At 44.7% G+C, this 128,053-nt stretch overlaps 2 protein-coding genes across 3 annotated transcripts in view; one reads left to right on the top strand and one right to left on the bottom strand.

The window, feature by feature from the left end:
• Nucleotides 1-7,187: 7,187 nt before the first annotated feature.
• Nucleotides 7,188-104,439, bottom strand: chchd3a (coiled-coil-helix-coiled-coil-helix domain containing 3a). Of its 2 annotated transcripts, none has more exons than XM_084162370.1 (9): nucleotides 104,201-104,439; nucleotides 96,310-96,549; nucleotides 95,550-95,637; nucleotides 86,908-87,001; nucleotides 64,251-64,431; nucleotides 40,502-40,585; nucleotides 26,007-26,077; nucleotides 11,973-12,108; nucleotides 7,188-8,104 (listed from the first exon to the last, which is right to left on the bottom strand). In XM_084162370.1, the coding sequence occupies exons 1-9, from the start codon at nucleotides 104,279-104,281 to the stop codon at nucleotides 8,081-8,083; spliced, it is 999 nt and encodes a 332-aa protein (XP_084018496.1). In that variant the 5' UTR covers nucleotides 104,282-104,439; the 3' UTR covers nucleotides 7,188-8,080. The 2 variants fall into 2 exon arrangements, with proteins under 2 accessions (XP_084018496.1, XP_084018495.1); XM_084162369.1 differs by having other exon boundaries at nucleotides 95,550-95,724; nucleotides 104,201-104,426.
• A 4,952-nt stretch (nucleotides 104,440-109,391) lies between these two features.
• Nucleotides 109,392-128,053, top strand: part of LOC311129049 (exocyst complex component 4-like) — a 181,299-nt gene continuing 162,637 nt past the window's right edge. The window contains exons 1-4 of the mRNA XM_084161309.1: nucleotides 109,392-109,489; nucleotides 112,149-112,338; nucleotides 113,351-113,545; nucleotides 127,723-127,916. Coding sequence (XP_084017435.1) covers nucleotides 109,410-109,489; nucleotides 112,149-112,338; nucleotides 113,351-113,545; nucleotides 127,723-127,916 — 659 coding nt within the window. The 5' untranslated portion in view covers nucleotides 109,392-109,409. The remainder of the gene's footprint in view (nucleotides 109,490-112,148; nucleotides 112,339-113,350; nucleotides 113,546-127,722; nucleotides 127,917-128,053) is intronic.

Below are 128,053 nucleotides of genomic sequence, written 5' to 3'. Positions count from 1 at the left end.
AACATGTGTATAGGAATAATGTGCATTAGATATTAAATGCAAAACTCCACATGTGATATGAGTGAATTAAACCTGTGTTTGTTTGTGGGAAATCTTATTTAATTTGCATTATTTACCCATGCATAATTGCATCCATGGTATATGATCATCCCATAGCAATCTGTTAAGCTACCCACTACGCTTCATTTCATGGTGCCACTCTTCCAGCTAACTCATTAAACACAAACACATAACCAACACCTTACAGTTGACTGCAAAAACGCGCAATGTTTATGACGTGTATTCATGCATAATGACTTGTAGCCCTTCTGTAACACTATGTGGAGAAAACCATGATCAATTTAACATGTAAATGTGTGCTGTTGTATGTTTAATAATTAAACAAGATTAGACAAGACTTCCACGGTTCTCGCTTTTGTGATTTCTCTTTCTAGTCCTCTCGTTTTAAAAATAATGATACAAAAATGTGTTGTTAAAAGGTATTTGCATGAACACCTGTTAAAGGGTTAAGAGTCATTACTGTGGATGGGGATGGTTTATACTTGGTGTGGGGAAAATGGAGCTGAAACCATTGAGTGGAACCCAAAAGAGATGCAACCTTGAAGGATGAATCGGAATATCTACAGTTGAAGTCGGAAGTTTACATACACCTTAGCCAAATACATTTAAACTCAGTTTTTCACAATTCCTGATATTTAATCCTAGTAGAAATTCCCTGTTTTAGGTCAGTTAGGATCACCACTTTATTTTAAGAATTTGAAATGTCAGAATAGTAGTAAAGAGAATGATTTATTTCAGCATTTATTTATTTCATCACATTCCCAGTGGGTCAGAAGTTTACATACAGTCAATTAGTATTTGGTAGCATTGCCTTTAAATTGTTTAACTTGGGTCAAACGTTTCGGGTAGCCTTCCACAAGCTTCCCACAATAAGTTGGGTGAATTTTGGCCCATTCCTCCTGACAGAGCTGGTGTAACTGAGTCAGGTTTGTAGGCCTCCTTGCTCGCACACGCCTTTTCAGTTCTGCCCACACATTTTCTATAGGATTGAGGTCAGGGCTTTGTGATGGCCACTCCAATACCTTGACTTTGTTGTCCTTAAGCCATTTTGTCACAACTTTGGAAGTATGCTTGGGTTCATTGTCCATTTGGAAGACCCATTTGCGACCAAGCTTTAACTTCCTGAATGATATCTTGAGATGTTGCTTCAATATATCCACATCATTTTCCTTCCTCATGATGCCATCTATCCTGCAGCAAAGCACCCCCACAGCATGATGCTGCCACCCCCGTGCTTCGCGGTTGGGATGGTGTTCTTCGGCTTGCAAGCAGTCCCCTTTTTCCTCCAAACATAACGATGGTCATTATGGCCAAACAGTTCTATTTTTGTTTCATCAGACCAGAGGACATTTCTCCAAAAAGTACGATCTTTGTCCCCATGTGTAGTTGCAAACCGTAGTCTGGCTTTTTTATGGTGGTTTTGGAGCAGTGGCTTCTTCCTTGCTGTGCGGCCTTTCAGGTTATGTCGATATAGGACTCGTTTTTCTGTGGATATAGATACAGTGAGGAAAAAAAGTATTTAGTCAGCCACCAATTGTGCAAGTTCTCCCACTTAAAAAGATGAGAGAGGCCTGTAATTTTCATCATAGGTACACGTCAACTATGACAGACAAAATGAGATTTTTTTTTCCAGAAAATCACATTGTAGGATTTTTAATGAATTTATTTGCAAATTATGGTGGAAAATAAGTATTTGGTCAATAACAAAAGTTTCTCAATACTTTGTTATATACCCTTTGTTGGCAATGACACAGGTCAAACGTTTTCTGTAAGTCTTCACAAGGTTTTCACACACTGTTGCTGGTATTTTGGCCCATTCCTCCATGCCGATCTCCTCTAGAGCAGTGATGTTTTGGGGCTGTCGCTGGGCAACACAGACTTTCAACTCCCTCCAAAGATTGTCTATGGGGTTGAGATCTGGAAACTGGCTAGGCCACTCCAGGACCTTGAAACGCTTCTTACGAAGCCACTCCTTCGTTGCCAGGGCGGTGTGTTTGGGATCATTGTCATGCTGAAAGACCCAGCCACGTTTCATCTTCAATGCCCTTGCTGATGGAAGGAGATTTTCACTCAAAATCTCACGATACATGGCCCCATTCATTCTTTCCTTTACACGGATCAGTCGTCCTGGTCCCTTTGCAGAAAAACAGCCCCAAAGCATGATGTTTCCACCCCCATGCTTCACAGTAGGTATGGTGTTCTTTGGATGCAACTCAGCATTCTTTGTCCTCCAAACACGACGAGTTGAGTTTTTACCAAAAAGTTCTATTTTGGTTTCATCTGACCATATGACATTCTCCCAATCCTCTTCTGGATCATCCAAATGCACTCTAGCAAACTTCAGACGGGCCTGGACATGTACTGGCTTAAGCAGGGGGACACGTCTTGCACTGCAGGATTTGAGTCCCTGGCGGCGTAGTGTGTTACTGATGGTAGACTTTGGTCCCAGCTCTCTGCAGGTCATTCACTAGGTCCCCCTGTGGGGTTCTGGGATTTTTGCTCACCGTTCTTGTGATCATTTTGACCCCACAGTCACACTCCAAACTCCACTATGGCCAAGACCAAAGAGCTGTCAAAGGACACCAGAAACAAAATTGTAGACCTGCACCAGGCTGGGAAGACTGAATCTGCAATAGGTAAGCAGCTTGGTTTGAAGAAATCAACTGTGGGAGCAATTATTAGGAAATGGAAGACATACAAGACCACTGATAATCTCCCTCGATCTTGCGTAGAGCCCCAGATCGAGGGAGATTATCAGTGGTCTTGTATGTCTTCCATTTCCTAATAATTGCTCCCACAGTTGATTTCTTCAAACCAAGCTGCTTACCTATTGCAGATTCAGTCTTCCCAGCCTGGTGCAGGTCTACAATTTTGTTTGTGATCATTTTGACCCCACGGGGTGAGATCTTGCGTGGAGCCCCAGATCGAGGGAGATTATCAGTGGTCTTGTATGTCTTCCATTTCCTAATAATTGCTCCCACAGTTGATTTCTTCAAACCAAGCTGCTTACCTATTGCAGATTCAGTCTTCCCAGCCTGGTGCAGGTCTACAATTTTGTTTCTGGTGTCCTTTGACAGCTCTTTGGTCTTGGCCATAGTGGAGTTTGGAGTGTGACTGTTTGAGGTTGTGGACAGGTGTCAAATAAAAATTCACAAGGGGTGCAATACTTCAAATAAAGTGAACGATGGTTTACAGTAGGGGTTAATGTTGCAGCCGAGGATATGGATACTGGATATTTGTCTGTCAGTTAAATAACCTCCACAGCTCTCTATAGTCCTGAATTACAGCATTAAAGAGACGGCACAAATCTTCAGACCAGCCCATTACTAGGCCTAGATCACTCTCCATTTGGACTTCATCTAAATAGTGAGAGCCAGAAATATTGCTTGTTTGTAGGTGACCAAATACTTATTTTCCACCATAATTTGCAAATAAATTCATAAAAAATCCTACAATGTGATTTTCTGGATTTTTGTTTTAGATTCCGTCTCTCACAGTTGAAGTGTACCTATGATAAAAAATTACAGACCTCTACATGCTTTGTAAGTAGGAAAACCTGCAAAATCGGCAGTGTATCAAATACTTGTTCTCCCCACTGTATACAGGCCCGTCTGAAGTTTGACAATGAACATCTGAATGATTCAGAGGAGAACTGGGTGAAAGTGTTGTGGTCAGATGAGACCAAAATCGAGCTCTTTGGCATCAACTCAACTCACCGTGTCTGGAGGAGGAGGAATGCTGCCTATAACTGTATACACTGAGTATTCAAAACATTAAGAACACCTGCTCTTTCCATGACATAGACTGACCAGGTGAAAGCTATGATCCCATATTGATGTCACTTGTTAAATCCACTTCAAATCAGTGTACATGAAGGGGAGGAGACAGGTTAAAGAAGGGTTTGACATTAAGAGGGTGAATGGGCAAGACAAAAGTGCCTTTGAAGTGCCTTTGAACGGGGTATGGTAGTAGGCGCCAGATGCACCGGTTTATGACAAGAATTACAACGGTCCCGGGTTTGACACTCAACAGTTTCCCGTGTGTAGCATCTGAGCTCCTAGAGTGTGCGGCTTTCCTTTTCTTTATCAAGAATGTTCTGAAAGAGCTGAAAAATCTGGACCCCTACAAATCAGCTGGGCTAGACAATCTGGACCCTTTCTTTCTAAAATTAGCCGCCGAAATTGTCGCAACCCCTATTTCTAGCCTGTTCAACCTCTCTTTCATAACGTCTGAGATCCCCAGAGATTGGAAAGCTGCCGCGGTCATCCCCCTCTTCAAAGGGGTGACACTCTAGATCCAAACTGTTACAGACCTATATCCATCCTGCCCTGCCTTTCGAAAGTATTTGAAAGCCAAGTTAACAAACAGATCACCGACCATTTCGAATCCCACCGTACCTTCTCCGCTATGTAATCCGGTTTCCAAGCTGGTCATGGGTGCACCTCAGCCACGCTCAAGGTCCTAAACGATATTATAACCGCGATCGATAAAAGACAGTATTGCGCAGCCGTCTTCATCGACCTGGCCAAGGCTTTCGACTCTGTCAACCACCACATTCTTATTGGCAGACTAAATAGCCTTGGTTTCTTTAATGACTGCCTCACCTGGTTCACCAACTACTTCTCAGATAGTTCAATGTGTCAAATCGGAGGGCCTGTTGTCTGGACCTCTGGCCGTCTCTATGGGGGTGCCACAGGGTTCAATTCTCGGGCCGACTCTATTCTCTGTGTATATCAATGATGTTGCTCTTCCTGCTGGTGAAGCTCGGATCCACCTTTTTGTATACATCTGGCCCTTCATTGGACACTGTGTTAACAAACCTCCAAACGAGCTTCAACGCCATATAACATTCCTTCCGTAGCCTCCAACTGCTCCTAAACACTAGTAAAACTAAATGCCTGCTCTTCAACCGAACGCTGCTTGCACCCGCCCACCCGACTACAATCACTATTCTCGGCGGGTCTGACCTAGAGTATGTGGACAACTACAAATACCTAGGTGTCTGGTTAGACTGTAAACTCTCCTTCCAGACTCACATTAAGCATCTCCAATCAAAAGTTAGATCTAGAATCGGTTCCTATTTCGCAACAAAGCCTCCTTCACTCATGCTGCCAAACATGCCCTCGTAAAATTGACTATCCTACCGATCCTTGACTTCGGCGATGTCATTTACAAAATAGCCTCCAACACTCTACTCAGCAAATTGGATGTAGTCTATCACAGTGCCATCCGTTTTGTCACCAAAGCCCCATATACTACCCACCATTGTGACCTGTACACTCTTGTTGGCTGGCCCTCACTACATATTAGTCGCCAAACCCACTGGCTCCAGGTCATCTATAAATCACTGCTAGGCAAATCCCTGTCTTACCTTAGATCACTGGTCACCATAGCAACACCCACCCGTAGTCTGCGCTCCAGCAGGTATATCTCACTGGTCATCCCCAAAGCCAACACCTCCTTTGGCCGCCATTCCTTCCAGTTCTCTGCTGCCAATGACTGGAACGAACTGCAAAAATCTCTGAAGCTGGAGACTCTTATCTCCCTCACTAACTTTAAGCGTCAGTTGTCAGAGCAGCTTACCGATCACTGCACCTGTACACAGCCATTCTGCAATTAGCCCACCCAACTACCTCATCCCCATATCGTTATTTATTTTGCTAATTTGCACCCCAGTATCTCTATTTGCACATCATCTTTTGCACATCTATTATTCCAGTGTTAATATGAAATTGTAACTATTTTGCACTATGGCCTATTTATTGCCTTACCTCCATAACTTACTACATTCGCACACACTATATATATTTTCTGTTTGTATTTTTGACTTTATGTTTTGTTTTACCCCATATGTAACTCTGTGTTGTTGTTTTTATCGCACTGCTTTGCTTTATCTTGGCCAGGTCGCAGTTGTAAATGAGAACTTGTTCTCAACTGGCTTACCTGGTTAAATAAAGGTGAAATAAAAAGAAAAAAAAAGAAATGGTCCACCACCCAAAGGGCATCCAGCCAACTTGACACAACTGGAGCTATGGAGTCAACATCGGCCAACATCCCTGTGGAACGCTTTCAACACCTTGTAGAGTCTATGCCCCAACGAATTGAGGCTGTTCTGAGGACAAAAGGGGGGGTGAGGTGCAACTCAATATGAGGAAGGTGTTTGGTATACTCAGTGTAGAACCCTGGTACATTTAAGCTGATATATTGTCTATGAGTAGGACAGTGAGGAGACAGAAGCCTAGAGGTCTGCTCTAGCGGCCGGGTAACACCTGCCTGGCCTGAACTCCCACCCCCTCTGAACCCCAGTCACCCCCACCCCTTTGGTTCCCCAACCCCAAAAGTCAACCAGCCCTAACCCCCAAGTCAAACAGCAACTGATACGGAGGGATCAGACACAAAGAGACTTATTAACACACACACACACACACACACACACACACACTCCTTTCTTTAGATTCTCTGTGTTTGTGTGAGTGTGTATGTATGTGTAGGTCTGTGTGTGTGTCTTCTGATACGGAGTTGAGATAAGGTTTCTTCTCAACACATCTCCAGCTGGGATGATGAACCCGACGTCCCAACAGATCAGTGGACCACGGATTTCACACACACACACACACCCACACACCGAGAGGCACACACACACTGTCTGGTATAGAGTGCAGACGGCATGGCGAAGCCGATGGAGAGTGAGAGGAGAGGGGGATTGCACTCCAAAAAGTAAAGAGAGATTTCTAGTCCTCCTGAACAAGTGGAGCAGCACAGAGGACTGATGATGTCTGAGAGGAAGGGAAGAGAGTGTGAGGAGTGTTCCCTCTCTTCCTTTCCATCTCTCTCTCAGGGTGGGTTTCTCCACTTCTTTGTCTGCCAGGTGCGTTGTTGCCAGCGAGACAAGATGACTGCGGCACCGTCGCTGAAGAACAGTCGTCCTTCTGATGTCACTAACATAGAAATACACAACACAGAGACTAAACAACAGGTAGTCTCTTTTACACACACCCCACCCTCTCTTTCACATTGAAAGGAGTAGCGCGCGCGCACGCACACACACACACACACACACACACACACACACACACACACACACCCCTTTCACATTTAATATTGATAGAGATTCAACGACAACAAGGTCAATTCTGGAATCCTCCTTTTATTTGCTATGATCAGACGTGTGTCAGAAGTGATTGAGACATGGTTCGGATGAAAACAAAACAAGCAGATACATTATTAACATACTGGAACATACACACAACGCTCAGATAATGAACAATGGTGTGTGTGCAGGATAGTGCAAAGGGATAGTGGGATAGAGTAGGGTGAAGCATGGTGGATAGCATGCATGTGATGATGTAGGTTTATATAGTGGATAGAGGGTATATTTCCATAAAGGTGTGGTGATGGGGTGAACTAGTCCAACTGCTGGCTTTGTAAGGGGGGGGAGCTGGTTGGGTGGTGGTGGTGCGTGTTGGTAATGATAGTGGTTCAGTCCGTGTGGATATCTTCAGCGCTGGGCCTGGATTGGTTCTGGTGGACTCAGCCTAGGCTTATACTCTGTCTCTGCATGTCTTCATGCGTCTCCAACATGGCAGACAGTTGCACTTCTCCTACTGCTGCGTCACAGAGCTACTGCACTGTCCTCTCTAGGAAGAGCTACCGTTGACCTCCTCCCTCTTGGTAGGAGAGACAGACATGCAGTGGAGTGGGGTGGGGGGAGAAGGGGTGTAGGTAGGTGGGATCTTACGAAGGGGTAAAGGATTTGGGGGTCAGTGGGGGTGGGGTTGAGGGGTAGAAGGGTGTTGGGCTAAGCAGTGTCCATCTCTCTCTCTCTCTCAGGGTTGTCTGGTTGTCTTGTTTTCCTGGTTCTGGTCAGGTTGCGGTTCTGTTTCTACCTCGAGTCGGGGTTGTGGTCTCTGGTGCTTACTCTCCTCTCCACTCATTTGCGGTCGATAAAAGGGTTGATCAACCGCAATGCCACACAGTAAAACACCATGGCTTCCCCTTCTTCGCTCACAGCACCTCGCTCTTAGCCCCCAGTCCTCAACTTGTTCTGGAGCAAAAGGAGAGAAGGAGGGAGGTCGAGAGAGAGGGAAGGAGGGAGGTCGAGAGAGAGGGAAGGAGGGAGGTAGAGAGCGAGGGAAGGAGGGAGGTAGAGAGCGAGGGAAGGAGGGAGGTAGAGAGCGAGGGAAGGAGGGAGGTAGAGAGCGAGGGAAGGAGGGAGGTAGAGAGCGAGGGAAGGAGGGAGGTAGAGAGCGAGGGAAGGAGGGAGGTAGAGAGCGAGGGAAAGGAGGGAGGTAGAGAGCGAGGGAAAGGAGGGAGGTAGAGAGCGAGGGAAGGAGGGAGGTAGAGAGCGAGGGAAGGAGGGAGGTAGAGAGCGAGGGAAAGGATGGAGGGGAGTGGATTTCATATTAGCGATAACTTGCCACAAATCCCCAACACATAACCCTCCCTGTCAATACCCATTTGATACAGGCTATAGCACTTGATGCCACAAAATAAAACATTCCAGGAGAGGTGTGGTGAGAACAATTAGAGGAGATGGGGAAAGGAGAGGAGAAGAATGTGGGGATAAATAATGGGTGGGGGGGACACACAGAAAAGCGGGCCAAAAAAGTTTTACTTAAAAGATGGAGAACAAAGGAGAAAAATACAAACAGACTGAAGACAGATAGAGGGAGAGAGGGAGGGAGGGAGGGGCAGTAGACTTCCCCCTCCATTGACCGATAGATTTTTGTGTTCTAGATTAGATTCATCCGTGTCAGTGCCTCCCTATAGCTGTCCAACACCAAGCGGATCAATTCATTCTACACACTAGACAACACACTCCACACTAGCATGACCAAGACACCAGTCATTATAGATAAACAACATTTACTCTGCCCAACCTAACAGGCAACAAAAAGCAATAATGTTGTGATGTGACAGAATGGAGGTAGCCTAACTGAATAGATATGAATGGACAGAGAGCATGCTAACTTGTCTACAGCAGGATCACATCAAGCATAGAACAGGCTGTTTTAAACAGTGTTTAAACTCTGGTTGTACAAAGACAGCTATAGTAGCTACTAAGACCTCTGGGATCCAAGAGTGGACGAAGAGGATGGGGGGAGGCATCAAGGCAAGAAGCGGTCATGCGGCCAGAATATGCAATGAAGAGAGAGCCGGAGAGAGATCGGCCCCTGTGATAAACGTTCTATTCATGGGCCTCTCAAAAGAGAGCCTTCTTCCTCTTTATCTGTCCTACCAGTCACTCTCTTCCCCCTCTTTCTATATAATAACCCCAGTCAGTCGCTATCTGGACCCGTTTAGTGTTATGTGTATTAGAAAGTGACGGGGAGTGTGTGTATGTGTGTGTGTGTGTGTGAATGTGCGTGTGTAAGAGGGGCCATCAAGGTCTAAATATTATCGCGGGCCGATGATAAGGAATACTAGTAATTATCAGTCACAAAGGCCTGGCTGACGACAACCCTATAGTCCGTCTCTCCCCTCTCTTGGACGAGTCAATATTCAGACTGAGATCAGGTCGTGTTATTATTATGTGTTCAATGGTGATGCAGTGGACAATACTATCTGGGGGTAATTCATTATGGGCATGTTTAGTGGTTTAGTGGGCCGTTTGAAGCTCGAAGGGTGCTGGGGTTTTGTGTGTTGTGTGAAGTATAGCAGGGCTTGTGGAAGGTAGGTGTGTCTTTTATAGCTAAACGGGGTCTCTTTTGTCGATTAGCCTACTCTCTCGCCTTGCCTCCTTCCCAAAACACGTTGGAGAAGGTCTGAGGGGAGGAACCTTGGGCTTTCTCCTTCAAGACGATTGAGAAGGGTGCAAGGAATCACAGAAAGATTAATTGAGACACAGACAAGGGTAGAAGCGAAGGTTGAGAGGCAGAGATTTGACCCCGACAACCATCTAGGTCGTATCAAGTGCTTGATACATTTGACCTTTTGACCCCTCCACATAGCTTCCTGCTCTGTTACTGTGTAGCTACTGTACTGCAATTGCTATGATAATAATAATAATAATAATAATAATAATAATAAACTATTATGATCACTCATTACTTGTATTACCTGTTCTCCTATTCTTTTTACTAGGTTATATTCTCCCTCTACAGTCGGCTGTATAACTGTATCATCTGCAGTATAACTTTATCAGGGCTCTGTTTTATCCCACACCTAATGATTTTAAAAGCTTTTCTTACAGAGATAACACGCTCTACACAGTCATAACTATGAGTGTATTTTGATTGCAGGAAGCTGATAAACTCTGTGGATTACCATAATATTCCAGGCTGATTTCCACATTTACAAGATTAGAGCAGTGAATGTGTGTGGCGGGAACACACAGCCTTGTGGGATTCCCAAGAGGCTACAGGTAGGTAGCACTCGCACAAATGAATAATACATAGTGTTATTTACATGATGTATAGCTTAAAACCTAGATGTAATACTAATACCCGAGGGAGAGCGGCGGAACAGACTCCTCTTTACTCTGGAAACTGTCCAATTGTAAAAGAATACATCTAATAGAAAACCTATCAAGAATATAAATTGGGCTTTGTCTGACCCCACTACTGTAAATTGAAGAGTGCAAGGGGAGAGTGTGTGTTTGCGTCTATCCTTGTGGTTTGTGTGTGTTCGTGTGTGTGTGTGTCTGTCTACGCAAATGCATGTGTATGTGTGCCACTAATATCAACGCTGTGACAATACCATTACCATATGCGTTTCTTAGAGGGCCTAAAACACATCCACTTTCCAATGACTTAAGAGAAATAAAGAAGAACCAGAGGACAATGGTATCAGAACGGCACCGTCTGGCCTGGTCCTCTGGCCTGGTCCTCTGGCCTGGTCCTCTGGCCTGGTCCTCTGGCCTGGTCGTCTGGCCTGGACTTTATTACATTAAAAACACACTTAAGCAGTGAAAGAAACCAGCCGGCGTCAGCAGGTATTATGGAAATATACTTTTCCTCTGAACCTACAGTTTAGAGTGAGTTTCATCAAGGCGCAAGTAGCCAAGTGGAAAACACTATGGTCTGAAACGCAGGGGCAGCCAAGAGTGTTTGTTTGTGTATGTGCATGTGTGCCTGTGTGTGTGTCACCAGTCGAGCTATGCGAGTGTGTGTTCATTGACAGTGCTTTAAGATGTACATTTTTCAGTGAGGGATAGAGAGAGAAAGATGTGTATGTGCATTTTCGCCCGGCAACAACCATTAACTCATGTAGGAAGGAAATTAACTGTTCTAGTGGTACTACACACAGTTACCTAAGTACACATGACATCTGGGGTTTGATGAAGTTACAGAAACAGGTCTAGAAAACACTGAACTACTCTATTGGGAGAGACAGATCCTGGAACAGTAGAACTTACTTTATAATGTCTATAGAGGTTGCCCATAGCTACTCTATTGGGAGAGACAGATCCTGGAACAGTAGAACTTACTTTATAATGTCTATAGAGGTTGCCCATAGCTACTCTATTGGGAGAGACAGATCCTGGAACAGTAGAACTTACTTTCTAATGTCTATAGATGTTGCCCATAGCTACTCTACTGGGAGAGACAGATCCTGGAACAGTAGAACTTACTTTATAATGTCTATAGAGGTTGCTCATAGCTACTCTACTGGGAGAGACAGATCCTGGAACAGTAGAACTTACTTTATAATGTCTGTAGCAGTTGCACATAGTGGGGCATGATCATTATTGCAATTCTTTTCAGACAACAAAAGCATGCAGCAATATGGGAATAAACAAAACCTTTCATTAGATGTAGAACTCATTAATGTTTTAGTTATACTTTTGAGACAGTAGAGATTTGTAAACAAAACAACATGTCCTATAAAATTACAGCAGATGGGGATAGACACAAACAAAAGTTATTTACATATCCCAAGGTACACATACACACCCCCATCCCATGGCCCACCTGTTTAGCTTGGTTGACACACTGCAGGTAGCGGGAGGCGATAGTGGAGCAGAGCAATGTCTTCCCAGTGTGTTCCTGGTAGCACTTCAGGATCTGACCCTGCAGGTCAGCACACACTGGACTCACCTCAAACCGCCTGGAGGAGAGAGAGGTTAGAGTTTATTATTTATAGACAATATCATACACCATACACAATGCACATTTCAGCCCTCACATACCTGCAAAAGAAGCAATTGCTAACATTCCCCATTTACTGACAAAAAGGAGGAGAGAGAACAGAGCGAGAGACACACAGAAACATCATCAAAATGTGGACTTCTCCACATTCTGCCCATTCCCCAGCAGTGGTTCATCTGGGATCAGTCATACTGTAGAAGAGATGGGGCCAAAGGTTGATCCAGCCAATGGGAGCAACCGTCAGCGCAACAGTGACGGGCATGCCAATCCATTCATTAGACCCTCCCCACGTCAATGGAAGGGCCAGAGGACGTGTGAATATTGGCAGCCCGCGCTACCCTGTCACCAGGAGAAAAGGTTCTATACCTGTCCCTCTGGAAACAGGAGATCTATAAGGGGTTTATTTTGTATGGCTAATTGTGTTCTTTCTCCTCAGAAAACACACTGGCCAATCACCGTCTAATACGGACACACCGGCCAATCAACGTCTAATATGGACACACCCAGAAAAGAAACAAAAGGATGGGGAAAAAATGATATCAACAACACAATAAAAGGAGATAGGAAACCCCTCATCGTAGTGATGAAGATGATGACTGCTCAGTTGGCTCCCCTTTTAAATCAGCGTCGTGGGTGTACTGACAATAGAGTATTGACGACAGAACTGAGTACCGAATCAGCATTGATTGATAGAGCCTGCATGACTCTAGGTTTCCGATTGTATTGACATGCCCTCTCCTATATCTAGCTGTCCCCTTGGTCATGCTAAGTGGATTTTTGTTTGACTGATGATTGATTATTGTACTGCAATGTTAAAGGGAACTAGCACACAAGCATTTTCACTGCACCTTTTATACCTGTAAACCGTGTACTTGACGAATACAATTTGATTTGAAGAATACAGCACCCAAAGGGCTAATCCTTACTTCTGACACCAAATGAAAGGCTGGTAGTGTTGCAGCTAAGCTCAATAGCTACTGACACGGAGGCAATAGCTACTGACACGGAGGCAATAGCTACTGACACGGAGGCAATAGCTACTGACACGGAGGAAATAGCCATTGACGCTGCGGCAATAGCTACTGACACGGAGGCAAAAGCCATTGACACGGAGGCAATAGCTACTGACACTGCAGCAATAGCTACTGACACAGAGGTGTCAGTGTATCAAACATCACAAGTGTGCTAATGCTAACCAAAACTCTGTCTGCATAGTTCAGTACTGTGGAGCCACCAAAATGTTCCACTTTGGTGCTAGCTGTACGTCGCAAAGCTTATCTTATGCTAAAGGCTAGCTACAGTGCACAAATGTTCTTTCATCACCACTGCAATGCCATATGGGTCCCAAAGTGTTAGTGCCTTTTCGCTAAGCTCAGCAGCAACGACTATCAACTGCACCAATGATCTTATGCTAACAGCTAGCAGGATCTGCCTCTTGACAGTTAGCACACCCCATAAACCACCCATAGATAAAAGCTACACCTGCCTATGCTATGGCCATTAAGCTAATGACAGCGTCATCCTTTAGCAGTTAGCACACACCAGCACTCAGGACAGCCCATCTGTCCTCGCCTAACGGGGGGCTAAGCGAGTGAGAGGGGGTGATTTCGCCCGTCAGCACCTTTCTGAGCCTTGGAGGGGCATTAGGGGCACAGCTGAGCCCCTCCAGTTCCAATCAGGTGTTGGATTTATCCCCTGTAGTGAGAAATCACCCTCCTGTTGCGTTTGAAAGGACACAACATGGTTCATTACCCAGGATGCAATGCAGGAGGGCTGGTTGCATGGGACCTCTGAGTATGGCCGCCAAAACATGGCCACAGTATTATGGCCAAAGGGATGTCAGTCAATCCATAAGTCAGAAGAAAAAAATCATCAATCCATCCTCAATTTTCGTGTCACCAGCCGCCACTGCATTTAACAGCATGTAGGCAAGAAAAGCACCTATTGATACAAAGCAGCAAGTTGTGGACGATCAGAAATAAATTCTTAACATTGTTACCTTCCATTTAATGGACATTTCTGGTGGTAGGTTGTCGCTATTCTTCCCATTTGAGCAGCGATCGAACATAACGCGCCATCTCATATACATAGAGGCTCTTCAAGCACCAAGACAATCCACTCATTGCCTTCGGGAGTGACATGCCCATTTCTCTAAGTCTCTGCGGTGAAGGATGACAGTCTCTCTCACACACACACACACACACACACACACACACTCACACTCACTCACTCACTCACTCACTCACTCACTCACTCACTCACTCACTCTCAGACACACACACTCTGACACTCTCAGACACACACACACAGAGACACACACATAGACCCAGACCCAGAGCATTCATTACACTGCCTTTGGGCATCTTCAGGGACCAGGTAGCCACATACACCCGCTAATTATTTTCTGAAGCGTTTGCGTTAATGCCAGGTGCAGCCTGCTGATACAACTCATAGTGTTTGTTTCTCTTAGAAACCATTACAGATGACAGAGAGAGAGAGGGAGAGCGGGGGGTGAAGAGGTAGAATGCCTAGAGAGGAAGAGGGTAAGCGGGAGAGAGGGAGAGAGAAAGAGAAACCTTGACGAGCAACTGGGAGATACACCTCCGTTTTCTCGTTCCATCTTTCCCTCCTCCATAGAGAGACCTGTGTTTAGTTAAATCAGGACAATAACACTGTCACACACTCTATGGCTCACGCAGGGTCATTCATCATCCATCATTAAGATTAATATTAACTCCTCACAGCCACGGGTAGAGGAGGGAGGGAGAGAGAGAGACAGACAGAGAGAGAGAGAGATATTCCCTGCCTTCTCAATATTACATTAGGCTCTCCCTAATCAGTTACTATCACCTGTCTAATACAGTCGGCCTGTGTGCTACACAGCCACAGCACCGTATCTTCCTAATACCGTCTCAGAGAAAGGTTTTAGAGTTGATTTTGTTAGTGGAGTAGTCAAGAGGAAGGTACTGTAGTGCCACAAAGTGAATACCATTCCAAGGGAACTGTCTATGATATATTTACATGTAGTCAAAAACAGCAGTGATTCATCCAGTTCCCATGAAACCTGAATACTGGGGCATCCGTAAACATCTCTCTCCCTCTCTCCTCCTCTCTCTCTCTCTATCTATCGGTTTCTCGGCCCCACGGGAATCAAAAGCACAAAAACGTTTCAATGATGTGACCTTTGAGGAGGAAAAAGTTGGTTGTGGTCTAAGATCAGACTTGTAGCTAATATGTTCTGATGTAATGGGTCAGAAATCTGAGGGGGACCATGGTTCATATTTTTTTTTTTACAATGCTCTTTGTTCAGGGTTGGGAAGAGACCGAATGGCTCCTCTGAACTGTCGGTCATATAGATTTGTCTGATCTCTCTCTCTCTCTCTCTCCCTCTCCCTCCCTCCCTCCCTCTCGGTTTCTCTTTCGCTCTTCCTTTCAGTTTTTCTCTCTTCGTCTCAGTTTCTCTCCCTCTTCCTCCCTCTTTCTCTCTCACACAGACAACCAGAGGATTCATTTGCAGGTCAAATCCATCCGCTGTCAATCAAAAAGCCCCCTCTCACTGCATGGCCATCCCCCCGAGGCGCCTGGGATATTTAATAAAACTTCAGAGAGGGTGAGATTGAAACAAATGGAGACATGAGCGGAGCGGGGTGAGAGAGGGAGGTGTGTGTACCGTACCTATGGAGTGGAGGGACAATAAATCTCTCTGCTTATATAGGAGGCCATCAGTAAAGGTCTCCATGCCAACATAGCTCTATTGATATGAGATAGTCTCCCCAGTCTCCCTCCCCACCCCCTTGGTCCATAGATAGAGCAGGAGAGAGGGGACGCTTAGGGCTGCTTCATATATCTACAGTATGGTTTATACACCACAGCCACATAAATCAAGCAGGAGAAGGGAGGCATTTGACAGACTGCAGGGAGCCGCATTGAGATGAGATGCTTTATCAGAGATGGGGAGAGAGAGAGAGAGAGAGAGAGAAGGAGAGAGAGAGGGGTGGGAAAGAGAGAGGCCGAAGAATATGAACATGTAAAAAGCGAAAGCACACAGACGCAAACAGTAGACAGAGAGGAGACGAGAGAGAGAGATAAAAATAATAAAGCCAGTAGAAGAAAGAGATAGCATGGAGAAGAGGATGGGGAAGAGGGAGATAAAGGAGGATAATGAAGCACGTAGGTTTGAGGGATGAACAGAAAGGTGAAGGAAAGAGAGAAGGAAAACATCATTTAAAAAAAGAGGGGAACAGATTCTATACTAAGCGACTAGTTGGTTAGCTATGCTTCCCCTGCACCAGTTAGCTCATAGAAAAAGCCACTGTACTAGCAGTATGGTAGTCTCTCTAGCCAGACAAAATCCTCTGCTAGCTTGTGTAAAAAAAACTATCTGGACCAAATCGTACTAATGTCTTGACTCACTAAGTTGGGATGAATGTACTATAAATATGCATGGACAACAGTTATACGCACATCGCTGCTTCATTTTTTCAAGAAAATACTAAGATACGTTGACCAAAACCTAGATGCATACTGATATCCAAGTTACTTTCTCACTGTCTGGTATTGCATCGCACATATCTTACACTTATGGGTGCAATATTTCTCTATCCATTTATCCAAAACCATATGTTAACCAAAAACTGACACCCATATTAAGATCTATCTTCCCTATGTCCATGAGTATGGATTACAAGACAAGGCCCAGATTGAGTTCTCAATAGGTCCAACGTCCATTTATCATCATTTACAAGCACTTAGGCTATAATAGGGTTAGGAGGTGAAGCTGAGGCCTCTTAAAAAGCCTTCATGTTCTCCCTGGTTAAGTCCGGCTCTGTGACAGAGTCAGACAAATAAATACAAATGATCCATTTAGGGTGAAAAATGACGCACTTAACTCTCATCGCTTTTTAAAGAAGACCTGACTGACCTCCCATGGTGAAATCCATCAGAGAGAGAGAGAGCGAGAGAGAGAGAGATAATGAGAATGAAAAGAAAGTAAAGGAGAGAGAGAAAGGGAGTCCCGGCGGACATCTCCGGAGGGCTGGCCTCCACACTGAGACTCTAGTATTGGAGTTCTGCTCTGTTTTTACCATTTTCTTTCTTTCACACACACACACACACACACACACACACACACACACACACACACACACACACACACACAACAGAGAAGGCTTGAGTACAATCAAGGCTGAATTTCCTGAAAGCTTCCTAGGCTGCATCGTAGTTTAGTTTTCTCTACTACTCAAGACCACTCACAGCACAGGAAAGGGCTTCATGTCATGTGAATTTCATTCACTTCCCGCACAGAAGATTAACTGTCAAGAAATAGAGTTTACGATTGTTCCTACTCTCTCGCTGCTGTGGGGATGGGTTGTTGAGAGAAAACGACAAAGCTTTTGGGAAACTCCGCGCCAGTCAAGATGTCCTGCCCTGTCCAAACTAGTGAAGATGAAACTGTACAAAACATCAGCAACAAAACAGAACTCTTAAACATGGCATCTAAGAACAACTGTTAAAGTAGAACTGTTGTATTCCTATGAGACATTACTGTTAAAGTAGAACTGTTGTATTCCTATGAGACATTACTGTTAAAGTAGAACTGTTGTATTCCTATGACACATTACTGTTAAAGTAGAACTGTTGTATTCCTATTAGACATTACTGTTCAAGCATAATTTGTAGTCAACGCAGAAATCTACAGATTTTATGATGTGCCACAGTCCGCCCAACAGTCCTTTTACAATGTGTTAAAGTCAGTTACTCAGCCACTAAAAGGTGTGTGAGAGCAGAGAGGGAGGCTTTACAGCCAGTACTTAGGCTTTTAAAATGTGTTTATATGAGTGTGTGTGTGTGTCCGAGCGAGGACCATTTTACAGCCAGTACATAAAGGCTTTTGTGTGTGTGTGTGTGTGTGTGTGTGTGTGTGTGTGTGTGTGTGTGTGTGTGTGTGTGTGTGTGTGTGTGTGTCGGGGGGCTCTTTAAGCTTAAGTTATTGACCGATGTCTGACTGCATTGACCGCCATCTTGTACTGGGGGTCCAAGTTGCCTAGCTACGGACCTATGGTCTCCTGAAATGGCAGCGGGTTGATGTGCACTCGTCAGGCGGGTCAAGTCTTACTTCAGCGAGACCGTACACACGCATGCACACACACGCCTCTGTGCCTCACAGATAACAGAGTGTTTCCTCTGAGTCTGAATCAGAGCCTTTAAATACAGACAGGTTAGCTTTCCCTCCACATCCCTCATATCTGTATTGTTGGGGGTGGCTGGGAGAATATTCAATTCACTCTCAGGTTTGTTCTGTTCCCATTTCCTTGTTTAATGACTATCAAAATGGTCGTGTTAGGCTTTAATCACCCAGGCCAAAACTCTGCTCTAGGACTGTTTGGCTGTTGAATACAGTTGAAGTCGGAAGTTTACATACATCTTAGCCAAATACATTTAAACTCAGTTTTTCACAATTCCTGACATTTAATCCTAGTAAATATACCCTGTCTTAGGTCAGTTAGGATCACCACTTTATTTTAAGAATGTGAAATGTCAGAATAATATTAGAGAGAATGATTTATTTCAGCTTTTATTTCTTTCATCACATTCCCAGTGGGTCAGAAGTTTACATACACTCAATTAGTATTTGGTAGCATTGCCTTTAAAAAATTTTACTTGGGTCAAACGTTTCGGCTAGCCTTCCACAAGCTTCCCACAATAAGTTGGGTGAATTTTGGCCCATTCCTCCTGACAGAGCTGGTGTAACTGAGTCAGGTTTGTAGGCCTCCTTGCTCGCACACGCTTTTTCAGTTCTGCCCACAAATGTTCTATAGGATTGAGGTCAGGGCTTTGTGATGGCCACTCCAATACCTTGACTTTGTTGTCCTTAAGCCATTTTGCCACAACTTTGGAAGTATGCTTGGGGTCATTATCCATTTGGAAGACCCATTTGCGACCAAGCTTTAACTTCCTGACTGATGTCTTGAGATGTTGCTTCAATATAGCCACATCCTTTTCCTTCCTCATGATGCCATCTATTTTGTGAAGTGCACCTGTCCCTCCTGCAGCAAAGCACCCCCACAGCATGATGCTGCCACCCCCGTGCTTCACGGTTGGGATGGTGTTCTTCGGCTTGCAAGCTACCCTCTTTTTCCTCCAAACATTACGATGGTCATTATGGCCAAACAGTTATATTTTTGTTTAATCAGACCATAGGACATTTCTCCAAAAAGTACGATCTTTGTCCCCATGTGCAGTTGCAAACCGTAGTCTGGCTTTTTTTATGGCGGTTTTGGAGCAGTGGCTTCTTCCTTGCTGAGCGGCCTTTCAGGTTATGTCGATATAGGACTCGTTTTACTGTGGATATAGATACTTTTGTACCTGTTTCCTCCAGCATCTTCACAAGGTCCTTTGCTGTTGTTCTGGGATTGATTTGCACTTTTCGCACCAAAGTATGTTCATCTCGAGGAGACAGAACGCGTCTCCTTCCTGAGCGGTATGACGGCTGCGTGGTCCCATGGTGTTTATACTTGTGTACTATTGTTTGTACAGATGAACATGGTACCTTCAGGCGTTTGGAAATTGCTCCCAAGGATGAACCAGACTTGTGGAGGTCTACCATTTTCTTCTGAGGCCTTGGCTGATTTCTTTTGATTTTCCCATGATGTCAAGCAAAGAGGCACTGAGTTTGAAGGTAGGCCTTGAAATACATCCACAGGTACACCACCAATTGACTCAAATGATGTCAATTAGCCTATCAGAAGCTTCTAAAGCCATGACATCATTTTCTGGAATTTTCCAAGTTGTTTAAAGGCCCAGTCAACTTAGTGTATGTAAACTTCTGACCACCTGGAATTGTGATACAGTGAATTGTAAGTGAAATAATCTGTCTGTAAACAATTGTTGGAAAAATTACTTGTGTCATGCACAAAGTAGATGTCCTAACCGACTTGCCAAAACTATAGTTTGTTAACACGACATTTGTGGAGTGGTTGAAAAACGAATTTTAATGACTCCAACCTAAGTGTATGTAAACTTCCGACTTCAACTGTATGTATGTGGGGATAGAGGGACGGAGGGAGGGATGACTGTGTGTGTCTCTCTTTTTCTCCAGCAGGGATGGGAGGAGTAGACAGAGAGGTGAAAGCTGACCTGTTGACCTGACTGCAAGGAGCTGAACATTATAAACACAATATACACATAGCTTTAAATAAACATGCTTTACACACACACACACACACACACACACACACACACACACGTCATTCAGCTGTAACCTGCACAGTGCAACATTGTGCCCAGACACTAGGAGCCAGTGTGTTGGTAAAGGTTTCATGTACTGGACTGGACCGTATGATAGTCCATCTGGAATGGACCATATGATAGTCCATCTGGACTGGACTGGACTGGACGATAGCCCATCTGGACTGGACTGGACCGTATGATAGTCCATCTGGACTGGACCGTATGATAGTTCATCTGGACTGGACGATAGCCCATCTGGACTGGACTGGACCGTATGATAGTCCATCTGGACTGGACTGGACCGTATGATAGTCCATCTGTACTGGACTGGACCGTATGATAGTCCATTTGTACTGGACTGGACCGTATGATAGTCCATTTGTACTGGACTGGACGATAGTCCATCTGGACTGGACTGGACCGTGTGATAGTCTATCTGGACTGTGTTGGATAAGTGGTTAGAGGGACTGCATACCGAGCAGTTGGGAAAAGACAGTCCTTTAGGTTATTGATAACTACAGGTAGAGAAGACAGTCCTTTAGGGTATTGATAACGTCAGGTTGAATGACAACAAGAAATGCTCGCCAGAATTAATTCAAATACATACTCAATATCCTGTTTTGTCAACCTGTAGATACAGTGAGGGAAATAAGTATTTGATCCCCTGCTGATTTTGTACGTTTGCCCACTGACAAAGAAATTATCAGTCTATAATTTTAATGGTAGGTTTATTTGAACACTGAGAGACAGAATAACAACAAAAACATCCAGAAAAACGCATGTCAAAAATGTTATAAATTGATATGCATTTTAATGAGGGAAATAAGTATTTGACCCCCCCTCAATCAGAAAGATTTCTGGCTCCCAGGTGTCTTTTATACAGGTAACGAGCTGAGATTAGGAGCACACTCTTAAAGGGAGTCCACAGAAGCAATCAATCAATCAGATTCCAAACTCTCCACCATGGCCAAGACCAAAGAGCTCTCCAAGGATGTCAGGGACAAGATTATAGACCTACACAAGGCTGGAATGGGCTACAAGACCATCGCCAAGCAGCTTGGTGAGAAGGTGACAACAGTTGGTGCGATTATTCGCAAATGGAAGAAACACAAAAGAACTGTCAATCTCCCTCGGCCTGGGGCTCCATGCAAGATCTCACCTCGTGGAGTTGCAATGATCATGAAAACGGTGAGGAATCAGCCCAGAACTACACGGGAGGATCTTGTCAATGATCTCAAGGCAGCTGGGACCATAGTCACCAAGAAAACAATTGGTAACACACTACGCCGTGAAGGTCTGTAATCCTGCAGCGCCCGCAAGGTCCCCCTGCTCAAGAAAGCACATATACATGCCCGTCTGAAGTTTGCCAATGAACATCTGAATGATTCAGAGGAGAACTGGGTGAAAGTGTTGTGGTCAGATGAGACCAAAATGGAGCTCTTTGGCATCAACTCAACTCGCCGTGTTTGGAGGAGGAGGAATGCTGCCTATGACCCCAAGAACACCATCCCCACCGTCAAGCATGGAGGTGGAAACATTATGCTTTGGGGGTGTTTTTCTGCTAAGGGGACAGCACAACTTCACCGCATCAAAGGGACGATGGACCGTCAAATCTTGGGTGAGAACCTCCTTCCCTCAGCCAGGGCATTGAAAATGGGTCGTGATGGGTATTCCAGCATGACAATGACCCAAAACACACGGCCAAGGCAACAAAGGAGTGGCTCAAGAAGAAGAAGGTCCTGGAGTGGCCTAACCAGTCTCCAGACCTTAATCCCATAGAAAATCTGTGGAGGGAGCTGAAGGTTTGAGTTGCCAAACGTCAGCCTCGAAACCTTAATGACTTGGAGAAGATCTGCAAAGAGGAGTGGGACAAAATCCCTCCTGAGATGTGTGCAAACCTGGTGGCCAACTACAAGAAACGTCTGACCTCTGTGATTGCCAACAAGGGTTTTGCCACCAAGTACTAAGTCATGTTTTGCAGAGGGGTCAAATACTTATTTCCCACATTAAAATGCAAATCAATTTATAACATTTTTGACAAGCGTTTTTCTGGATTTCTTTGTTGTTATTCTGTCTCTCACTGTTCAAATAAACCTACCATTAAAATTATAGACTGATCATTTCTTTGTCAGTGGGCAAACGTACAAAATCAGCAGGGGATCAAATACTTTTTTCCCTCACTGTAGCTATACCGTAAAGGGTGGTGTGTCTTCTCAACCTCTACCACACCTGCTGTCTTGACCTCTGAATGCTCAGCTATGAAAAGCCAACTGACATTTATTCCTGAGGTACTGACCTGTTGCACCCTCTACAACCACTGTGATTATTATTTGACCCTGCTGGTCATCTATGAACGTTTGAACATCTTGAAGAACAATCTGGTCTTAATGGCCATGTACTCTTATAATCTCCACCCGGCACAGCCAGAAGAGGACTGGCCACCCCTCAGAGCCTGGTTCCTCTCTAGGTTTCCTCCTAGGTTCCTGCCTTTCTAGGGAGTTTTTCCTAGCCACTGTGCTTCTACATCTGCATTGCTTGCTGTTTAGGGTTTTAGGCTGCGTTTCTGTATAAGCACTTTGTGACATCTGCTGATGTAAAAAAGGGCTTTATAAATACATTTGATTAGATTTTTGAGTCGTATGATACCGGTGTGTGTGTAGGTGTGCCGTTTTGTACGTACTATGCGTGTGTGTCTGGGATGGGCATTCATTATGTGTTTACCTCAGGTAAGAGCTACTAACGAAGTGTGATGATGTGTGTTTGGACCTCAGGACAGATTCATAGAAGCTGGAGAGGATAATGAAAACTGGTGTGTGTCTGTGTCTGTGTGTGTGAGTGTGTGTATGTGTGAGTGTCTGTGTGAGTATGTGTGTCTGTGTCTGTGTGTGTGTGTTTGTATGAGTGTGTGTCTGTGTGTTTGTGTGTAATGAGGTCACTCTTAGGTAGCAGCGTTCCGGTTGGGAGAGCTCCATCATGCCAAGAGCTCTGCCGGGAATACTGCTGGAACAGCTGCACTACCCCTTCACACTGCACACACACCTACTCACACTGCCCAGCACATCCTCACACCTCTCTACCTCATACTTATAGAGAAACAGGCATACTGTGTGCATAAACCACACAAACAAAACCTCTACCCCAGCAGTGTCACTAGACTTACTACTGCTACTACTACTACTACTACTACTACTACCACCACTACTACTAGCATACTACTACTGCTAATGTATCTACTACTACTACTACTACTACTACTACATCTATTACTACTACTGCCACTACCCCTACCACTGCCACTACTACTACTACTGTTATTACTACTACCACTACCACTACAGGCAGGGTCCAAATGCCCCCAAAGTAACATCCTTCAGACACTATTGTCAATTAAATTTTATACCAATAGAGGCCAAACTCTTTTAGGCAGGAGGCAACAGTGCTAGGATATCAGTACAGTATCTATAGGGAAATACTTTACTACAGTATTAGCAGTACTACTGTTGACCAGAGCCTCAAATGTTATCAAACATTCTATTAATAAAGTCTGTGGGACCAGCGGGGAAATTAAGACGTTGGGTGGAAAGACATTTCTAACTTCATAAGCCCGATTATCATATCAAACTCATGTTAATGCAATCAATTATGTATATTCCCACTCTTTCCCATTTATCTCCAGGGCAGTTTCAACTTTCAGGAAATCAAAAGGCTCTGAGACTAAACATCTTGCTTTATTATTCCACTGAACCCCAGATACCATCTTATCTCCCTCGTTCATTCACTCACTCTGTCGTATCGGAATACAGAGGCAATAACTTCCATAGGGACAACTCATAGAGACCTCTGTACGCTGTGCTGCACAATACTAAACAAGATCTTTTCACACTAATACAGATCATGTACACACACACAGAAATTATGGCACCAAACACACCCAATGAAACCTGATTAGTGTCTACTAGCAGTAACCCTGTCCTCTCTCCCCGTCCCCCTGTAACACCAGACCCTCCCACCATTTCATTAAACCACACACACACACACTCACATCCTCCCTCCCCAGCCCCTCTAATCCAATCACAGCTCTGGTAATGCACCTCCCGTAATCCAATCAACCAATCAGGGCGCTTGCCGCTGAGACTCCACCATCACGTGACCGCGCCAGACCAGTGTTAGCAGTTAGCGCGTTGTGTCACTCTAATGATACTCCAGCAGTGCATTTCCTTAATGCAATTTGGGAAGCCTCAACCCCAGCTCTACCCTTAGCTAACGCTAGCCCCAGCGGATGGCTAATCAGTTTCTAGCATTTTGCAGGGAGACAATGATCCCGGCGTTAGCGCTAGCTAATGACAGGCTAACACGATTAGCGCCCCCTTCCCAGACAGAGTCCTGGACTCCGGGCCCCACTCGCCCCACCTCCTGTGGACTCCTCATCCACTTTGTTACATTACTATGGAGCCTAATGGTCCCTTATTAGGAGTTATGGAACAGCGATGGACTGGAATTGACATGTTCTGTATTTGACGGTTAAATGGTTAATAGGGTCTCTGTGAATCTCACTGACAGCCTAAAATACGGGGGGGAGGGGGCAAATTGTTAATACCATTGATGGACAAAGTTGTCTTACACACACAAAGGCATGTTTGTTGAACTATTTTAAAGGATTAGATGCTAGCAAAAAGCATAAGCTGAAGCACACCCAAAATATGCTGTAGAGGTTCTGACTCACGGAGAGTAAACTGGAAAAATAATGAAAGTCGCACACTAATTATACTCCCAAACATTTAATGGGTATAGCAACCAACGTTTCAGCACACAGAGCATTCCTCAGGGTGCTGAAAGCCCCTTTGTTGTAGGAATGACTCTAAGCTGGTTACCAACTACCAATGGTTGGTTCACAGGGACACAGCACACACTCTAACACTAACACACACACACACACTATGGCCGTCACTGCAGCCATTACACATCAGTATGCACCAAAGAGGTGTCCATTTTACCTGTAGCTATCAGTGAGCCGCATCATCAACATGAGCTAATCAGGCAGGCTAATCTGGGGCTGATTGAAAGACATGGTTTAGTTAGCATGTGGCTAACGGCAGTACTCTCAGTGGACTGACGGGGCTTTTAGTGGTCACTAACAACACTGAAGGGTCGTGTACGCACCAAACGGAGAAAAAAAAACAGGGAGGGACAACCCGGACTTATCCAATAGGAAAAGCTCATTTACATGTTCTGTTGCAAAATGTTCCGTTACGGTATGCTCTAATGAACAGGACCCTAATGTCCAAACCAGACACAAAACATCATCTGGACACCTCACAAGTACAATTCTTAGTCTTCTGTGGTGTTCTTTGGACCCTGCGGAAGTTGGTTGGATGTGCGTGCAGTGTGCCCTACTTTCATACTGACAGAGTAACCTTGGAGATGTTGGAAGGAAAGCGATACACTGTTAAAACCTTCATAGCCAACATCAGGTATTGAGCTCTTCATAGCCAACATTGGCCTTGAGGAGGAAGCATTTGAGATGAAAGCCTGTTAATTCTGCAGTGAATGGAGATATTTCCAATGGGGGGGTGTCTACATTAATTTATCCAGGAGTACTTGATACACTTGCATGTGTTTTGAACTTACTTGAACTTTGCGTTGATTCCGTCAGCAGCCTTGTGGTAGTTCTCTGTGGTGACCTTGTAGAACTGAGCACTCTGGATGGGGGGGGGAGGGAGAGAGAGAGAGAGAGAGAGAGAGAGAGAGAGAGAGAGAGAGAGAGAGAGAGAGAGAGAGAGAGAGAGAGAGAGAGAAAAAAAGAGGAGAAGAAGGAGAGACAAACAGACAAATAAATGCCAAGTCAGAATCAGATTGGGCCTCTTGTATAAAACAGTTCATTCCCATCCTCCCTGGGCCTTTCAGATGGCCTTTATTTGGGCAAAAGGAAACACTCCAGCTGAGACGAGCCTTTCCCCCTCACACACGCACATCTGAGCCGCGTCCCAAATGGCACCCTATTCCACATACAGTGACCCCCATAGGGCTATGGTCAAATTTAGTGCACTATATAGGAAATAGGGTGATATTTTTTATGCACATCTGATAGGCATGTACCCTCCACTACTACACTAGTCCATTAAAACTTGATGGATGGGGATATTGAGGGAGCAACAACATTAAGTAGTTGTGCAGGGGTTTATTTTTGAATCTGGCTGTATTGCTGAGGGAGTGAGCTGTGTGACTGTTCAGTTTGACGTGTGTGTTCGAAAATGTGTCTGTGTGTGTATGTTTGGGCGGTAAGTGATTGTTTGGTGGTGTAGGTAATGGTGTGTGTGTTGAGTCTCAAGATGGAGTGGTTTAATAACATCTAGACGGTGAGGAGAGGTCAGTGGGTCACTGTAGTCAACCATGGTACTACCAGCCCTAAACCTCTTGTGGGGCCATAACAACGGAAGCCATAGCACAGTACTCAACCTGAATGACCTCTTCAACCACGGTCATTTACGTTACAACACAGTCGTATGGTCATATACCAACCTCTTCAACCACGGTCATTTACGTTACAACACAGTCGTATGGTCATATACCAACCTCTTCAACCATGGTCATTTACGTTACAACACAGTCGTATGGTCATATACCAACCTCTTCAACCATGGTCATTTACGTTACAACACAGTCGTATGGTCATATACCAACCTCTTCAACCACGGCCATTTACATTACAACACAGTCGTATGGTCATATACCAACCTCTTCAACCACGGCCATTTACATTACAACACAGTCGTATGGTCATATACCAACCTCTTCAACCACGGCCATTTACATTACAACACAGTCATATACCAACCTCTTCAACCATGGTCATTTACGTTACAACACAGTCATATACCAACCTCTTCAACCATGGTCATTTACGTTACAACACAGTCATATGGTCATATACCAACCTCTTCAACCATGGTCATTTACGTTACAACACAGTCGTATGGTCATATACCAACCTCTTCAACCATGGCCATTTACGTTACAACACAGTCATATACCAACCTCTTCAACCATGGTCATTTACGTTACAACACAGTCATATGGTCATATACCAACCTCTTCAACCATGGTCATTTACGTTACAACACAGTCGTATGGTCATATACCAACCTCTTCAACCATGGCCATTTACGTTACAACACAGTCGTATGGTCATATACCAACCTCTTCAACCATGGTCATTTACATTACAACACAGTCATATGGTCATATACCAACCTCTTCAACCATGGTCATTTACGTTACAACACAGTCGTTTGGTCATATACCAACCTCTTCAATCATTGTCATTTACGTTACAACACAGTCGTATGGTCATATACCAACCTCTTCAACCATGGTCATTTACGTTACAACACAGTCATATGGTCATATACCAACCTCTTCAACCATGGTCAATTACGTTACAACACAGTCATATGGTCATATACCAACCTCTTCAACCACGGCCATTTACATTACAACACAGTCGTATGGTCATATACCAACCTCTTCAACCACGGCCATTTACATTACAACACAGTCATATACCAACCTCTTCAACCATGGTCATTTACGTTACAACACAGTCATATACCAACCTCTTCAACCATGGTCATTTACGTTACAACACAGTCATATGGTCATATACCAACCTCTTCAACCATGGTCATTTACGTTACAACACAGTCGTATGGTCATATACCAACCTCTTCAACCATGGCCATTTACGTTACAACACAGTCATATACCAACCTCTTCAACCATGGTCATTTACGTTACAACACAGTCATATGGTCATATACCAACCTCTTCAACCATGGTCATTTACGTTACAACACAGTCGTATGGTCATATACCAACCTCTTCAACCATGGCCATTTACGTTACAACACAGTCGTATGGTCATATACCAACCTCTTCAACCATGGTCATTTACATTACAACACAGTCATATGGTCATATACCAACCTCTTCAACCATGGTCATTTACGTTACAACACAGTCGTTTGGTCATATACCAACCTCTTCAATCATTGTCATTTACGTTACAACACAGTCGTATGGTCATATACCAACCTCTTCAACCATGGTCATTTACGTTACAACACAGTCATATGGTCATATACCAACCTCTTCAACCATGGTCATTTACGTTACAACACAGTCGTTTGGTCATATACCAACCTCTTCAATCATTGTAATTTACGTTACAACACAGTCGTATGGTCATATACCAACCTCTTCAACCATGGTCATTTACGTTACAACACAGTCATATGGTCATATACCAACCTCTTCAACCATGGTCATTTACGTTACAACACAGTCCTATGGTCATATACCAACCTCTTCAACCATGGTCATAGGCCTCTCCCAACATAGTCATAAAACCATCTATTGTATGCCACAAATCAATTACCCATCGGGACAATAAAGTAACTCCTTCTACCCCAACACTACCTACTCTAGAAAATGGAGAGAATATCAGTACTATTGTAGATAAACGTTTGACCCACGGACAACCGCATCATCAGAGGGCACCATCGCTATTGGTCAAGCTCAGATTGACACTTCCTGTATGTCACTTCCGGTGGGGAGTCAATAGTGCTCCAGGTAGAAGTTGACCATCGGCACAGATCTAGGATCAGCTTACCCTCCCTAAATCCTAACCTTAGGGAGGTGAAAGGCAATATTGATCCTAGATCAGTGTCTGGGGTACAACGTCATCACTCCCCTGTCCAATCACCTCTCACTTTACTTATGCCCCGTCCAAATCTCCTTTCATTTTACTGATGCCCTGTCCAACCATATCTAATTTTGCTGATGCCCTGTCCAATCACCTCTCCTTTTACTGATGCCCCGTCCAATCACCTCTCACTTTACCGATTCCCCGCCTAATCACCTCTCACTTTACCAATGCCCCACCCAATCACCTCTCACTTTCATGATGCCCCGTCCAAGTCAAATCACCTCTCATTTCACTCATGCCCCGGCCAATCACCTCTCACTTTACTGATGCCTTGTCAAATCACCTCTCACTTTACTGACGCCCTGTCCAATCATCTCTCACTTCACTAGCAAATCTTCAAATAAAAGTAACCAACGGAGTTGTGTCAGAGTTACTGACATTAGGACTAGGATTTAATGTGCGTGCGTGCGTGTGTGTTGAATACTAAGTGACTAACTCCCGAGTGGCGCAGTGGTCTAAGGCACTGCATCGCAGTGCTAGCTGTGCCACTAGAGATCCTGGTTCCAGTCCAGGCTCTGTCGCAGCCGGCCGCGACCGGGAGACCCATGGGCGGCGCACAATTGGTCCAGCGTCGTCCAAGGTAGGGGAGGGTTTGGCCGGCAGGGATGTGGGATCTTTTCCCGCGGGGGCCAGTATGAATAAAATAAAATAAAAAAACATGTATGCATTCACTAACTGTAAGTCGCTCTGGATAAGAGCGTCTGCTAAATGACTAAAATGTAAAACATTTAATAACAATAATACCTGGATAAATCGCAGCGCTGCCACTAATCAGAGCCCTAATCCATCAGGGAGCACAAATGGCCACGTGTGACAGTGATTGCAGGGCCAGCGGGCACACACACACACACGTAGACATACATACAAACGCACACAGAAAGACCGAAAAAAGCAGACACACATACCTACAGCCTGTGCAGGGAGACAGAGTAGCAGATAGTGTAATTTGTAAGGCTGTTGTGTGTGATTAACGAGTGGGGCTCAAATAGTGATTTCCTGCTGTCCTCCCAACTGATTTAGAGTGGAGCAGAGCCCCTCAAATCAGTGGGGAGGATAGGACCAGAACACCCTTGGGTTGATTTGGGTGAAACCCTTCACCAACCCAAAAGGCTACTATTTTGGGAGACAAATACCTCTATTATGATTCAGGACCAATTGGGCTTGATTGCTGTAACACTAAACAGAAATAAGCAGTCTATTTTAGAATAGTTTGCTTCTCGTGGTTTCTAAGCTAGGCTATAAAATCGGTCCATCCTGGACTGTTCACAGAGCGTCCCATTTCTTTTGATTCCTATTTACATGCCTGGGTGAGCTTTACCGTGTCTGATGGTAAATAAGGCCGTGGGGGGTGTCAGAGACAAATGAAGTCATTATGGCTAATGCACTCGGGTGATACGGAGAGGATGTAATGATAAGGAACAGAACCGGTGTCTCCAATTAAAAAGCCCTCTCCAAAATGTTTAATGAGTGAAACAAATAGAGCTTTGTTAATGGCCTCTGACTTATCTGTTCCCTGGCAGGGGAGGACCCTGCTGTGTTACTAAAGGAATTACTAGAGGGAGCGCCACCATATAAAACCCTGAGACTGGCCAACATGGGGACTGACATAGAGAAACAGGGGACAGCGGCCTGTTGAGTCCGTCCCTCTAACATCCTTGGGACGGCGGGAGGTATCGCGGAGACATGATAGATGGCTAGCTCTTCTATGGTGAATTGAGGACACAGAGAAAACTTCACGAGTTGATGAGCTCGTTACACCGTTAGCCGTTGTTACACCGTTAGCCGTTTCACTTCAAAAGGGATACACCAGGGACATGTGTATGGAAGTTGGCTCCTAGGTTGATCTGAATGCAGAACCTTTCTCTATGTCAGGGCCTTTGCATGTGTGTGTGTCTGTGTAGGCATGCATGTGTTAGACTACAGTACTTGCATCTCTAACACTCTCTGATGGTCAGTGTGTGTGTGTGTGTGTGTGTGTGTGTGTGTGTGTGTGTGTGTCAGTGTATGTGAGTGGGGACAGCTCCTGCTGCGTTGTCCTATCTGCTGATAATGCTACAGTAATTAAATGAGAGAGACTCGCCTGGCTCCCGCTGCTACACACCGTGACTGAAGGGCCTGACTGATAGTCCCCACTACACTTCTACTGCAGAGTCCTAATAATGTCACTTCTCTCACTGTTACTTATGGCTGCCAACACCCCATCAACTGGAGCTGGCCTACTGTGTGAACTTGTTGACTTTACCGGTTAAGGGAATGTCTTTGCTCAAGCGCTGGGATTGATACGAATTTGTTTTGAAGAAGTTCCTATTATGTGATTGTTTTAGACTTCTTATTCAAATCCACTTGTTGTGTTTTGGATCAGAGCGTCTGCTATTTAACTCATATGTCATGTGTTCAAATCTAAAATAGTTTAGTTAGGGGAATGGGGCGATCATCATTTGGCTTTGGAGGGTAAAAGGTAACTAGAGCACCTATTACTGAGAAGGACCAGCAACATACAGTCACAGTATAGAAGTGTTAAGACCACACCAAGTTCCTTGGTGTCCACATCAACAATAAACTATCATGGTCCAAACACACCAAGACAATCGTGAAGAGGGCACGACAAAGCCTATTCCCCCTCAGGAGACTGAAAAGATATGGCATGGGTCCTCAGATCCTCAAAACGTTATACAGTTGCATCACCGCATGGTATGGCAACTGCTCGGCCTCCGACCGCAAGGCACTACAGAGGGTAGTGCGTACGGCCCAGTACATCACTGGGACCAAGCTTCCTGCCATCCAGGACCTCTATACCAGGCGGTGTCAGAGGAAGGCCCTAAAAATTGTCAAAGACACCAGCCACCCTAGTCATAGACTGTTCTCTTTGCTACCGCACTGCAAGCGGTACCGGAGCGCCAAGTCTAGGTCCAAAAGGCTTCTTAACAGCTTCTACCCCCAAGCCATAAGACTCCTGAACAGCTAATCATGGCTACATTTACATTTACGTCATTTAGCAGACGCTCTTATCCAGAGCGACTTACAAATTGGTGCATTCACCTTATAGCCAGTGGGATAACCACTTTACAATGTTGTTTTTTTTAAATTTGGGGGGGGGGGGGGGGGGGGGGGGGGTAGAAGGATTACTTTATCCTATCCCAGGTATTCCTTAAAGAGGTGGGGTTTCAAATGTCTCCGGAAGGTGGTGAGTGACTCCGCTGTCCTGGCGTCGTGAGGGAGCTTGTTCCACCATTGGGGTGCCAGAGCAGCGAACAGTTTTGACTGGGCTGAGCGGGAACTATGCTTCCGCAGAGGTAGGGGAGCCAGCAGGCCAGAGGTGGATGAACGCAATGCCCTCGTTTGGGTGTAGGGACTGATCAGAGCCTGAAGGTACGGAGGTGCCGTTCCCCTCACAGCTCCGTAGGCAAGCACCATGGTCTTGTAGCAGATGCGAGCTTCAACTGGAAGCCAGTGGAGTGTACCCGGACGATTTGCATTGTTCCCCTCACCCCACCCCCTCTTTTACGCTGCTGCTACTCTGTTTATTATCTATGCATAGTCACTTTAACTCTACCCACATGTACATATTACCTCAATTACCTCGACTAACCGGTGCCCCGGCACATCGACTCTGGACCGGTACCCCCTGTATATAGCCTCCCTACTGTTATTTTATTTTACTGCTGCTCTTTAATTATTTTACTTAACTTATTTTTCTTAAAACTGCATTGCTGGTTAAGGGCTTGTAAGTAAGCATTTCACTGTAAGGTCTACACCTGATGTATTCGGCGCATTTGGCAAATAAAATTGTCTTTTATTTTATTTTACATGTTGTTGCTCTGTTGTCGTTCATTCCACATACATTTTCTAGGTTCTTCCTTGAATCGATTAATCTGCCTGAGTCTCAGTATGATGCAGACTCACAGAAGGCTGGGCGTCATTGAAAAGTAAAGATACATTGTCATGCCACGACTACAGATACTTCTGCTCCCAGTTAGAAAAAGTGTATCGATCAGGCAGTGGGGAGAATAGGAGCTATTACTGAGACTAAACACTCCACCTCTGTATCTCTTTCCCTTTTACACAGGAGTTTTACTTTGCTTGAAGGAGGTGGCAATTGTAACTGTGATTGTCCCCCAACGCAGGGCGAGAGGAAAATCCAATTCCATCAATAGAGATGGACTAGAGTCTAGACTAGAGATGGACTAGAGTCTAGACTAGAGATGGACTAGAGTCTAGAGATGGACTAGAGTCTAGACTAGAGATGGACTAGAGTGAGCAAAAGAGATGAAAATGAAGGGGGAAAAATGAGAGAGAGAGAGAGAGAGAGAGAGAGAGAGAGAGAGAGAGAGAGAGAGAGAGAGAGAGAGAGAGAGAGAGAGAGACAGAGACAGAGACAGAGACAAAGAGAGAGAGAGAAAGAGAAAGAGAGAAAGCGAGAGAGAGAGAGAGAGAGAGAGAGAGAGAGAGAGAGAGAGAGAGACAGAGACAGAGACAAAGAGAGAGAGAGAGAGAGAAAGCGAGAGAGAGAGAGAGAGAGAGAGAGAGAGAGAGAGAGAGCGATAAAGAGAGAGACAAAGAGAGAGAGAAAGAAAGAAAGAGACAGAGAAAGAGAGAGAGAGAGAGAGAGAGAGAGAGAGAGAGAAAAAATAAAAAGGAAGAACAAATGAGAGGCTCATTCTCAACACGGGGAACAAAACTGAAAAACAGGGAAAGAAAAAGAGAAAAAAACACATGGAGCGCAGATTGTTAAATATGAGATTGTTTTATAGCAGATATTGAGTCAAAATTTAATCTCTCTATATATATATTGTTTTCAGAGTCGATTTGGCCGCTGTGGCCAATGAGCACAGCCGTGCTGCGCTGAGCTGTCCAGGCCCTGGTGATGGCCTGTCACTAGGAACCCTCTGATGAATGGCTGTGTTGAATTGAAAGAGACATGTAATATATATCAGACTTTTATTCTCTCTGTGTGTGTTTGGTTGGGAGGGTGTGTGTGTGTGTGTGTGTGTGTGTGTGTGTGTGTGTGTGTGTGTGTGTACTTGTGTATGGGAGAGAAAAAGAGAGATGCTGTGAGCAGCCTGCAGTGAGGAGAAGAGAGAGAGAGAGATGGCTAAAGGTTATGAAAGAAGAATATGAGAGAGAAAGAGAGAAGAGGGCTAAGGTTATGAAAGAAGAATATGAGAGAGCGAGAGAGACAGCAGGAGAGAGGTAGATGAAAGAGGTAGGAGGCCAAGACAGAGAAAAGGACAGAATTGGACAGAGGTGGGAAAGGAAGAATAGAGCGAGGCTGTTCAGCAGATTCTAACTAACAGCAACTCCAGCAGTTTCCCTGAGCGATTCAAAGCAAGACAACATGTTCAAATCCAACACAACACATCACTGAGTACCACTCTTCATATTTTCAAGCATGGTGGTGGCTGCATCATGTTATGGGTATGCTTGTCATCGGCAAGAACTAGGGAGTTTTTTAGGATACAAAGAAATGGAATAGAGCAATATCCTAGAGGAAAATCTGGTTCAGTCTGCTTTCCAGAAGACACTGGGAGACAAATTCACCTTTCAGCAAGACAATAACCTAAAACACAAGGCCAAATATGCACTGGAGTTGATTACCAAGACGACATTGAATGTTCCTGAGTGGCCTAGTTGCAGTTTTGACTTAAATCAGCTTGAAAGTCTACGGCAAGACTTGAAAATGGCTCAGTTGGTAGAGCACGGCGCTTACAACGCCAGTTGTTGGTTCGATTCCCACATGGGACCAGTACAAAAAAGTCTGAACATGTATGCACTCACTACTGTAAAATGACTAAAATGTAAAATCAACGAACTTGACAGAGTTTGAATATTTAAAAAATAAAAATAATAATGTGTAAATATTGTACAATCCAGGGGTGCAAAGCTCTTAGAGACTTACCCAGAAAGACTCACAGCTGTAATTGTTGCCAAAGGTGATTCTAACATGTATTGACTCAGGGGGTTGAATACTTATCTAATGAAGATATTACATATTTTTTTGGGGGGGAATGTTAGAATTATTCTTCCACTTCGTTGAAAAGAAAATGACGATTAAATCCCAATTTGTAATTAAAGAAAATGTAGTAAAAGTCGAGGGGTGTGAATACTTTCTGAAGGCACTTCTTCTTCTTATCCCTCTCTCTTCTCATGATGTGTGAAGGTGATTTGTTGTCACAGTGTGGGGATATTGAGCTGGGACCGTATATAGCTGATGGATGACCGCCCATCGGGTCAATAAGCGCTTACGTTAGTAGTAGCACTAGTCCGAGATCAGTTCTATGATCACAGCTCCAACTGGCTCCTACACACAGCACCATGGCACCAACTGTTCTCCAGTCAGCTGTAGTTCTCATGACTCTCATCAACTCATCTCTGTGCCATCAGCATTGCAGCCTTTACTGTGTACTAGCCTTACATGAATCCAACCAACATTATTCCTATGGTTTTCAATCAAACATTGTGCCAGATAAGGATAGTCCACAATGGCCTTGTGGCCTTAAAATAAAGCTAAAAGCATTTATTCTGTAACCACTGTGAGAACATGTCTTCCTCCCTTACAGTTTAAGCATGTTTTATTCCTATATGTATCGTCACATGGCTATGGGCCTATAGTATTTCTAAGTACTGGTTTATTATTTTGTTGCTATAGTATTTCTAAGTACCGGTTTATTATTTTGTTGCTATAGAATTTCTAAGTACTGGTTTATTATTTTGTTGCTATAGTATTTCTAAGTACTGGTTTATTATTTTGTTGCTATAGTATTTCTAAGTACTGGTTTATTATGTTGTTGCTATAGTATTTCAAAGTACTGGTTTATTATTTTGTTGCTATAGTATTTCTAAGTACTGGTTTATTATGTTGTTGCTATAGTATTTCTAAGGGAGAGAGGTTACGGGTGAAAACAGTGTTGATATTGATCTGCTATTCTTTGTTAATGATTTATTGATGGCCAGCCTTTTCAAGCATCAGTAAATAAGGCCTACTCTCCACAGAGCCACTACTGCGCTCCAAGCAATTGTCTTCAACCGTCCCAACTCTCCATAGGACCAGGAGTTTTTCCATATGTACATAATCTGAACAGGAACAGTATTTCTAAGTACTGGTTTATTATTTTGTTGCTATAGTATTTCTAACTACCGGTTTATTATTTTGTTGCTATAGAATTTCTAAGTACCGGTTTATTATTTTGTTGCTATAGTATTTCTAAGTACTGGTTTATTATTTTGTTGCTATAGTATTTCTAAATACTGGTTTATTATTTTGTTGCTATAGTATTTCTAAGTACTGGTTTATTATGTTGTTGCTATAGTATTTCTAAGGGAGAGAGGTTACGGGTGAAAACAGTGTTGATATTGATCTGCTATTCTTTGTTAATGATTTATTGATGGCCAGCCTTTTCAAGCATCAGTAAATAAGGCCTATTCTCCACAGAGCCACTACCGCGCTCCAAGCAATTGTCTTCAACCGTCCCAACTCTCCATAGGACCAGGAGTTTTTCCATATGTACATAATCTGAACAGGAACATTATTTCTAAGTACTGGTTTATTATTTTGTTGCTATAGTATTTCTAACTACCGGTTTATTATTTTGTTGCTATAGAATTTCTAAGTACCGGTTTATTATTTTGTTGCTATAGTATTTCTAAGTACTGGTTTATTATTTTGTTGCTATAGTATTTCTAAGGGAGAGAGGTTACAGGTGAAAACAGTGTTGATATTGATCTGCTATTCTTTGTTAATGATTTATTGATGGCCAGCCTTTTCAAGCATCAGTAAATAAGGCCTACTCTCCACAGAGCCACTACCGCGCTTCAACCGTCCCAACTCTCCATAGGACCAGGAGTTTTTCCATATGTACATAATCTGAACAGGAACAGCACCTGGCCAAAGCATTTGGTATCGCAATGTTTTATTGAGATTGAAAACAAATACACTGCTCAAAAAAATAAAGGGAACACTAAAATAACACATCCTAGATCTGAATGAATTAAATAATCTTATTAAATACTTTTTTCTTTACATAGTTGAATGTGCTGACAACAAAATCACACAAAAATTATCAATGGAAATCAAATTTATCAACCCATGGAGGTCTGGATTTGGAGTCACCCTCAAAATTAAAGTGGAAAACCACACTACAGGCTGATCCAACTTTGATGTAATGTCCTTAAAACAAGTCAAAATGAGGCTCAGTAGTGTGTGTGGCCTCCACGTGCCTGTATGACCTCCCTACAACGCCTGGGCATGCTCCTGATGAGGTGGCGGATGGTCTCCTGAGGGATCTCCTCCCAGACCTGGACTAAAGCATCCGCCAACTCCTGGATGGTCTGTGGTGCAACGTGGCGTTGGTGGATGGAGCGAGACATGATGTCCCAGATGTGCTCAATTGGATTCAGGTCTGGGGAACGGGCGGGCCAGTCCATAGCATCAATGCCTTCCTCTTGCAGGAACTGCTGACACACTCCAGCCACATGAGGTCTAGCATTGTCTTGCATTAGGAGGAACCCAGGGCCAACCGCACCAAAATATGGTCTCACAACGGGATCTCGTCTCGGTACCTAATGGCAGTCAGGCTACCTCTGCCTGCAACCCCCCAAAGAAATGCCACCCCACACCATGACTGACCCACCGCCAAACCGGTCATGCTGGAGGATGTTGCAGGCAGCAGAACGTTCTCCACGGCGTCTCCAGACTCTGTCACGTCTGTCACATGTGCTCAGTGTGAACCTGCTTTCATCTGTGAAGAGCACAGGGCGCCAGTGGCGAATTTGCCAATCTTGGTGTTCTCTGGCAAATGCCAAACGTCCTGCACGGTGTTGGGCTGTAAGCACAACCCCCACCTGTGGACGTCGGGCCCTCATACCACCCTTATGGAGTCTGTTTCTGACCGTTTGAGCAGACACATGCACATTTGTGGCCTGCTGGAGATCATTTTGCAGGGCTCTGGCAGTGCTCCTCCTGCTCCTCCTTGCACAAAGGCGGAGGTAGCAGTCCTGCTGCTGGGTTGTTGCCCTCCTACGGCCTCCTCCACGTCTCCTGATGTACTGGCCTGTCTCCTGGTAGCGCCTCCATGCTCTGGACACTACGCTGACAGACACAGCAAACCTTCTTGCCACAGCTCGCATTGATGTGCCATCCTGGATGAGCTGCACTACCTGAGCCACTTGTGTGGGTTGTAGACTCCGTCTCATGCTACCACTAGAGTGAAAGCACCGCCAGCATTCAAAATGACCAAAACATCAGCCAGGAAGCATAGGAACTGAGAAGTGGTCTGTGGTCACCACCTGCAAAACCAGTCCTTTATTGGGGGTGTCTTGCTAATTGCCTATAATTTCCACCTGTTGTCTATTCCATTTGCACAACAGCATGTGAAATGTATTGTCAATCAGTGTTGCTTCCTAAGTGGACAGTTTGATTTCACAGAAGTGTGATTGACTTGGAGTTACATTGTGTTGTTTAAGTGTTCCCTTTATTTTTTTGAGCAGTGTAGTTTGACAACCAACACCTTTAGAGTTGTCCTTGGGGTGCTGTGAGGATGTTGGTACGTCCAAATTGTTGTGCTATTCTTTCTCAGCTTGAAGAGATGTCATATCGAGTTGATTGAGATTGTCGGTAGGGAGGCAAATCTTTTTGCAGACAAAGTGTTTGACCCCTGTTCCCGCCACTACGACGCAGATTATGTGTGTGTGTGTGTGTGTGTGTGTGCGTGCATGTGCAGGCTTTCTTGTTCATTAGAGTGCATATCTGACTTAAATCAGTATGACATTGTACATAAGGAGACAAACCATTTTGACCCCCTATTCCCTCTATAGGACACTAACCCAACTGGGAACAGTGTGAAGACTATTGTCAGATAGATTTTAGGGGACAAACGTATGCAAGGCAAAGTGTTTGACCTCTCCTCCCTAACTAGAGGGGACAACACATTGGGAAACAGCTTGGGGGTGTCAGTTTAAGTGCACTAAACAAGGTATTTGACCCCTCGAACCCTCCCTAGGACACATATCTGACTGGGAGCAGCAGCATGGTGTGTCTGTACGGGGCAGAGCTCACACTGTGTGTACGGCGTGTATGTGTGTGTCTGTCTCTCTCTCTCTGTGTATGTGATCTGACCTCTCATCATCAGCTGGGGGGAGGGGGTGGCAGCAGTGTGAGGTTTTCACTTTGAGGACGGATACCAAGGCCAGTTGGACAGCAGTGGCAGAGAGAAAGTGTTACGATGTTTCCCCTCATCTTTAGTCTGAAAACACCGTGGGGGCTTATGGTGTAGAGCGAGAGGGAGGGGGGAGGGAGGGAGAGAGACAGAGGACGCAGAGCTGCAGAGAAAACTGTTTCTCTATCAAATGTTCCCTCAGGCAGCAGAGATGGTGCGAGGTGTGATGCAGATTCCGTATGGTGTAGTGTGTGTTACAGTGTAATGCTGAGTGGAGTGAAACAAGCTGTTGAGATTCAATGTGCTACATAGTGGGCTGTAAAGAGCACTACTGGACAATGTGCTACATAGTGGGCTGTAAAGAGCACTACTGGACAACGTGCTACGTAGTGAGCTGTAAAGAGCACTACTGGACAACGTGCTACGTAGTGGGCTGTAAAGAGCACTACTGGACAATGTGCTACGTAGTGGGCTGTAAAGAGCACTACTGGACAACGTGCTACGTAGTGGGCTGTAAAGAGCACTACTGGACAATGTGCTACGTAGTGGGCTGTAAAGAGCACTACTGGACAATGTGCTACGTAGTGGGCTGTAAAGAGCACTACTGGACAATGTGCTACGTAGTGGGCTGTAAAGAGCACTACTGGACAACGTGCTACGTAGTGGGCTGTAAAGAGCACTACTGGACAACGTGCTACGTAGTGGGCTGTAAAGAGCACTACTGGACAAAGTGCTACGTAGTGGGCTGTAAAGAGCACTACTGGACAATGTGCTACGTAGTGGGCTGTAAAGAGCACTACTGGACAATGTGCTACGTAGTGGGCTGTAAAGAGCACTACTGGACAACGTGCTACGTAGTGGGCTGTAAAGAGCACTACTGGACAATGTGCTACGTAGTGGGCTGTAAAGAGCACTACTGGACAATGTGCTACGTAGTGGGTTGTAAAGAGCACTACTGGACAATGTGCTACGTAGTGGGCTGTAAAGAGCACTACTGGACAATGTGCTACGTAGTGGGCTGTAAAGAGCACTACTGGACAATGTGCTACGTAGTGGGCTGTAAAGAGCACTACTGGACAATGTGCTACGTAGTGGGCTGTAAAGAGCACTACTGGACAATGTGCTACGTAGTGGGCTGTAAAGAGCACTACTGGACAATGTGCTACGTAGTGTACTAAATAGTATGCTGGGTGATGGTGTTCCCTTACCCTGTCCTCCAGCCTGGCAACCTGCTCCCTGTAGAAGGCATCCTGTTTCTTCAGTTCCTGGTCTCTGAGCTCCAGCTGCTTGGCCTACACACACACGAGAGAGAGAGGAGAGAAGAGAGAGGAGCCATTACTAGAGCGTTCAGTCAACCATGGCCACAGAAGAGACACAGGACACACACACACAGGAGAACTCAGGAGAACTCAGGAGAACTCAGTCAACAGCAGTTACAGGGGATACATAACACAAAAAATTTACAACACACTTTCTACTACCAGAGCCATGAGTGGATGTGGACTTTGGGGTATTGGGAAGTGATGGGAGATGCCAAGAGAGAGAGCCCTCTCACTCATGCCCTCTGCTACTTTCAAGGACATTGGAGTGTGTGTGTGTGTGTGTGTGTGTGTGTAGCCACACTACAATCTGACAGGGGAGATAACATCAGACCAGGACAACGGAAGGCCTGCTCTCTTTATTTATGACCCTGTGATACCAGAACTGCTCTTTTCTACAGTGACCTTCAATAAACACCCATCTGACTGAAGCTGATCTCCCCTGTGATAAGACTGTCAGCTCCTAGGAAATCAACCTCACAGCCTACACAAGACCCTATACACTAAACTGTCAGAGGAATAAGAGGGAGAGTGAGCGAGAGATGGGGAGCGAGCGAGAGATGGGGAGCGAGAGAGAGAGCGAGAGATGGGGAGCGAGCGAGAGATGGGGAGCGAGAGATGGGGAGCGAGAGAGAGAGCGAGAGATGGGGAGCGAGAGAGAGAGCGAGAGATGGGGAGCGAGCGAGAGAGCGAGAGATGGGGAGCGAGAGAGAGAGCGAGAGATGGGGAGCGAGAGAGAGAGCGAGAGATGGGGAGCGAGAGAGAGAGCGAGAGATGGGGAGCGAGAGAGAGAGCGAGAGATGGGGAGCGAGAGAGAGATGGGGAGCGAGCGAGAGAGCGAGAGATGGGGAGCGAGCGAGAGAGCGAGAGATGGGGAGCGAGAGAGAGAGCGAGAGATGGGGAGCGAGAGAGAGAGCGAGAGATGGGGAGCGAGAGAGAGAGCGAGAGATGGGGAGCGAGAGAGAGAGCGAGAGATGGGGAGCGAGCGAGAGATGGGGAGCGAGCGAGAGATGGGGAGCGAGAGAGAGAGCGAGAGAGAGAGAGCGAGAGAGAGAGCGAGAGATGGGGAGCGAGAGAGAGAGCGAGAGATGGGGAGCGAGAGAGAGAGCGAGAGATGGGGAGCGAGAGAGAGAGCGAGAGATGGGGAGCGAGAGAGAGAGCGAGAGATGGGGAGCGAGAGAGAGAGCGAGAGATGGGGAGCGAGAGATGGGGAGCGAGAGAGAAAGCAAGAGATGGGGAGCGAGAGATGGGGAGCGAGAGAGAGAGTGAGAGATGGGGAGCGAGCGAGAGATGGGGAGCGAGCGAGAGAGCGAGAGATGGGGAGCGAGAGAGAGAGCGAGAGATGGGGATCGAGCGAGAGATGGGGAGCGAGAGAGAGAGAGCGAGAGATGGGGAGCGAGAGAGAGAGAGCGAGAGATGGGGAGCGAGCGAGAGATGGGGAGCGAGAGAGAGAGCGAGAGATGGGGAGCGAGAGAGAGAGCGAGAGATGGGGAGCGAGAGAGAGAGCGAGAGATGGGGAGCGAGAGAGAGATGGGGAGCGAGCGAGAGAGCGAGAGATGGGGAGCGAGCGAGAGAGCGAGAGATGGGGAGCGAGCGAGAGAGCGAGAGATGGGGAGCGAGCGAGAGCGCGAGAGATGGGGAGAGAGCGAGAGATGGGGAGCGAGCGAGAGAGCGAGAGATGGGGAGCGAGACATGGAGAGCGAGAGAGAGAGCGAGAGATGGGGAGCGAGAGAGAGAGAGCGAGAGAGAGGGAGAGCGAGAGCGAGAGATGGGGAGCGAGAGAGAGCGAGAGATGGGGAGCGAGAGAGAGCGAGAGATGGGGAGCGAGAGAGAGCAAGAGATGGGGAGCGAGAGAGAGATGGCGAGCGAGAGATGGGGAGCGAGAGATGGGGAGCGATAGCGAGCAAGAGATGGGGAGCGAGAGATGGGGAGCGAGAGAGCGAGAGAGAGGGAGAGCGAGAGAGAGCGAGAGATGGGGAGCGAGAGAGAGCGAGAGATGGGGAGCGAGAGAGAGCGAGAGATGGGGAGCGAGAGAGAGCAAGAGATGGGGAGCGAGAGAGAGCGAGAGATGGGGAGCGAGAGATGGGGAGCGAGAGAGAGAGCGAGAGATGGGGAGCGAGAGAGAGAGCGAGAGATGGGGAGCGAGAGAGAGAGCGAGAGATGGGGAGCGAGAGAGAGAGCGAGAGATGGGGAGCGAGAGAGAGAGCGAGAGATGGGGAGCGAGAGATGGGGAGCGAGAGAGAGAGCGAGAGATGGGGAGCGAGAGATGGGGAGCGAGAGAGAGAGTGAGAGATGGGGAGCGAGCGAGAGATGGGGAGCGAGCGAGAGAGCGAGAGATGGGGAGCGAGAGAGAGAGCGAGAGATGGGGATCGAGCGAGAGATGGGGAGCGAGAGAGAGAGAGCGAGAGATGGGGAGCGAGAGAGAGAGAGCGAGAGATGGGGAGCGAGCGAGAGATGGGGAGCGAGAGAGAGAGCGAGAGATGGGGAGCGAGCGAGAGATGGGGAGCGAGAGAGAGCGAGAGATGGGGAGCGAGAGAGAGAGCGAGAGAGAGAGAGAGATGGGGAGCGAGCGAGAGAGCGAGAGATGGGGAGCGAGAGAGAGAGCGAGAGATGGGGAGCGAGAGAGAGAGCGAGAGATGGGGAGCGAGAGAGAGAGCGAGAGATGGGGAGCGAGAGAGAGATGGGGAGCGAGCGAGAGAGCGAGAGATGGGGAGCGAGCGAGAGAGCGAGAGAATGGGAGCGAGCGAGAGAGCGAGAGATGGGGAGCGAGCGAGAGCGCGAGAGATGGGGAGAGAGCGAGAGATGGGGAGAGAGCGAGAGATGGGGAGCGAGCGAGAGAGCGAGAGATGGGGAGCGAGACATGGAGAGCGAGAGAGAGAGCGAGAGATGGGGAGCGAGAGAGAGAGAGCGAGAGAGAGGGAGAGCGAGAGCGAGAGATGGGGAGCGAGAGAGAGCGAGAGATGGGGAGCGAGAGAGAGCGAGAGATGGGGAGCGAGAGAGAGCGAGAGATGGGGAGCGAGAGAGAGCAAGAGATGGGGAGCGAGAGAGAGATGGCGAGCGAGAGATGGGGAGCGATAGCGAGCAAGAGATGGGGAGCGAGAGATGGGGAGCGAGAGAGCGAGAGAGAGGGAGAGCGAGAGCGAGAGATGGGGAGCGAGAGAGAGCGAGAGATGGGGAGCGAGAGAGAGCGAGAGATGGGGAGCGAGAGAGAGCGAGAGATGGGGAGCGAGAGAGAGCAAGAGATGGGGAGCGAGAGAGAGCGAGAGATGGGGAGCGAGAGATGGGGAGCGAGAGATGGGGAGCGATAGATGGGGAGCGATAGCGAGCAAGAGATGGGGAGCGATAGATGGGGAGCGAGAGAGCGAGAGAGAGGGAGAGCGAGAGCGAGAGATGGGGAGCGAGAGAGAGCGAGAGATGGGGAGCGAGAGAGAGCGAGAGATGGGGAGCGAGAGAGAGCGAGAGATGGGGAGCGATAGATGGGGAGCGATAGATGGGGAGCGAGAGAGCGAGAGATGGCGAGCGAGAGATGGGGAGCGAGCGAGAGATGGGGAGCGAGAGATGGGGAGAGAATAAAATAGAGAATCTACAGGAAGCTCCCCGCTCCAGTCTTACCTTCCATGTAATCTCCTGAAGAGAGGAAGGGAGAAAGAAAGAAAGGCAGATTAAACTGTCTACATCTTCAAAATGACAACTGGTTTAGTATTCAAAAGCTGGGAGTGACTGGCCGCCACAGCGTTTTACACTCACGTTTACTCGCTCTCTCTACATTTTTCACACATACAGATGTAGGATCTTAATTTGACCTATATTGTCACAGCAAAATGATCCTGCAGCAACAGGATTTGAAAGTTTAATCCATAATGTTACTTGATCGGTGGTTAGGCTATTAGCTGGCCAAAAGTAGGTTACATGTAAAGTGCAATACTGTTAATATAACCATGTGTTAGTGTGGGTTTTCAGTTAAAAGCTGCAATATGTAATGTTTTGGGCGACCCGACCAAATTCACATATGAAAGAGTGTTATAGATCTGTAAATCTCATCAAATGCAAGTCTAAGAAGTGGTAGATCGGTTCTACAGTGGGGAAAAAAAGTATTTAGTCAGCCACCAATTGTGCAAGTTCTCCCACTTAAAAAGATGAGAGAGGCCTGTAATTTTCATCATAGGTACACGTCAACTATGACAGACAAAATGAGAAAAGAAAATCCAGAAAATCACACTGTAGGATTTTTTATGAATTTATTTGCAGATTATGGTGGAAAAGAAGTATTTGGTCAATAACAAAAGTTTCTCAATACTTTGTTATATACCCTTTGTTGGCAATGACACAGGTCAAACGTTTTCTGTAAGTCTTCACAAGGTTTTCACACACTGTTGCTGGTATTTTGGCCCATTCCTCCATGCAGATCTCCTCTAGAGCAGTGATGTTTTGGGGCTGTCGCTGGGCAACACGGACTTTCAACTCCCTCCAAAGATTTTCTATGGGGTTGAGATCTGGAGACTGGCTAGGCCACTCCAGGACGTTGAAACGCTTCTTACGGAGCCACTCCTTCGTTGCCCGGGCGGTGTGTTTGGGATCATTGTCATGCTGAAAGACCCAGCCACGTTTCATCTTCAATGCCCTTGCTGATGGAAGGAGGTTTTCACTCAAAATCTCACGATACATGGCCCCATTCATTCTTTCCTTTACACGGATCAGTCGTCCTGGTCCCTTTGCAGAAAAACAGCCCCAAAGCATGATGTTTCCACCCCCATGCTTCACAGTAGGTATGGTGTTCTTTGGATGCAACTCAGCATTCTTTGTCCTCCAAACACGACGAGTTGAGTTTTTACCCTAAAGTTCTATTTTGGTTTCATCTGACCATATGACATTCTCCCAATCCTCTTCTGGATCATCCAAATGCACTCTAGCAAACTTCAGACGGGCCTGGACATGTACTGGCTTAAGCAGGGGGACACGTCTGGCACTGCAGGATTTGAGTCCCTGGCGGCGTAGTGTGTTACTGATGGTAGACTTTTGGTCCCAGCTCTCTGCAGGTCATTCACTAGGTCCCCCTGTGTGGTTCTGGGATTTTTGCTCACCGTTCTTGTGATCATTTTGACCCCACGGGGTGAGATCTTGCGTAGAGCCCCAGATCGAGGGAGATTATCAGTGGTCTTGTATGTCTTCCATTTCCTAATAATTGCTCCCACAGTTGATTTCTTCAAACCAAGCTGCTTACCTATTGCAGATTCAGTCTTCCCAGCCTGGTGCAGGTCTACAATTTTGTTTCTGGTGTCCTTTGACAGCTCTTTGGTCTTGGCCATAGTGGAGTTTGGAGTGTGACTGTTTGAGGTTGTGGACAGGTGTCTTTTATACTGATAACAAGTTCAAACAGGTGCCATTAATACAGGTAACGAGTGGAGGACAGAGGAGCCTCTTAAAGAAGAAGTTACAGGTCTGTGAGAGCCAGAAATCTTGCTTGTTTGTAGGTGACCAAATACTTATTTTCCACCATAATTTGCAAATAAATTCATAAAAAATCCTACAATGTGATTTTCTGGAGAAAAAAATCTCAATTTGTCTGTCATAGTTGACGTGTACCTATGATGAAAATTACAGGCCTCTCTCATCTTTTTAAGTGGGAGAACTTGCACAATTGGTGGCTGACTAAATACTTTTTTCCCCCACTGTGTGTGCGCTATTTCTATGGTTCCAGTGCTTAAGTTTCGTTTTTGCGTCTTTTACTTTTGGTTTTGTACACCAGCTTCAAAAAAGCTGAAAATACAATATTTTTGGTTTTGGAAAATATATTTCACAGCGGTTTAGATGGTACAATGATTCTCTACACCAGGGGTACTCAACTCTTACCCTACAAGGTCCAGAGCCTGCTGGTTTTCTGTTCTACCTGATAATTAATTGCACCCACCTGGTGTCCAAGGTCTAAATTAGTCCCCGATTAGAGGGGGGAAAATGAAGAAACGCAATGGAACTGGCTTCGAGGTCCAGAGTTGAGTTTGAGGACTATACTATACTTGCTTGTTTTGTCACAAACTGAAAATAGGCGAACTACTAGAATTTCAGCAACCAGGAAATTGCAGAGCAATCTTTAATTTCTGTAAATCACAAAACTTTTACTGTGCAGAAAAATCCTCAGCAACAAAAGAGTAATTCAATTAAGATCCTACATCTGTACACACACATTCAAATCCAGGTGACAGCTACTATTCTACTGAGGGCCATTGAAGGTGACATCTACTACTCTACTTAGGGCCATTGTGAAGGTGACATCTACTACTCTACTTAGGGCCATTGTGAAGGTGACATCTACTACTCTACTTAGGGCCATTGTGAAGGTGACATCTACTACTCTACTTAGGGCCATTGTGAAGGTGACAGCTACTATTCTACTGAGGGCCATTGTGAAGGTGACATCTACTACTCTACTTAGGGCCATTGTGAAGGTGACAGCTACTATTCTACTGAGGGCCATTGTGAAGGTGACAGCTACTATTCTACTGAGGGCCATTGTGAAGGTGACATCTACTATTCTACTGAGGGCCATTGTGAAGGTGACAGCTACTATTCTACTGAGGGCCATTGTGAAGGTGACAGCTACTATTCTACTTAGGGCCATTGTGAAGGTGACATCTACTACTCTACTTAGGGCCATTGTGAAGGTGACATCTACTACTCTACTTAGGGCCATTGTGAAGGTGACAGCTACTATTCTACTTAGGGCCATTGTGAAGGTGACAGCTACTACTCTACTTAGGGCCATTGTGAAGGTGACAGCTACTATTCTACTTAGGGCCATTGTGAAGGTGACAGCTACTATTCTACTGAGGGCCATTGTGAAAGTGACAACTACTATTCTACTGAGGGCCATTGTGAAGGTGACAGCTACTACTCTACTTAGGGCCATTGTGAAGGTGACAGCTACTATTCTACTGAATCCCAATGTGAAAGTGACAACTACTATTCTACTGAGGGCCATTGTGAGGCCCAGGGTCAGAATTCCATTGCATACTATAGTGAAGTCACAGTCCCAATAGCCTATTGGAGACCTATTCTGACCGACTGAAAGACCGAGTGAATTTCCTGAGTGACTTTACTGGCTGACTTGACTGACAGACATGACTGACCAAAAGACTGACTGATTGAAAGACTGACTGACCAAAAGACTGACTGACCAAAATACTGATTGACTGACTTGACCCACTGACTTGACTGACAGACAGACTAGCAGACATGACTGACCGACATGACTGACTGAAAGACTGACTGAACTGAACTAAATTGACTGACTGACTAAGCTATGTTATGCGTGATTGTGAGAAGACGTGCTCCTTGAAATCTAATAGTGTACTGGGCAGCCCAAACGGTGACCCTGTGTGCCAAAAAACGGTCCCCTTTCCACAGCTCAATCAAGCTTGAACATCTCTGAGAGGGGCAGGTAGGACCTTGAAACAGAACATCTCTGAGAGGGGCGGGTAGGACCTTGAAACAGAACATCTCTGAGAGGGGCGGGTAGGACCTTGAAACAGAACATCTCTGAGAGGGGCAGGTAGGACCTTGAAACAGAACATCTCTGAGAGGGGCAGGTAGGACCTTGAAACAGAACATCTCTGAGAGGGGCAGGTAGGACCTTGTATCATCATGAGTACAGATAGTAAATACTACTGCCCAGATAGACAAAGACAAAACACACACACGCCCAGACACACACATGGCTCAGACATGTCAACACACACACACTGATCCCAACACACACACACACACACACACACACCGGGCAGAGCAGCTGTACTCACTGAGTGGGTAGAGATAAACGTGTAGTAAAAGCGTAACTAAAGGGGACATTAAAAAAGGCAGGCAGTGACAGAAATGTGAGTCCAGGGACTTTGCTTTTCTTCGCTGTGTGTGTGTGTGTGTGTGTGTGTGTGTGTGTGTGTGTAGCGGGTGTTAAGAGTTTCTCTTTGGACTACAGTAGTGCATATGGCCTAATTCAGGCAACACACACACACTGCACAGTGTCAGGATTACTTCCCACTGATTAACCCCATTCAGTGGCCCTAAAGATAATCTAATCATACTAAAGGCCAAACAATGGGACAGACTTCCATGACCACCAATCCACTTTTGTTCCCCTAATGAAAAGGCCGTAGGGGAGAGGGGGGGGTGTGTGGGGGGGAGGGGGCGTGAAGTGGAGAAAGAAAGAAAATGGAAGATAACTTGAAAGAGGGAATAGAGAGGGAGAATGAAAAGGGAGGATAAAATGTGATTTATCATAGTGAGCCATCAGGCTGGCCACCGTTCCTCTGACATGTGGCCCTCATAGTGAGCCATCAGGCTGGCCACCGTTCCTCTGACATGTGGCCCTCATAGTGAGCCATCAGGCTGGCCACCGTTCCTCTGACATGTGGCCCTCATAGTGAGCCATCAGGCTGGCCACCGTTCCTCTGACATGTGGCCCTCATAGTGAGCCATCAGGCTGGCCACCGTTCCTCTGACATGTGGCCCTCATAGTGAGCCATCAGGCTGGCCACCGTTCCTCTGACATGTGGCCCTCATAGTGAGCCATCAGGCTGGCCACCGTTCCTCTGACATGTGGCCCTCATAGTGAGCCATCAGGCTGGCCACCGTTCCTCTGACATGTGGCCTGGCCCACTGGATCTCTATCTGAGGAGGGGGTGGAGAAGGAGGGGAAGAGAGGGATAGAGAAGGAGAGTAAGTTGTGAGAACAGAAAGAGAGCGAGAGATGTCCAGGACTGGGTTTCCCTATAGACATGTCCTCTCATGTTTGGGACAATGTCAGGGCTTGGTTTCCCAAAAGCACCATAGCACTAAAATAATCTTAATTCCTAGTAAACTAAATGGACGAAAGGTGATCTTAGTGCTACGATGCTTTTGGGAAACCCAGCCCTCTACATTACACCACAAAGTCAAAGTACTGTAGTTACACTAAAACTTTTCTCATACTGTCTCCATACTGTCCCTGTATAGACTCTGCATCTGGCTGACAGAGCAGGTCTTAGAGACCCTATGGTCAGATTAAACAGATCGTTTAGGGGGCTGAACGTCTCGCTGAATATCAATTAGCCGCCGGTGAATAAATAAGAGGCAGACATGTTTTTTAATTAGCAGAGTGCTGCAATTTGGCTGCTGTGTGAACGGGGCAAAAATGCAAACAGTTTGTGTGTGTGTGTGTGTGTGGCACAATGTGCTGTGTCAGGAGCTGACTTTCATTCCAACTCTCTCTCTCTTTCCCTCTTTCTCTCCCTCACTCTTTAAAGACTTCTAAAGGAAGGTAAAGAGCAGATATAAAAATAACTTGAGAGAGCTTAGAGTGTTGGGGAACATGATGCGGGAGAACTGCATTACCTCATAACATTGTACACACACAATTTCTATTTAGGATTCATACGCTCTCCCAACTTTTGCACACCCTTAAAGATAGAGTTGCAAACGACAGGGGTCCAAGATAAATCTTTGATCTAAACGAGCATCTAAGCTACCAATAGTGTTCAAGAGTAATGTTCAATAGTAATGTTCAAGACTCAGGGGAACAAAACAGCCAGGGGTGAGTTCCCCAAAGCCTTGTAGCTCACTCGGTTTAGTTATAATTACGTTCAGAACTAATTAACATATTGCCTTGATGACATCCTTGTATGATGGCATTGCAAATAAAGCACACTAGATTCTAACCACTTCTTCCACAACCTTCTCTCGGTCTTTGACCACTGCTGAGCCTGTCTATGACTGGCCCCGTCCCTCACTACATCATAATCAATGAGCTCTCACTCAGGCAGCCCATCTAAATGACCGGTACAACACACAGGTCAGAGCTGCGTGGTGGAGCCCATACATCACGGAGCTGCGTGACAGGGCCCGGTGACAAACTAATACTGATGCGGTGCCCTGTCCGCTCCAGCAGGCACGAGGTCAGGGGTCGGGCCAATGTGACCGCTGGCTGGTGTCAATTGGCTGAGGAACGGAGGTGGTGTGTGGGAGGTGAGAGATGGGGGGAGGACAGGGACAGAGAGATGAAGGTAGAGAGAGAGAGAGAGAGAGAGTCCAGTGCAGGTCAATGAATATGGATGAACACGGCAGAAAGAGGTGAATTTGAGTTGTGTCAAATTTGAACGAGGGGAATATTTGAAGAGTAGTCAATCAATAACAAACGCGCGGTGCAGGTAAACACAACTTCACTACCACACGCACACACTTCATTCACCATGCACAGATACACATACTCACACAGGCGATACACACACTTCACCACACACACCCATTAACCACCACCTAAACCCATTACACCATATCACCCACCACTATCTTTAAAAGGTATCATCCACTGATCAAATCAAAATGACAGGAGAGGATACGATGTCTCTCTTAGTGGCAGCATTACAGCAACGTGTTACACTAACAGGGGCTCTTAAACATAAGAGAGTAGCCTTCTGTTAGGAGTCCATTGGATCTCCCCACTAGTCATTCTACCACCTTGCTAATTAGACTTAAGAGGCAGAGTTTTACAGAGAAGCGGTGAAGTTCATCACTAGCTATTACTCTCTCTAGGAGAGGTTATATAGGACACCTATTATGATGTCAGATATACGATGGCCAGTAATTAACGAAAACTCACTTTGGCCCTCACCACACACACACACAAAGGAGAGTTACGTTTAATTAATTAAACTTTCCCTGACATATGCAAGCACGCCATGGACGCCAAGCTCACGTGCATACACACACACGCCCTTGAATCTCATCGAGGTGTGTCTGAGACCCACAGGCCAAAGCGTCTGTCCCACCGTGTGTGTGTGTCTGTCTGGACACTTCCCCTGGGGCACTGGGGCAGTGAGTAACGGCTAGGGATGCCCCTGAAGGTCAAAGGGCAGACCTGGGCATGTGTGCATTTGTTTAAGGACACTGAATAAAAATGAACTTTCCCTCCCCAGTCACTAGCTCATTGGCTGTGAGTAGAGATCACATTAGGCCTGGTCTACACCAGCTATCCTTAATCACTGATGGGGGCTGATAGAAATATGATAAACTCGCGCCCTGGTCTCTCACCTAGACCCTGTTGCCCTTAGTGGCTCAGTATGTGACATTAAGATCAATACACACCACAGGAGGCTGCTCAGGGGACAAAAAACGCAAAGGGAGAAAATGGAATGTGTTTGACGTATTTGATACCATTCCACTAATTCTGCTCCAGCCATTACCACGAGCCCGTCCTCCCCAATTAAGGTGCCCACAACCTCCTGTGATACACACCTAAGAGAGCACACACACACACACACATCACACAGAGTAACCGCCTTCGGCTGACAGAATATATCACACCGCCTTCGACTGACACAATATATAGGTGAAAATGAGTCGCCCTGCCAATATGCTTTTGAAATGATTTATGGGGTCTTTATGGGGGTCTTTATCAGTCAGATTTAAAAGAGAAAAATGTGCCTTGGTATTGATAGAGGACTACTTAAGGGTGCTTTTCAGCAAGATGCCGCGTTGCTAATGAACACCATAACCAAAATATTTCACTACAACCTCTAGGCTAGTTAGGTACATAACTCAATTCATTTCCATCCATTTGGAATACTTTAAGGAATATCACTGAACCGCTCATGCTCAGTGAAATTATATTATGAATATAATTATTAAATTTTTTGGGGCTATGTGTTCGTTGCTAATTCAAGTTTCGGATCCATCTAGCTCCACTCAAGGATCATTTCTCTGATATGATATTAGACAAATCTTTCTCTCAGGGACTACTACATGGAAACAGCAACATCTGGATGCCCCTGAGCTCCGATCGACTCAGAGATTGATTACTTAGCTGATCAGCCACATGCGGTGCAAAAGGACTGATTGATAATCCTGCGTTTGAGTAACCATCTCCCTCTCAGCTTCCCTGGGGCTTGTGGAACGGGAGGGAGGGGGGGGACCTCTGGAGGATCCCACCCATCTGTCACTTTCAGCAGGCGCTAGTGTCTGAGGAGGCCCTGGTCATTCATTACCTCCATGGTCCTGAAGTGTGTACAACAACCACACAAAGACCAAACTAGGGCTAGGGCTATATGGAGCCATCCACAACAATGGGGAGACAAAGACACTAGGGACACAGAGTGGTGGGGAGGTGGAAAACTCCCCGGCCGCGTCTCAAATGGCAGCCCATCCAAGATAAAGTGCACTACTTTTGACCAGAGCCCTAGTGCAAAATGTAGGGAATAGGGTGCCATTTGGGACTCAGGCCTTGACCTGAGTGTAGAGGACACGCTGTGTGAGGTGAAGGAACAGGCTTACTGCCTTCAGAGGAGAGATTCCCCAGGGGGACTGGGAACAACAGAACGAGAGAGAAGGGAGAGAATAGAAAGAGAGAGGGAGAAAACAATCCGGAGAGGGTCAAAGTGATGCAGGGAGGGAAGAGAAAGATGGATGCCCTCAGGATGTGCTGGTGACATTGGCACATCACGCTGGTGCTGCCGACGACCAGCTCCACATGTCTGACCTCCGTCTATGCCACCACCTGAGGTACTAGTTGAGGGTCACCTCCACTGGCTGGCTGACCGCTTCAATAGACCTCTACTGGCTGGCTGACCGCTTCAATAGACCTCTACTGGCTGGCTGACCGCTTCAATAGACCTCTACTGGCTGGCTGACCGCTTCAATAGACCTCCACTTTCTTCTTATTCACTTGCTTTGTGTTCATTCCCTGTTACTTCTTCCCTCCGTTCTTCTACATCTGTCCATTCTTCTCCCATCCATCACTCAATCCCTCAGCGCTTCTTCACCCTCTCCTCTCCATATGGTTCCAATACCTCTGGTATACACCCTGCAACCTCCACATAACTCTCTCACTCTCTCCCCTTAAAAAGAGCTAGTGTCATTAGCTAGGCCAACTGTTCACTTCCAAACAGACTCATTAATATGATTTATCCTGTAGTTAAACCATGAGGGAGAACACAGAGAGGGAAAAAACAAGCTAACAAACAAGCCAAGAGAGTGTGGAGCGAACGCTGGCCGCCTGGGTGTACGAGGGAGTTCACTGAGCATCAACAAACACACACACACACACTTACTTAACACTAACAGAACAGTGACCCATCTGGCCCACAAGACTTCTCACTCCGGCTCGCCTTCCCCAACCTTTGGGCACTCAACAGCTAGCCAATTAAGAAGCGGTGGTTAATGTCTCACGGGGCTCGCAGCAATTATTAGAGCAGTTTAATTCCCACGCAGTTACTCTGCGCCATTACTCTGTGCTGAGAGTGTTTTAGATTCTTTGAATGTAAAACTCCAAAAAAGACTACATACGACAAAACATAAAAGGTATGTGAGGAAAAATATTCACCACACCATCTGTTTCCAGATCCCCCTCCTCTTGAGCAAGGCTGATTCCGATTCCGTCTCAGCTTCAGAAAGTTTTTACACTAACTAGCGCTTCAAAAATACTTCCAACATCACCCGCACCACAGCCGCCCGTTGCTTCCGAGGCTGTAAATTGACTTTACAAGCGCTCTGTCAGAAAGCGGCTTTCCTGACACCTGCATTCATCTATCAATCCAAGCCGGCCATAGATCCGCTGCCCGCCTCTGGCAGACAGCCATGCCAATTAGCTGCTGGGGTGAGGCCGCCGCACCCGCCACTGCCTGTTTCTGCCCTTGCCAGCCACAGGGCCTGCCAATTAGGTCTGACCTCTGTCTGACCAAATACTGGCGCTGACACACTGGCACCGCGTGTGGGCATCACAGTCTGGATGTCTGGATGGACCAGGGCAGAGTGGGCAGTAAGTAATGACTAGTCAACAGACACCCCCAGAGAGAGAATGTGGCGCACACACACACACAGCAGAGATTCTGTGAGAGTTTGATTTGAAGGAGTCAGGCGCAGGAGGGTAAATCACTGAATACAGAGTTTATTCCGTAGGACACAGTTCTGCTGGATAGCATCAACAGCACAGGGCGTAATACAGGCGCACTGGAACACAATACAGGCACATGGGGAGAAATAACCCTGGCAATACAAAGTATGGGTAGCTCAATCGAGCTACACTCATCTTCACATAAAACAATCACCCACAAGGACAAGGGGGCAGAGGGAACACTTATACACAGACTATTGAGGGAATATGAACCAGGTGTGTGTAATTGACAAGACAAGACAAATGTGATGATGATATATGGAGCGGCAGTGGCTAGTAAGCCGGTGACGACGAACGCCGAAACCTGCCCGAACAAGGAGGGGAGGCAGCCTCGGTGGAAGTCGTGACAGATTTATATCGTTGATTGGATGTCAGTTGCCTAATAGCGCTGACACACACACACATCTTTCGGACTCCAACACATAAAGCCCTTGTGAGTCCCCCAGATAAAGAGAGTCAGGTTAGCAGAAAGAGCAGTACCTTCAGTGGCAGGGGAATGAGACAGACTGACTGGCTTCTGAAGGACACACTGTTAACATGACTGACCGCTAAACCCAAGGACACACTGCTAACATGACTGACCGTTAAACCCAAGGACACACTGCTAACATGACTGACCGCTAAACCCAAGGACACACTGCTAACATGACTGACCGTTAAACCCAAGGACACACTGCTAACATGACTGACCGTTAAACCCAAGGACACACTGCTAACATGACTGACCGCTAAACCCAAGGACACACTGCTAACATGACTGACCGTTAAACCCAAGGACACACTGTTAACATGACTGACCGCTAAACCCAAGGACACACTGCTAACATGACTGACCGTTAAACCCAAGGACACACTGCTAACATGACTGACCGTTAAACCCAAGGACACACTGCTAACATGACTGACCGCTAAAACTAACTCCAGATGCTACATATGCTCCACCATAGCTCACAAGGTTAAGGAATATACAGTTGAAGATGTTTCTGAAAGATACATATATTCTCATCTGGGAAAACAGAACTAAATCTAGCATCCAACTAAATCTAGCATAACCCCCCCCCCTTTCCATTTACTGTGACAGTCATTCTGTCTGCAAGCCGAGCAGATTTGCCTCTCGTATTAAACCATGCAGTAGTAGTCTTCTTCCCCTGTTAATCTGACTCCTAACTAAAAGACATGGAGGTGCATTCTTACCGTTTATCTGACTCCAAACTAAAGACATGGAGGTGGATTCGCTCCATGGATTTCTCTTGCTCCCTGGTGGAATCTTTTTAAAAATGAGGGAAAAAGGGATGCTGTTTTTCAAATATCGCCTACAAGTCCATCCAATTCAAAACCCAGCAAGTCTCCTCTAATACCTGGTAAATTAAATTGTGGTCCATTATCAGCAGGGCCCAGACGACTGTATGTAAAACGCAACAGCATTTAAAGTACACATATTTGTGCAAAGGGGGACATTTGCTGGAGACTGCACTTTTTCTAAGGAAGAGAGGGAAGGAGAGAAAGAAAGAGGGTAAGAAAGAGAGAGTGGGAGAGGGGTGGTGGTTGTTTAAGCTTAACGGAAGTCATTTTCAGGCCAGACGAGCATCAAATGAAGACAGTTTAACTGGAGCATAGGTAGATTTTACGCTGGCAGGGAGAGAAGATGGGCTTGAGGGAGACAGAGGGAGCGCAGTCGTCATCATCTCAAGATAATAAGATACTGATAACTATGATAACAGTGATAGTGGTCCATTCAGTTATTGTGGGAGGGTAGAACAACAGGAGTTCATAATTGGATGCAACATATGAGATGGGATAACAATCCACAGGCTTGGTGGTGCATTCTATATTTCTGTTCAGAGGAGCCTTCAAATAACTGTCTAGAAATCAACCACCGTTTGTTCTTCACGTCACATAAAAGCAATGTGATCGGCGACGGAGGTATGAAAAAAGCAAACACCTGCTGCTAATCCACAGACTTAACGGAGGTGAGGAATCGGCAGCCATTTTACACTTTCTTAAGCATATATTTCAAAGGAGGGCTTTTGTGAGGGGGACTCTTTGACAAATCACAAATCCGCCACTGTGGACCATGGAGCTCAAGATGGATGACTCTGGGTTTGATTGAAATGTCTGCCTCAGGGTTGAGCCTGTGTCTGACTGGAATGGTGTGGCTCGTGATTGATTGGCTGTTCTGAGAGTTTGACTCCGGAGGGCAAGAATCGTTGAAAAGCAAAAAGGGATGGTGAAGTCTATGATTTCATTGAAGAGCAGACACACGGTCGGACGGACGGACATGCAGACTGTGAATGTGTTACACTGCAACCCGTTTTGTCTGGTGGTGTATGTCATACGTCAACGTCCTTTCGTCTTCCTCATTGGTTACCATTCACAACATGATTAGACTACACGGAAGAGGATTAACCTAATATTCATACTGCTACTGGTCAGGGGGTACTGTTCTGGTTTGCTTAAAGCTTACATAGGCATTACACATATTCATATTAAAATCGGTGTGGTTAGGTGATTAATAATTATGTTTTTTTGTGTGGAACTTAACCCATCATTCCTTCAGGACAAGGAGATACTAACCATCCAATGGCTGCAACCAAGCAACATATTCCACTTGAATAACATACTGTTTACTCATCAACAACAACAACAAACGGGACTGTTTGGCGTGCTTTGGTTATTAAATATATTTATTTATATCATGTGAACACATGTGAGGCTTCACACAGAGGCATGTTTCCCAGCTCTAGGACTGGGAAAAAAGTATTTGATCCCCTGCTGATTTTGTACGTTTGCCCACTGACAAAGAAATGATCAGTCTATAATTGTTATTTTATTTTAACAGTGAGAGAAAAACGCATGTCAAAAATGTTATAAATTGATTTGCATTTTAATGAGGGAAATAAGTATTTGACCCCCTCTCAATCAGAAAGATTTCTGGCTCCCAGGTGTCTTTTATACAGGTAACGAGCTGAGATTAGGTGAACACTCTTAAAGGGAGTGCTCCTAATCTCAGTTTGTTACCTGTATAAAAAACACCTGTCCACAGAAGCAATCAATCAGATTCCAAACTCTCCACCATGGCCAAGACCAAAGAGCTCTCCAAGGATGTCAGGGACAAGATTGTAGACCTACACAAGGCTGGAATGGGCTACAAGACCATCGCCAAGCAGCTTGGTGAGAAGGTGACAACAGTTGGTGCGATTATTCGCAAACGAAGAAACACAAAATAACTGTCAATCTCCCACGGCCTGGGGCTCCATGCAAGATCTCACCTCGTGGAGTTGCAATGATCATGAGAACGGAATCAGCCCAGAACTACACGCGAGGATCTTGTCAATGATCTCAAGGCAGCTGGGACCATAGTCACCAAGAAAACAATTGGTAACACACTACGCCGTGAAGGACTGAAATCCTGCAGCGCCCGCAATGTCCCCCTGCTCAAGAAAGCACATATACAGGCCCGTCTTAAGTTTGCCAATGAACATCTGAATGATTCAGAGGAGAACTGGGTGAAAGTGTTGTGGTCAGATGAGACCAAAATCGAGCTCTTTGGCATCAACTCAACTCACTGTGTTTGGAGGAGGAGGAATGCTGCCTATGACCCCAAGAACACCATCCCCACCGTCAAACATGGAGGTGGAAACATTATGCTTTGGGGGTGTTTTTCTGCTAAGGGGACAGCACAACTTCACCGCATCAAAGGGACGATGGACGGTGCCATGTACCGTCAAATCTTGGGTGAGAACCTCCTTCCCTCAGCCAGGGCATTGAAAATGGCTTGTGGATGGGTATTCCAGCATGACAATGACCCAAAACACACGGCCAAGGCCACAAAGGAGTGGCTCAAGAAGAAGCACATTAAGGTCCTGGAGTGGCCTAGCCAGTCTCCAGACCTTAATCCCATAGAAAATCTGTGGAGGGAGCTGAAGGTTCGAGTTGACAAACGTCAGGCTCGAATCCTTAATGACTTGGAGAAGATCTGCAAAGAGGAGTGGGACAAAATCCCTCCGGAGATGTGTGCAAACCTGGTGGCCAACTACAAGAAATGTCTGACCTCTGTGATTGCCAACAAGGGTTTTGCCACCAAATACTAAGTCATGTTTTGCAGAGGGGTCAAATACTTATTTCCCTCATTAAAATGCAAATCAATTTATAACATTTTTGACATGCGTTTTTCTGGATTGTTTTGTTGTTATTCTGTCTCTCACTGTTCAAATAAACCTACCATTAAAATTATAGACTGATCATGTCTTTGTCAGTGGGCAAACGTACAAAATCAGCAGGGGATCAAATCCTTTTTTCCCTCACTGTAAGCCTGCTGCCTGTTGAGAGAACACTAAACAATGCCTGGCGCTTCCTAGTTTCAATTACCGATAACGTCATAGGAGCAGGGGGAAACGTTTTAATTAACATTGTACGAGCGGGGGAAACATTTTATTAATGTCGTAGGAGTAAGGGGGAATGGTTTTATTAACGTTGTAGGAGCGTTCTGAAGAGACTAGTGAGACTAGTATAGGTGTGTGATGATGAGCTTATGTAGATCCTCAAGTTTGTATACTGGACAATGAGACTAGACTACGTAGAGATACTGTGGGTTGAACGTATGATACAGGCAGCACAAAGGTCTAAAGACAAACACAAGAAGTGCTTTTAGTTTGGAAGTTAACATCCAAATCACAGAAATCTATAGACATAAAATCATTCTTAGTCACAAGGTATATGGCTATCAATGTTAGAAACTACAGACAAAATAAAACTGAAACATCTAGGCTACTAGCCTATACAGCCGTGTGTGTGTGTCCACTCAGGCTTAAATGGCCATCGGAGCAATTCTCCTGGAAGGCCGTGTAATTGGTGTGGTTAATACCGTGGTGGTGTGGCCATTACAGGATGACGTGGTGAGCATTCGAGCACAGTACACCTCTCCCATTGTTTGTGATGTACCGGGGGTTCTATAGGGCCCTGCTGCCGTGGCGACGTGACATGCATCCTGATGAGAAGACCAATCAATACCTTGTTGGATCAGGAGACTGAGGAGAGAAAACACAACAACTAGCGCTTTCCTCTACCGCTCCAGCCTGGCTTATGTATAGCTTATGTAGGCTAGCCTCTATACCCCATCCTTACTTATTCACCTGCTTCTCCTCTCTCCTCTTCCTCCTCTACCACATAGTATTCCAATCAATCCCCTTACAACCAGTTTCACTGACATTTCTCCATGGAATATATCCAGCCTCTCTCTCTGGGTATATGCTGTAACAGTGTAGCACAGCATTTTCTTCCAAAAATGGGGGAAAATAAATCATATTTTACCATAAAACCAAGGTGCTGCTTTGCTATTATAGCAAATTATTTTTTTTCCAATAGCAAAGCAGCACCTTTTGTAGATCCAGGGACAGGCTTGCTAAGAATCAAATCCCACAATAGCGTAACGGTTGTGGCCTTGCATTGGTGTGGGCTTATAGAGTAGACATTTATATCTTCTCTAATTGGTAATGCAGCACAGGGTCCTCTAGCTCACTGGTCCCCAACCTTTTCCTTTCCGGGGAAACCAAATCGCCATCAAAAGCTTGAGGACCACCATTCGCGTGGCTGAATTTCTTTACATAAAATATCTTAGCGGTCAAATTTAGAGCCAATGTTATCAGTGAATGTAGCAGATTAAAATACATTTTATTACAGATGGATGTTTGTTAAAGAATTTGTATTGTGAAAAGTCATGTAAAACTGTTTATAACATCATAAATACTCCCAACTGTAATTATTTGTTGGAGACAAAAAAGAGGTTGAAAACCACTGCTCTAGCTGCATGTAAAATGGTGGTTCCATAGGAACACCATTAATGACCAAGCTGGGCTTTATCAATGACCAGAGCGCATTGATTTGATAAATGTGCTCTGTTAAGTGCAGGGCGGTGGTATGACAAATTATTTTACAAATCATCTCTGAAAGCACCATCTAGTGCTTAGTACAGCAACCATGCTGCTCCAAGGGCCCGTTTTCAAATACTTATTGACTTTTTACATTTCTGATTACAAACGCGTTATGGTGTGTCCGTTTCGTGTGATGTAAAGGTAACACACTGATTGACCCGTGTTGGAACGGTACATACACGCAGTTTGTGGTCATCACCAAAGCATTTCACATGCTCCATACTAACCCTCATAATCAGAACGTCTACAGGGAAATACATTATTCAGATTGTCTATACATTACTCTGAATATCCATCATGAAGTCAGAGTGAACATACCTATGTAATGAAACTACTTATTTTTTACCAATTTTAAAGCACTGTGCTACTTCAAAGACAGTTCGGGAAGTGTCTTGGCGGCTGAAGAGAGACTGGCTGCTTCCCAAATGACACCCTATTCACTTTATATTGCACTACTTTTGACAAAAGTAGTGCACTATAAAAGGGAATAGGGTGCCAATTGGGACGTACCCAGTGAGGAGAGAGAGACAGCCGTCCCGGAGTTAACACCAAGAAATGACAATGAGGGAAGAAGGCGGGCGACTAGGCTGTCTTTTAAAGGGAAAAGTCAATTTCCAGTTGAAAAGAACAGCGGGCATTTGAAAGCACTGACAGCCTTGACAATTACATGAGTAAAAAAGGCGCAGGCTCGGTGATAACCCCTCGGATTCTATTAAACTCCAGAACTCTAAATGAATTCTCAAAACAGGGACATCATCATACACACTTTCTGCTAAAAGAACAGACTTTCCCTCCTCTTCTGCTCTTTGCGGGCGCTCCAGTGTGAGAGAGACAGAAACAGAAAAAGTGTGAGAAAAAATCTTGTCTGTGTACAAATATCTGTCAGAGAAAGTGTGTGTGTGTGCTCAATTTGCATGTACCCTCTCATTTTAACACCCACCTCCAGTCTCTTGGGGGGGGGGGGGGGGGGTGTTAAAACATGGTAAAGGCCCAGGGTTAGCCTTGGGGCCAGGAATAGAGTTTTAAACATCTCACTCTCTCGCCCTCTAGTACTGCTGCTGTGACCTGTAACGTAAGGACTGCCGCTGTTGTGACCTGTAATAGAGGACTGCCACCGCTGTGACCTGTAATACAGTACTGCCGCCGCTGTGACCTGTAATACAGTACTGCCGCCGCTGTGACCTGTAATACAGTACTGCTGCTGTGTCCTGTAATACAGTACTGCCGCTGTGACCTGTAATACAGTACTGCCGCCGCTGTGACCTGTAATACAGTACTGCCGCCGCTGTGACCTGTAATACAGTACTGCCGCCGCTGTGACCTGTAATACAGTACTGCCGCCGCTGTGACCTGTAATACAGTACTGCTGCTGTGTCCTGTAATACAGTACTGCTGCTGTGTCCTGTAATACAGTACTGCTGCTGTGTCCTGTAATACAGTACTGCTGCTGTGTCCTGTAATACAGTACTGCCGCCGCTGTGACCTGTAATACAGTACTGCTGCTGTGACCTGTAATACAGTACTGCTGCTGTGTCCTGTAATACAGTACTGCTGCTGTGTCCTGTAATACAGTACTGCTGCTGTGTCCTGTAATACAGTACTGCTGCTGTGTCCTGTAATACAGTACTGCCGCCGCTGTGACCTGTAATACAGTACTGCTGCTGTGTCCTGTAATACAGTACTGCTGCTGTGTCCTGTAATACAGTACAGTAATATTTCTGCTGTATACTGATAGTTAATCTCTCATGGACAGAAGCATGCAACAGTACTGGTATCGTAATGTCTGTCAACAGACTGTGGGATGCGATGACTAACTTGGAACCTTATTCCGGTGCACAGATTTTTCTTCACTGATCATCTACACAAATCCCGATTTCGCATCTTGCGAATTTCAGAAGGGGAGGGGACATTTGGCCCATAGACTTGCCCATAACGCGCAGAGAGAGGGAGGTGGAGCTACCGGCCTGCTTCCGTTCCTCGTTGTAGGATCTTCTGGAACACGCCGGCCCCCACAACTTAAATGGGGCATTGGACACAATTCGAGGGTTGTTGTTGGCAGGGCTACAGTCCATATGACTGAACTATTCAGAGATTTCATTTTAGCAGCACCAAGAGAGGACAGACACTTACATGGAAATACATGACTGGTCCTTTCCCTCCCTCCCGCCCTCCAAAAAAACTAATTAAATTAAAGATAACAAATAACGAAACAGCTCTATTCACAGATGCTTAAGGCGTATAGAGTCCCCGCTCTCTCCCCCCACCTCGCTCACTTTTTTTTTCTTTTTCCGATTGGATCGTCGTTCCGAGCGAGGGATCCCTGATATACTCGTCCCATGGCATGGTGGATTCACGGCACGCCATGGCGTCTTGGCCCCCCAAAATGATTCATTTTTCTATTACGGCGATGAGCGTGTGAAATGAGCTATATAATCAATAGCGTAGGTTTGTAAACAGGGCCCGTTCTCCAGGGAGCGTGTTGTTCTTGTGTGTGCGTGTGTGTATGTGCCTGTTGTGAGAATCTGTAGGCTATCAAGGCATGCAGGGACGACGCTACTCTTGCTATGTGTTTACAAGGGCAATTTACAGCAAATAAAGCCATAGCTCTCTAAAATGAGGCCGGCTTTCTCAGACACAACATCATAAGGGAAATAAGGGGACAGGGAAATACAAGATGGCCCTGTAGGAAGACTTGTTCAATTTCAGTTTAACCTAATCATATAGTGGTAATCATCACAATGATATGGTAGAGGTGAAACCCCTTATTTCTCAGGCCTCTGAGGGGCTAGCGTGTGTGTGTGTGTGTGTGTGTGTGTGTGTGTAAGGGGGTCACACAGGTCAGATGGCTCTATGGACTCTAGCTCAAGGCTATGCTCACACACACACACACACACACACACACACACACACACACACACACACACACACACCCCTGACATTTGTCACCGCTCCAGTCGTGACCTGTCGATTACCACACATGGCTGTGTGTGTGAAACCGATGATGGAAGGGAGCAATATTTACTACGCAAGAAGTGTCATTTCTATGCATTCAAGCTACAATCCCAAAATACATGACTGGTTCCTGCTAAACTGCCCTAATAACAGTGCTGCAGTTCAATTCCAACCTCCTGTACCTCTTGCTGTCCACAGAAGAGTATTAACAGCACTGGAAGTCATTTGCTAAGTTACAACCCAATAGTTGTAGTTTCAACAGAAGTTATATGAAGGGGACAGCCCCAAGATCCAGACAAAATTTGAATATTATCTGCAGATCCAAAGCTAAAGGGTTAATTGCCGTGCTGGAATGTTTGGAAAACTTGGAAATCTTCCAATGTAGCCAACTGGTCATATTTGAATGGAGTACGGTATAGCATTAGAAAGCCCAGCAGAACAAGACGTTTTACACTATATAGTCCTACGTTTTGGTTATGGAAATGATCCCACCTATGAGGGGCACAGTGATCATCACCCTGGTTACAGAGGGAAAAGAGCTACCATCAGGGCCATTATAGTCATCAACCCCTAGCTACTGGGTGTGCAGGCATTTGTTCCAGCCCAGCACTAAAACACTTAATTCACCTAATCAACAGCTGGTCTTGATGATTGTGAAAGTCAGTGTTAGTGCTGGGCTCAGACTGGAACAAAAACAATTGACTAAGGGGGGTTTGAAGGATGGTTGACAGGGGATTGAAGCATGATTGTGTGTGTGTGTGTGTGTGTGTGTGTGTGTGTGTGTGTGTGTGTGTGTGTGTGTGTAGGGTTGAGAGATGATTGGAAGGGGTTAGGGACTTACGTAAAGCTGGGCGCGTAGCCTCTCGTCCTCGGCGCTGACCCTCTCCCTCATTACAGCCTGCGTCAGGGTATTGTGGGTCGTGGCTCTCTCCAGCTCCAGGATACGACCCACCTCGTCCTTCACACTGGCCTGTGCCTCAGCCTCAGCAAAGGACGCAGCATGGACCTTCTCCTCCTCCAGCCTGACAGAGACAGTTAACATTTATAATACAGGTAAGACAGATAAAGACTGACGCATATAGGCATACGCAAGCATACACAGACACACACAACGTACACAAAAACATACACAGCTCAAGTTTAAAGGAATAACGGCAAATTGCCAAAATATGTCTATGTTCCTAAACCCCTATAACTCGTTGTTGGACTGTCTGTCAAAGTGCGCACCTCTCTCACTCAGGGAGAGTGAGGAAGAGCAAGAGCTACGTCACAGGGTTATACAGCCCCCCCCCCCCCACACACACACACACACACTCACTCACTGCAGCGCTAGACAGAACTTTGTGGAATAACGCAAATCTACGAAAAGTAAAAACGTTCTGTCACAGCAAAAATACTGAATTCGTGAATTCCAATCGTTTGTGAGATATAGCATACAGTGCATTCGGAAAGTATTCAGACCCCTTGACTTTTTCCACATTTGTTACAGCCTTATTCTAAAATGTATTTAAATTACTTTTTTTCCTCAGCAATCTACACGCAATATCCCATAATGACAAAGTGAAAACAGGTTTTGGAAATGTTTTGAAATGTATTCAAAATAAAAAACGTAAATACCTTATTCAGACCCTTTGCTATGAGACTCGAAATTGAGCTCAGGTGCATCCTGTTTCCATTGATCATCCTTGAGATGTTTCGACAACGTCACTGAAGTCCACCGGTGTTCAATTCAAGTGATTGGAAATGATTTGGAAAGGCACACACCTGTCTATATAAGGTCCTACAGTTGACAGTGCATGTTAGAGAAAAAACCAAGCCATGAAGTCGAAATAATTGTCCGTAAAGCTCCAAGACAGGATTGTGTCGAGGCACAGATCTGGGAACGGGTACCAAAAAATGTCTGCAGCATTGAAGGTCCCCAAGAACACAGTGGCATCCATCACTCTTAAATGGAAGAAGTTTGGAACCACCAAGACTCTTCCTAGAGCTGGCCGCCTGGCCAAACTGAGCAATAGGGGGAGAAGGGCTTTGGTCAGGGAGGTGACCAAGAACCAGATGGTCACTCTGACAGAGCTCCAAAGTTCCTCTGTGGCGATGGGAGAACCTTCCAGAAGGACAACCATCTCTGCAGCACTTCATCAATCAGGCCTTTATGGTATGGTATAGTGGCCAGACGGAAGCCACTCCTCAGTAAAAGGTACATGACAGCCCGCTTGGAGTTTGCCAAAAGGCACCTACAGGACTCTCAGACCATGAGAAACAAGATTCTCTGGTCTGATGAAACCAAGATGAACTCTTTGGCCTAAATGCCAAGCGTCACGTATGGAGGAAACCTGGCACCATCCCTACCGTGAAGCGTGGTGGTGGCAGCATCATGCTGTGGGGATGTTTTTCAGCGGCAGGGACTGGGAGACTAGTCAGGATCGACGGAAAGATGAATGGAGTAAAGTACAGAGAGATCCTGCTACAGAGCGCTCAGGACCTCAGACTGGGGCAAAGGTTCACCTTCCAACAGGACAACCACTCTAAGCACACAGCCAAGACAACACGAGTGGATTCGGGACAAGTCTCTGAATGTCCTTGAGGGGCCCAGCCAGAGCCCGGACTTGAACCAGATCGAACATCTCTGGAGAGACCTGAAAATAGCTGTGCAGCGACGCTCCCCTTCCAACCTGACAGAGTTTGAGAAGTTCTGCAGAGAAGAATGGGAGAAACTCCCCAAATACAGGTGTGCCAAGCTTGTAACGTTATACCCAAGAAGACTTGAGGCTGTAATCGCTGCCAAAGGTGCTTCAACAAACTACTGAGTAAAGGGTCTGTATACTTATGTAAATGTGATATATTTCCGATATTAAATTAGCAAACATTTCTAAAAAAAACTGTTTTTGCTTTGTCATTATGGGGTATTGTGTGTAGATTGATGAGGCAAAAAAACTATTTAATCCATTTTAAAATAAGGCTGTAACGTAACAAAATGTGGAAATCTGAATACTTTCCGAATGCACTGTACATTGTGTATGATACATTTGGGTTGCGGGTTCACAATTTTACCTTTTCTGATGTCTCTGCCAAGCAAGGAGGAAACAGCAGCCAGCTAATGCAACAACACACACAGGAGGGAGCTCCTTATAAACAACACACTGGCAGTTAGCAAAATAGACTTTAGCACGTCACCCAACACAACACACCTTTTACTAAATTGTCAGAAGCATCACCAGACTTCGGTAGCAGCCCATTTCATTTCTCTCTTTCAATGCTCTGGAAACCAGGCAGAAAATGCTGTGCTCTAAAGATGGCATCGTAGCCACACAAATACATTAGACGATTATTGTCGATCTGATCAGAAACACTGTGCTCACAACATCTATCTCCTAAATGATGTCGCTGGTGCATTTTGTTTGAATTTTGGAATATATTTCGCAATAGGCTATAAGGTTTTTACTAGATGCGAGTCCATCCAGGCTCGAGTCCTGTGCGCGAAACAAACACACACACTCGAGAAATATATACTGAAGCAAAGTTCCACCAACATCTTAGATAAGAAAATATCCACCTACATTTGTCATGTCCAACCATCCATCAAAATCAAACAATTCCATGTGTCTGCCTTTTGTCTTTATAAACGTTCACATAGCCTATTCCATGATATTCTCCTGAAACCCAGCAATTGATTTTTGTCCTCTAGTGGACATCAGTTCTTGGTCCGTATCTCTGAGGACATACAAGCCACTGTATTAAGTCCTGTTGTCCCTTTGAGAGGACATTCTGGGCTTTTCAATTATATCATGTGTGGGAGTGTGACCTTGACAACTTTGTGAATGGGGGGGGGGGGGGGGGGGGGGGGTCCTGTATAACCCTGCGACGTAGCTCTCGCTCGACCTCGCTCTCCCTGAGTGAGAGAGGTGCGCACTTTGACAGACAGTCCAACAACGAGTTATAGGGGTTTAGGAACATAGACACATTTTAGAAATGTGCCGTTCTTCCCCTTTAAATTCACAAGCTGGTCTTGCGGTTCGCCAGCTGGCAGAAAGAGGGCGACATCGCAGACTTGACAGTTCAAAATGACAAAGGGTATAAAAAAGGTTATTTCAGAAGATGTTCATTTGAAGTTTCTAGCAAAAACAGATAAACCAAAGTCTGGCTTTGCTTTTAAATGCCTCATAGCCCCAAATTTGGAGATTAATTTAGATGTGACACTTTCCTGCGAAAACCCCCCCAGACATATTTACATAGGAAGAGTGCAGTGTTATTTTGAGCTGGTAAACAGGCAACACACTTCCCACCAGGCAGAGTTGGAAGGATGCAACTTTTTGAACCCTGTCAATTGGCATTAGATTCTTATAGTTGCCTAGCAACACGTTCACCACTACACTGCGCTGGTGTGATTGGTGAAGTAAAGGAAGGTCCCTGAACGGTGAGATCCAAACAGTTCCTCTTTTTAGAATCAAAACACACCAGCCTGATATAAGTGATGAAAAGACATACTGAACCACCAAGGAGGAATTTGAGAGCAATTAGCCTACAAAATATTGACTGAGGAAATATCATTAACAACGTTGACCTACGCTCTAAAATATAACCTCAACTATTCTATGGCTGAAATAGTAACAGGAAGGCTAGAAATCACAGATAGATGGGTAGTCCGATAGTGATCAACCAACGTCAAAATAACATTCCCATGACCACCAGTCCACAACAACCCACCATTAGACTGATAGTTTGATTCGTCTATCTATCATCCACCACAAATACCTTTTATAGGTTGACTGGCCCTGGGTGAAATGGTCCAATATACAGCTGATGTTTGGTCTGCTACCTCTGATTTCAGAGAGCAGAGGGGAGCAGGGGTGACATGCCATGTTTTTCTGAGTGAAGCAGAGAGAGAGGGGGAGGGAGAAGGAGTGAGAGAGTCCAGCCATCTCCTGTCTCTCAGTCCACTGAGCTCCACATGTCAGCACTCTCCATCCATCATGGGCTCACACACACACGCACACGGCAGAAGAACATTCCTTTTCAGAAGATAAAACCATTCTGTTATTCATCTCTCTAGTGTAATAGTGAGTGAGCTTGTGGTTCTTCTGTGTGTGTGTGTATACATGTCTGTCTTCCTGCGTGTTAGTGCCAGGTGTGTGTGTGTGTGTGTGTGTGTGTGCTCTGAGATCATCTTTAATGGCCCCTTCCCGCCACCAGTTTCTACAGACCTTTAAAGACTCTGAAGGAGCCCAGGGAATCAGAGGAGCTAGGGTTGCAGGCAGCTAAACTAGTCCCCTGTAGCTCAGTTGGTAGAGCATGGTGCTTGCAACGCCAGGGTTGTGGGTTCGTTTCCCACAGGGGGCCAGTATGAAAATGTATGCTCTGGATAAGAGCGTCTGCTAAATGACTAAAATGTAAATGTAAAGGAAGCGCCATTAGCTCCGGCCAATAACAGAGCAACTCAGACAATAGACGAAAAGTTCACACCGCAACAATGAGAAGTAATGGGGGTGCCTTGCTGAGAAAGAACAGCAAAGCAGAACCTTTAAAAGAAACACACACACCCTTAACAAGTGCAAACCCAAGCAAAATGGCCTTCGCCGGGCCGGGCGCTATCTATCCACCTCACCTCTATTGCTTTCCGATCATTATTGCCTGCCTAGGGATATTGGACACATTTTTCATTCGCTGTGGAAAATTGGCAAGAGAGAAAGTGTGTGTATGTGTGTGTAGGGGGGGGGGGGGGGGGGGGTGTTGTACCTAACAGGGGGTAAGGAATCATCTTCCTGTGAATAGGTGGATGCTTTCCCCCTCCACATGTGGAGATAGACTATAATCTTTGGTTAAAGAACTGGGAGATTGGCTGTTTGGGGCTGGGTGTGTTTTTGGATGGCTCAGTGATTTGAGACTTGAAAATAGGGTGAGGGTGTGTAAAAGAGGGTTATTGAGGGGTATTATCACTTTGGAGAGGACTGCGTGTGTGTGCCTCTCCTCAGCCACTCCAGTGGCACCCAAAACACAACACTCTGCTTTCAGCACGTTGAAAATGACCTTGAACAAGAAGTGCACTTTTGGTGACATAGAGTGAAATGTAGGAAAAATAAACTGCAAATGGAATGGTGAGTCCGTAACGAGTCCTTAAAAAACAATTGACTGGGATGTTCAGTCAGTCTGAAGGTTGAGGGCATGTACATACAGTAGGCGTTGAGGTTAAGGCCAGGCAAACAGTGTGTGTTAAGCTATTTATAATGGAGTTTAGGTCAATATATACTAAGGTCACCACTATGTGGTAAGGTCAATAAACACATTAACACGCTCTTATTGGTAGGCATTCCAAACCATTCTCTACTGCCCTATGGCCTCTTGCTTCCCAAACCACCCAAATATGCTGACAGATTGTTTAAACCTGCTCTTTTAAGCGCTCTTATGGACTTTGCACCGATTTAACTTTCATTCATTATTATGTTTTATGTTGTGTTGTGTCTCATGTGTAACTATATGTATACTGCCATCTTGGTCAGGGCTCACTTCAAAAAGAGATGTAAATCTCAATGTGACTTCTCTGGTTAAAGAAAAGACACACACACACACACACACACACACACACACACACACACACACACACACACACACACACACACATATATATCAAATAACGTCTGGTTCAACAAACTGTTGAATTCCAAAATACTGTACCTCAGATCCACTCAAAGACCCCACCTCCTCTCCTACACCCCTCCCCATAAAATCTCAAACTCTCCCCGCTCTCAAAATTCTAAATATGGATTCTGACAGCCTTGCGTAACGGTGCTGCAGTGTGCGCCGTGGCCTGAACCAAACGCCTCTGAACAAAGTGGTTTAAAGGCACCATGCAATTTTAATGTGTGAATAATGTTGTTGAATGCTGGGGATGAATCATTGATGGGTTAGCCCCCCTCTGCCCCCCCTCTGCTCCCCTCCACCCCAACTCCTAGGAGCAAAAGGGGTTATGGGGGGGTAGAGGAGGCTGGCATAATCTGACGACGGAGGGTGGCTCTAGATTGCTTTCAGTCAGTCAGTGAAATAATACCACCTTTCTATAGGAGTTGAGCCCCTTCTTACACCTGGCCTATGAGGGAGCTTGGTGTGACCTGTACTGTACTAAAGCAAAGCTGCTTTTCTCAATATGTAGACAGAAAAAGCAAATGTGAATTCTCATTATTATAGATTTGTTTCCACTAAAGAATCACAAACGCAAAGGTTGTAGAGATCATCACAATTTTGGGCAGAAAATGCTATTAATGGACTGTGTTAGGGGGAAGAGGCAATCTTAACCAATTTGTATTGCTGTTTACAGAAATGACAATTAACTAGAGGGGAAAAACACACACACACTCTTCCCCAGAGAGAGGCAGGCAACATGAGGAAACGTATCAGGTGTGAAATGATCTCCAGTGCTGGAGCCTGAGGCCATATACAGTGAGGGAAAAAAGTATTTGATCCCCTGCTGATTTTGTACGTTTGCCCAATGACAAAGACATGATCAGTCTATAATTTTAATGGTAGGTTTATTTGAACAGTGAGAGACAGAATAACAACAACAAAATCCAGAAAAACGCATGTCAAAAATGTTATAAATTGATTAGCATTTTAATGAGGGAAATAAGTATTTGACCCCTCTGCAAAACATGACTTAGGACTTGGGGGCAAAACCATTGTTGGCAATCACAGAGGTCAGACGTTTCTTGTAGTTGGCCACCAGGTTTGCACACATCTCAGGAGGGATTTTGTCCCACTCCTCTTTGCAGATCTTCTCCAAGTCATTAAGGTTTCGAGGCTGACGTTTGGCAACTCGAACCTTCAGCTCCCTCCACAGATTTTCTATTGGATTAAGGTCTGGAGACTGGCTAGGCCACTCCAGGACCTTAATGTGCTTCTTCTTGAGCCATTCCTTTGTGGCCTTGGCCGTGTGTTTTGGGTCATTGTCATGCTGGAATACCCATCCACAACCCATTTTCAATGCCCTGGCTGAGGGAAGGAGGGAAGCACCCAAGATTTGACGGTACATGGCCCCGTCCAACGTCCCTTTGATGCGGTGAAGTTGTGCTGTCCCCTTAGCAGAAAAACACCCCCAAAGCATAATGTTTCCACCTCCATGTTTGACGGTGGGGATGGTGTTCTTGGGGTCATAGGCAGCATTCCTCCTCCTACAAACACGGCGAGTTGAGTTGATGCCAAAGAGCTCCATTTTGCTCTCATCTGACCACAACACTTTCACCCAGTTCTCCTCGGAATCATTCAGATGTTCATTGGCAAACTTCAGACGGGCCTGTATATGTGCTTTCTTGAGCAGGGGGACCTTGCGGGCGTTGCAGGATTTCAGTCCTTCGCAGCGTAGTGTGTTACCAATTGTTTTCTTGGTGACTATGGTCCCAGCTGCCTTGAGATCATTGACAAGATCTTCGCGTGTAGTTCTGGGCTGATTCCTCACCGTTCTAATGATCATTGCAACTCCACGAGGTGAGATCTTGCATGGAGCCAAAGGCCGAGGGAGATTGACAGTCTTTTGTGTTTCTTCCATTTGCGAATAATCGCACCAACTGTTGTCACCTTCTCACCAAGCTGCTTGGCGATGGTCTTGTAGCCCATTCCAGCCTTGTGTAGGTCTACAATCTTGTCCCTGACATCCTTGGAGAGCTCTTTGGTCTTGGCCATGGTGGAGAGTTTGGAATCTGATTGATTGATTGCTTCTGTGGACAGGTGTCTTTTATACAGGTAACAAACTGAGATTAGGAGCACTCCCTTTAAGAGTGTGCTCCTAATCTCAGCTCGTTACCTGTATAAAAGACACCTGGGAGCCAGAAATCTTTCTGATTGAGAGGGGATCAAATACTTATTTCCCTCATTAAAATGCAAATCAATTTATAACATTTTTGACATGCGTTTTTCTGGATTTTTTTGTTGTTATTCTGTCTCTCACTGTTCAAATAAACCTACCATTAAAATTATAGACTGATCATTTCTTTGTCAGTGGGCAAACGTACAAAATCAGCAGGGGATCAAATACTTTTTTCCCCTCACTGTAGGACCTGTGCTGCTTCATCCTAATGGTGAGCTGCTCTAGAGATGATGTGTAGGTATAGATATATAGTTACTAGAACGGACATTCCCATTCAAAGTCAACATTCTGTGATGGGTGGATTCTATTTCTATGGAGACAGAAGGGAGGGACACACTCCATAGGAGCAACACATTCAATCACACAACCAGCCATGCGTCAAGCCATCTACATGTTAATAAGGAATGCATGTTACCTATGTGAAAAGGGTTGTATTGAAAAGAAGAGAAGAGGCCTGGGCAGCTGCTAGCAGGCGCTACATCTTCACTATCGTTTAGGCGTAATGTACTCAGATGGTAAAACATTGGGACCGGTTCGTACATACAACATCCTCCATACAGGCTGCAAAGGCATCGGTTTCCTCCTTAACTAGCTTTAATTGTTAATTAGTTGGGTTTTTTGGGGGGGGGGGGGGGGGGGGGGGGGGGAGAATGTGCGTACTGTCTTCTGTCTTAATAAAACTACGTTTTAGGATATGTTCCGGATGTTGCACACTGGCTGAGCACGGGGCACAACATCAGGAAGTAGCATTAGCCACTCTAGCATGGTGGTGGAAAATTGAGTTTTATTAAGACAGTAAGCATTTTTATTCAGTTTTTGGGGGAGGGATAGAAGGAAATTAAAAGAGAGAAGAGAGAGCGAGTTAGAGTTCCCGTGTGACTCAGCTTGCAATGCCAGCGTTGTGGGTTCGATTCCCACGGGGGAATAGTATGAAAAATGTATTCACTCACTACCGTAAGTCGCTCTGGATAAGAGCATCTGCTAAACAACTAAAATGTAAATGTAGAGCGAGAGGGGAGTACGCAAACAAAACATATGATTAAGATCTAAAATAGAGAAAGAAGTCAAAATGTCAGGCTGGTTTAAGAGGAGGAGAGACAGACGCTGGGTGAAGGTCAATGCTATCACTGTATTATCAAGCAACAGTGTGAATATAAACCTTAGCAACACGCACCAATTATAAAAGGAGAACAATTATAGAATTGAGAGTGGGGAAAGTTCTGCTTTCCGAAATCATGCATCTCTAGTTAGAACTTTGAAGTGCCATTGTCAGACAAATTTGGCGTCTGTGAGATAGTCGATTATTATCAGCTCTTGCTTACATGGTGTGTGTCTAGACGTAATGGTATCAGTTGGAGCACGTCCATGTCACATAAACAACGAAAGCTGGTGAGTGTGTTGCTAATGTTGTTTTTTGCTTGAGACGTAGGGCCTGCTGTCAGTGACTACATTGTGTGCTGATAATCGGCCCATAGCATTGTCACCGGCATGTTTTATTTAAATGGTGCCGTCCCTTCTTCTAACCTGTCTCACTGTTTCATTTGGTGGTGGCGTGGCCACCTGCTCAGTGCACACCGTTAAGGCTTTTTTTATGCTTAGGCCTCGGTTCAGGCTGAGGCTCAGAATCAGAAGAATCATCAGAGATGTCATGATTCATTTCTTCCCCACCATCTGAGTCCTTTTCATTCAGATCTTGCAGCAGCGCTAACGCAGCATGTGCATCCATTCGTCTTGGTCTTCTTGCCATTGGACATTACACAGTGTGTACTCCAAGTAGGCCAGAGTAGACTGACAAAACTGCTTGGATTGGGTGGACTGATATAGGGTACATTCCATTTATTATTAGAATAGATCAATACAATAGAATGACCCACCCAGTTCTTCATTCACAATTGGTGATTACCTAGGCCTAATTACGCATTCGCTTCCCCTCACTCATCAACTCCCCCTTTCTCCCCCATCATACTTTACTTCATTTATTGAATCTGTTGTTATATCTGTGAAATTAGTATCGGTATAGTTTAGCCAGTTCAGTTGAGGCAATTATCGGCGTGATTATCAACTGAGCACGGCACCTTCAATTCAACTGTCGGGTGAAGGAGGAGCAACGGGGTAAAAACCTTTATTTTTATGACATGCCCTACTAAAACTGGTTATAACTCCAGTTCTGTTTGTGATGTTAAGATTCTAAGAACGACAGTGTGTTATAAAGACTTATTTAGAAAAATCAAGACGGAGGGGGGCATGACTTTAGAAAGGGCAGAGTAATGCAATGTTTTAATTAATGAGCAGTCCAAATAACTGCTTCAGTGGTTCTGGTGTTAAACACAGTGGCACTCAGAGACACATACTGCCACATTCATCACAGTGACACTTGGACAAACCACTTTGTGTCACACTTAAAATCAGCATGGGCATGCCCAGTGGTGACAGGAACAACCTGAGAAGCGGGACCTGTGACTGTCTGTCTCTGTGTCAGTCTGAGTGGAATCCTCTGAGCATCATTTTTTCTCCCACAGTGCTTAGGGGCCACCACAGGTCAACCGCAATCAGAGGGCAGGGCAGTGAGTGCTGACAAAGCAGAGGAGAAGAGGAGAGGTAAATAGCGAGAGGATAGAGGTCAAGAAAGAGAGAGTAGAGTAGAGATAAATAGAGAGGATAGAGGTCAAGAAAGAGAGAAGAGTAGAGATAAAGAGAGGATAGAGGTCAAGAAAGAGAGAAGAGAGAAGAGTAGAGATAAATAGAGAGGATAGAGGTCAAGAAAGAGAGTAGAGTAGAGATAAATAGAGAGGATAGAGGTCAAGAAAGAGAGAGAGAGAAGAGTAGAGATAAATAGAGAGGATAGAGGTCAAGAAAGAGAGTAGAGTAGAGATAAATAGAGAGGATAGAGGTCAAGAAAGAGAGAGAGTAGAGTAGAGATAAATAGAGAGGATAAAGGTCAAGAAAGAGAGAGAGAGAAGAGTAGAGATAAATAGAGAGGATAGAGGTCAAGAAAGAGAGAGAAGAGTAGAGATAAATAGAGGAGAGAGGGAATTTTCCTTTCTGCTCTGACGCCTCACAGAGGAGAGTCTTCAGAAAATGTTATAACGTTATTTTTTTTTGTTAAAGTGTCAACTCCACCTCGTGGGGGCTGTGGGGGTGCGTGGTACGCCACTGCGTATAACTTCTAAGTTAAGTAGAACTATAAGAAATCTAAGATGTGTCAAATGAATTATGTCCAGCTCAGGGCTCCTGCTATGGATTTAGTTTGCTAACTTGCTAGCTAAGTGGCTAGATGTCAAGATCAAGTTTCTTGGTTACAGTAGAGACATTCTACTACTGCAAAGTGAAACCCAGGTAAGTCCACAGGTCACTAAATGTCTGTGGCATCTGCACACTATGGGTTTGACCAACGGTCAATTAATTCATAACTCCACACCGACTCTTACAGTCAGTTTTTGTACTACAGTGAACACTACCAGTTAAGTTTAAAACAATACAATCTTAGGCTAGATACCTCAATTCCAGCACTGGTTCATCGTCAAAAGTAGTGCACTAAATACCATCGCAATTCAATTACCTTCGACGGCAAAGCTGTGAAGAAGCCTTCTGTGCCGACATCTCTTTCAATTAAAAGATAGCGGTGGACCTTTCCCCCCAATAAATTCAAATGAATAGAAAACTCAATGATAGAAAGAAGAAAAAAAACACATCATATAGACGTGACATATTAAGGATGAAAAATTAGCCTCAGAGTAGAGAGTTAGCCTACCATTTACCTTCCAACTCAAAGACCTTACATGCAGACCAAACCAGCTCTGTGTGTCTGCGTGCACATGGTAATTTGGTCTATCACCACCAGACACTTTCATGCAGGTTTAACGCAGGTTAAAATACCAAGACCAATTGAACCAAATTAGTAAGATTGTCTCACCCAATGTTCAAGAATGGCCTTTTTCCCTTTATTCAGATTACAACCTCTCACTTTAAGTTATTTGAAAAGGAAATAATCTCCCAAATATCACTATTTCTAAAACAAGCCATAGAAAGTTGGTTGCAATTTCAATGTAATCCTCCAGAAACGACAGAACAAATAATGCAACAAATATTGTGGTTAAACTCAAATATACTAATTGATAAAAAAAAACTCTTTTTTTTGACAAAATGTTTAAAAAAGGTATAATCTTCGTAAATGATATTATCGGTAGGACTGGTGGAGTTGTCGCACATGCAGCTAACAAAAACATATGGAAATGTCTGCTCTACCCAAAATTACAACCAAATACAGTGGGGAAAAAAGTATTTAGTCAGCCACCAATTGTGCAAGTTCTCCCACTTAAAAAGATGAGAGAGGCCTGTAATTTTCTTCATAGGTACACATCAACTATGACAGACAAATTGAGATTTTTTTTTACAGAAAATCACATTGTAGGATTTTTTATGAATTTATTTGCAAATTATGGTGGAAAATAAGTATTTGGTCACCTACAAACAAGCAAGATTTCTGGCTCTCACAGACCTGTAACTTCTTCTTTAAGAGGCTCCTCTGTCCTCCACTCGTTCCCTGTATTAATGGCACCTGTTTGAACTTGTTATCAGTATAAAAGACACCTGTTCACAACCTCAAACAGTCACACTCCAAACTCCACTATGGCCAAGACCAAAGAGTTGTCAAAGGACACCAGAAACAAAATTGTAGACCTGCACCAGGCTGGGAAGACTGAATCTGCAATATGTAAGCAGCTTAGTTTGAAGAAATCAACTGTGGGAGCAATTATTAGGAAATGGAAGACATACAAGACCACTGATAATCTCCCTCGATCTGGGGCTCCACGCAAGATCTCACCCCGTGGGGTCAAAATGATCACAAGAACAGTGAGCAAAAATCCCAGAACCACACGGGGGGACCTAGTGAATGACCTGCAGAGAGCTAGGACCAAAGTAACAAAGCCTACCATCAGTAACACACTACGCCACCAGGGACTCAAATCCTGCAGTGCCAGACGTGTCCCCCTGCTTAAGCCAGTACATGTCCAGGCCCGTCTGAAGTTTGCTAGAGTGTATTTGGATGATCCAGAAGAGGATTGGGAGAATGTCATACTCAACTCGTCGTGTTTGGAGCACAAAGAATGCTGAGTTGCATCCAAAGAACACCATACCTACTGTGAAGCATGGGGGTGGAAACATCATGCTTTGGGGCTGTTTTTCTGCAAAGGGACCAGGACGACTGATCCGTGTAAAGGAAAGAATGAATGGGGCCATGTATCGTGAGATTTTGAGTGAAAACCTCCTTCCATCAGCAAGGGCATTGAAGATGAAACGTGGCTGGGTCTTTCAGCATGACAATGATCCCAAACACACCGCCCGGGCAACGAAGGAGTGGCTTCGTAAGAAGCATTTCAAGGTCCTGGAGTGGCCTAGCCAGTCTCCAGATCTCAACCCCATAGAAAATCTTTGGAGGGAGTTGAAAGTCCGTGTTGCCCAGCGACAGCCCCAAAACATCACTGCTCTAGAGGAGATCTGCTTGGAGGAATGGGCCAAAATACCAGCAACAGTGTGTGAAAACCTTGTGAAGACTTACAGAAAACGTTTGACCTGTGTCATTGCCAACAAAGGGTATATAAAGTATTGAGAAACTTTTGTTATTGACCAAATACTTATTTTCCACCATAATTTGCAAATAAATTCATTAAAAATCCTACAATGTGATTTTCAGGATTTTTTTTTCTTCATTTTGTCTGTCATAGTTGACGTGTACCTATGATGAAAATTACAGGCCTCATCTTTTTAAGTGGGTGAACTTGCACAATTGGTGGCTGACTAAATACTTTTTTTCCCCCACTGTAATTGCAGCATTACCACAAAAATGGAAAAGGAAAGTGGAAAATGTAAGGAACTTGTCTGTCGGCCTTGCATTAAAGAACATAATTGGTTAAAGAAAATTGCGATAAATAAAAAAGTATACCAGTTTCACTTAAGGACCAAAGGATTGACAGCTGTCCCATATAGATTGCAAAATAGTTGGGAAGAGATTTTTGACGTACCGATTCCATGGCATAGTGTTTATGAATTGATACGCAAAACGACGCCGGATTCAAAACTTTGAATTTTTCAATTTAAATTATTATATAGAATTCTTGCTACCAATAGAATGTTATTTATATGGGGGATACAATCTTCCCAGCTCTGCAGATTTTGCTGCGAAGAGACAGAATCATTAGATCATTTGTTTTGGCACTGTCCATTTGTAGCTTGTTTTTGGACACAGGTCCAGGAATGGCTAAAGGATTGAAATATTTACCTGGAGCTAACCCTGCAGATAGCACTACTGGGTGATCTGAAAAGTCAGTCAATCGATCAATAATATAATAATACTTTTAGCAAAAATGTTTATTTTCAATTTACGATCTGTAGAAACAACGAGAATAGAAAGGTTCAGAACTTTTGTAAAACATCACAGTACAGTTAAAAAATATATGGCAAATAGAAATCCAATATGGATGGTGTTAAGAGATAGATGGGAGGTGTTGAATGGAGCTGAAGGATGGGACTAATAACAACAACAAGATAACAAATGTAAAGCATACTGTGTCCATAATAAGTATATAGGTTATAGGTAAAAAATGAAAATGATCAGAGGAAGTTCAGGAGTAAAAACAAACTAAATATAATTATTGTAGAATTTGACTGTGTCCATAAAATGTATGTAGTATGTATGGGCTGGAAGTAGAGGCCTAAGCGTTGTTGTTCACTAGTTTACTCCAATTGGGGAAGGGGTGGTGGCTTTGGAAAGTAATGAAGGGAAATATATATATTTTTTAAATAGAAAATTAACTGAACCAACGATATTCATTTGGGGAGAGGTCGAAACACACATGAAACATTCATGGACATTTTGCTAGGTTGCTGTTGCTATATAATTTGTCCTGGGAGATGAACATTGGGTTGTTATTTTACCTGAAATGCATATGGTCCTTCGTAGAATTTTGACCCATGTTGAGTCATGCAAAATCGTGTGTTCTCTACTCAGACAATTCACCCACAGTTTTTCTCCTCTTTCATTCTATTGGGCTCCAGAGTGGCACAGCCGTCTAAGGCACTGCATCTCAGTGCTAGAGGCGTCACTACAGACCCTGGTTCGATTCCAGGCTGTCTCACAACCGGCCGTGATTAGGAGTCCCATAGGGCGCCGCACAATTGGCCCAGCGTCATCTGGGTTAGGGTTTGGCCAGAGTAGGCTGTCATTGCAAATAAGAATTTGTTTTTAACTTACTTGCCTAGTTAAATAAATAAAAAATAATTATACTTCTTCGGATTTTATATGGTGGTTGGCAACCAACTTTAAAAGGTACATTACCAACACCAAATGGACTGGAGTGTGGACCTCCATCTTTCAATAACTCACGTGGGTATATGCTCCTAAAAACCAATGAGGAGATGGGAGAGGCGGGACTTGCAGCGCGTCAAGCATCCAAAATAGAACCAAGTTCTATTTTATCGCCTGGCTACGCATACGCTCGTTGGCGCTTGAAATTATTGAATAACGTGTATGTGTAAATGCATTTTGCAACGCTCGCACACGCAATGCGGGAGGTGTGGTCAGCATGTTAGGCACATCTGTTAACAGCTACGTCCAACATCCTGGAGACACTTCGTTCCAAACTGTATTCAAATGAATAGAAAACTCAAATGATAGAAAACACATCATATAGACGTGACATATTAAGGATGAAAAATTAGCAGAGTGGGAAGGGGGAAGATTTGATATCCTGGAGAGGAGAGAAGCAATTTTGAAAAGTGAACGTTAACACAATGTCTTCAAGCCTAAACATGAGTGAGTCACACAGCAAAGGGAGTTAAACATCTCATAGTTGCTTATCTTCTCCAAGTCTCACTCCCAAGACTACTTGGCTCTACTAAAGCCAAATGAAAACACAAACATCATATAAAAGTCAGAGAGGAGAGAACTTGGTGGGGAGACGACATTAAGGGAAATATTGATTCTGTCCGTCCAAGCAGCACGGCATCATGGTCAATAAAGCCCCTTACTTTCCCTTAATGGTGTTACTTCACAAATGGCACCTTATTCCCTATATAGTGCACTAATTTTGACCAGAACCCTATGGGCCCTGATCAAAAGTTGTGCACTATATAGGGAATAGGGTGACATTTGGGACGCAGCCCTAGGAGATGCGACAGGCACTACCTCTTCCCATCCCCTGTGGCTTCAGCCAACAATGCCATAAACCCAAGACAGATGCTCGTTCTAAATGTTATTTTATTATGGCTGACAGGAAATACATTTCTTTATCAATAGCAATTTGTCCAGGTTAGTGCCTGGGCCCGGCTGGCGTGACTGGAAAGACCGGCCAGATCAACAAAGATGACCCGTTAAGCTGTTTTACTAATGCTTATTCTACGGTATTAGAGGGACACACACACACACACACACACACACACACACACACACAGTGTCTCTCAAACACACATCGTTGGAGAGCATCTGTTGCAGACAAGCTTACAGATGATTGCTTACCAATTTTGACCGTTGTTCACGAAAAGCTACAAAAATAACCAAATAAGTGGAGGACTTGAGGCAGTCTGAACGAGCCCACAGCGCCATAACCATCATAATGAATATAATTAATTGCGGGCCGCAATTTAGACTCAAATTGGTACAGTACGCTTACTTCTCTGAATAGAGGTCCATACACAACACACATTTACGTCAATAAAAGACAAAACAATCCAAAAACTAAACAATGATCTTAGTCCCTGTGAATACCCACCCTAAAACACACCTCAAAAGAACTTAATAGCCGTAGCCTAATGCTAGCGCCTCCCATTCACTCTATAGGGGCATTTCCCATCCATACTGTAATAGGGGCTACATTAAGCGCTAGGCTAAACGACTTCCTCATTCACTGTGAGGCTTTTGGAGCCCATCCAGTACCATTAGAGAGGAATGATGTGTTTATCAGACATTATGGGACATGCACCTGCTCTATTGTGACGAAGAGGGGAGGAAAGGTGAGTGCTGCATCCCAAATGGCACCCTATTTCCTACATAGTGCACTACTTTTGACCAGAGTGCAATGGCTACATCTATGGGCCCTGGTCAAAAGTAGTGCACTATATAGGGAATAGGGTGACATTTGGGATGCTGGCGAGAAGTGGGGAAGGAGCTGGGAGGGAAGCCACGATGCCTCATCAAGGCTGGCTAATAGATCACCCACTCACACCCAGGAAATTACCTCTCGATGGCGCCCTCTCCCAGGCATAATTAATTGAGCCCCAAGAAAAGGATAGGTGGAAAGGGGGATGAAATAAGCGCTGATGTGCTTCGGAAGATAAATAGATTGAACACATGTGGGAGAAGGAATGAATGTGACCTTTTTTACTATTAATGGAATAGAGAATTGGCAGGGGGTTTCTGCAAACGTGTCCTTTCTCTTCTCGTGTCCTATGTCTCCTGAGTGGCGCAGTGGTCTAAGGCGCCGCATCGCAGTGCTAACTGTGTCACTAGAGATCCTGGTTCGAATCCAGGCTCTGTCGCAGCCGGCCGCGACTGGGAGACTCATGGGCGGCGCACAATTGGCCCAGCGTCGTCCAGGGTAGGGGAGGGAATGGCCGGCAGGGATGTAGCTCAGTTGATAGAGCATGGCGTTTGCAACGCCAGGGTTGTGGGTTCGATTCCCACGGGGGGCCAGTATAAAAAAAAATAAAAAAAATGTATTCACTAACTGTAAGTCGCTCTGGATAAGAGCGTCTGCTAAATGACTAAAATGTAAATGTAAATGTCTTCCTTTCTTTTGGAATCAGGATCAGGAAACTATACAGCGCATTCAGGAAGTATTCACACCCCTCGACTTTTTCCACAGTTTGTTGTGTTACAAAGTGGGATTAAAATTGATTTAACAGTCATTTTTTGTCAATGATCTAGACCAAATACTATAATGTCAAAGTATATATATATATATATATATATATATATATATATATATATATATATATATATATATATATATATATATATATATATATATATATGGTATGTGTTTGGGTAAAAATTACATTTTTGTTTTATTCTATAAACTACTGACAACATTTCTCCCAAATTCCAAATAAAAATATTGTCATTTAGAGCATTTATTTGCAGAAAATGACAACTGGTCAAAATAACAAAAAAGATGCAGTGTTGTCAGACCTCGAATAATGCAAAGAAAATAAGTTCATGTTCATTTTTTCACAACACAATAGTAATGTTTTAACTTAGGAAGAGTTCAGAAATCAATATATGGTGGAATAACCCTGATTTTCAAATCACAGCTTTCATGCGTCTTGGCATGCTCTCCACCAGTGTTTCACATTGATGTTGGGTGACTTTATGCCACTCCTGGCGCAAAAATTCAAGCAGCTCGGCTTTGTTTGATGGCTTGTGACCATCCATCTTCCTCTTGATCACATTCCAGAAGTTTTCAATGGGGTTCAGGTCTGGAGATTGGGCTGGGTCTTGATCTGGTGGTCCTCCATCCACACCTTGATTGACCTGGCTGTGTGGCATGGCGCATTGTCCTGCTGGAAAAAACAATCCTCAGAGTTGGGGAACAATGTCAGCCTTGCTGAAGCACCCCCAGATCATCAACGATCCTCCACCAGATTTCACAGTGGGTGCGAGACACTGTGGCTTGTAGGCCTCTCCAGGTCTCCGTCTAACCATTAGACGACCAGATGTTGGGCAAAGCTGAAAATTTGACTCATCAGAGAAGATGACCTTACTCCAGTCCTCTACGGTCCAATCCTTATTTTATTCTACTTTACCTTTATTTAACTAGGCAAGTCAGTTAAGAACAAATTCTTATTTACAAATGACAGCCAACACCGGCCAAACCCGGACGACGCTGGGCCAATTGTGCACCGCCCTATGGGACTCCCAATCACGGCCGGTTGTGATACAGCCTGGAATCGAACCAGGGGGTCTGTAGTGACGCCTCAAGCACTGAGATGCAGTGCCTTAGACCACTGCGCCACTCGGGAGGCTCTTATGGTCTTTTGCAAACCTCAGCCTGGCTCTTCTTTGCTTCTCATTGATGAAGGGCTTTTTTCTAGCTTTGCACGATTTCAGCCCTGCCCCAAGGAGCCTGTTTCGAACCGTCCTCGCCGTGCACTTCACCCCAGCTGCCATTTGCCATTCTTTTTATAGGTCACTTGATGTCATCCTACGGTTGTTGAGTGACATTCAAATGAGTTGGCGGTCATCCCGGTCAGTAGAGAGTCATTTTCGCCCTCTGCCGGTCTGTAGCTTTGTTGTCCCCAATGTCTGCTGCTTGACCTTGTTCTTATGAACCGCCGTCTTTGAAATTTTAAGGATGGAAGCAACCTGATGCTCACTGTATTTCTCTGCCAGTAAAGCCAGAATTGAACCCTTCTTTTCCTCACCTCAAAACTTTCCTTTTCAACTCTTTTGGCATGGTCAATAGTTATTTTTTGATTAATATTACTTTTGAGGTACTATTAGCACTGCTTTTGCCATCCAGCTGGTCCTATTGCAAGAGGATAGTGATGACCACAGCAGTGGTTTTTATACTTTTCCTTGTTAAATAAGATTTGGTTCATGTGATCACCTAATCAGTACCTAATTCAGTAGAATGAGGTGTGCCTGTGTTGGAATTCAACAGACACTGGAATGGAATGGCTGTCATACATGTAGAGATGCTGATTTAAGAAACATTTGAAGTGGTCTCTTGATAGAGAAATTTGTATGGTTAGAGTAATGACTAAAAGTGTTCCACCCCGATACTGTATAAATGTGTAAACTGTGTTAGAGTTATAAGACAATAAACCCACTAACAGAAAAGGGGGTTAGAAACTGCTGAGACAAACATTCCAGGAGAAAGGATACCTAGAAACGGTCAAACTTAAACATTCTGTACTGTGGAAATTTACAGGCTGCCTAAAGGTGGGCGGAGCAAAGTCCTTTGTGTGGACGCATATAAAAGGGCTGTGTGTGTTTTTAGCGCCAGAGCTCTCTCTGAATAAAATTGCCGATCCATTACAGACTGGAGAATTTGTTTAATTCTTAATTAACTAGAGCCTTACAACCTCTGGGAATTATTCAAAGCTTGAGTATTAGAGATAGAAATTCTTGTGACATCTCTTAATTTTTTCCACAGCTGTATATGAAAAATAAAACACTAATATACTGCATCTTGTTTAGAGAAGTGTTCAGCCATGTTAGAACCACCTTTGGCAGCGATTACAACTGTGAGTCTTTCTGGGTAGGTCTAAGAGCTTTCCACACCTAGATTGTGCAACATTCGCCCATTATTATTTAAAACATTCTTCAAGCTCTGTCAAATTGGTCAACAAAAGTAAACTGTAACTCAGCCACTCAGGAACATTCACCGTTATCTTGGTACGCAACTCCAGTGCAGATTTTGCCTTGTATTTTAGGTTATTGTCCTGCTGAAAGGTGAATTCATCTACAAGTGTCTGGTGGAAAGCAGACTGAACCAGGTTTTCCTCTAGGATTTTGCCAGTGCTGAGCTCCATTCAGTTTCTTTTTTATCCTGAAAAACTCCAGTCCTTAAAGATGAAAAGAGTACCCATAACATGATGCAGCCACCACTATGCTTGAAAACATGGAGAGTGGTACTCAGTAATGTGTTGTATTGGATTTGCCTCAAACATAACACTTTGTATTCAGGAAAACAATTGAATTGCTTTGCCACATTATTTTGCAGTATTACTTTGGATGCATGTTTTGGAAGATTTTTATTCTGTACAGGCTTCCTTTTCACTCTGTCAATTAGGTTATTATTGTGGAGTAACTACAATGTTGTTTATCATCCTCAGTTTTCTCCCATCACACCCATTAAAACTAACTGTTTTAACGTCACCATTGGCATCATGGTGAAATCCCGGAGAGGTTTCCTTCATGAGTTAGGAAGTAGGCCTGTATCTTTGTAGTGACTGGGTGTATTGATACACCATCCAAAGTGTAATGAATAACTTCACCATGCTCAAAGGGATATTCAATGTCTAATTTTTTTATGTTTACCCATCTAGCAATAGGTGCCATTCTTTGCATTGGAAAACCTCCCTGGTCTTTGCGGTTGAATGTGTGTTTGAAATTCACTGCTCGACATTACAGATAATTGTATGTGTGGGGTACAGAGATGAGGTAGTCATTCAGAAATCATGTTAAAACACTAGTATTGCACAGAGTGAGTCCATGCAACGTATTATGTGACTTGTTAAGCAAATGTTTACTACAGAACTTAATTAGGCTTGCCATAAAGGAGTTGAATACTTATTGACTCAAGATATGTCAGCTTTTCATTTCTTATTAATTTGTCAAATTCTCGAAAAACATAATTCCACTTTGAAATTATGGGGTATTGTGTGTAGGCCAGTGACCAAAGAAATCAATAATTTAATCAATTTTAAATTCATGCTGTAACACAACAAAATGTGGAAAAAGTCAAGGGGTGTGACTACTTTCTGAAGGCACTGTAAATATATAAATCAACTTTCGTGATTGGCTCATAATGCTACTGTTAATGCCTTTCGACAGTATGTACACCGGGGAAATACGCTGCATACCACTCCATTTTAGAATAGACACTCACTAAGGACAAGTTTTGCAAAGGGAGGGTATATTACAGGAAACTTTCTACGTTTACCAGTAAACTACCAGAACTTGTGTATCTTTCAAGGATTTTATGTAATCTATCACAAGACATCTAGTGGCCCTATTGGGTACTTCATATTACTCAGGCTTTATCACATGTAAAATATATGAAATAATTCAATTTGATTTTAAAATAAAATAGAATGACAAGCTGTAAAACATTATCCTAAATATAAACCATACATTTAGTGAATACCATTGGTATTTAATATGATGGTTTTAGCATGAAATACCCTTTTTTTTACACATTTAATTTACTATGTCAATATATGTACTCGTTATCAATGTTTTGGCGTCAAACTGGCGGCAGTTGTGAAAAAAGTCAATAGTTGGAGGAGTTGCAGTGGTAATTTAAAATAATGCCATTGTTGATTAGATGCTTTTTCATTAATTAGGCTATTTTCTCTTGAACCATACCCACTGGGCAAACACTGGTTGAATCAACGCTGTTTCCACATTATTTCAAATTACTTTCAACCAACGTGGAATAGTTGTTGAATTGACGTCTGTGCCCAGTGGGTACGGTCTATCTACTAGAAACTCATGGACAATATCGACACATAAAAAATGAATACTATATGAATACATTTTTTTTTTATTCAAGTATAAATTGGCAAGTTACGATGGATTGCTATAGATTTTCTGTTAATTACCAAAATTACTGAAGATTCCAGTAACTTTGGTAAATTACCGGTAGCTTCACAACCCTACTAAGGACGCAACAAACCAAAGGGCCAATCAGAGAAGTAGAGGGGGTGGCTCAGTCCCATAGAGGTTAATGGAAGGGCTAAGGTCAGGGGTGAGGCTTAGACAGGATACATTCTAACACCTTCTGCATTGCTTTGTATGAGGCTTTTCGAGGACAGTTACTGTACTACAGTGGACAGGTAAGGCTGATGTGGTGGTGCTTAATCATGGTGGTTCATAGGGACTTGTGTGTGTGTGTGTGTGTGTGTGTGTGTGTGTGTGTCTCACCATGCTTGCAGCTCCTGCTCAGCCTTTGCCCTCTCCTTCAACAGGCCTTTCTGCAGATCCTCAGTGATCTTCTTCCTCAGCTCCTCTTCATCAACTATTGGAGAGACAGACAGATAGGCCAGGGTGAGGCACTGTGAACCAGTGTGTGTGTGTGAGACATGCACTGTATGATGTGCCTGTGTGTGTTGACTTGCTGTGGGCAATAAAACATGGTGTGTGAGTGCTGTGAGAGTAGTGAGGTGGGACTGGCCTCTTGCCCCTCAGGCTCTCTTGCCTTATGAGCCATACAGTCAGAGGAGAGGAGAGGAAAGCTATACAGCCAGAGGAGGGGAAGGGAGGGCTATACAGCCAGAGGAGGGGAAGGGAGGGCTATACAGCCAGAGGAGGGGAAGGGAGGGCTATACAGCCAGAGGAGGGGAAGGGAGGGCTATACAGCCAGAGGAGGGGAAGGGAGGGCTATACAGCCAGAGGAGGGGAAGGCAGGGCTATACAGCCAGAGGAGGAGAAGGGAGGGCTATACAGCCAGAGGAGGGGAAGGGAGGGCTATACAGCCAGAGGAGGGGAAGGCAGGGCTATACAGCCAGAGGAGGGGAAGGGAGGGCTATACAGCCAGAGGAGGGGAAGGGAGGGCTATACAGCCAGAGGAGGGGAAGGGAGGGCTATACAGCCAGAGGAGGGGAAGGGAGGGCTATACAGCCAGAGGAGGGGAAGGGAGGGCTATACAGCCAGAGGAGGGGAAGGGAGGGCTATACAGCCAGAGGAGGGGAAGGGAGGGCTATACAGCCAGAGGAGGGGAAGGGAGGGCTATACAGCCAGAGGAGGGGAAGGGAGGGCTATACAGCCAGAGGAGGGGAAGGGAGGGCTATACAGCCAGAGGAGGGGAAGGGAGGGCTATACAGCCAGAGGAGAGGAGAGTTAGATCTGCCACGCACCACTAATCACCTGCGCTATAAAAACCTCATCACATACTCACACACAACCTCCCCACACAATTTGTTATTGCTTTACTTTCCCCCAATCTCCCAAACTCCTTGTATTTATGTCACTGGTGTCATGGCGTGTTTGACCGTGTGTCTTCTTGGTCCTATCTTGGCAGGTAATTAAGCATGAAAGTAAGACGTGGGGCGAGCTAAGAGGCCAAGACGTGCTCTGAAGGCAGAAGTGCCATGCGGTGCGTCGGTGCAGTAGCAACACTGCAGTGCTTGGAGAGAGAGAGAGAGAGAGAGGGGTGTGTGCTTACAGATGACTCAAGTGAGACTGGCGCATTACAGAGAGATGGGATAATCGCCATTGTCAGAGAGCCTATTATTATCAGGTAGACCCGGTCACAGTGTAGCGGTGAAGAACAGACAGACACACACACATCCAAATTGGCTGGCTGGCTAACTCCCATTCGCCAAACAAGTGGAACACCTATAATCTCTAACACACTGTAGAGCAGAGCAGGAAAGCCCTTATAGACTGTTTGTGACTGGAGCTTGTTATAGCCCAGCTTCTAGTCTGCTGGGTATCACACCCCCCCCCCCCCTCCCCTCCCCTCCTCGGTCCTGAGAAGGATCTAAAATAAAGATCCCCTCTAATGGGGGATAGAGGAAAGAGGGAGGGGAAAGGACAGGGATAGAGGGATGAGTGTAGGAGGGAGGAAAATTAGGGATGAAACCCCACTCTTCTATTCCCTGGACCTGGATTCAGTCAGCTTCACTTGAGAGATGTCCTTGGCATGGTGCTCCCGTGCGTGTGTGCGGAGTAGTCTCAGTCTCTGCTGAGTTAATTAAACTCTCAGGCTAACAGAGCCCAGGCACAAGCAGGTGTCCTTCCCTGCGTTAGCCAACTAGTGCATAATCAACCTGACTCATTACTAAGACCCCTCCTTGCTTCAGGTGAGTCATTATCTCAGACCGGATTGACACTATCAAAAATGACATTAAAATAGACAAGCATGCTTTTGCAGCTCTGTTACAATAATTTTATAAATGGGGCCTTTTTAGTCAATGGGAACCTTTATGTTCCCTTTGAGTATCAACAAGGATATCCACACCCTCCCCTCCGGTCTTTCCTGTGCCATCTACTGATTGTCCCATCAGTAAAAACATAGGCTAGAATCCTTCCGAAAGAAAGTGTCAAAGGAGGGTCTAAGTACGTTATACTGCCGCTTCTCATCAAGGCCAAGAATAGATAGCTGTTTGTTACCGTGAAGATAACCGGGCCCAATACCATATTTCACGGCGGGAGCTGGCATGGCATTAATCAAACAGTGGGTTGAGGGTAATGGAAGACCCTCCTCCATGTACCATCTCTCCGGGACGCTGATATTTGATAAGTGAATTAAAGATACTGCCCTTAAAACAGAAAAGAGCTCCACAGGTATCACTCTGGAGTACCAGCCTGCTGCAAGGAAGGTCAAACCTATTTATCTCGCTCTCTCATTTTCTCCTTCTCTCTGTCTAACCACCTCCCTCTCCTTACATCTCTTTTCCTTCCTCTCCCTCCCTCCCTCTCTCCAACCTTATTTCAGACAACAGAAAGAAGAAAGAGTATAAAGGAGGGTGGACAGAGAGCAGTCTGTAGAAACTTGGAGAGATAATGCAAAGGGAATGTTGTCATCTCCTGTGAAAAACAACACGTGGCAAATAGTGCATGACGCTAATCAGTTGAGAAAGTTTGACAACATGGTAAAACAAATGGCTGCAATCACTTCAATTGATACTGATAGAGAGTAGGCCCAGCACAGCTCTGTCACCAAGAATACATCAGAAACACTACCTGTAGAGCTAACTGGTGACAGCAACCAACACATTAGCTGAAGCAGGCTGAGAGAGTGTTAGAAGACTAGAGAGTAAACCTTCTGTGTAATCGGTATTGACTGGAATCCATTTTACAGCCACCAACACTCTTCCTAGAGATGGCCGGCCGCCCGACCAAACTGAGCAATCGGGGGAGAAGGGCCTTGGTCAGGGAGGTGACCAAGAACCCGATGGTCACTCTGACAGAGATCCAGAGTTCCTCTGAGGAGATGGGAGAACCTTCCAGAAGGACAACCATCTCTGCAGCACTCCACCAATCAGGCCTTTATGGTAGAGTGGCCAGAAGGAAGCCACTCCTCAATAAAAAAGGCACATGAAAGCCCGCTTGGAGTTTGCCAAAACACTCTCAGACCATGAGAAACAAGATTATCTGGCCTGAATGCCAAGCGTCACGTCTGGAGGAAACCTGGCACAATCCCTACAGTGAAGCATGGTGGTGGCAGCATCATGCTGTGGGGATGTTTTTCACCGGCAGGGACTGGGAGACTAGTCAGGATCGAGGCAAAGATTAATGGAAAAAATTACAGAGAGATCCTTGATGAAATCCTGCTCCTGAGCGCTCAGGACCTGAGACTGGGGCGAAGGTTGACCTTCCAACAGGACAAGTCCTTGAGTGGTGCCAGAGCCCAGACTTGAACCCGATCAAACTTCTCTGGAGAGACCTGAAAATAGCTGTGCAGCAACACTCCCCATCCAACCTGACAGAGCTTGAGAGGATCTGCAGAGAAGAATGGGAGAAACTCCCCAAATACAGGTGTGCCAAGCTTGTAGCGTCATACCCAAGAAGACTCGATGCTGTAATCGCTGCCAAAAGGTGCTTCAACAAAGTACTGCGTAAATGGTCTGAATACTTATGTAAATGTTATATTTCCGTTTTATTTATTTTTTCAATTTGCAAAAATTTAAAGAAACCAGTTTTTGCTTTGTCATTATGGGGTATTGTGTGTAGATTGATGAGGGGGGAAAAACAATTGAATCAATTTTAGAATAAGGCTGTAACGTAACAAAATGTGGAAAAAGTCAAGTGGTCTGAATACTTTCCGAAGGCACTGTATATAGCGTTTGGCCTGACTCAACAGTTATTGTGGTCTTACACAATTTTGTGAAGACTATGGACCAAACTGCGTAGGTCTGCAATTACAACCCTCATCATCATCCTCCTCCTCCATGTTCTCCCCGTACTTCCCCACTCCAAGGGTGTCAGCCGTAGAACGGGTTCTGATAGGATAAACACGTCAAGGGTCCTTCGGGCCCTCCATCGGCCAGGCGGGGGTCACAGACACTTCCAGATCAACAGAGCCCCCGTGTCAATCCTGAGTAGGACATGTAAATGTTAAAGAGATTAAAAACTCATCATCTTTTTTAGATGTTTTTCCTCCCAACCCCTAAACCCCGGTGAGAAAGAAAATCTAGAAAGGAGAGAGATAATAGACGGGATGCAAATTGCGTTTCATCAGACGTTTCATTAACCCCGGGACCCGCATAGAGGGCATAATCTGCAACATTACCACTTCTGCACGCCTCGCTCTCACCACGACGCTGCAGCCACACTTTTTCCAACACCTTCAAAAAGATAAACTACCGTAGTAGCCGCTGTCTCGTGCAAAACCGTCAATCTATTAATTTCACAGATTCACTCCCCTATCTTCGCCTGTAATTTAATCACAAGAATAACCGATCACTTCCCATTTGATGATGAAGACCACGGAAGCCATTTTAGAGGGAGAATGATATGTTGCCAGGTGTTTTATACCTCTCTCTCTCTAGTCATCTTTAAGCAGGCTATTAGGCTGAGATAGCCAGTGTGTGGGCGCTGGAGTATGAATATTTATAACCTGCATAGAGCGGTGTAGGAGGCTCAACCTTGACCATACTGTAATCAGCACACACGCGACTTGGGCGTGATTTAGCGACAGCCAAGTGGTCTAACTCGATACCACCACTCGTGGGCACACATAATCAACCCCCCCCTTCCTCATTAACTTAAGGTCGCAACCTTTATGAAAATTTGGTATTGGGCTCGAGTCTTGGTGACTTTTTAAACGAGACTTGCAGAGTTGCTAGATAGCAGAGTTTTTCAAAAAGATAAGACGCGATCGATACGCCAAGTTGACTTTTTCCTGTTGAGTGCATTTACACTGAGTGTATAAAATATTAGGAACACCTCTTTCATTGACAGACTGACCAGGTGAAAGCTATGATCCCTTATTGATGTCACCTGTTAAACCCACTTCAATCAGTGTAGATCAAGGGGAGGAGACAGGTTGGATTTTTAAGCCTTGAGACATGGATTGTATGTGTGCCATTCAGTGGGTGAATGGGCAAGACAAAAGATTTAAGTGCTTTTGAACGGGGTATGGTAGTAGGTGCTAGGTGCATTGGTTTGAGTGTGTCAAGCTGCTGGGTTTTTCATGGCCAACAGTTTCCCATGTGTATCAAGAATGGTCCACCACGCACAGGACATGGGCCAGCTTCCCTGTGGAACGCTTTCGACACCTTGTAGTCCATGCCCCGACGAATTGAGGCTGTTCTTAGGGCAAAAGGGGGTGCAACTCAATATTAGGAAGGTGTTCCTAATGTTTTGTGCACTCAGCGTATAATGGACATGGGATAACCTTGTTGAAAACATTTATCCTTTCTTTCAATGTCAACTTACATCACTGTGCTAGGAGGCCACCCACGGTTAGAAAATAATTTGAAGCAGTCACAAGAACACAATGAATGAAGGTTATAGCTACAATAACACTATAGAAACCTCCACCTGTGTACAGTAGTCATCTAGTAGCCAAACCACCATGCACCTGACCAACCCTTGACGGAAAAAAACGTTCGTCACATACTGAGGGAAGGAAGAGGAGGAGGAGAGGAGAAAGGAAGGGGAAAAAAGGGATAGAGAAATCTTTCTCCTCCAACACAAAGCTCATTAGCCAGATGTGAGTGTTATTACTGTCTGGTGATGTGGACAGGAACAGAACACAACTCTTACTCTGGTTGCAATGGTAACCTGTGTGGAAATATGCAGCTCTGTAATACTAACATACCAACTTAGGTAAGAGAGGAGAGAAACTTGCCACCGGACTGACTCGTGCTCCAAAACTTGCAACTTGACTTGTACTTGGTTAAATTGACTTATTGACGCGTCTGGGGTCCGTTACTTTCACCTACATTCAAAAAGACGTGTGGTCCAACCTTTGCTAAATAAAATGACCCATATCGAAAGATGTGGAGCTCAATCAACGGTTAAAAACAAACTATACTAGAACTGCCCAAAACACTAGCTACAATTAGCCTAGCTTCGCTAGAGCTCCTTGGTCTTTGGTGACCTTTGCCTTGTATCAAATGTCAAGTCTGGACATACTGTATATATAATGTACTGGGGCAGCAGGTAGCCTGGTGGTTAGGGTGGCGAGCCAGCAACCAGAAGTTTGACAGTTCGAATCCTGGGTCCAACTGGAAAAATCTGTCGGGAAGTGAGCTGGCAACCGGAGGGATGCTGGTATCAAATCCTACATGCCATTTCCTGCCGTTGTGCCCTTGAGCAAGGCACTTAACCACCCACAACAGCAGCTCCCCGGGCGTCCAGTGTGACATCCCACCGCACCTCTCCAAAACCTGTAGGAGTATGTGTGTGTGTGGCTTTCGGCAAGGTTGGGTTAAAAGCGTAAGTCAAATTTTGGTTGGACCTTGTGTACAATTAACCAATAAAGTGATCTTAATCTTAATATGATTATGAATAGGGTGAGAATGACATGCAAGGAAAAATAGACCGCTCATCTGTTAGGACTACAAACAAGGGTCCTTAACTGACCGAAAAGGAGCAAAAATGGAAAAAAAAAGAGTATAACCTTTTGCAAAGACACTAAAGAACATTCTTAAAAATGTAGCTTTTTAAGTGGAACTAGCTGACCATTTTTTTTCAATAATACACAATTCCCCCGCAAAAAATCCATACACATCCCCGCTAAAAAAAATAAGTGAGAGATTGCCGTGTTTATCTGTTAATCTGCAAAGCAATTAACGTGGACAATAGGGAGGGATTTTTTGACAGCGAGAAAAACGGAGAGCGAATGGCCGGGCGCTAATGAAAACAGATTTACACAAAAGTGGTTTTGTTAAGAATGTGTGAATAACGTGCCGTTATAAGACCAATTGTATTAACAATGTCCTCAAGTAGAGAGCCCAAACAGCATACCAAGATACAACTGATAGCATTACCTTACATTACAGCATGGCTGATAAGTGACTTGGGAGTTTTGCTAGGAAGATTTCCATTCCAGATGAACACTTAGGCAGCTAACGCACGCACGCCCACAGCCTTTTCATAATAAGGCCTGGCTGGTTTGTTGTGTGAAACTGAAGAGGTGTCTCTCTAATCACCAGAGGCAGTGCAGCGTGCCTTTAAGACGGCCACTTTTTAATTTCCACACCCATTGTGTGCCGTCAAGGATGGGGAAACCTCCTCGCCCACCGTTTTCATAATCTGTGATGGAACCTCCCACATCCCCATCGTTTCCTGCCTTACCTTAAACAGTCCTATCCCTATGGCGAAAACCTGATACACTCCGATACCAGTGTAAGGTGACCGTTAACATGCAAGACGCAAAGCAGCCCTAAGCAAATGAACTAGTGGAGGGAAAGAATGATTGACATTTTACACAGAAAAAAACAGTAAAAAGTTAGTTACAGGATTCCGACAAAAAGTAGGAAAAAGGGCAATCGTTTCAGCTGCCAAGTGGGATAAAATATAGGAAATGGCCCTAATTGCGGCATCAATTCATTAACTTTATTACAAGTAAGAATTAATGGTTTCATTAGCACTTTGGCGATGCCAATGAATCATAATACCAGAGGCCACTGTGAGCAGGATCCTGAGAACTAAGACTAATTACAATCAGAGGGGAAGGAATGTTTGTGTTGTAAGCGTGGGCTGACTTAAAAGTAAGGTCAATATTCACAAATGATCACCGAAAAGCTTGACTTCTAACCCACTGAACAGTGTGATGCCTGGGGTCATGACTGTGACCTACTGTGTGAACATGTCGATCTAAGCCAAAAACACTTTAGCTAATTTCAGAGGAAGTGGAGGCAGCAGTACGATTGACCACCTCTGAATTAGTTACGAGGTGGCCAAATACCAGCACACAGTGCAATAATCCAACTGAACCAGTAAATTATTTGACAGTCTCATTGACAGTTTGATTGGTGTGAATGAATGCATGTCATGTGAGCATGCTGCCACCGAGACACTTATGGCTGTACGCTATAGACCCTTTTCCAGTACACGACACACTGACGTCACGCAACTCTTGGCAGCAGTAAGAAAGCCTTCGACATCTGCGCCCATTCAACATAGCCTTGATTTACGTTTGTATTACTTCTAAACAAAACAAAATGGCTTCTCATACTCTTATAATGATGATTTCATTCTTGCTTGAACAGTCACTAAGATTATATTGTGATCTTTACAAAATAACTATTTTTGGATGCAGCAGTTGTTAGCTAGAATGCTAACAATCATTGATATAGGCTGTAGCAAAAGCTAGCCAAAGAGCCATTTTACTGGTTGAAGTGTTTTTTAAGTATAATGCAGTTGATTTGCGATGATGACACAAACATTATAGTAGGCAGGACATTCATATGAGCCTTAAAATCCAATTATAATCCAAAAGTAGTGTGAAATGCACTCATAAGCAACATGTAAATAGAGTATTTTTTTGCTGCCGTTCTATAAGAACTCCCCCTTGTTCTGCCACCAACTTGCGCGCATCTCCCTTGTGCGGCAATGTTTGTAAACACAGAAAGTAAACCTTTATGGCTGTACAGTATAGTAGAACTCACCTGCAGGTGGTGATGGTGGTGGAGGTGCTGCAGCCACTGGTTCTGGCTCTGGGGCGGGAGGAGGAGGGGCAACAACTTCCACTGGGAGCTGAGGAGGAGGGGCAGTGGGTTCACAAGTGGGCGGAGCAATGAATTCAGCTGGGGGAGGAGGCGGAGTGATGGGTTCGACTGCAGGCTGCAGGGAGAAAGCTTCCATTGGAGGAGGAGCAGACTCAACAGCAGGGGAGGAGGAGATGGACGCCAATGCAGAGGAAAGGGGAGGAGGTGCAATAAGCTCAATTACGGGAGGGGGTGCAATGGCCTCACTTATGGGAGGAGGTGCAATAAGCTCAATTACAGGAGGAGCAGCAATGGGTTTGATTACAGGAGGAGAAGCAATGGGTTCGATTACAGGAGGAGCAGCAATGGGTTCGATTACAGGAGGAGCAGCAATGGGTTTGATTACAGGAGGAGCAGCAACGGGTTCGATTACAGGAGGAGCAGCAATGGGTTCGATTACAGGAGGAGCAGCAACGGGTTTGATTACAGGAGGAGCAGCAACAGGTTTGATTACAGGAGGAGGTGGTGCAGGGATGGTAATGGGTTCCACAGCAACAGGAGCGGGAACAGGAGTGGGATCAGGGATGGGGGCCAGGGGTTGAACCGGCAGTGGGAGGGTTACCGGCTCAACAGCTGCAGGTGGCGGGGGGGGCGCCACAGGCTTTAAAGCAGCTAGGGGAGGAGGCGGGATCACCATGTCAATGATGGTCAGAGCTGCTACCTGTTCCATGGGGGGTGGGGGTGGAGCCACTACTTCAGTGACAGGTGCAGGAGGTGGTGGTGGTAGTGCGATGGGTTCTCTGGGTGGAAGCGAGGTGATGGGATCGAAGGGGGGTCTGAGGGGAGGCACTGGAATGATGAGGGGGGAGGGAGCAGCAACAGTGGGTGGGACCTGTGGAAGGGAGGGGGGAAGAAGGGGGGCTATGGGCTCCCTCATTCGGTTGATGACATTCTCAGAGAGCTGCAGAAGAGAGAGAAGAGCAATATGTGAGAGAAAACCAACGGGAGAAAAAAAAAGCACAACTAACAAGGATACCAGATCTGAACAACACTAAACACTTCAACTGCACTACACTCAAAGTCGAAAGGCAAGTTCTCACAATTTACTTTTCAAGTCTCAGGCTCAGCCTCAACCAATGTTAGCCTACTTAATCAACTCTAGGTGCACTAGCTCTATCACAATAGCCTGAGCAGTGTTTTCCCTATATGTATTTAGAAGTGGCACACCACCGCTGTTAAATTGTGTACACCACTGCAAAAAAATTAAATAATAAGCTAGTCCCCCACCCCCTGTTGAAAAAAATCCAAGGGGAAACACTGGCCTGACTCTCTAGTGTAGTAGTCTTCCCTTGCTCCCTTGGACAAGTGACAGCTCATGCCATTACAAAACATTACCCAATTTTCATCAAACTCATCTTTTAACACAATCAATCCTAATCTTTTCAAATACAGTCAGAATAGAATGCAATGGTGACCCACTTGAGCAATAACATTAGCTAGGCTAGCACTTGATCATGCCTCTCGGTTCCATTACATTACACACAAGAGTCATTGGATGAAGGAATCTTCTGTAGGGGGTGTTTTGTTAAGAGCCCCAGCGCTCAATCTGAACATTAACACGCGTTGCTTGCTGTACAGTTTTGGAAGCATAATGACCTTATCTTTCATATCAGCAATAAATAATTTTTTTAAAACAGAAGCTTAAATTGACACACCTTCATATGGTTAGGGTTCCCACACGGCCATATCTCCATGTTACAGCGCTTGTTTACCGACCACCTGTGCTAATTAGCTATCTAGCATGCTCTAAACACCTGTGTGTAAGCATAACTCAATAAGTGTAGTTTCGTCGGATGGCGGCACCCATAGCTGTATGGATCTGTAACTGCTACAGTAAGTGTATATTTTCTATTTGACGGATTCTTTCTCGCTGATAAAAGATAAGGGACATATGTTTCTAACGCCGTATCACAAGCAATGATTATTGACGTTTCTAAATGTTAAAACAGCGTCTTGATTGTAGTTTACATCAGGTAGTGGTGGGCGAAGCTTATGGCTGAAAACTGTAGAGCGAAGGCAGAATGCTGCCTAGAGTTTTCATGCTCTAGGCCTAGGCTATATTACATACTTCCAATGTATAACACTGGCTGTGCTATGTGGGTGTACTAGCTACAACTGCAAGGTGTGTTTTGTTTATTGATCTGTACAAACACACGTGGCAAGAATTCAGAAGGAAAACAACGATTAGTTACCGGAGTGTAACTCCAGTTCTATGAGTGGAGCGGAGCCCCATAGGGGAGCTCTGCTCCTAGTGGTTTACCCTCTGCCCTAAGGCAGCAACAGCCTGAGACAAAATTATGCACACACCTGCAGCCAATAGGAGCACAGGTGTCCCTATAAGAGGGGATGCCTCCCCTCAATCAGCCTCCCGAGATATTTATCTTCAGCGAGACTAGAGAGGGTCGGCAGGGCCTTAAGTCCTATGGGGCTCCGCTCCACTCATAGAACTGGAGTTACACTCCGGTAACTAATCGTTCTATATCGTGGAGCTCCGCCCCATAGGGGAGCTCTGCTCCTAGTGGTTTAAGGCGGAGCGTAGCGCTCCAAAATGTACTCCCTGCCGAGCCTAACACTTCCCATCGAAACGAAAAGGTCAGGCCTGGCAATGGCTGCAACCAAGTCCCGCAGTACTGCAACTAAAAACCCCTACGGGCGTCACAATATACCGCGTCATCGGTTAAAGACCCGCCCCACCTAGTCCAATGGCAATGCCAATGACTAGTGGGCAGATCACCAGAATAGAAGCCATACTAATCTGTACTAGCAGATAGATGTGCCTCAATATCCTGTGAAAACACTACCAACCACTAATGGAATGACACCAAATGTCACTCTACATTTGTGAACGCGGTAGACCGCCTCACTCACTCAATGGAATCCCAGAGATTAGTGTGCAGGAACAAAACATGGGTCATACTAAACTGAACAAGCAGATAGATTACCTCACATTCTGTCAATCAACGCATGCTTCTACTGTACTGAACCTGTCAGTCAGGAGTCATGCTACAAAATATGTTTTCTTATCCAAAGCGGACCTGATGGAAACCTTGTCCATAGTCCTGCTTTTTCCTCTCTTCCTAGCTCAAGATCTCCCTTCAGCTATGCTGAGTACAGACCGAGCCAAAGAGTTAGAAAACACATCTGTCCAAAAACACGTCTTCCTAACCAAAGCGGACCTGATGGAAACCTGTGTCCACAGTCCTGCTTCTCCTCTCTTTTCTTGCTCAAGATCTCCCTTCAGCCACGCTGAGTACAGATCGAGCCAGAGAGTTAGAAGACATATCTAAGAGATAGAAACGGATAAATGGAGACGGCGTCGACCATGATGCTGCTCTACAGATATCCTCTACCCCTGTTCCTCTGAAAAGGGCAGTAGAAGCCGCTACCCCACGAGTGGAGTGAGCTCTGATACCCTGAGGCAATTGCCGCCCCGCTGCCTCATAAGCTGTCTCAATGACTTCACAAAGCCAGTGAGACAACCGCTGTTTTGAAAGTGGTCTACCTAGTGCAGCCGCACCGTGACACACAAACAACTGAGGCGATGACCTAATCGCTGCTGTGCGCTCAACGTAACACGCCAAAGCGCGTACCGGGCACAGGCGATGGAGCTTCTCCTCACTCCTTTCTCTATGAGGAGGAGGAGAAAAAGCCCACAGCTCCACGGTCTGTGACCTATATGAACTCTTAATAACCTTCGGCACAAATGCCGGGTTAGGACGTAACACTGCTCTGCTCAGGTCACCATTGATGGCCAAGCAGTCAGGTCTCGTCGAAAGAGCACACAAATCACTGACCCGCTTAGCTGTAGTCAAAGCGAGCAACAGTGCTGTCTTAATAGACAGCATCTTGAGGGGTATTTGATTCAATGGCTCGAACGGCGACTTACATAGCGCTTCGAGTACCAAAGCCAAATCCCACTGAGGAAGCGTGACTCTAGGTGTTGGCCTAAGTCGCCGCGTTCCTAATAGGAAGCGTTTCACTAGAGGGTGGCTAAAGACATTGTCTCTGCCAAACCCCTCATGACAAGCTGAAATCGCTGCTGCAAACACCCTAATAGTGGCAGGCGATTTTTGCTTATCAAACATGAGCTGTAGAAAAGAGAGAATACTCTCCACCTGACAGCTCATGGGGTCTACACCTTGTGTAACACACCATCGTGAAAAAACGTTCCATCTACTGGCATACATCTTAGAAGTGGAACTGGCACGTGAACCCTGTATGGTCCTGATCACTGCATCAGATAACCCACGGCGCTCTAGCCTGTCCCTCTCAGCAGCCAGGCCTTCAGTGGTTGGCCGATTATGGGCAACTTCCCTATCGTGCCTTCCGCCTGAGACAACGCGTCCCGTCGATGTGGAATTGGCCAAGGTGGCGCAATCAACATCTGACTCATCTCCGCAAACCAAGGAGCCCCCGGGCGATCGGGCGCTTTCAGTATCACTGACAGCCCCCCTGACCTCACCCTGGCTAGCAGTGGGAGAATGCAGGACAGCGGAGGGAATGCATACAGGAGAACTCTCGGCCACGGTTGGTGCGCAAAGGCGTCCCTTCCCAGTGGCGGTTCGTCCTGTTCCCTCAGAGAGAACCACAGAGGACATTGCGCGTTCACGCGTGACGCGAATAGGTCCACCTCGGCTCTCCCGAATTGTTCCCAAATCTGGAGAACAATGTCCGGATGCAGACACCACTCGTCGTCTCGAGGACCCCCTCTTGACATGAGGTCTGCTCCTACGTTCAAGTAGCCCGGAATGTGTGCTGCTCTCAATGAGCGAAGGTGCTCGTGAGCCCACAGCCACAATTCCTCTGCCGCCCGATGGAGAGCAGGAGACCTGACTCCTCCCTGGCGATTTATGTGAGCTACTGTGGTCCGGTTGTCTGACCAGACCAGCACATCGCGACCCCGAAGGGTAGACGCGAAGTGGGTCAGAACCAGTCGAACCGTTTCCAACTCCAAGAGGTTGATATGACGACCTGATTGAGCCCACACACCTCCTATCGCTTGGGTCTGACATGTCCCTCCCCATCCCGTCAGGGACGCATCCGTGAATACTGGGATGTGAGAGGACACCTTTCCTATCGGGACTCCGTGCGTGAGAACGCGCGGGTTTCTCCAATAGTTCAGATCTGCACTGAGCGAGAGGGGAACCACCACCAACCGATGACGTTGACGCAATGGGTCTAGTCTTAGTTGGGCGAACCATCGCTGCATCCTGCGCATATGCAGGAGTCCCAGCGGAACCACAGAGTGGGCTGACGACATGAGACCCAAAAGTGACATGATCGACAGCGCCGTCACCGTGTGATTCGGACGACACTTCCTCAGGGCTAGCAACAAGGCTACCCTTCGGGGGTCCGAAATTCGAGCCCTCATCCTCCCAGTGTCTAGCTGTATCCCCAGGTAGACAATCTGATGAGTGGGCCAGGGCACGCTCTTTTTCCAATTCACAGCAAACCCCAGACTTGTGAGATGCATCACTGTCTGTGTTGTGTGAGTGATCGCCAGCTCTGCTGACGGGGCGAGAACCAGTAGATCGTCCAGGTAGGCTAGTAGCCGTATTCCCTGATGACGCAACGGTTCCAATGCCACCTCCACACACTTGGAAAATGTGTGAGGTGCCAGGGCGTACCCAAATGGCATCCTCGTGTATTCGTACGCCACCCCTTGAAATGCGAACCGCAGAAACTTCCTGTGACGCGGCTGAACCGGCACATGAAAGTACGCGTCCTTTAGGTCTATGCTTGTACAAAAGTCTCCTCTCTGGACACATTCCAGCAGACGTTTTGTCGTTAGCATTCGGAAGGGCCGTTTGGTTATGCTCTCGTTGAGAATGCGTAAGTCCAAAATCGGCCTCACTCCCCCAGTCTTTTTGGCCACTAGGAAATAAGGCGAATATAGCCCTTTGTTCCTTTGCTCCCGGGGAACTACTGTCACCGCCTCCTTCGCCAAAAGTTCCGTAATCTCTGTCATCAGAGCGGCCACTTTGTCTGGCGTTTTCATCACCGTCTCCACCACTCCCCTGAACGGGGGTGGGGTCCGGTGGAATTGGAGGGCATAACCCTTCTGCAACGTCTGTTCTAGCCAGTGTGAGAGGGTGCAGCTTCTTCGCCACTGCCAGCAATGCAGAGAAAGTGGCTGAGCACGAAGCTGTGGTGCATCCAGTAGGAAGGACCTGTATTCCTCTATGGCCCTTACCGCCACTGTTCCCCAACATTGAAGTAGTGGAACAGCCCAAGGTGGGCCTCCCGTGAAAGGGAGAGGAACCATCAATGCGTTCTGAGAAAGAAAGAGGAGCAGGGACGTCGTTTAAACCCGTAACCGTCGTATTCCTGCCCTCCTTGAACGCATCGCGGGTCTGAATTGCGCTGACCGAGGTCACAGCCTGCGGCAGGGCACCATCCCCAGCAAGCGATTGCGTCATCTTAGGTGACTGCAATTCGCTATCAGAGCCCTTCACTACAGTACTCCTAGAAGTCTGTAGTATGAGGTCTCAATGAGGTAAAACAAGGCGGCGCCTTGATACCTTCTTAACTTTCACCTTCTGTGTGTGTTCAACTCTGCACCCCTGGTGGGTTGATTCACGCTCAGTGTGGTGAGTACTGGCTCGTTCTGTCACGGGAGCTGATACTTTGGTTATACCCATAACCCTAGTAATCCGGCCCTCCGTGAACGTAGCATGGGTCTGAATCGCATTAGCCGAGACCTTGGTCTACGATAATGCGCCGTCCCCAGATAGGTGCTGTGTTACAATGCCTGGGGGCGCCGATACTCTGGACACCTTCGTGACCGGGGTAATCGGGCCCTACGTGAACGAAGCATGGGTCTGGCTCGTACTAGCGGAGACCTTAGTCTGTGCTAGTGCGCCATCCCCAAATAGCGGCTGCGTCCTCATGTCAGAATCTGACCGGGACAGCTGCCTTCTATGTAAAGCACTTCTTATACGTGAAGTGTGATGTGACGACCTGATTGAGGTCTTATGGATACCTACTCTAAGTGCCTGTTCAGCAACGCACCCTCGGTGGGCTGAACGGCTCTTAGAGTGGTAAGGAAGAGAGGTTAAAGGTGCCTCCCGCTAAAGGTGCCTCCCACGAGCCCTCAACGTACCTAGCCAAAGAAGGCATGGCAGGAGCCACTGGCTCTGCCGCCTTCCTTGGCCTGGAATAAGGACCGCCCTCCATCATATCAACCTCCGGTGCGGAGGGAAGAGGGGGCAGCCCTATCTCCAGACGTTGCGCAGCTCTCTCAATGAGACCCGGAAAATCCGCTCTCAGAGAGGCTGCAGCGAAAGAGAGAGCTTCTGATCTCTCAGAGCTCGTATCCCCTTCGCTATAGGGACTACAAGCCCTCTCGCTCTCCAAAGGAAAGGGGGGCTTGAAAATATGAGGGATGGGGTCCGACTGTTCCATTGGAATGCCAGACCCCTCCTCAAAGTCCCTATCTTCCCCCGAGTCTGCACCGTCGGACGACGCCTCTGAAGCAGAGGCTAGTATCGACAGCACGTCCTCAAGGGGGATGTCCTCCCTGAAAAACACCCAACGCTGCTTCCTCTCCTTTAAAGAAAGGAGGGCGCAGGAGGCGCAATTCGGGGGACTGCAGACGCCTTCCTTGGCATGCTGGGATCCCAAACACACGAAACACAGGTCGTGGTGGTCACCGGCCGCCATGGAAGTGCATCTGCACTGAGCTCTGAAAAGAGCTTTTGGGGGTGGAAAATCTCCCGGTGTGCTCATTTAGACGACGTTGATGACTGGAATATCAACGGCGTTTTTCGTCCTGAGTCTTCGTGCTTTGTCTCTTCTTGGCTCTTCAGTCTAGTCATCCAGTCGCTGAAGAAAAAGGGAGGCTGATTGAGGGGAGGCATCCCCTCTTATAGGGACACCTGTGCTCCTATTGGCTGCAGGTGTGTGCATAATTTTGTCTCAGGCTGTTGCTGCCTTAGGGCAGAGGGTAAACCACTAGGAGCAGAGCTCCCCGATATAGAACCACACACCAGCTGATTCTTCTATGTAAACAAGAAACATTGGCTTGAGTCTTCTAGCAACAAGGTGCTTCACAATGGGCATTTTCGTGCCAACTAGTCTTAACTTGAAACTAAACTAAAGCCTCAACCTATATTTAACTTCAATTGGCACGCAGGGACCATCTGCAACAGTTAAACCACTTATAAGCTTACACGACAGAGGGAAAGTAGACGACACGTGTTTTACATGACATGGATTTAATGGTGCAAAATGGACTAAACTGTAATGTTAATTACAAGGTCATAAAATAAAAGTATGATCTATTATACACAATGTAATTACTACGAACTAGGCCTAGCTGTATCTATTCATTCATAATTTAGACCACGCGAGGCCATTGCATAAACGTCAGTATCAAACTGACAGCAAGTTAGCTAGCTAGCCTAGTTATGCTAGCTACCATAACAAACGTTACTCTGGCATAACATTGCCTATTTGTTTGGTAATAAGGATATAATAATGCAGTCAACAGTAGTTCCTATCATTTTCAACTCGCTTCAATACTTAATTGTTGTTATCCTTTCAGCACTCACCCTTATGCCCTTCACAACTGTGATGTTGTCATTTTCATCCGACTCAAAGGACACCCGGCGCGTGCTATTGTTCGCTCCCATCTCTGACTACAATCAGCGAAAGTGATACCTTACCGCATGCAATGGAAATTGTTGTCATCCACCTGTTTTTAGGCAAAATGCTCAAGTAGTACACCGGGGACAGGGAGCTACAGGGCCGCACGCCACTGGAAGCACGTACGTACACACTTCCGTAGTATGCCAGCTGTCCAAGAAAGGCTGCGTTTATTGGAGGAGCGAATACGTCTTTTGCAACAGAGCTGTTCATTGGTGCAAAGATTATAAGTATAAGTGCACTTTCAATTTTGCATGCATACACATTACACAATAAATAAATAAATAATTGGTGGGGCGAAGAAAGAATACATGATGTAACCACTCATAATAAATACAACACTTTATGGTTAGCTATATATCTATTAGGTCTTTAAAACTTTACAATTATGAATCAGTTTGGATTATACTTTCAAAAGAGAGGAGTTTGGACTATCTGTCATATTCACTGCTGTTCAATGGTAATTTCAATTGCCCTAATGATTTTTTTTTCAGCTAAAACTCCATCAAACCCCATCAAACCCAACCTAAGGTTATTTTATAAAATTGTGTACGTTTTTGTTGTCATTTGAATCTTTGTAAACAAACAATGTACCGCTTCAAAGTATATGTTGAAAACTGTCAATGATGCATGGACAATCAGTCCTTGCACCTATAATCCAGGTCCGTCTTTGAATTTAAGAGTGGTAACATTTCTCCAGCCCCATCCCTCAGCTTTATAGCAAAATACAGGGGTGAATTCGATATGGCCTAGGCCTACGCCTTATAACTTTCAATGAGAGCGCAGCAAGGCAATCGGTGCATATGCGGGTATGTAGTAACGTTTTTAGAATATTTGGAAGATATGGTTTGGTCGAGGTATTAAACCGTGTCCAGAAAGAAAAAAAGTCAGCTTGTCTATTCTAGGCTATGTAGTACGCACACATTTGCCGTTACCTTGGAAACATAATTTTACACCTCTAAACAAACAGATACAGACGTAGGATCTTCATTTGAGCCAGTTTGCTACAGCAGGAAAAGAATCCTGCAGAAACAGAAAATGTGAATTATTATGTGGATTATAATTAATGAAAAAGAAAAGGAGAGCCGCACACTCTAGGAGATCAGATGCAATCATTTAATAACAACGTTTCGACAGCCAAGCTGTCTTCATCAGGGTATAGACAGCTTGGCTGGCCAGCACCTTGCCTAACCAGATGATAATTAATTGAAATTGAAATTACAAACTTCAGAAGCCTTTTAAATACACTACAAGTTTTACATTTCCTGCATTGCAGGAAAGTTATCCTGCAACAGGGTGATCAAATTAAGATCCTACACCTGTATCACATCTCCCACATTGTCTCCAGATGTGAGAGTTGTAGATGGTATGGGAAAACATAGAATTTAGATATTACAAAACTATTTTTTCACGCCTTTCTCCTGTTTCACCTATACTGTATTAGTGAGTTTAAATAAAATGTGCAGCTACTGTGCCTCCTTAATCTGAAATGAGGCGACGCAGAGCTGAAAACTGGTTTGAAATATTAATATTATGCAAAATTGTAATTCTTAAACCCTGGTGTGAACTGTCCAATAAATGCTGTAGCTTTAGCAGTGGTAGGCTCCAGTCCAGGGGAGGCTGGCTGCTGTTGTCCTTTACACCTACAGATGTCAGTCACACAGCAATCATTTAGTGTACATCTACAGAATCTGCTGACAAATGACCTTGGTGCCATGTCATTGGAGAGAGGGCAGTAGATTAGCCCGAGACACGTAGGATGGGACATTGGCCCAAGGAAGTTAGAAGCTCGCGCCCATTAAAGCAAAAGTGGGCCTGCATGGCACGGTGATTGTTTCTATTTTGGAGGGAACACATAGATCTCCCACAATGTTATCTCTGCTGTCCACAGCCACATCAATCAGCACTGGGACTGTTGGATCGACCCCTTCCCCTCCAAAATCAATCCCTTCTCCCATTCGGTTTGTTTAGAGATTGTCAGAGATACAGAGGAGTAGTTCCGGAAAATGCGGAGCTATATGTCCTAAAAACAGAAAGCCATTAACACACACTCACCCACTCTCTCTCTCTCACGTGCACACATGCACATGCTCACGCATGCACACACTATCTCTCTCTTTCTCTTTCTTTCCCCCATGCCCTCTCTTTCACTGTAGCCTACTGTGAGAGCTAGACTGTAAGTCAAATGGTGTGCTTCAGTACTTTTACTGTAATAGCATTTAGATTTTTTTTTAAAGACATTATGCAACATCACAGTAGTGTTCTTGCTGAAGCATGTAAGATAAGAAGCATGCAATAGAACAGAAGGGTTCTTGTGGGACATCAGAAGTGTTCTTGCTGAAGCAAGTAAGATAAGAAGCATGCAATAGAACAGAAGGGTTCTTGTGGGATATCAGAAGTGTTCTTGCTGAAGCAAGTAAGATAATAAGCATGCAATAGAACAGAAGGGTTCTTGTGGGACATCAGAAGTGTTCTTGCTGAAGCAAGTAAGATAAGAAGCATGCAATAGAACAGAAGGGTTCTTGTGGGATATCAGAAGTGTTCTTGCTGAAGCAAGTAAGATAAGAAGCATGCAATAGAACAGAAGGGTTCTTGTGGGATATCAGAAGTGTTCTTGCAGAAACAAGCACACTAATAAAAATACATTTGCAATAGAACAGTAGTATGATAAATGCAACATGCAATGGTTAGTATAGAAGTGGTGTTTTTTGAGCCCCACCTGTTTAGCAAAAATAAAAATAAATGTTATTTTGGCATTACTACGTGTCACATATCAATTTGCAAACAATCAAAAAAAATAAAAAAATCATTGAGTTAATAAAACCGCATACAGACATTCTCTTTTTTGCTTTCTTAAGTAAGGCAGCTCCAAAGTACAGGTGTTTTAACCATAGCTCAGTGCTTTCTGTGGTGGTGGGGCAGCCAGCGGAAAATACAGAGCGTAGGGGTTGGTAATGTTCTCTAGTTGCGCCATGATTGGCTCAGTGTTCTGTCCATCATAGGGACACTAAGTCACTGCAAAATCTACGGGGAGAGCTCGAAAATGCAAGCCCCTTTGGTACTGCCATAGAGTTACATTAGAAGTGCTCATCCAAGAAGGCTCAAGGTCATTGGCCACTGATAAAATGACGTCAAATCAGTCTATAACTACCGTAGCTTTGATTGGACTGATTATGTCAACATCATACTTTCAAAATTTTTGCTAGAAAGCTAGACAAGCAGTCATCATCATGAATCAAGTCGACAATCTACTGGCAAATCCTTGTCATATGAAGATAAATTATAGATAAAATGTATCAGTGACCATCGGCCATTAAAGGTTACACAACAAGTTAGAAATCGCAAATTCAACAATGAGTGGTTTGGAAGGAATCAGTGGCTAACTGTAAGCATTGCAAAGCAATCACTAGCCTGCCATTCAGTGGAGTGGGTGTGTGGTCCAAGTCTGGGTTTAAGGGTCTCTTTTCCAAGCTTAAAATGATAAACATTCAACACCATGGGCCAGAAAAGGTTGAATACATTGGCCATGCTGTCAATCCAGCATGACTTCTGCAGCGTTCAAAACGACTGGAAACTCAGAACTGGGAAATCTCAGACTTCAGTGAGGTTAAGACAACTGGGAACTCTGAAAAAAACGAGCTCCGACTGGGAAAATACGTTTCAAACGGTCATCCAACTCAGAATTCCAAGTCAGGAACTCAGGCCTCTTTCTAGAGCTCCAATCTGAAGATCACTGACGTCATGATTCAACCTTGTTTTTTTCAGAGTTCCCAGTTGTCTTGAAAGCACCATAAATCCAGAGAATGCCAGACTTTGATGACAAAGTTTGATGACAAAATTTGCCCACAAGAAGGACCGCCGCGCCACCTTCCTGTTCAAGTGAGCACAGCAGAACAAGGTGAGTCCAAAAATGTATTGTATGCTGCTGCATAAATGATGTAATATGCCAGGGAGATATGTATACTGTAGCTAAGAAAGTAGTACTAAGTGTATGTTGTGTAGTAAGTTGTTAGTAGCCTATGTGCCTCACCCTAATAATTTGGTCCCTTTTCCCCTCATAACTTAGGCTACTGTTCTGACTTGGCACATGTAGCCTATAGCCTGTTTTAGAGAAATGTAATCATTTAATATTGTAAGAGCTTTCATTGTCTGCTCATATGACCCCTTTATTTATCCTAGGTTATGACTTGGTGTACAGGGAGAATACTGTAAGAAAGGCCTATGTTCTGAATTCTGTCACTGTACATTTTAAAGTGCTGAACAAATACCATTGACTACGTCCATCCTAGCTCACTCATTAATATCTTAATCGAAATTACGGATTTCCTCTTATCCGCTCGTCGTCCCCTTATGCCATAGTTTGTACATCTCAATTGTCAGTAGAAACCACATTTGTTTAAGCAAGTCAGCCATATCAGCTATGTTTTTAAAAGGCAGTAAATGAGGCTGAATCAACTGTTTCGCTCCCAGACAAGGCTCTGACGATAGCCAGGTGTAGCAGCACTCCATGGTGCTGAAAAGAAAGCTCTGCTGTTGGGACAGCTTAATGTAGGCCCTAACAGTTTGTCACATTTATAGCGCAATTAATGTATTGTTTAGTGTTGTGTTGTATAGTGGCTTTGCTGGCATGCATCTAACTTTTTTTGAGTTTGCCCCACCAAGATTGACATGCTAAAATCGCAACTGGGTGTTTTGTAAGCACAGAGGATTTGTATAAAACAAACTACATTTACATTACAGTCATTTAGCAGAAGCTCTTATCCAGAGCGACTTACAGTTAGTGAGTGCATACATCATTTTTGTATTTTTCAAACTGGCCCCCCGTGGGAATCGAACCCACAACCCTGGCGTTGCAAACGCCATGCTCTACCAACTGAGCTACATCCCTGCCGGCCATTCCCTCCCCTACCCTGGACGACGCTGGGCCAATTGTGCGCCGCCCCATGGGACTCCCGGTCGCGGCCGGCTACGACAGACAAAGAACAACATCAGCAAATCGAGACAGATTTTGGACTACAACTCCCAGCTTTCTCAACCGCACTACCCAAGTTGGAACAATTTTCCTCGTCTCTCATTGGTAGGTTGTCATTCTGTTTGGGTGCAGCAGCTGGAAAAATGGCAGCTGATACAGGGAGATACCGGAGTGCTGTTAGCAAAAGTAAAGACCCTTCAGGCTTACTTATCTCCGTTATAAGGTAAGCTCACTCAAATTGACGGTTGATTTATCCTGTCGACATAAGACGCCAGTGGGTACCACTGTTTTCATGAACTAGGCCTGTCATTTCAGGCTGTGGACAAGGAGCAACATCCTTCCTGTTAGCTTGCTATCTGTTAGCTAACTAGTTTTATGTCAAGTGAGTTTTGAGGAAATGTTAGTCAGCTACGCTAGCTAGCTAATGTTTGTCATCTCGACCTGTTCGCATAATTTAGCAGTGTTCATCATCATTGTGAGTCAAATAACACTCTTCTTCAATAGTCAAAATGAAGGCGAGAGGAAGAAGCCACGCTAGCTTGCTAGCTGACCGTTGCTAGCTAGCTGTCACGGTTTTGACAGCTGACCTCAGCTCGCGACTTGGTTCAGACACTGACTTCTGAACAGAGACCAGATAACTTATTAGCTAGCTAAGACCAAATATGCAATGCATGCTTGTTATATTCAGCATCAGCACCCATGTATAGCCTGCTTTGCTGCCCTTCGCTCACTGGGTGCCATGATCAAGAGTTTGTCTTGACTTGAACAGTGTCGCTTATGTCATGACATGTCGTTTACTGTGTGTTTCCTCGCCATTTTAAGTAGTCATTGCCGTGATTTAGTAGAGTAGCAAGCTATACCCTAAGTAAATTAGCTCTCTTTATCCCTTTCTTCACAATATTAAACAGAGCTGTAGTCTACTGGGTTTGACAGATGTCAGTGTGCAGGGAGCGAGGGTGCAGCATTTTGCAGCTGGTGACAACTTGACACTGACTATGTTGAGAAGGAACCCACATTGATGCACTTTGAGGCAAAATCCCATTCTGCATGCAATTGTTAGACTGTTACCATGGTTACCCCATGCCACTTTCGGATTGTAAAAGGGACTAGGCTACTGTAAGTCTCTAGTGTTTGAATTAGTCAAGGGTAATGGTGCATGTCAGAGCTAAGGATTCAGGTTTGTGTGGGTTTGATAAGTTTAGGTCAGGTTATATGAAGTTTGTTAGGTTGGAAATGAAGGCATGGTAAATAACTAGTTATATTACATTAACGGAGAATGGAAGAGATCACTTGCTTTGCGTTTCAGCTCTGACTTGTGTCAAGTAGGCATCTCAAGCCACTCTAGGGGGATGCCGCTGAGAATCCTCTCCCCCTTCCGACTTTCGGCTGTGAGTGAAGAGCTGGGAGGCTTCAAGCTTTAATGACCTCTTGAGGGAGACTTTTACCTCTCCCGTTATTTTATGTGTGGACATACAAGACTGGCATGGTTTTCAGGATGGAAAACCTGGCACTTTTGTTATGTTTCGCCAGTTTTGTTTTATTATTTTTTTACTGTAGGACAGGGCTATTCAACTGGTCGCTTGTTTATTGTGGTCCTCTGTAGCTCAATTGGTAGAACATGGAGCTTGTAACGCCAGGGTAGTGGGTTCGATCCCCGGGACCACCCATACGTAAAAATGTATGCACACATGACTGTAAGTCGCTTTGGATAAAAGCGTCTGCTAAATGGCATATTATTATTATCATTTATTATTTAAGACTGGCCCTTCGATCAATTCTGAACATTAATCAAATATCTGCAACAAAATCCAACATTCAGAGCCAAAATGACAAGCACTATTGTGGTTGTCTAGTGTGATTTTTAGCGCCTGTTTGGCATGTTGATTTTTTTTCTTCTTCTTCATATGAATTTGACTCTAGCGTTTGAATGGTTTAAGCTACAAAATATTATGAACCCATTCCTGAAAGCTACGACTCTCAGGAACACCTACACCTTTCCTTTTATGATGCTCACAATGATTCGTTACAAGGCAGTGTGACAAAAAAAAAAAAAAATGACTGAGGGAAATGAATTCAAAGCATACTTCCTACAGACTGGAACTTGGCATTACCTGATTTAACATATCTTTGTGTTATTTATTGAGTTGCTTAGTTTTCAGATGATTTTAAAATGACCTAATTACTTTTAAGAAGCTTTTAATAGTTGTTTAAATAAAATGTTAAAAAGGTGTGTGAGCGTTGTGCCTTTTCCTGTTCAATAATTCTCATTTTTTTTGGTTGCACCTCAATTCACATTGGTTGAGCACCCTCCACTTCTTTTCTAATTACTTTTAGCAACATTTAATTTTAAGAAAAGTTATTTATTGGTGTGTGCGTTGCTTTTTTATGAAATCAAGCTCAGCCCAATTAGGCCCCTAACTGGAAATATTTGACATAGCTTATGTAATAATAATAATTTGGTGGATGCTTATATTTGTCCTATTTCACACATGTGAAGTGTGTATTAATACTCATATGTGATTTTTTTTGTTTGTTGCATATCCCAACTCTCCCTGAGACATCCTCGGAGAGTGGGGTCACGGCCAGGGTCTGACATTATCAACGGCGACCCTGGAGCGATTAGGGTTAAGTGCCTTGCTCAAGGGCACATCGACATATTTTTCACCTTGTCAGCTCGGGAATTCGAACTAGCGACCTTTCGGTTACTGGCCCAACGCTCTAACCACTAGGCTACCTGCTGCTTGTATTTGACCCAGATCTAGTGACTAGCCAAAATGACTAACTAGAAGTTAGGCCTACACAAGATTACGAGAAGGACCACGAGGTGACACCTTGACAGGCAACTGATGAGCCTTGGCCTACTGCCCCCTGTGTCTGTGTAGGACCCTGTCCAGCAGCGATGACAAGCAGGACAGAGAGACGGAGAAGGGCCGCCTGGAGGAGGCGTTTGAGAAGTGCGACCGGGACCTGGATGAGCAGATTGTCCAGCACTACGCTGAGCTGACCACCGCCATCCGTACCTACCAAAGCATCACCGAGAGAATCACCAGCTCCCGCAACAAGATCAAAGGGGTGAGAGGGAACACACACACAATGTTTTAATTCAAATCAATCAAATCAAATTGTATTTGTCACATGCCGAATACATCAGGTGTAGACTTTACTGTGAAATGCTTACTTACGAGCAATGCAGAGTTAAAAGGTAAAAACATTTGCAACAAAACATTCAGTACATGTGCAGGGTCTGTGAATAACAGTGTGAAGGCAGAATGATGGTCCCAGGGAGTTGTTCATCAAGGACTTTTGCAGCAGGCAGTGTGAGGGCCTGGCTGATTTCTCTAGAGTTGTTGTGTGTGTGTGTGGCTCTGACACCTGCGTCACTGTTAGAGCCTCTGGGATAGCCCGCCAGTGTTCCACAACAGCATGATGTCATTCCCATCTCTCCAGGCTGTGTGTCTTTGTGTCTGTGTGTTTGTATGTAGGTGAGACTGTTACACAGAGAACATACAAAGGTTTCCTAAGACTTGTGTGTGATGGTGCTTTTGTGTCACATCAAGTGCCCAATGATTCAGGCAGGATACTCAGCGTTGAAACTGAAACGATTGTTAATGTGTCCCTGAAACAATTCTGAACGTCCCAGATAGAAATGTAATGAATAGAGCTGACATAATTCCCTATTCTACCTGACAAATAATCACGTCTGTTCTGCACAATACATTTATATCTGAACATTCTATAATGCTGCACCCTCTTGAGTCTGAATAGACCCATGGGTCATGTTCATTAGGTCACACAACAGAAAACGTTTAAAAACGCTTTGCAGCAGAGACGAAAAATAGTGTTTCTTATTGAGTAGTAGTCCCTCCCTGTTTCAGTCAACTTTCTTCGGTTTGGTGCCAAATGAACACAACCCTGGTGCCTCAGCTTTGTGACCCTGGGTTGGGGTTGATTCATTAGCGCACACCGTAGCAAAACTTTTTACAACAGTCCAAGAACTCTGTCCCTGTTTCAGTCCATTTTCTTCAGTTCAGTGCCTGATGTACACCCTGGTGTCTCACCTGTGTGATGTCCCATTCTATCCCAGGTGAAGGAGAACCTGCTGTCCTGTAAGATGCTGCTCCACTGCAAGAGGGACGAACTGAGGAAGCTGTGGATCGAAGGCATCGAGCACAAACACGTCCTCAACCTGCTGGACGAGATAGAGAGTATCAAGCAGGTCCCACAGAGACTGGAGGCCTGCATGGCCAGCAAACACTACCTGCACGCCACCGACATGCTGGTAAGAGTGAGTGTTTGTGTGTTTGTGCATGTGGAGGTGGGGTGGTAGGTGAGGATGTGTGAAGGTGTGTATGACAGTGCGTTAAGTTTGATGTTTGGGGCCATGGTGGGTCGTGTGTGTGAGAGAGTGGGATTCGTATGATTTAACACCGGGATATGGCAATCCAGACCATCCAGCTAGATTTTGAATTCCCGACGTTGACCTGACACTTGACTATCATATGACATGATTGCTGTCCTCCTAGGCTACAGAAATAGGCTGGCATTTCAGCTAATTGGCTGGACTGTCAAGTTTTCTTCCGTTTGGTGCCTAATGAACACTACCCAATTGTACATCTCCCTTCCAGTCGGTAAGCTTCATCAAAGCAGCCCAGGGGCCACCCCAGGTTTGTGTGTTGACTTTGATGTGTGTTTTGTGGCGCGCTCTGTGGGGGCCAAAGCACTAAACAGCTAGTACAACTCTGTGGTCTCTCCTTTCCCTTCTTCCTCCGCTCACTCCCACACTCTTCCTCCAAACTCAGGTAATTAGAGCCTAGTCAGTTCATCTCTGCTCCAGAACGGGAGGATCGGAGAGCCCCTGAAGACCCTCTGTCTCATTGTTTCCCACTCTCAGTCCTTTGTGGGGGCGGTAAGGGCCGCAAACCTAAAATCTACATTAAAGCACATTTAACATGGTGTGGGGAAGTTGGTGACACTCTATTTAGGAAAACGTGTCAGTCTTAGTTCTTTGAACAATAGTGGGACTTTTTGAATAGGCTACTTTTTCATGTGCTTCTCATTCTCCGTTAAGAAATCACTGACATCTGGGCTAAATATAAAAACGTATGTATGTACAGTGGTTCTTCCTTTAAAAGTTTCGAGCTTATGCTGCGACCGTTTGTGGTAGATGGTGGCAGATTGTGGTAAATTGCGTAATTCTGTCATTGCGCCACACTATCACAAGGGGGAGTTAGAACGCTGATCAATCGGTAGTCTAAACTGTGGCACAAATGGACTATCTTTTCATAAATTAATGGAGGTGTGAATGTTTCAGTCCGAGAGTCTCTATTCTCTGGCTCTAGAATCCTGCATCAGGCAAAAACATTTTTTGCTGGTGGAGTTGAGAGAGAACTTGGGGTAAATACAATGGCGCAATTTCACTTGACATGTGGACTGACTATTTTTGAAAAATAGGCACGGTGGGCTTTTGGTTTCTCTCCCTCCAAAAACAGAAATAAATCATTCTAAATAACAAACTGGCTTTATTTACCACAGTGTGAAAGAGTGATAGCCCCTCTATATAAAGTGAGTTTGTGAAACACAGAGTCCTTCTTTGCTGATGTGAAGAAGAAACTGAATGAAAGAGTCCAGCGAGGACAGGGAGGGGGAAAAGTTGCCCATATTTTCAAGACCTCAGCTACTGTATGAAATGTACTAGTTTCTTTAGGCTATTTAATATATGTGTTTAGGCTTGGCCTATTTAATACGCTATTTCGCAGCATGAAGCTATATTTGTCAGCATAAAGCTGAGTGACTCACTCATTCGTGGCTTTGGATCAAAATAAATAAGTACCAACATCCTTTCTTATAGTCTTTAATAAATACATGTTTTGACAAAGTTAATCTGCTTATGTTGTGTGTGTTCAATTATTTGTTACATTGTGGTTACAATGAAGATAGTAAACGAAATCAATCAAATAAATCCTATTTATAATGAATAATTAGATGTGTGTTGCAAGCTTGTCATTTTTCCTCATTACATTTTTTTGTACGATTCTACTTTATATTACAAAACATACACATATAAACGACAACTACATTTGAGTCATTTAGCAGACGCTCTTATCCAGAGCGACTTACAGTTAGTGAATACATTTTTTATTTTATTTTTTATACTGGCCCCCCGTGGGAATCGAACCCACAACCCTGGCGTTGCAAACGCCATGCTCTATCAACTGAGCTACATCCCTGCCGGCCATTCCCTCCCCTACCCTGGACGACACTGGGCCAATTGTGCGCCGCCCATGAGTCTCCCGGTCGTGGCCGGCTGCGACAGAGCCTGGATTCGAACCAGGATCTCTAGTGGCACAGTTAGCACTGCGATGCTGTGCCTTAGACCACTGCGCCACTCAGGAGTACTACTGTACATCACACCTGCCCAGACCCACCTGCTCACACCCACATCTCCAGCGCCCGGATAACCCTCCGCCACATGGCCTCAAACTGCACCATTTGGGTTTAACCTTCTGAATTAATTATTATATTGAAGATAGAAGCCGCCTCCTAATGAGTTCCGAGAGCCGATCCGTTACCCAACAAAATAATATCCATTTATTTAGCCTAATTGTTTTTATGACTACAGACAGTAGGCTATTATTTCTCTTTACCTCCCTGCATTAATTAATTTGCATGTCTATTCAACATTTGGCTAAAAATATTATTATAATTAGACAACAAATAGATATACTAAAACAATAACTTCAAAAATAGTCCATCACTGGATTTCTTCAAATTGCTGTGCAGGAAAAGGATATCATCCACCGTGCCTGGTCGCAGACTCGCTTCTCTTTGAAACCACACATCCATCTGAAGGTGACGCTTTTCCTTTGGAACCACATAATTACCAGGTGGACAGTAGGCCTCTTGAAGTGATAGAGGAAATCAACAAGATCCACACGTATTCTTTCACAATACATTTACATTTACATTTTAGTCATTTAGCAGACGCTCTTATCCAGAGCGACTTACAGGAGCAATTAGGGTTAAGTGCCTTGCTCAAGGGCACATCGACAGATTTTTCACCTAGTCGGCTCGGGGATTAGAACCAGCGACCTTTCGGTTACTGGCACAACGCTCTTACCCACTAAGCTACCTGCCGCCCTACAATAGCTGCCAGCTGATTTTTTTTGCCTGATGCAGGACTCTAGTGCGATAGGAGAGAGACTGACTGAAACATTCACACCTCCATTAATTTACAAAAGTATAGTCTAATAGCTCGGCTAGGTGTGAAAAATCCCCCAATTTGTGCCACAGTTTAGACTACTGATAGATGCTGCGGTCAGTCAGTTGAGTCCTATTCTAATGTGTAGCCAAATGGCCAAAAAAGGGCAAACCTGCAATGTATTTCATGCTTAAGTACGCTAAGGTTTTACATTTCTAACTCAATATCAAAGAATATGAAAGAATGTGTCTTTAACCCTGCATTATAAGAAAACATATTTTGAATGAAAGCCAGGAATGAGTGAGTCACTCAGCCCTATGCTGTTCCTGCTTCTGTTGCCTATTTGAGTGTTTATTTAATATCCTACTAATTCTGTGATCACCAAACCTCATGCAACCGCAGAATGTCGGATAAAGCAATTTCACAGATCCGGCTGTTTTTAAACTTTGCTATGGGAGTGACAAAATGTATTACAATTGAATTTGAATTAACTGAATGATGTGGACGAAGAAGGAGAGGGATTGAATTTCAAACAATAGTGTAAGAATTGCTCTTCCTCTGTCTCGCACGTACACTAAAAAAACACTTTTTACCCCTACTTTGTCAGAAGAAGCTGTAACTGGACAATGTAACGCACATAAAGACGCATATACAGTATTTGTTCATCAACATCTTTGCTTTCATTAAGAAAATTATGATAGAAAATACTTCAAAATGCAGATGTTTATTTCAACTACATCTCAGCTCCATTTGAGTTGCACTTCCCCCCAGCTCCACTTCCCCCCAGCTCCACTTCCCCCCAGCTCCACTTCCCCCCAGCTCCACTTCCCCCCAGCTCCACTTCTCCCCAGCTCCACTTCCCCCAGCTCCACTTCCCCCCAGCTCCACTTCCCCCCAGCTCCACGACCACAGGTAAAACCCTGCTGAGATGATCAATGTATTTGTTGCATCGTTGTATCGTCAGTTTCTCAAGCCAAAACGTCTTGATGGCCTTCACTAGTTCATCTTTGCTTGTAGGCTTGGCAGAGTTACAGATGAATGTTTTCAGTTGATGCCAAACAAGTTCGATCGGGTTTAAATGAGGAGACCTACATGTAGAGATGAAACAAATATTTTTAGATATACCGTAGGCGAGGTGAGTCTCACTCACGAGTGTAGCAGGTTGTGAACTCTTCAAACAATGTTTCCACTCCAAGAATGAGAATGGTAAATGACTGTAATTAATACATTCATTCAATACATTGGAATACAAAAGCAGCCATCCACCCATTATGGGCTATTAGCAGGACAATAGACTCTTGCCAAGAAGGAGATCAACAAGGATGGTAGGAGGAGCATGGTATTTAAAGACACTGCACATTAGCTTAATAAACATATGCATTTTGAAATAGTGTATATATATATATTTTTTTTTTTAATTCAATAATATATTTCTACCACTGAATGCTGTGTTTTTGGTTGATGGTGATGCCATAAAGCCTATGCTACCAAACACAGATAAAAAAAAAAAATCGCTTTAGCCGACATGTTGCAGTTTATTTATTGTTGAATTATTTAAGACTCATTTTTCTTGGAATAGAAACACACTTCTCTGTGCTGTAGTTCTTTTAAGAATACAAAAGAAGCCATCCACCCTTGATGTGTCTGTTGTGCGGTGCATATGAGGTGATGAAGTTACACTACTAAATGTTTGCCATCAGATATCTTATAACGGCTTTCTGCCGTGTTTGAGAAGTCAAAGAGCTCTGGATGAGTTATGGGTACAGCTGCCATTTTGTCCCTGTGCTTCCTACTAGAGTTTTTTTTCTCCTCTGTTCTTCTCCCCTCTGCTCCGTGTTCACATGCTGCTCTTCCTTCAGAAAAGCATGCATCACAACTTTGTTTATTTGCACACTTGCTCTCGTTCACTTTCACTTGTAATTGTCCACACTCACCGAAAAATTATATTCGATAGCTACTAGCTATGCTTGTATAACTTCATGAGCTGGATTTGCCTGTCTGCAATTAGTTTATGTTCGTTTTCTCTTGTTAGCATTTTGCTAACAGCGTCTATGTGATTTCGCTATTACTTGTGCTAATTGGACAGGCTCATTGTAAGGCTGGAATGGAATAAATGGAACGGTATCAAACATATGGAAACCACATGTTTGCCTCCATTACAGCCATTACAATGAGCCCATCCTCCTATAGCTCCTCCCACCAGCCTCCACTGGCCCAAGCCTATGTAATGGTGTGGAGTCCTTGCTCTCACATATCCAACTGTGGTAGATCAGTGACCTCCAGGAAAGAAGGATGGATTTAGAACAGTATTGGAACTGGGCCACTGTACTCTATGCAGGGAGGATCCTATCTTGTTTGATATGTGCTAAACTAGAGCTGATGTTGACTCTAACTCAAGTTGAAGCTGTCCCTGGAACAGTTTGACGGCGGTGAGTCAGGTCTGTGCCTCATTACATTGCTTTCACAGTGTCCATTTAAGCTAGGTGTTTCAATTTGCCTCTCGGTAGGAGAGAGCCTGCAACAGTTATCTCTCTCTCTGTGTCTCTGTCTCTCTCTGTCTCTCTCTCTCTCTCTCTCTCTCTCTCTGTCTCTCTGTGTCTCTCTGTCTCTCTGTGTCTCTCTCTGTGTCTCTCTCTGTCTCTCTCTGTCTCTCTCCCTGTCTCTGTCTCTCTCTCTGTCTCTCTCTTTGTCTCTCTCTGTCTCTCTCTCTCCTTTTTGTTGGTTAACACTTTGTTTTGCTCTCCCTTTCCACCGTCTCAGATCTCCCTCTCTTCCTTTCACTCTCCTTCTCTCCCCCCTCTCTGTCAGCTCTCTCCTCTCTGTCAGCTCTCTCTGTCAGCTCTCTCCTCTCTGTCAGCTCTCTCCTCTCTGTCAGCTCTCTGCTCTCTGTCAGCTCTCTCCTCTGTCAGCTCTCTCCTCTCTGTCAGCTCTCTCTTCTCTCTCAGCTCTCTTCTCTCTCCGCTCTCTCCTCTCTCTCAGCTCTCTCCCTCCTTCACACTCTTTCTCTCTCTTTCTCTCTCTCTCTCCAGTCTGTTGTAAGTCCATCCTGTCTCTGTCAATCCTGTGAGACTCCCTGATGTGTTCATTCCAGACACGCTGTCACTCATTACCCTGCTCATCTGTCAGATTAACGTCTCCCTCACTTTCACACTCTACCTCCATCCCCTCCTCCTCGAGCCCTCCCTCCCTCAGCTCTCTCTCTCTCTCTCTCTCTCTCTCTCTCTCTCTCTCTCTCTCTCTCTCTCTCTCTCTCTCTCTCTCTCTCTCTCTCTCTCTCTCTCTCTCTCTCTCTCTCTCTCTCTCTCTCTCTCTCTCGCTCTCTCGCTCTCTAGTTGACAATTAGTATTCACACTGCTCTCTTTCTGCCTCAGCTGAATGGCAGTGCTACAAGACCCCATGGGGTTAGTGAGGGACAAGACTGATTCACTTCCCCAAAAAAGCCCCTCTCTCTTCTCCACTCCTATCCTCTATACACACACACACACACACCTGTCTGAGCCCAGTCTGCACCAGAGAGGCCAGTGACAGGCTGTCACACGTACCCCTTCTCCCCCCCCCCTCCTGTGAGTCTCCCTCTCCCCTCTCTCCCCATCCTGCTAATGCACAGGAGGCCTCATATTGTTGATTAACTTGACAGCCCGGGCTCCCTAACGATGTTAACCAGCCTTCTTCTGTCATCCCGGCCCACTGGTAATGAGTCACACACACACTCAAGGACGCACCCACAAGGCATACACACATGTACGCACTTGTGGACTGTTGACACACACGTACTTATGGACACACACACACAGATGCATACACATTGGTCACACCCACTCACAGTTAGTTACATACACGCAAGGACACACACACACACACACACACACCAACGTATACCCACACCACACAGCGAGGAACACACAGGCATGCAGAGTTATTCTATTAAGCCGACGTGGCTGATCATGCACTGCATTAGCACATCTTTCGGCTAATGCGGCGCTCATTTGCATCAACACATACTTGACCTATAGCCCTCCCTTTCCTCCCGTCCGTCCCGCCCCGGTGATACACACACAGCCTGTGATGGCTCTGTAGAGCACTATCATCCAGCCATTAGCCCACCCTAATAAAAAAACACTCATTTACCACCATGAAGATTTATTCAATATAAACACGCCATAATCACAGCTGCTAATGAAAACTGAGACGGGAGGAGGGAGGGACAGACAGAGAGAGGGAGGGAGAGGGAGTGAGAGAAAGCGAGGAACACAGAGAGAGGAGAGGCTGGATGTACTTTGTCGTTGGGTGAATAGTCTGCATTCGTAAAGTTTTCCTCTAAAATGCTGTTTTGCTTGGTCGTGGGCACTTGGCAGAGTTCCTAGGGCGGCTGGTAGCCTAGCGTTGGGCCAGTAACCGAAAGGTCGCTGGTTCGATTCACCGAGCGGACTAGGTGAAATATCTGTCTATGTGCCCTTGAGCAATGCACTAACCCTAATTGCTCCTGTAAGTTGATATGGATAAGAGCGTCTGCTAAAGGACAAACATTTTAAACATTTCTAATGTTCTACATACAACAACAGTGTTAGCACAGAGGATACGCTATAGATATATTGGTGTTGTATTATTTGTCTGTCTATAACCGGTCTAACAACATGTCTAATAACCGGTCTAACAACATGTCTAACAACATGTCTAATAACCGGTCTAACAACATGTCTAATAACCGGTCTAACAACATGTCTAATAACATGTCTAACAACATGTCTAATAACCGGTCTAACAACATGTCTAATAACCGGTCTAACAACATGTCTAATAACATGTCTAATAACCGGTCTAACAACATGTTTAATAACCAGTCTAACAACATGTCTAGTAACCGGTCTAATAACCGGTCTAACAACATGTCTAATAACCGGTCTAACAACATGTCTAATAACCGGTCTAACAACATGTCTAATAACCGGTCTAATAACCTGTCTAGTAACCGGTCTAACAACATGTCTAATAACCAGTCTAACAACATGTCTAATAACATGTCTAATAACCGGTCTAACAACATGTCTAATAACCGGTCTAATAACATGTCTAATAACATGTCTAATAACCGGTCTAACAACATGTCTAATAACCAGTCTAACAACATGTCTAATAACCTGTCTAGTAACCGGTCTAATAACCGGTCTAACAACATGTCTAATAACCGGTCTAACAACATGTTTAATAACATGTCTAATAACCGGTCTAACAACATGTCTAACAACATGTCTAATAACCAGTCTAACAACATGTCTAATAACATGTCTAATAACCGGTCTAACAACATGTCTAATAACCGGTCTAAAAACATGTCTAATAACATGTCTAATAACCGGTCTAACAACATGTCTAATAACCAGTCTAACAACATGTCTAATAACCTGTCTAGTAACCGGTCTAATAACCTGTCTAACAACATGTCTAATAACCAGTCTAACAACATGTTTAATAACATGTCTAATAACCGGTCTAACAACATGTCTAACAACATGTCTAATAACCGGTCTAACAACATGTCTAATAACCGGTCTAACAACATGTCTAGTAACATGTCTAATAACCGGTCTAACAACATGTCTAACAACATGTCTAATAACCTGTCTAACAACATGTCTAGTAACATGTCTAATAACCGGTCTAACAACATGTCTAACAACATGTCTAACAACATGTCTAATAACCTGTCTAACAACATGTCTAATAACCTGTCTAACAACATGTCTAATAACCGGTCTAACAACATGTCTAATAACCGGTCTAGTAACCGGTCTAACAACATGTCTAACAACATGTCTAATAACCTGTCTAGTAACCGGTCTAACAACATGTCTAACAACATGTCTAATAACCGGTCTAACAACATGTCTAATAACCGGTCTAACAACATGTCTAATAACCGGTCTACGAACATGTCTAATAACCGGTCTAACAACATTTCTAGTAACCGGTCTATCAACATGTCTAACAACATGTCTAATAACCGGTCTAACAACATGTCTAATAACCGGTCTAACAACATGTCTAATAACCGGTCTAACAACATGTCTAATAACCGTTCTAGCAACATGTCTAATAACCTGTCTAGTAACCGGTCTAACAACATGTCTAACAACATGTCTAATAACCGGTCTAACAACATGTCTAATAACAGGTCTAACAACATGTCTAATAACTGGTCTAACAACATGTCTAATAACCGGTCTAACAACATGTCTAATAACCTGTCTAGTAACCGGTCTAACAACATGTCTAATAACCGGTCTAACAACATGTCTAATAACCTGTCTAGTAACCGGTCTAACAACATGTCTAATAACCGGTCTAACAACATGTCTAATAAAATGGTCTAACAACATGTCTAATAACCGGTCTAACAACATGTCTAACAACATGTCTAATAACATGTCTAATAACCGGTCTAATAACATGTCTAATAACCGGTCTAATAACATGTCTAATAACCGGTCTAATAACATGTCTAATAACCGGTCTAACAACATGTCTAACAACATGTCTAATAACATGTCTAATAACCGGTCTAATAACATGTCTAATAACCGGTCTAATAACATGTCTAATAACGGTCTAATAACATGTCTAATAACCGGTCTAACAACATGTCTAATAACATGTCTAACAACATGTTTAATAACATGTCTAATAACCGGTCTAACAACATGTCTAATAACCGGTCTAACAACATGTCTAACAACATGTCTAATAACCGGTCTAACAACATGTCTAATAACCTGTCTAGTAACCGGTCTAACAACATGTCTAATAACCGGTCTAACAACATGTCTAATAACCGGTCTAACAACATGTCTAATAACCGGTCTAACAACATGTCTAACAACATGTCTAACAACATGTCTAATAACCGGTCTAATAACATGTCTAATAACGGTCTAATAACATGTCTAATAACCGGTCTAATAACCGGTCTAACAACATGTCTAACAACATGTCTAATAACCTGTCTAACAACATGTCTAGTAACATGTCTAATAACCGGTCTAACAACATGTCTAACAACATGTCTAACAACATGTCTAATAACCTGTCTAACAACATGTCTAATAACCTGTCTAACAACATGTCTAATAACCGGTCTAACAACATGTCTAATAACCGGTCTAGTAACCGGTCTAACAACATGTCTAACAACATGTCTAATAACCTGTCTAGTAACCGGTCTAACAACATGTCTAACAACATGTCTAATAACCGGTCTAACAACATGTCTAATAACCGGTCTAACAACATGTCTAATAACCGGTCTACGAACATGTCTAATAACCGGTCTAACAACATTTCTAGTAACCGGTCTATCAACATGTCTAACAACATGTCTAATAACCGGTCTAACAACATGTCTAATAACCGGTCTAACAACATGTCTAATAACCGGTCTAACAACATGTCTAATAACCGTTCTAGCAACATGTCTAATAACCTGTCTAGTAACCGGTCTAACAACATGTCTAACAACATGTCTAATAACCGGTCTAACAACATGTCTAATAACAGGTCTAACAACATGTCTAATAACTGGTCTAACAACATGTCTAATAACCGGTCTAACAACATGTCTAATAACCTGTCTAGTAACCGGTCTAACAACATGTCTAATAACCGGTCTAACAACATGTCTAATAACCTGTCTAGTAACCGGTCTAACAACATGTCTAATAACCGGTCTAACAACATGTCTAATAAAATGGTCTAACAACATGTCTAATAACCGGTCTAACAACATGTCTAACAACATGTCTAATAACATGTCTAATAACCGGTCTAATAACATGTCTAATAACCGGTCTAATAACATGTCTAATAACCGGTCTAATAACATGTCTAATAACCGGTCTAACAACATGTCTAACAACATGTCTAATAACATGTCTAATAACCGGTCTAATAACATGTCTAATAACCGGTCTAATAACATGTCTAATAACGGTCTAATAACATGTCTAATAACCGGTCTAACAACATGTCTAATAACATGTCTAACAACATGTTTAATAACATGTCTAATAACCGGTCTAACAACATGTCTAATAACCGGTCTAACAACATGTCTAACAACATGTCTAATAACCGGTCTAACAACATGTCTAATAACCTGTCTAGTAACCGGTCTAACAACATGTCTAATAACCGGTCTAACAACATGTCTAATAACCGGTCTAACAACATGTCTAATAACCGGTCTAACAACATGTCTAACAACATGTCTAACAACATGTCTAATAACCGGTCTAATAACATGTCTAATAACGGTCTAATAACATGTCTAATAACCGGTCTAATAACCGGTCTAACAACATGTCTAATAACATGTCTAACAACATGTCTAATAACATGTCTAACAACATGTCTAATAACATGTCTAATAACCGGTCTAAAAACATGTCTAACAACATGTCTAATAACCTGTCTAAAACCGGTCTAACAACATGTCTAATAACCGGTCTAACAACATATCTAATAACATGTCTAACAACATGTCTAATAACCTGTCTAGTAACCGGTCTAACAACATGTCTAATAACCTGTCTAGTAACCGGTCTAACAACATGTCTAATAACCGGTCTAACAACATGTCTAATAATCTGTCTAGTAACCGGTCGAATAACCTGTGAGGTGTAATGTGTGGACAGACACCCACGGCTCAGATTTACAGTTCAAATAAACAGCTTTCTCTAAATACTCAAATCCATTAGGTGCCATCTCAGCAAACTAGCCAATTATATCCACAGCTTGTTTATGACCATGAAGATTTAGGCTATCTGTGTAAGGTATTGGGGATGCTCCAGCGTGCCCTAATAAACCCTGTGGTCCCCATCAAAATACTGTATTCTGAAGTGCTATCAGGTGTATTCAGATATACAGTGTGTACTAATAGATGATTAATCAGGTACCTTGAGCTGTGTTCAGGTCTCCCCTACGTTCCTAGGTGTGTTCAGATATATTCTAACAACATGTCTAATAACCAGTCTAACAACATGTCTAATAACCTGTCTAGTAACCGGTCTAATAACCGGTCTAACAACATGTCTAATAACCGGTCTAACAACATGTTTAATAACATGTCTAATAACCGGTCTAACAACATGTCTAACAACATGTCTAATAACCAGTCTAACAACATGTCTAATAACATGTCTAATAACCGGTCTAACAACATGTCTAATAACCGGTCTAAAAACATGTCTAATAACATGTCTAATAACCGGTCTAACAACATGTCTAATAACCAGTCTAACAACATGTCTAATAACCTGTCTAGTAACCGGTCTAATAACCTGTCTAACAACATGTCTAATAACCAGTCTAACAACATGTTTAATAACATGTCTAATAACCGGTCTAACAACATGTCTAACAACATGTCTAATAACCGGTCTAACAACATGTCTAATAACCGGTCTAACAACATGTCTAATAACCGGTCTAACAACATGTCTAGTAACATGTCTAATAACCGGTCTAACAACATGTCTAACAACATGTCTAATAACCTGTCTAACAACATGTCTAGTAACATGTCTAATAACCGGTCTAACAACATGTCTAACAACATGTCTAACAACATGTCTAATAACCTGTCTAACAACATGTCTAATAACCTGTCTAACAACATGTCTAATAACCGGTCTAACAACATGTCTAATAACCGGTCTAGTAACCGGTCTAACAACATGTCTAACAACATGTCTAATAACCTGTCTAACAACATGTCTAACAACATGTCTAATAACCGGTCTAACAACATGTCTAATAACAGGTCTAACAACATGTCTAATAACTGGTCTAACAACATGTCTAATAACCGGTCTAACAACATGTCTAATAACCTGTCTAGTAACCGGTCTAACAACATGTCTAATAACCGGTCTAACAACATGTCTAATAACCTGTCTAGTAACCGGTCTAACAACATGTCTAATAACCGGTCTAACAACATGTCTAATAACCGGTCTAACAACATGTCTAACAACATGTCTAATAACATGTCTAATAACCGGTCTAATAACATGTCTAATAACCGGTCTAATAACATGTCTAATAACCGGTCTAATAACATGTCTAATAACCGGTCTAACAACATGTCTAACAACATGTCTAATAACATGTCTAATAACCGGTCTAATAACATGTCTAATAACCGGTCTAATAACATGTCTAATAACGGTCTAATAACATGTCTAATAACCGGTCTAACAACATGTCTAATAACATGTCTAACAACATGTTTAATAACATGTCTAATAACCGGTCTAACAACATGTCTAATAACCGGTCTAACAACATGTCTAACAACATGTCTAATAACCGGTCTAACAACATGTCTAATAACCTGTCTAGTAACCGGTCTAACAACATGTCTAATAACCGGTCTAACAACATGTCTAATAACCGGTCTAACAACATGTCTAATAACCGGTCTAACAACATGTCTAACAACATGTCTAACAACATGTCTAATAACCGGTCTAATAACGGTCTAATAACATGTCTAATAACCGGTCTAATAACCGGTCTAACAACATGTCTAATAACATGTCTAACAACATGTCTAATAACATGTCTAACAACATGTCTAATAACATGTCTAATAACCGGTCTAAAAACATGTCTAACAACATGTCTAATAACCTGTCTAAAACCGGTCTAACAACATGTCTAATAACCGGTCTAACAACATATCTAATAACATGTCTAACAACATGTCTAATAACCTGTCTAGTAACCGGTCTAACAACATGTCTAATAACCTGTCTAGTAACCGGTCTAACAACATGTCTAATAACCGGTCTAACAACATGTCTAATAATCTGTCTAGTAACCGGTCGAATAACCTGTGAGGTGTAATGTGTGGACAGACACCCACGGCTCAGATTTACAGTTCAAATAAACAGCTTTCTCTAAATACTCAAATCCATTAGGTGCCATCTCAGCAAACTAGCCAATTATATCCACAGCTTGTTTATGACCATGAAGATTTAGGCTATCTGTGTAAGGTATTGGGGATGCTCCAGCGTGCCCTAATAAACCCTGTGGTCCCCATCAAAATACTGTATTCTGAAGTGCTATCAGGTGTATTCAGATATACAGTGTGTACTAATAGATGATTAATCAGGTACCTTGAGCTGTGTTCAGGTCTCCCCTACGTTCCTAGGTGTGTTCAGATATATTCAGGTGTGTTTCCTGTGGTCCCCCTTGTGCAGGTGTCAGCGGTGGAGTCTCTGGAGGGCCCCCTGCTGCAGGTGGAGGGTCTGGGGGACCTGCGTCTGGAACTTCACAGCAAGAAGCTCAACATCCACGTGGTCCTCATCGACGAGCTGCACCGCCACCTCTACATCAAGTCTACCAGCCGCCTGGGGACCAAGAACAAGGACAAGAACCAGGGACGCCACGGGGGGTGAGTGGCCTGGAGGAGGGGAGGGAGGAGGAGAGGGGAGGGGGGGTGAGGTCTGGGAGTGGGGCGGGGGGGTGAGTTGTTAGGAACACGCTGTGAGGTTTGGTCAGGGAGATCAGAGTGAGGTTCAATCCCACTTC

This window comes from Coregonus lavaretus (genome assembly GCF_964263955.1).
Source record: "Coregonus lavaretus genome assembly, chromosome: 5".
NCBI classification, from domain to species: Eukaryota; Metazoa; Chordata; class Actinopteri; order Salmoniformes; family Salmonidae; genus Coregonus; species Coregonus lavaretus.
The sequence above is the reverse complement of the archived record's forward strand: the minus strand, read 5'-3'. Positions and strand labels throughout refer to the sequence as shown.

Bases quoted from the DNA above. Each gene is read 5' to 3' on its own strand.
- chchd3a (XM_084162369.1), bottom strand. From the start codon at position 104,281: ATGGGAGCGAACAATAGCACGCGCCGGGTGTCCTTTGAGTCGGATGAA. The intron at 95,725-96,309 runs GTAGCAGCTCTG...TTCTCCCTGCAG, and splicing joins CCCCACCCCCCATGGAACAG to CCTGCAGTCGAACCCATCAC. The intron at 26,078-40,501 runs GTAAGGGAACAC...CCCCCCATCCAG, and splicing joins TTGCCAGGCTGGAGGACAGG to AGTGCTCAGTTCTACAAGGT.